Below are 138580 nucleotides of genomic sequence, written 5' to 3'. Positions count from 1 at the left end.
TAAGGGCAGAATTAGGCCATTCGGCCCATCAAATCTACTCCACCATTCCATCATGGCTGATCTATCTCTTCCTGCTAACCCCGTTCTCCTACCTTCTCCCCATAACCTCTGACACCCGTACAAATCAAGAAGCTATTTCTGCCTTAAATATATTCGCTAACTTTGCCTCCACAGCCTACTGTGGCAAAGAATTCCACAGATTCACCACCCTCTGATTAAAGATATTCCTCCTCATTCTTCTTCCACTGTCCTCTGTGGCAGAGAATTCCACAAATTCACAACTCTCTGGGTGAAAAAGTTTTTTCTCAACTCAGTTTTAAATGGCCTCCCCTTTATTCTAAGACTGTGGCCCCTGATTCTGGACTTGCCCAACATTGGGAACATTTTTCCTGCATCTAACTTGTCCTGTCCTTTTATAATTTTATATGTTTCTATAAGATCCCCTCTCATCCTTCTAAACTCCAGTGAATACAAGCCTAGTCTTTTCAATCTTTCCTCATAAGACAGTCCTGCCATCCCAGGGATCAATCTCATGAACCTACGCTGCACTGCCTCAATTACAAGGATGTCCTTCCTCAAATTAGGAGACCAAAACTGTACACAAAAGAATGACCTTTAATTCTGAGGCTATGACCTCTCGTCCTAGATACATACATGTACATATATATATATAGATGCACAGAGTCTCTTGCTCAGAGTAGGTGAATGAAGGACCAGAGGACATAGGTTCAAGGGGTAAAGATTTAATAGAAATCTGAGGGGTAGCTTTTTCCACACACTTCCGTCCCCTTCACCATCAAGCCTGACTTCCTGAAGGTGCTGGGGATCTGGTTCGGGAAGGCTGAGGCATGTGACAAAATTTGGCTGGAGCGGATAGCCAAGGTGGGGAAGAAGCTGGAGCTGTGGAAGCAGCGCTCCCTCTCCATCACGGGGAAAAATCTAGTCATCAGGTGTGAGGTGCTCTCGGGGCTGCTGTACTTGGCGCAAGTGTGGCCCGTCCCTCCCTCCCACGCCAAGGGGATCACCCGGGCCGTCTTCCGTTTCATCTGGGGGTCGGCGATGGACCGGGTGCGACGAGCCACAATGCACAAGTCGGCAGACAACGGGGGTAAAGACGTGCCCAACGTCGCCCTCATTCTGATGGCCACTTTCGTGTGTGGCAGCATCAGGCGGAGCATAGAGCCAAGGCACGTGGGCACCAAGTGCCACTACCTGCTGAGGTTCTACCTGTCCCCGGTGTTGCGAAGGATGGGCCTGGCGCAGATGCCACGCAATGTGCCAGTCAGCTGGACATTGCCGAACCATCTGTCGTTTGTGGACAGGTTCTTCCGGACCAACACCTTGGACCACAAGTCCATCGGGCAGTGGTCAGCACGGAACGTCCTGCAGGCACTGCAGGGGAATGACTCCATGGATCCTGTGGCGTGGTTCCCAGAGCGGACAGCCCAGCTTGTCTGGCAAAATGCCTCATCGCCAGAACTCACCAACAAGCACCAAGACCTGGCTTGGCTGGCGGTGAGGGGAGCCCTCCCAGTCAGATCCTTCCTGCACCGCCGGAACCTCACTACCAGCGCACGCTGCCCTCGGGACGGCTGCTACGGAGAGGAAACGGTGGACCACCTCTTCACAGAGTGTGGATTTGCCAAGAGAGTCTGGAGAGGTCTGCAGGGGTCCCGGTCACGATTTATTCCAAACAGTTCCGTCACAGAGGACTCTGTGATCTACGGACTGTTCCCAGAGACGCATTCCGAGACTGACATCGAGTGCTGCTGGAAGGTCATCAACTCGGTGAAAGACGCTCTTTGGTCTGCCCGATCCTTGTTGACCTCCCAGCGGAGCGAGCTGTCCGTCAAGGAATGTTGCCGACTGGCCCACTGCAGACTGCAGGAGTACGTGCTGAGGGACGCTCTGAAGCTCGGTGCAGCCAACGCCAAGGCCCTGTGGGGGAGGACCACAGTCTAGGGCCCTTCCGCTGCTGGACATGGGGGGGGGGGGGGCAGGGTGTGGTGGAGAGAGACGCCCCTCCAAATAAGGGAAGGGATCCCACAGCAGTGGGCCACATGAGTGGCAAGGGTGGGGGGGGGGTAATTTTATGTAATTGGTGTATTGAATATGTATTGAATGTATGTATAGCCTCTGAGAATGTTGGATGGATTTTTGTAAGGATCATGTATTGGATATATTTATTTCTCAAATAAAGTCTATTTTGAATTTTTTTATTTTTTTTGCGTAGCTCAGTATGCAAGCAAAGAATTTCACTGTGACTTTATCACATGTGACAATAGAGCATTCAATTCTAATTGAAGGTATTTATTCACAAAATGCTGAAGTAACTCAGCAGGTCAGGCAGCATCTCAGGAGAGAAGGAATGGGTAACGTTTCGGGTTGAGACCCTTCTTCCTTCGATTTGTACCAGCATCTGCAGTTATTTTCTTACACATTCAATTCCAATTGCACTTCCACTTTACACCATTTCTTGATAGGACAGAAATAGAGTGTTAGATAGAGCTCGAGGGGCTAGTGGAATCAAGGGATATGGGGAGAAGGCAGGCACGGGGTATTGATTGGGGACGATCAGCCATGATCACAATGAAGGGCCGAATGGCCTCCTCCTGCACCTATTTTCTATGTTTCCATGTTTCTATCACAGACACTACATTTCCACTTCACCGACAGATGTCCCAATAGCAGACGAGAGTTGCTTGCAATTTCTTCAGATGCAAAATGCTGGAGTAACTCAGCGGGACAGGCAGCATTTCTGGAGAGAAGGATCGGGCGACGTCTCAGTTCGAGACCCTTCCTCAGACGATGTCTTGCTAGTACAGGTGTGTAGCCTGCAGTTCCACTTTACACCAGCAGGCGTCGCACTAGCACAGGCTAGTAGGCTGCAGCAAAGTTACTAGAGGAGCAAGATAGACCACTCGACCCTAAAAACCGTAGTACGTCACGGCGCCATTTTAGTCGGCAGAAACTTGCAGAAACATTTAAAAAGAAAAATAACAAAAATCTGTGAATTGATAGATGAGATATATTCTGCATTTTAATGGTATCATCACACATACTGATTACACTGCGAGAGGCAGAGCGAACGGCGGGTTTTGCTTACTAAAATGGCTCCTTTGCGTACTACACACTTCAGTATAGGCGATTTGAACGGAGTGGTCCATCTTGTTCCTCTAGTATCTTTGGCCTGCAGTTCCTCTTTACACCAACAGGAGTTTCGGTGGCAAAGGTGAGTAGCCTGCAGTTCCACTTTACACCAACAGGAGTCTCGGTGGCACAGGCGAGTAGCCTGTTGTTCCACTTCACACCAACAGGAGCCTCGCTAGTACAGGCGAGTTCCATGCGGTTCAACTTTACACCAACAGGAGTCTCACTAGTGGCAGGGCACTTTGTACAAGGCCTTGGTGAGACCGCACCTGGAGTATTTATTGTGTGCAGTTTTGGTCTCCCGATTTGAGGAAGGACATTCTTGCTATTGAGGGAGTGCAGCTTAGGTTCACCAGGTTAATTCCCGAGATGGCGGGACTGACATATGATGAAAGAATGAATCGACTGGGCTTGTATTCACTGGAGTTTCGAAAGATGAGAGGAGATCTTACAGAAACATATAAAATTCTTGAGGCATTGAACAGGCTAGATGCAGAAAAATGTTCCCCATTTTGGATAAGTCCAGAACCAAAACTTTTTCACCCAGAGAGTTGTGAATCTGTGGAATTCTCTGCCACAGAGGGCAGTGGAAGCTTTCAACTGCACGTTTTCAAGAGAGAGTTAGATTTAGCTCTTAGGGCTAAAGGAATCAAGGAATATGAGAAAAAAAGCAGCAATGGTGTACTGATTGTGGATGATCAGCCATGATCATATTGAATGGCGGTTCTGGCTAGAAGGGGCGAGTGGCCAACAGATGTCTCTAGCACGGACATTGTTCCTTGCGGTTCCACTTTACACCAACAGGTATCTTGATTATCACACAAGCGAGTGTGTTCTGCAGTTCCATATCTCTGATCCACAAAAAATCGTAACATGCGGTTCTGATGTCCGTTAACACACTGATGATAATAATCTGCGGGTCCAATTTGCATCACTAGCTGTCTTTGTTAACACAGAGTCAACAATAACTTGCACTTTCACTGTGCAACGACTATACAGTTATGTTTTTTGACTTCTCCAGTGCTTTTAACATCATCTGCCCTGCACTGTTAGGGTGCAAACTGTCGAAGATGGGGGTGGATGCTTCATTGGTGTCCTGGATCACCAACTACCTGACTGGACGACCACAATATGTCAGGCTACAGAACTGTGTCTCAGACATGGTGGTGAGCAACACAGGGGCCCCACAGGACGGTCCTCTCTCCCTTCCTGTTCACCATCTTCACCTCCGACTTCAGATACAACTTGGACTCCTGCCACCTACAGAGGTTTTCGGATGACTCTGCAATTGTGGGCTGCATCAGTGAGGGGAGGGAAGCTGAATACAAAGGTGTAGTCAACGACTTTGTTGAGTGGTGTGGGCTGAATCAGCTCAGCACCGACAAGACTAAGGAGTTAATGGTGGACTTTAGGAGGAGAGGAACAGCCCTGTCCAGTCTCCATCAATGGTGTGGATGTGCAGTTTACCAGGGAGTATAAATACCTTGGAGTGCACCTGGACAGTAAACTGGACTGGTCCAGGAACGTTGAGGTCCTGTACAAGAAGGGCTGTACTTTCTGAGAAGGCTCCGCTCCTTCAATGTCTGCAGTAAGATGTTGCAGATGTTCTACCAATATGGTAGCCAGTGCCATCTTCTTCGGTGCCATGTGCTAGGGCAGCAGGGCGAAGGCTGCGGGCGCCAATAGGATTAACAACTCATCAGGAAGGCTGGCACCATCCTGGGGGCGGAGTTGGATTCATGGGAGGTGGTCTTGGAGGGGAGGATGCTCCTCAAACTGTGGAGCATCCTGGACAATGCAGCTCAACCCCTCCATGACACACTGGTCAACCTAAGGAGCACCTTCAGCAACAGATTGGTTCCACCAAGATGCAGCACAGAACGCCACACCTTTTTCCCCCTGTGTCATCACCATGGCTCAGTGGCTGTGCTTCCCTTGGAGAGGCTGCCTTGCCTGCAAGCACAATTTATTTAAAAGGGGCTAGAATACAAAAACAGAGATGTAATGCTGAGGCTCTATGAGGTGCTGGTCAGGCCACATTCAGAGCAAGGAGGTCCTACTGCCGTTGTACAGGGCGCTGGTGAGACGGCATCTGGAGTATTGTGTGCAATTTTGGTCTCCTAATTTGAGGAAGAGCATTCTTGCTATTGAGGGAGTGCAGCGTAGGTTCACCAGGTTAATTCCCGCGAAGGCAGGACTGACATATGATGAAAGAATGGGTCGACTGGGCTTGTATTCGCTGGAATTTAGATGGATGAGAGGGGATATTCTAGAAACTCGGACAGGTTGTGTGAGTGGGCGGATGCATGGCAGATGCAGTTTAATGTGGATAAGTGTGAGGTTATCCACTTTGGTGGTAAGAATAGGAAGGCAGAGTATTATCTGAATGGTGTCAAGTTAGGAACAGGGGACGTACAACGAGATCTGGGTGTCCTAGTCACTGAAAGGAAGCATGCAGGTACAGCAGGCAGTGAAGAAAGCCAATGGAATGTTGGCCTTCGTAACAAGAGTTGAGTATAGGAGCAAAGAGGTCCTTCTGCAGTTGGACAGGGCCCTAGTGAGACTGCACCTGGAATACTGTGTGCAATTTTGGTCTCCAAATTTGAGGAAGGATATTCTTGCTATTGAGGGGGTGCAGCGTAGGTTTACTAGGTTAATTCCCGGAATGGCGGGACTTTCATATGTTGAAAGACTGGAGCGACTAGGCATGTATACACTGGAATTTAGGATGAGAGGAGATCTTATCGAAACGTATAAGATTATTAAGGGGTTGGACACGTTAGAGGCAGGAAACATGTTCCCAATGTTGGGGAGTCCAGAACAAGGGGCCACAGTTTAAGAATAAGGGGTAGGCCATTTAGAACTGAGATGAGGAAAAACTTTTTCAGTCAGAGAGTTGTGAATCTGTGGAATTCTCTGCCTCAGAAGGCAGTGGAGGCCAATTCTCTGAATGCATTCAAGAGAGAGCTGGATAGAGCTCTTAAGGATAGCGGAGTTAGGGGTTATGGGGAGATGGCAGGAACGGGGTACTGATTGAGAATAATCAGCCATAATCACATTGAATGGCTTGAAGGGCCGAATGGCCTCCTCCTGCACCTATTGTTTATTGTCTATTGAAACATATAAAATTCTTAAGAGATTGGACAGGCTAGATGCAGGAACAGTATTCCCCATGTTGGGAGAGTCCAGAACTAGGGGTCACAGTTTAAGAATAAGGGGTAGGCCATTTAGCACTGAGTTGAGGACAACATTTTTCACCCAGAGAGTTGTGAATCTGTGGAATTCCCTGCCACAGAAGGCAGTGGAGGTCAATTCACTGGATGTTTTCAAGAGAGAGTTTGATTTAGCTCTTTGGGCTGATGGAAACAAGGGATATGGGGAATAAGCCGGAACGGGGTCCTGATTTTGGATGATCAGCTATGATCATATTGAATGGCGGCGTTGGCTCGATGGGCCGAATGGCCTACTACTGCATCTAGGTTTCGTGGGGGGGGGGGGAGCGAGAGAAAACCGTCCTGAGTCGCAAGCTTCTGAGGGCTGTTCATGCAAACATGTTAAATCAGTGGGATAGACAGCATCTCTGGAGAGAAGGAATGCGTGATGTTCCAGGTCGAGACCCTTCTTCAGACCATTCTTCAAATGTAACCATGCCTAGGTAGGGTCCTATGTTATCGCTAAAGCTATTTATCATTCCTAGATTGTCACAAAAGTCACCCATTCCTTCTCTCCAGAGATGCTGCGTGTCCGGTGAGTTACTCCAGCATTTTGTGTCTATCTTCGGTTTAAACCAGCATCTGCAGTTCCTTCCTACACGTGTTTATCATTCCGAGATGCTCAGTTCCACGTTTGGGCCTAATTTGTGTAACTTTTGTGCTGTGGTAAGGTTCACTAAGATGTTCTAAACAGAAGGTCTTTCTACCTTCTATATGGATTTTTTTTAAAGAGTTTTAAGCCAACTGCTTGTATAGGAAACTGCAGATGCTGGTTTACAAAAAAAGAATCATAGTGCTGGAGTAACTCAATGGCTCAGGCAGAATCTCTGGAGAACATGGGTAGGTGATATTTTGGGTCAATACCCTTGGGTCAGAGGGCCATCGGAACACAGCTACCAGACTTGGAGGGCATCTACAATACACGATGCCTCAGAAAAGCCACCAGCATCCACAAAGACTCTTCACACCCCTGCAACAGTCTGTTCGAACTCCTTCCATCGGGCAGACGATACAAGGCCTTCTACGCCCGCACCTCCAGACTCAGGAACAGCTTCATCCCCAGGGCCATAGCTGCTATGAACCGGTCCTGCTGAGCCGGATGGCCACAACGCATAGATCAACTTGCACTTTACCCTGTCTAAAAACTGTTACAATTGTTTCGTTTCGTTAGGTTGCTGTTAATTACTTAAATTATTGCATCGTATGGGAGGCGCATTCCCAATCTCGTTGTACCCCTGTACAATAAGATATATTGTATTGTATTGTATTGTATTGTATTGTATTCAGATTGATGGTGATCGGGAGGAAGGAGAGAAGCAGGAGAGAGGTCAGTGATTTAATGTTCATATCATTAGGTTGTAAACTACCCAAGTGGTAGATGAAATGCTGTTTCTCCAGTTTATGTGTGGCCTCACTCTGGCATTGGAGGAGGCTGAGGACAGAAAGGTTATGATGGGAATGTGAAGGGCAGTTGAAATTGTGAGCAACTAGAAGATCCAGGCAGAGATAGACAAATTCTTGATTAGAATGGGTGTCATAGTTCATGGGGAGAAGGCAGGAAAATGGGATTAGGAGGCAGTGATCAGCCATGATCATATTAAATGGCGGTGCTGGCTCCAAGGGCCGAATGGCCTACACCTGCACCTATTTTCTATGTTTCTAATTGTTTTGTGATTAGAAATGCGGGGCAGTCCCACTGTGCTGTCGGCTGTGTATTGGGAAAAGACAGTGGGTGGGGGTGGGTGGTGCAAAGTGCAAGAGACAGCCTTTGGATTTATCATGACTTTCTGGCTGAGGAGCAGAGGCAGCAGCTGGATGCCAGAGGGGAAAGACAAGGCCAGTTGAGCAAAGTTTTGCCTTAACAGGATGGCTAGTGTTCAGTTTACAGGTTGCTCTGAGACGCCTCTTGCCTCCTCACAGTCATACCCGTGTGTGACATTTTGGTTCACTTTCCAAAGAATGGCCCCAGTACTTTGTGTCTATCTTTGGTATAAACCAGCATCTGCAGTTCTTTGTTTCTACCAGGGTCACTGTTACCTGTTATAGTGGCAGCTGGGCAATTGCCTGGTGCTGCCCAGTACAGTGGTGTCATCTGCAAACTTGTGGATGGAGTTAGCGTCGAATTTGGCCGTACAGTCGTGAGTGTATGGGGAGTATAGTAATGGACTGAGAACGCATCGTTGCTTGGCACCGTTATTGAGTAATATTATGGAGGAGGTTGCACCTATTCTCACTGATTGTGGTCTGTGGGTCAGAAAGTCAACGATCCAGTGGCAAAGCAGGGGGCTGATTCCTAGAAATAAATAGAAAAAACTGGAGTAACTCAGCGGGTCAGACGGCATCACTGGAGAAAAGGAATAGGTGATGTTTTAGGTCGAGACCCTTCTTCAGTCTTGAATTACTCCATTTTTTTGTGTCTATGATGTAAACCAGCAACTGCAGTTTCTTCCTACACAGCTGATTCCTAGGGCTGAAAGTTGTCTAAGTCTTTTTCAGTCAGAGAGTTGTGAATCTGTGGAATTCACTGCCTCAAAAGGCAGTGGAGGCCAATTCTCTGAATGCATTCAAGAGAGAGCTAGATAGAGCTCTTGAGGATAGCGGAGTCAGGGGGTATGGGGAGAAGGCAGGAACGGGGTACTGATTGAGAATGATCAGCCATGATCACATTGAATGGCTGTGCTGGCTCGAGGGGCCGAATGGCCTCCTTCTGCACCTATTGTCTATTGTCTATTAACAGGGTAAGCAGGATGGTTAGTTTACAAGTTGCTCTGAGAAATCTTTTACCTTTTCAGCTTTCTGAGAGAGTAACACGTCTGCAACAATTCTTCAGTTGCTGATTGGAATTTGGAAAGCTAATTGATGTAAAAGAGGGATAGAAATCTGTGTTCCGATGCAGTTCCTGTGGCCACGAGAGATGTCGTTCAGTTGCAAAGTTTAGCTTGAATTTAGCTGTAATCTGGAAGTGTAAGACTCAGACGTTTGACAGAAATAAAATGTTTGAAAAGAGTGAAAAAAACTGCTCGCTTGAAACGCTGAAATGAACAATGATGTGTTAATTTGAAGTTGGAGTTGGAGTGCACCTATTCACACGTTTTGTGTGATTACAATGGTTCAGTGGTTGTGCTTCACTCTAGAAGGCGTTTGTCAGATACAAGCCGTAGACTTTCTGTCTGCGCAGGGGGTCAGATACTTCACTCATTTTTCAAACCTTTCGTTTTATTTTATTTCATTTTATTTCGGTGTCGCAGCGGTAGAGTTGCTGCCTTACAGCGAATGCAGCGCCGGAGACTCAGGTTCGATCCTGACTACAGGTGCCGTCTGTACGGAGTTTGTACGTTCTCCCCGTGACCTGCGTGGGTTTTCTCCGAGATCTTCGGTTTCCTCCCACACTCCAAAGACGTACAGGTATGTAGGTTAATGGACTGGGTAAATGTAAAAAAAATGTCCCTAGTGTGTGTAGGATAGTGTTAATGTACGGGGATCGCTGGGCGGCACGGACTCGGTGGGCCGAAGGGCCTGTTTCCGCGCTGTATCTCTAAATCAAATCAAATGATCTTCTCTGACTTTTACAGTTGACCAGGAAACAAATGCCTCTGTTCCTCTGCTCACAGCTGAGCTTTCTCGTTATGTTGTTTGTACACACATGGTGGCGTAGCGGTAGAGTTGCTGCCTCATAGCGCCAGAGACACAGGGTTGATCCTGGCTATGGGTGCTGTCTGTACGGAATACGGAGTTTGTACCTTCTCCCCGTGACCTGCGTAGGTTTCTCTGGGTGTGCCGGTTTCCTCACACACTGAAGAAGGGTCTCCACCCGAAACATCACCCATTCCTTCTCTCGAGAGATGCTGCCTGCCCCGCTGAGTTACTCCAGCTTTTTGTGTCTATCTTCGGTTTAAACCAGCATCTGCAGTTCCTTCCTACGTGTGTTTATCATTCTGAGATGCTCAGTTCCACATTTGGGCCTAATTTGTGTAACTTTTGTGCTGTGGTAAGGTTCACTAAGATGTTCTAAACAGAAGGTCTTTCTACCTTCTATATGGATTTTTAAAAAAGAGTTTTAAGCCAACTGCTTGTATAGGAAACTGCAGATGCTGGTTTACAAAAAAAGACTCAAAGTGCTGGAGTAACTCAATGGCTCAGGCAGAATCTCTGGAGAACATGGGTAGGTGATATTTTGGGTCAATACCCTTCTTCAGATTGATGGTGATCGGGAGGAAGGAGAGAAGCAGGAGAGAGGTCAGTGATTTAATGTTCATATCATTAGGTTGTAAACTACCCAAGTGCTAGATGAAATGCTGTTTCTCCAGTTTATGTGTGGCCTCACTCTGGCAATGGAGGAGGCTGAGGACAGAAAGGTTATGATGGGAATGTGAAGGGCAGTTGAAATTGTGAGCAACTAGAAGATCCAGGCAGAGATAGACAAATTCTTGATTAGAATGTGTGTCATAGTTCATGGGGAGAAGGCAGGAAAATGGGATTAGGAGGCAGTGATCAGCCATGATCATATTAAATGGCGGTGCTGGCTCCAAGGGCCGAATGGCCTACTCCTGCACCTATTTTCTATGTTTCTAATTGTTTTGTGATTAGAGATGCGGGGCAGTCCCACTGTGCTGTCGGCTGTGTATTGGGAAAAGACAGTGAGTGGGGGTGGGTGGTACAAAGTGCAAGAGACAGCCTTTGGATTTATCATGACTTTCTGGCTGCGGAGCAGAGGCAGCAGCTGGCTGCCAGAGGGGAAAGACAAGGTCAGTTGAGCAAAGTTTTGTGAACGTTGCCTTAACAGGATGGCAACTTAGCGAATAATGAAAGGCTTGGATAGAGTGGATGTGGAGCGGACGTTTCCACTCGTGGGAGAGCCTCGGACGAGAGGCCATACCTCAGAATCAAAGGAAGGAGATGAGGAAGAATTTCTTCAGTCATCGGGCGGTGAATCTGTGGAATTCTTTGCCGCAGAAATCAATGAATATTTTTAAGGCAGAGATAGATAGATTGATTCTCGATTAGTACGGGACAGATCAGCCACAATGGAATGGCGGAGTAGACTTGATGGGCCGAATGGCCTAATTCTGCTCCTATCACTGTGTCCCACCTGGATGTGCACCACTATCTTTTGCTCACTATCTCCCGCCCCTTCGTCCAACCCCCTACCCGACCACTTCCACCTATATTCCTTCCTGCGGCCTCACATTTCACCGCTAACCCGCCGCGCCCCCTCGCCTCTTTATTTCAGGGCCCTTTTGGCTTCCAACTCAATAGACAATAGACAATAGGTGCAGGAGTAGGCCATTCAGCCAGCACAGCCATTCAATGTGATCATGGCTGATCATTCTCAATCAGTACCCCGTTCCTGCCTTCTCCCCATACCCCCTGACTCCGCTATCCTTAAGAGCTCTATCTAGCTCTCTCTTGAAAGCATCCAACGAACTGGCCTCCACTGCCTTCTGAGGCAGAGAATTCCACACCTTCACCACTCTCTGACTGAAAAAGTTCTTCCTCATCTCCGTTCTAAATGGCCTACCCCTTATTCTTAAACTGTGGCCCCTTGTTCTGGACTCTCCCAACATTGGGAACATGTTTCCTGCCTCTAATGTGTCCAATCCCCTAATTATCTTATATGTTTCAATAAGATCCCCCCTCATCCTTCTAAATTGCAGTGTATACAAGCCTAATTGCTCCAGCCTTTCAACATATGACAGTCCCGCCATTCCGGGAATTAACCTAGTGAACCTACGCTGCACGCCCTCCATAGCAAGAATATCCTTCCTCAAATTTGGAGACCAAAACTGCACACAGTACTCCAGGTGCGGTCTCACCAGGGCCCGGTACAACTGTAGAAGGACCTCTTTGCTCCTATACTCAACTCCTCTTGTTACGAAGGCCAACATTCCATTGGCTTTCTTCACTGCCTACTGTACCTGCATGCTTCCTTTCAGTGACTGATGCACTAGGACACCCAGATCTCGTTGAACTCCCCCTCCTCCTAACTTGACACCATTCAGATAATAATCTGCCTTTCTATTCTTACTTCCAAAGTGAATAACCTCACACTTATCTACATTAAACTGCATCTGCCATGTATCCGCCCACTCACACAACTTGTCCAAGTCACCCTGCAGCCTTATTGCATCTTCCTCACAATTCACACTACCCCCCAGTATCATCTGCAAATTTGCTAATGGTACTTTTAATCCCTTCATCTAAGTCATTAATGTATATCGTAAATAGCTGGGGTCCCAGCACCGAACCTTGCGGTACCCCACTGGTCACTGCCTGCCATTCCGAAAGGGACCCATTTATCCCCACTCTTTGCTTTCTGTCTGTCAACCAATTTTCTATCCATGTCAGTACCCTACCCCCAATACCATGTGCCCTAATTTTGCCCACTAATCTCCTATGTGGGACCTTGTCGAAGGCTTTCTGAAAGTCGAGGTACACCACATCCACTGACTCTCCCCTGTCAATTTTCCTAGTTACATCCTCAAAAAATTCCAGTAGATTTGTCAAGCATGATTTCCCCTTCGTAAATCCATGCTGACTCGGAATGATCCCGTTACTGCTATCCAAATGCTCAGCAATTTCGTCTTTTATAATTGACTCCAGCATCTTCCCCACCACTGATGTCAGACTAACTGGTCTATAATTACCCATTTTCTCTCTCCCTCCTTTCTTAAAAAGTGGGATAACATTTGCTATCCTCCAATCCACAGGAACTGATCCTGAATCTATAGAACATTGAAAAATGATCTCCAATGCTTCCACTATTTCTAGAGCCACCTCCTTAAGTACCCTGGGATGCAGACCATCAGGCCCTGGGGATTTATCAGCCTTCAGTCCCATCAGTCTACCCAAAACCATTTCCTGCCTAATGTGGATTTCTTTCAGTTCCTCCATCACCCTAGGTTCTCCGGCCCCTAGAACATTTGGGAGATTGTGTGTATCCTCCTCAGTAAACACAGATCCAAAGTAACGGTTTAACTCGTCTGCCATTCTTTGTTCCCCATAATAAATCCCCCTGCTTCTGTCTTCTTTTTTGATAAATATTTTTATTAAGCATAAGTACATATTAATAAATTATTATATCTTATACATTTCTATACTTTTTTTTTTTTTCAAAGAGGAAAAGATAGAGAAAGATAAAATAAAAATAAGAAGTCCAAATTGGAGAAATGAATGGAGTATTAAAAAAGTTATCCATCATTGGAGATATATCGATGATTTACAATTCATAATTCTTCCTCCATTCCATTATTCAGGCCGCGGTCAGGTCCTCGCACCAAGCCATTTTGACCCTTTAAATATACGATAAATGGAGACCATATTCCTCTGAAAAGAATCAACCTGTCCATGAGTACAAGTCTCAATCTTTCCAGATGGAGTGTCTCCGACATTCCTGTAATCCACATTTTAATTGTGGGGGATGTAGGACCTTTCCAAAATTTCAGTATTAATTTTTTCCCAATTATTAAGCTATAATCAATAAAAATTCTTTGATTCGTTGTTGTTAATTGATCTGTTTCTAATATTCCCAGTATTATTAAATTTGAGTCAGGGGTCAGCTTCATATTAATCACATTCGAAATTATTTTGAATATTTCTGTCCAGAATTTAGTGATTTTTTCACAGTTTGTAAATATATGCGTTAAATTAGCTTCCAATTGCTGACATTTATCACAAATGGCAGATATATTTGGAAAAATACTATGTAATTTAGTTTTTGAATAATGTAGTCTATGTAATATTTTAAATTGTATAAGAGAGTGTCTAGCATTTAGCAAACAGTGATGTATGTGTTGTAAACTTTCATCCCATATCTCAGGTCTAATAATTTGACCTAATTCATTTTCCCATGACTGTCTATATATTTCTGTCGTTGGAGCGTCGTTTTCCAGTAAAATATTATAAATATATGATATCAATTTTTCTGTATTTGGGTGTTTATTTAGACATTCATCTAAAATCTCTGTCTTTCTATTTCTAATTTCATATGTGTTTGCTTTTACATAATCTCTAATTTGTAAATATCTAAAGTAATCTTTTGAATGTAATCCATAAATTTGTTGTAATTCTTGAAATGAAAGGAAAAAAATTTCCCTATAGAGATCTCCCATCTTATTTATTCCACAGTTTTTCCATTGTAAAAAACCTTTATCTATCATTGAAGGTTTAAATGTGATATTATTTACAATAGTAAGAGCTAGTGGTATACATTCCAATTTTAATGTTTTCTTTATTTGTTTCCAAATACGTATTCCACTATCTATTATAAGATTTTCACTATAGGTTTTCTTACTTATTTTATTATTGGCGAATAAAATCGAACTAATTTCAAAGGGCAAACAATCTTCTTTTTCCATTTTTAACCAGGTTGGTTGTATATCTGTCTCTACTAACCAGAAGTTAATATTTTTAATATTGACTGCCCAATAATAAAACATAAAGTTTGGTAAAGCTAGACCTCCATTTATTTTTGCTTTACATAAGTGTTCTTTTTTTATTCTATGGCTCTTATAATCCCAGATAAAGTTAGTGACTATGGAATCAATCTTTTTAAAAAAAATTTTAGGAAGATATATCGGAATCATTTGGAAAAGATATAATAATTGTGGAAGAAAAATCATTTTTATTGCATTAATTCTACCTATCATTGAGATTGGTAATGTTTTCCAATATAAAATATTTTTATTTAATTTGTTCAATAAGAGCGGAAAATTAGATTTAAATAAAGAATCAAATCTTTTTGTTACATAAATTCCAAGATATTTTATTTTTTCGTTTGCTATCTTAAAAGGAAATTGTTGTAATATATGTAGATTTTTTACCCTTATCGGCATAAGTTCACTTTTATTCCAATTAATACTATATCCTGAATATGATCCAAATTCAGTTATTAATTTTAGTAAATTTGGAATGCTAATTTCCGGGTTTGTGATATAAAGTAATACATCATCCGCATATAAAGAAATTTTATTTTCAGTATTTATGGTGTCATATCCATATATTTCAGGATGTGTTCTCACCCGTTGAGCTAAAGGTTCTAATGCAAGTGCAAACAATAGTGGGGATAAAGGACAACCCTGTCTGCAGCCTCGAAATAGATTAAATTTATTTGATAGTATTTGATTTGTTATTATTCTAGCTGTTGGATTGGTATATAATAATTTAACCCAAGTGATAAACTTCTCTCCCAAATTAAAAAATTCCATAACCGAAAACAAATAAGACCATTCCACTTGGTCAAAGGCTTTCTCCGCATCTAACGAAATAATTACTAAGTCTTTATTAATACCTCTTTTCGAATATATAATATTATATAATCGTCTGAGGTTATATGAGGAATAACGTTTTGGTATAAATCCTGTTTGATCGGGATGAATTAGTTTATTAATAACTATACTTAATCTTTGTGCTAATATTTTCGTTAGTATCTTTTGATCAGTATTTAAAAGCGCTATAGCTCTATATGATCCTGGGTCCTCCAGATCCTTGTCTATTTTAGGTATAAGTGTTATAATAGATTCATTTAACGTTTCCAGTAGATTTGTCAAGCATGATTTCCCCTTCGTAAATCCATGCTGACTCGGAATGATCCCGTTACTGCTATCCAAATGCTCAGCAATTTCGTCTTTTATAATTGACTCCAGCATCTTCCCCACCACTGATGTCAGACTAACTGGTCTATAATTACCCATTTTCTCTCTCCCTCCTTTCTTAAAAAGTGGGATAACATTTGCTATCCTCCAATCCACAGGAACTGATCCTGAATCTATAGAACATTGAAAAATGATCTCCAATGCTTCCACTATTTCTAGAGCCACCTCCTTAAGTACCCTGGGATGCAGACCATCAGGCCCTGGGGATTTATCAGCCTTCAGTCCCATCAGTCTACCCAAAACCATTTCCTGCCTAATGTGGATTTCTTTCAGTTCCTCCATCACCCTAGGTTCTCCGGCCCCTAGAACATTTGGGAGATTGTGTGTATCCTCCTCAGTAAACACAGATCCAAAGTAACGGTTTAACTCGTCTGCCATTCTTTGTTCCCCATAATAAATCCCCCTGCTTCTGTCTTCAAGGGACCCACATTTGCCTTGACTATTTTTTTCCTCTTCACGTACCTAAAAAAACTTTTGCTATCCTCCATTATATTATTGGCTAGTTTACCCTCGTACCTCATCTTTTCTCCCCGTATTGCCTTTTTAGTTAACTTTTGTTGCTCTTTAAAAGGGTCCCAATCTTCTGTCTTCCCACTCTTCTTTGCTACGTTATACTTCCTCTCCTTAATTTTTATGTTGTCCTTGACTTCCCTTGTCAGCCACAGGTGTCTCTTACTCCCCTTAGAGTCTTTCCGCCTCTTTGGGATAAATTGATCCTGCAACCTCTGCATTATTCCCAGGAATACCTGCCATTGCTGTTCTACCATCTTCCCTGGGTTAGCATTGCTGGGCTCCCACTGCTGGGCTCCCACTGCTGGGCTGGCATTGCTGGGCTCCCACTGCTGGGCTGGCATTGCTGGGCTCCCACTGCTCCCACTGCTGGGCTCCCACTGCTGGGCTGGCATTGCTGGGCTCCCACTGCTGGGCTCCCACTACTGGGTTAGCATTGCTGGGCTCCCACTGCTGGGCTGGCACTGCTGGGCTCCCACTGCTGGGCTGGCACTGCTGGGCTCCCACTGCTGGGCTCCCACTGCTGGGCTGACACTGCTGTAATCGCGGTGCGATCGCGCCTCCGCTGCAGTGCACTCTGGCCCCGCCCACAGGTGCTCCCCGGCTCCGCCCACAGGTGCTCCCGGCAGCTGCCGCGCAATTCCAACGCGCTGCCGCTGCCTCGGGCCCAGGGCCGTCCCGACTCTATGGTCGACGCGCCTGGGTGAGTATTTAGTGCCTCGGCCTTAACGGCCGCCGCACCTCCGCGGGTGGTCGGTCACTCCGGTCGCCGACCCCCTCCGGTCACCGCACACCTCCATGGGTGTCGGTCTCCTCCGGGGCTCTCCCGGTTGCCGCACACCTCCGTGGGTGTTGGTCTCCTCCAGGGCTCTCCCGGTCGCCGCACACCTCCGTGGGTGTCAGTCTCCCCCGGTCGCCGCACACCTCCGTGGGTGTCGATCTTCCCCGGTCACCACACACCTCCGTGGGTGTCGGGTCTCCCGGTCTTTCCGGTCACCGCACACCTCCGTGGGTGTCGGGTCTCCCGGTCGCCGCACACCTCCGTGGGTGTCAGCCTCCCCCGGGGCTCTCCCGGTCGCCGCACACCTCCGTGGGTGTCGGTCTCCTCCGGGTCTCTCCCGGTCGCCGCACACCTCCATGGGTGTCGGTCTTCCCCGGTCACCGCACACCTCCGTGGGTGTCGGGTCTCTCGTTCTCCTCCGGTTGCCGCACACCTCCATGGGTGTCGGTCTTCCCCGGTCACCGCACATCTCCGTGTGTGTCGGGTCTCCCGGTCTTCCCCGGTCACCGCACACCTCCGTGGGTGTCGGGTCTCTCGGTCTCCTCCGGTTGCCGCACACCTCCATGGGTGTCGGTCTTCCCCGGTCACCGCACATCTCTGTGTGTGTCGGGTCTCCCGGTCTTCCCCGGTCACCGCACATCTCCGTGTGTGTCGGGTCTCCCGGTCTCTCCCCCGCGAAGCAGTCGCAGGCTTCTAATCTCGGGCCTACACAGGTGCTGGGGCGCGACGTGGGCCTACACGCACCGCCCCCAGCAGCTTGCAGCGTCACGTCGGCAACTCGGCGCCGACTACTGAGCAGGTAACTATACCAACTCACACTGGCCCTGTCGGGATGCACTCCAAACGTCCCGTACCGAGCTGGAAACTTTTCTTTTGTTTTGTTTCCCTTCAGGGCTTTTTTTTCTTCTTTTTTCTTTTCTTTTTAACCTTTTCTGCTCGGGCATGCTTCATTCCCTCCCTAGGCGAAACACCAAGCCGCTGCCACCATGTTGTACTTCGTGGTCCGGTACTTGTTGTACCTTTGTTGTGACTCTGGAAGGACCACGAGTACACATGTTTAAGATGTTATCATGGTGGAGCTTAACTCCAGGCTGTTTATTCCAAGGCCGCCTGGATCCAGAGTGCCCGCCTAATCACACCCATCACTTATATACACAGCCATACAAAGTAGTTCTTGGATACACAAAGTAGTCCCAGCAATATCACAACATCCCCCTTGTCTTATATATTACAACACAGCAGGCACTGAAGAAAGCTAATAGATGCAATATCTCCAAGTTGGCTTTCATTGCGAGAGGATTTGAGTTTGGGAGCAAGGAGGTCCTACTGCAGTTGTACAGGGCCCTGGTGAGACGGCACCTGGAATATTGTGTGCAATTTTGGTCTCCTAATTTGAGGAAGGCCATTCTTGCTATTGAGGGAGTGCAGCGTAGGTTCACCAGGTTAATTGCCAGGGTGGCGGGACTGACATATGATGAAAGAATGGGTCGACTGGGCTTGTATTCGCTGGAATTTAGATGGATGAGAGGGGATCTTCTAGAAACATATAAAATTCTTAAGGGATTGGACAGGCTAGATGCAGGAACAGCATTCCCCATGTTGGGGGAGTCCAGAACTAGGGGTCACAGTTTAAGAATAAGGGGTAGGCCATTTAGCACTGAGATGAGGAAAATCTTTTTCACCCAGAGAGTTGTGAATCTGTGGAATTCCCTGCCACAGAAGGCAGTGGAGGCCAATTCATTGGATGTTTTCAAGGGAGAGTTGGATTTAGCTCTTTGGGCTGAGGGAAACAAGGGATATGGGGAATAAGCCGGAACGGGGTCCTGATTTTGGATGATCAGCCATGATCATATTGAATGGCGGCGCTGGCTCGATGGGCCGAATGGCCGACATCTAGGTTTCGGGGGAGGGAGGGGAGCGAGAGGAGCGAGAGAAAACCGTCCCGAGTCGCAAGGAATGCTACTGAAAACCACGGTGGGGGGTGTTGTGTTTGCCAGAATTTGCAGCTGAAGATGAGATGAGATGGAGCCGTTCACACCTTTTTTCCCCCTGTGTCATCACCATGGCTCAGTGGCTGTGCTTCCCTTGGAGAGGCTGCCTTGCCTGTATTTGTGAGATGCAGGCAGGCTCTGTCTGCACAGGGTCTCCCCTCAGAGGGCTCACTCTTTTTTGAAACCCTTCAATTTGTGCTCGCCACATGCATGCGATCAGGACCCACCCCAACACAACCCATTGGATTGTCCAATTTGAGGTCAAAACTCAACAGCCCGCCTTCGTCTCTCTCTTCCCTCCCATTGGCAAGCACCATTTATTTCAAGGGGGCTAGAATACAAAAACAGAGATGTAACGCTGAGGCTCTGTGAGGCGCTGGTCAGGCTGCATTCATATCATATCATATCATATCATATACATACAGCCAGAAACAGGCCTTTTCGGCCCTCCAAGTCCGTGCCGCCCAGTGATCCCCGTACATTAACACTATCCTACACCCACTACGGACAATTTTTACATTTACCCAGCCAATTAACCTACATACCCGTACGTCTTTGGAGTGTGGGAGGAAACCGAAGATCTCGGAGTAAACCCACGCAGGTCACGGGGAGAACGTACAAACTCCTTACAGTGCAGCATCCGTAGTCAGGATCGAACCTGTGTCCGGCGCTGCATTCGCTGTAAAGCAGCAACTCTACCGCTGCGCTACCGTGCCGCCCTTCGGAGCATTGTGAGCAATTTTAGGCACCATATCTGACAAAGGATGTGCTGGCTCTGCAGAGGGTCCAGAGGAGGTTTACAAGAATGATCCTAGGAATTAGTAGCTTAACCAATGATGGGTGTTTGTGGGCACTGGGCCTGTACCCTCTGGAGTTCAGAAGGACGAGGGGGGACCTCATTGCAACTTAGCGAATAGTGAAAGGCTTGGATAGAGTCGATGTGGAGCGGACGTTTCCACTCGTGGGAGAGCCTCGGACGAGAGGCCATAACTCAGAATCAAAGGAAGGAGATGAGGAGGAATTTCTTCAGACATCGGGCGGTGAATCTGTGGAATTCTTTGCCGCAGAAATCAATGAATATTTTTAAGGCAGAGATAGATAGATTGATTCTCGATTAGTACGGGACAGATCAGCCACAATGGAATGGCGGAGTAGACTTGATGGGCCGAATGGCCTAATTCTGCTCCTATCACTGTGTCCCACCTGGATGTGCACCACTATCTTTTGCTCACTATCTCCCGCCCCTTCGTCCAACCCCCTACCCGACCACTTCCACCTATATTCCTTCCTGCGGCCTCACATTTCACCGCTAACCCGCGGCGCCCCCTCGCCTCTTTATTTCAGGGCCCTTTTGGCTTCCAACTCGGTCGAAACATCCACCTTGTCCAGAGGCGCTGGCCGAGCCCCGCTGAGTCACTGCAGCGCTTTGTGTGTGTTTTGTGTACGACCAGCAGCATCTGTAGTTCCTTGTGTCCAGAGGAAACGATCGCCCCCGTTCAACGGCCCCGCGGGTCCCCAGACATCTGGCCGCTAATAAACAACGGGAGACTTTTGGTCACCCTTTTTCTTCAGCTTAGTTTGTTATGGTCACGTGTCGCTGAATGGCCCTCGAGGGGCCGAGTGGCCTGCTCCCACGGGTACGCGCCAGGTGGCCCCTAACCCCCCGTCGCTGGAGAAACACGGCCGCAAGAAACGTCGTCGCTCGCTCGCTCGCTGCCGAGTGGGCAAATAAGTGGTCGGTGCAGCCCGCCTCCCTCCCTCCCTTCCTTCCTTCCTTCCTTCCTCGGCAGCCGGCCTTGTGCCTGTGCCCGTGACGTGGCCGCAGGCAAGCACCGGCCTCTCCCGTCTGATTGGAGGGATTACAAGAGTTTCACATGTTCAGGGCAAAGTTTGAGGGAAAGTGGGGCGGAGGGGGGGTGGAGGCAGAGCGTGCGGGCCGGGGGGAGAAACGCCACCAGACGGCGGCGAGGGAGGCCTTTGCAAGTCCTCATTCTGGCTGTGAAGCGGGGGTGCGGGCGGGATGTGAAGGGGTGCGCGCAGTTGCGGGTATCGCTTCTCGGCCTTTTGGCTAAGATCAAGTGTAGTATCTGTTCTTATCAGTTTAATATCTGATACGTCCCTTATCTAGGGACCATATATTAAATTGATTTTTGGAACAGGGAGATGGAATAGGGGCTTGCTCCGTCCACTCCACGCATCGACCTGGTATTGCAGTGTCTCTGGGAACGGTGCACTTCCCTTTTGGGAGATATTCAAAGTTGAAAAGAAAAGACAAAAATGCCTCCTCACGCTTGCTTGCTGTCTGTCTGTCTGCCTGCTGGCCTCTCTCACTCTGTGTGTGCGCCTTCCTTTATTTACAGTGTATACTTTAAAGGTGCTGCTCGCATTTCCACCCAAATGCACTGAAACTTCCGCCAAGGAGAAAAAGCTCCCCAACAAATCTTCAGCAAATTGCCGGCTCTGCAAATTAAGTCACCACCATCGGGGTGACGTCGTTCTCAAGAGAAGAGGGTGAGCTGCACGTGAACCACAGCGAGCACCACACCGCTAAGGTAGGACTGGTTGACTCTCTGACGGGGGCAGAGGTGAATTTAGCGCCTTCACACGAGTGAGCGGCCTGGTGGCTTGGTCAATGTGGCCGACCCGCCCCCCCTGACAAAAGCACGTTCTGGGAACGGGGACGGGAGGGCGGCCGGCCGACGCACTGCGCTGTCTGTCAGCTGTGTGTAAGGTGTCTGCAGGGGTGGGATGACTGGCTCTGGAGGGTGGGCGGGCTTCCGCCGCGGCTAGTGTGCCTGGATGGGTCGGGGATGGGGGGTTTGTGGACTTGTCACCAGCCAGGTTTACGGCTGAGGAGGAGAGGCGGCTGGCTGGGTGGCTGGTGGAGGGGAAAGGCAAGGCCAGGTGAGCATGAGCAGAGTTTTGTGTTACCTCTCGCGCGTCTGCAAGTCTTCAGCAATTGATTGGATGAGGAAGAGCCAGTGGTTGCGGTGTATTTGGACTTTCAAAAATCCCACACAAGAGATTAGTGTGCAAAATTCGAGCACGTGGTATTGGGGGTAGTGTAGCGACCATAGAGAATGGTCCAGGTCGTCGAACCCTCGGATTGGCCAGCGAGGTCACGTGGGAACGCGACCATAGGGATTGGTCCAGAGAGCGACAGCGATGTCATGTGCGCGTTTGGCGCCCGATTTAGTCAGTTCGGCGAAGTCTTCAAGGAAGACAGTAAGTTTGTATTGGTTGTCCCTTACCTTGTTGTTTAACTCTGTATTCGAATATTGCGGCTGCAATAAACTCCTCTTACAACCAACAAGTATCGGACTCGCTATATTGGTGACCCCGACGAGATCTGGACGATCATCCAATGAGCAGGAACCCGACGTCTCGTTGACGATGACCGAGCAGGGCACACTGGAGTCGAGCGCGGCAGGCGTTCATCTACCGTTGTTTTGGACGCACGCACCGCAAGCTTGGTTTATCCACGCCGAGGCTCAATTTCATATAAAGAAGGTGTCGGACGAATCCACGAAGTACTTCTACCTCGTCAGCGCTCTATCGCCGGACACAACCAAGCGCGTGATGCGGTTCATCGTGAATCCACCTGCGGAAAACAAGTACGAGGCCATGAAGAAAGTATTACTGCGAACCTTCGGGTTTAATAAGCATGGCGGTGCGGCAAAACTTCTGCACCTACCGGATCTTGGAGACCAACTGCCTTCAGTCCTCATGGCCGAAATGATGATGCTAGCCGGTGAGCATACGGATTGCCCTATGTTCGAACAGGCATTCCGCGAGAAACTTCCCGATGATGTCCGACTGCTGCTCACGGATTGTTCTTTTAAGGACCCCGAAGCATATGCAGCGAAAGCGGACGCGCTCATAGCGGCAAAAAACAAGGCAAGTGGTTCGATCAACAAAGTCTCGACATCAGTGACCACGCCACAGCGACGGCAAGATGGCGCCACGTCTCCCGCCAATTCTCCGAAAGCCCGCCAAAAAGATCCGCACAAGCGTGGCTGGTGCTATTATCACCTACGATGGGGTAACGGATCCCGCAACTGTCGTTTGCCTTGTACCTTCGCGGGAAATGCCTCGGCCGATCGTACATAGGGGCAGTTACGATTGGCCAGAACCGGCGCCTCTATGTCCATGATCGATTCACGGACACAGAATTTTTGGTAGACACGGGAGCCATCGTCAGCATAGTGCCGCCGACCGACCTCGAAACCAGATCGGGTAAGACAGGTCCCACCCTCATCGCGGTTAATGGCAGCCCAATTCGCACTTTCGGTACACGGAAGATGTCCCTTGTGTTAGGCCTCCGCACGTACGAATGGCCATTCATCATAGCCGACGTCAAACAAGCGATCCTGGGCGCAGATTTTCTCTGGGCTTTTTCACTGGTTCCTGATGTCCGCGGTAACGACCTCCGACCCTCTGCCGAAGATGAGCACGTCGCTCCGACAATCGCCTCCTCGCCCAGCCCTACTGTCCAGGCCGTCGTCGCGGCCCCCGACTCGTATGCTGCGATTCTGGCAGAGTTTCCAGAGCTGCTCGTCCAACGTTTTGACACACCTTCGGCTAAGCACGGTGTGGTCCATCACATCCGCACCGAAGGCCCTCCCGTTTTCGCTCGGGCCAGGAGACTACCGCCAGACAAACTGGTGGTGGCAAGGGCGGAGTTCAGGAAGATGGAAGAAATGGGAATTGTCCGTCAGTCTGACAGCCCGTGGGCCTCGCCGTTACACATGGTCTCCAAGGCATCTGGGGGGTGGAGACCATGTGGCGATTATCGGCGTCTCAATGCTGTCACCACGGCTGATCGCTACCCCATACCGCACCTACAGGATTTTTCATCTGTCCTGGAAGGAGCGGTGGTGTTTTCCAAAATCGATTTGGTGCGAGGATACCATCAGATTCCGGTGCGACCGGAGGACATACAGAAAACTGCAACTATTACTCCGTTCGGGTTGTTTGAATGGTTGCGTATGCCTTTCGGTTTAAAGAACGCGGCACAGGCTTTCCAGCGACTGATGGACCGCGTGGGCCGGGGTTTACCCTTTTTGTTTATTTATTTAGACGACATCCTGGTCGCCAGCCCCTCAGTGCAGGAACACCAAGCCCATTTGCGGACCGTGTTCCAACGGCTCCAAAACCACGGGCTCATTATCCAACCCTCCAAATGTCAATTCGGCCTTCCTGCTCTTGGTTTTCTAGGGCACAGAATTACCCCTGCCGGCGCCTCCCCTTTGCCCGAGAAGGTGGAGGCTATCCGGGCATTTCCCAGGCCCACACCAGTAAAAGGGCTGCAGGAGTTCGTAGGCATGGTTAATTTCTACCATAGGTTCGTTCCGGCAGCGGCGCGAGTCATGCGCCCGCTTTTCCAATGCCTTGCAGGGAATCCGGTAGAGTTGTTGTGGTCCCCGACCGCAGAGTCGGCTTTTACAGCAGCTAAGGCAGCCTTGGCAGACGCCACCATGTTGGTCCATCCGAGCCCCTCCGCCCCCATGGCCCTGACGGTTGACGCCTCTGACGTGGCGGTGGGCGGGGTTCTGGAGCAGCAGGTCGGTGGCCGTTGGCAGCCTTTAGCGTTTTTTAGCCGGCAACTAAATTCGGCCGAGCTGAAGTATAGCGCATTTGACCGAGAGCTTCTGGCTCTCTATTTAGCTGTTCATCACTTCAGGTACTTCCTCGAGGGCCGCCCATTTGTGGCATTTACGGACCACAAGCCATTAACATTTGCTTTTTTGAAATTGTCTGACCCATGGTCGGCCCGCCAGCAGCGGCACCTGACTGCTATCTCCGAATTTACCACCGATGTCCGTCATGTCGCGGGTAAGCTTAATGCCGTTGCTGACGCCCTGTCTAGACCTGCTTTTCCCCCATTTCGGCGGTGGACTGCGAAGTGGATCCCCAGGAGCTTGCGGAGGCACAGCTCCTAGCGGATACCGTTTCGGCTTACCGGTCCACCACTTCGGGATTGAAGTTGGCCCAGGTAGCTTGTGGGTCGGAGGGCACGAAAGTCTGGTGCGATGTTTCTCTTCCCCGTCCCAGGCCGGTAGTACCGCCCTCCCTTCAGCGCCGGGTTTTCGATGCCATTCATGGGCTGGCGCACCCGTCCATCCGCTCCACCTCTGCCTTGGTAGCAGCGAGGTTTGTCTGGCATGGCCTGCGGAAACAGGTAGCGGGGTGGGCACGTTCCTGCGTGCCCTGTCAGACCGCTAAAGTCCAGCGCCACGTCCAGCCGCCCGTACAGGATTTCGAGGTCCCGGCTGTTCGTTTTTTCCACATCCACGTGGATTTGGTCGGGCCTTTGCCTTCCTCCCGGGGCTACACCCACCTCCTCACGGTGGTGGATCGGTTCACCCGGTGGCCAGAGGCTTTCCCATTGTTTGATATTTCATCAGCGTCTTGTGCTAGGACTTTGGCCCTTCATTGGGTAGCTCGTTTCGGGGTCCCGGCAGTTATTACCACTGACAGAGGGCCACAGTTCACTTCGTCCCTCTGGGCCGCGCTGGCAGAACTGTACGGGTCCAAGTTACAACCCACGACTGCATATCACCCCCAGGCAAATGGACTCGTAGAAAGGTTCCACCGCCAACTTAAGGCGTCCCTCAGTGCAAGGCTTGAAGGCCCGGACTGGGTAGACCAACTCCCTTGGGTTCTTTTGGGCATCCGGACTGCTCCTAAGCCAGATCTCGGTGCGTCGTCCGCAGAGCTAGTATATGGCTCGACACTTCGAGTACCCGGAGATCTGTTTCCGGACCCTTCAGACCTGCTGCCTACAGTCCCATCAGTGTTAGCATCTCTCCGGGAACGGGTGGGCTCCCTGGCTCCAGTTCCGACTTCACGTCATGGGTGTCCCATGGTACACGAACCGTCTTCCCTGAAGGACTGTGATTTTGTTTTTCTGCGTAAAGATGCCCATCGCGCCCCGTTGCAGAGGGTCTATCAAGGGCCGTTCCGGGTTTTACGGAAGGGAACGGCTACCTTCACCTTAGACATGTGCGGCAAGAGTGAGCTCGTCTCGGTGTCCCGGCTCAAACCTGCCCATTTGGACCCGGATCAACCAGTCCTGGTCGGTCAAACCCCTAGGAGAGGCCGACCTCCGTTAGTTCCGCTCAGTGCGGGACCCCCCGTTCCGACAGTTCCTCCAGGACCCCCCGTTCCGGCAGTCCCTCCAGGACCCCCCGTTCCGGTAGTTCCTCCAGAACCTCTCGTTCCGGCTGTTCCGCCAAGTCCGGAACCTCCGGCTCCTGTGGTTCAGGCTGTCCCTCTCCGTACTCGTTATGGTCGCGAAATCCGGCTCCCTGCTAGGTTCCGCACCTCGGGTTCTGGGGGGGGGGCATGTAGCGACCATAGAGAATGGTCCAGGTCGTCGAACCCTCGGATTGGCCAGCGAGGTCACGTGGGAACGCGACCATAGGGATTGGTCCAGAGAGCGACATCGCTGATTGGCCAGCGATGTCATGTGCGCGTTTGGCGCCCGATTTAGTCAGTTCGGCGAAGTCTTCAAGGAAGACAGTAAGTTTGTATTGGTTGTCCCTTACCTTGTTGTTTAACTCTGTATTCGAATATTGCGCCTGCAATAAACTCCTCTTACAACCAACAAGTTTCGGACTCGCTATAGTAGGGTGTTGACACGGATAAAGAACTGGTTGGCAGACAGGAAGCAAAGAGTAGGAATTAACGGGTCCTCCTCAGAATGGCAGGCAGTGACTAGTGGGGCGCCACAAGGCTCAGTGCTGGCACCCCAGTTATTTGATATATATATTAACCATTTAGACGAGGGAATTAAATGCAACATGTCCGAGTTTGTGGGTGAGCTGCAAGGAGGATGCTGTGAGGCTGCAGGGTGATTTGGATAGGTTGGGCGAATGGGCAGATGCAATATAATGTGGATAAATGTGAGGTTATCCACTTTGGTGGCAAGAACAGGAAGGCAGATTGTTATCTGAATGGTGTCAGTTTCAGAGAAGGGGAGGTGCAACGGACCTGGGTGTGCTTGTACATCAGTCACTGAAGGTAAGCATGCAGGTACAGCAGGCACTGAAGAAAGCTAATAGATGCAATATCGCCAAGTTGGCTTTCATTGCGAGAGGATTTGAGTTTGGGAGCAAGGAGGTCCTACTGCAGTTGTACAGGGCCCTGGTGAGACGGCACCTGGAATATTGTGTGCAATTTTGTGTGCAACAAATCTGAAATCATCATCATTGGTCCAAAAACGCTCACCAAATCCACCCAAAACTTCATCCTCAATATTGATGGTCTCCCAGTATCCACCTCCCCTCACATCCGGAATCTTGGAATCATCTTTGATCAAACCCTCTCCTTCGACAAACACATCAAACACATCACAAAGACAGCCTTCTTCCACCTCAAAAACTTTGCCCGTCTCCGTCCATCCCTCTCCTCCACAGCTGCAGAAACCCTCATCCACGCCTTCATCACCTCCCGTCTGGACTACTGCAACAGCCTCCTCTATGGCTCACCCTCAAAAATCATCAGTAAACTTCAATACATTCAAAACTCCGCTGCCCGTCTGCTCACCCACTCCCCGATCCGTGACCATATCACCCCCGTCCTTTACAAACTCCACTGGCTCCCCATCCCCCAGAGAATCCAGAACAAAATCCTCCTCATGACCTACAAAGCCCTCCATAACCTGGCCCCATCCTACCTGACTGACCTCCTCCACAGGCACACTCCCACCTGCACCCTCCGCTCTGTTGCTGCCAATCTCCTGTCCCCCCCCATCCGGACCAAACTCAGATCCTGGGGGGACAGGGCTTTCTCCATCGCTGCTCCCACCCTATGGAACTCACTACCCCAAACCGTCAGAGACTCCTCCTCACTCACCACATTCAAAACATCACTGAAGTCTCACCTGTTCAGCACTGCCTTCAACCACTGACCGTCACCTCACCTTCTGTCTCCTTTTTCTGTTCGTTTACTTATTTATCTATTTATTCACTTCTCTATATTCTAGTAATCACTGTAAAGCGTATTTGAGTGTTTGAAAAGCGCTATATAAATGTAATGCATTATTATTATTATTATTATTAATTTTGGTCTCCTAATTTGAGGAAGGCCATTCTTGCTATTGAGGGAGTGCAGCGTAGGTTCACCAGGTTAATTGCCAGGGTGGCGGGACTGACATATGATGAAAGAATGGGTGGACTGGGCTTGTATTCGCTGGAATTTAGATGGATGAGAGGGGATCTTCTAGAAACATATAAAATTCTTAAGGGATTGGACAGGCTAGATGCAGGAACAGCATTCCCCATGTTGGGGGAGTCCAGAACTAGGGGTCACAGTTTAAGAATAAGGGGTAGGCCATTTAGCACTGAGATGAGGAAAATCTTTTTCACCCAGAGAGTTGTGAATCTGTGGAATTCCCTGCCACAGAAGGCAGTGGAGGCCAATTCACTGGATGTTTTCAAGGGAGAGTTGGATTTAGCTCTTTGGGCTGAGGGAAACAAGGGATATGGGGAATAAGCCGGAACGGGGTCCTGATTTTGGATGATCAGCCATGATCATATTGAATGGCGGCGCTGGCTCGATGGGCCGAATGGCCTACATCTAGGTTTCGGGGGAGGGAGGGGAGCGAGAGAAAACCGTCCCGAGTCGCAAGGAATGCTACTGAAAACCACGGTGGGGGGTGTTGTGTTTGCCAGAATTTGCAGCTGAAGGAGATGAGATGGAGCCGTTCACACCTTTTTTTTTCCCTTTGTCATCACCATGGCTCAGTGGCTGTGCTTCCCTTGGAGCCTGCCTTGCCTGTATTTGTGAGATGCAGGCAGGCTCTGTCTGCACAGGGCCTCCCCTCAGAGGGCTCACTCTTTTTTGAAACCCTTCAATTTGTGCTCGCCACATGCATGCGATCGGGACCCACCCCAACACAACCCATTGGATTGTCCAATTTGAGGTCAAAACTCAACAGCCCGCCTTCGTCTCTCTCTTCCCTCCCATTGGCAAGCACCATTTATTTCAAGGGGGCTAGAATACAAAAACAGAGATGTAACGCTGAGGCTCTGTGAGGCGCTGGTCAGGCTGCATTCGGAGCATTGTGAGCAATTTTAGGCACCATATCTGACAAAGGATGTGCTGGCTCTGCAGAGGGTCCAGAGGAGGTTTACAAGAATGATCCTAGTAATTAGTAGCTTAACCAATGATGGGTGTTTGTGGGCACTGGGCCTGTACCCTCTGGAGTTCAGAAGGACGAGGGGGGACCTCATTGCAACTTAGCGAATAGTGAAAGGCTTGGATAGAGTGGATGTGGAGCGGACGTTTCCACTCGTGGGAGAGCCTCGGACGAGAGGCCATAACTCAGAATCAAAGGAAGGAGATGAGGAGGAATTTCTTCAGACATCGGGCGGTGAATCTGTGGAATTCTTTGCCGCAGAAATCAATGAATATTTTTAAGGCAGAGATAGATAGATTGATTCTCGATTAGTATGGCCGACTCCTGCATCTAATGTTCGGGAGGGAGGGGAGCGAGAGAAAACCATCCTGAGTCGCAAGCTTCTGAGGGCCGTTCATGCAAACATGTTAAATCAGTGGGATAGACAGCATCTCTGGAGAGAAGGAATGCGTGATGTTCCAGGTCGAGACGTGTTTATCATTCTGAGATGCTCAGTTCCACGTTTGGGCCTAATTTGTGTAACTTTTGTGCTGTGGTAAGGTTCACTAAGATGTTCTAAACAGAAGGTCTTTCTACCTTCTATATGGATTTTTTTAAAGAGTTTGAAGCCAACTGCTGGTTTTGAAAACTGCAGATGCTGGTTTACAAAAAAAGACTTGTAGTGCTGGAGTAACTCAATGGCTCAGGCAGAATCTCTGGAGAACATGGGTAGGTGATATTTTGGGTCAATACCCTTCTTCAGATTGATGGTGATCGGGAGGAAGGAGAGAAGCAGGAGAGAGGTCAGTGATTTAATGTTCATATCATTAGGTTGTAAACTACCCAAGTGGTAGATGAAATGCTGTTTCTCCAGTTTATGTGTGGCCTCACTCTGGCATTGGAGGAGGCTGAGGACAGAAAGGTTATGATGGGAATGTGAAGGGCAGTTGAAATTGTGAGCAACTAGAAGATCCAGGCAGAGATAGACAAATTCTTGATTAGAATGGGTGTCATAGTTCATGGGGAGAAGGCAGGAAAATGGGATTAGGAGGCAGTGATCAGCCATGATCATATTAAATGGCGGTGCTGGCTCCAAGGGCCGAATGGCCTACTCCTGCACCTATTTTCTATGTTTCTAATTGTTTTGTGATTAGAGATGCGGGGCAGTCCCACTGTGCTGTCGGCTGTGTATTGGGAAAAGACAGTGGGTGGGGGTGGGTGGTGCAAAGTGCAAGAGACAGCCTTTGGATTTATCATAACTTTCTGGCTGAGGAGCAGAGGCAGCAGCTGGCTGCCAGAGGGGAAAGACAAGGCCAGTTGAGCAAAGTTTTGTGAACGTTGCCTTAACAGGATGGCTAGTGTTCAGTTTACAGGTTGCTCTGAGATGCCTCTTGCCTCCTCACAGTCATACCCCTGCAAGTATTCTGACTTGCTCCAGTGGGCCATTCTTAGTCACGTGTGTGACCAAACATATAAACCTGTGGAATACATCTCTTCTAATTCTGAAAGCATTACAGGTAAATTGTTTTGTACTGTATATATGAGTTATATATGTCGAAGTTTATCAAGTGAAATTTTTATATATCATGCTGACAATGTTTGTTTAGGGTCTGAGGCCAAATATGACTGGTTATGTGTCTGACTTCACACGGCATTTTTTTCATAACTCAGTTTTATCTTACAAACTCTTTGAATTTTTAAAAGCTAGAATGTTCATATCTTTAGCAGACACGCAAATAGCAATGAATAAAATTAATCTCTTACAAGAATCTTTTCGTGTATTACTTTATGTGACGTACAGGTATGTAGGTTAATTGGCTGGGTAAATGTAAAAATTGTCCCTAGTGGGTGTAGGATAGTGTTAATGTACGGGGATCACTGGGCGGCACGGACTTGGAGGGCCGAAAAGGCCTGTTTCCGGCTGTATATATATGATATGATATGACGTCTGGTCACGTGTGTGACATTTTGGTTCACTTTCCAAAGAATGGCCCCAGTACTTTGTGTCTATCTTTGGTATAAACCAGCATCTGCAGTTCTTTGTTTCTACCAGGGTCACTGTTACCTGTTATAGTGGCAGCTGGGCAATTGCCTGGTGCTGCCCAGTACAGTGGTGTCATCTGCAAACTTGTGGATGGGGTTAGCGTCAAATTTGGCCGTACAGTCGTGAGTGTATGGGGAGTATAGTAATGGGCTGAGAACGCATCGTTGCTTGGCACTGTTATTGAGTAATATTATGGAGGAGGTTGCACCTATTCTCACTGATTGTGGTCTGTGGGTCAGAAAGTCAACGATCCAGTGGCAAAGCAGGGGGCTGATTCCTAGAAATAAATAGAAAAAGCTGGAGTAACTCAGCGGGTCAGACAGCATCACTGGAGAAAAGGAATAGGTGATGTTTTAGGTCGAGACCCTTCTTCAATCTTGTATTACTCCATTTTTTTGTGTCTATGATGTAAACCAGCAACTGCAGTTTCTTCCTACACAGCTGATTCCTAGGGCTGAAAGTTGTCTAAGTCTTTTTCAGTCAGAGAGTTGTGAATCTGTGGAATTCTCTGCCTCAGAAGGCAGTGGAGGCCAATTCTCTGAATGCATTCAAGAGAGAGCTAGATAGAGCTCTTGAGGATAGCGGAGTCAGGGGGTATGGGGAGAAGGCAGGAACGGGGTACTGATTGAGAATGATCAGCCATGATCACATTGAATGGCTGTGCTGGCTCGAGGGGCCGAATGGCCTCCTTCTGCACCTATTGTCTATTGTCTTTTAACAGGGTAAGCAGGATGGTTAGTTTACAAGTTGCTCTGAGAAATCTTTCACCTTTTCAGCTTTCTGAGAGAGTAACACGTCTGCAACAATTCTTCAGTTGCTGATTGGAATTTGGAAAGCTAATTGATGTAAAAGAGGGATAGAAATCTGTGTTCCGATGCAGTTCCTGTGGCCACGAGAGATGTCGTTCAGTTGCAAAGTTTAGCGTGAATTTAGCTGTAATCTGGAAGTGTAAGACTCAGACGTTTGACAGAAATAAAATGTTTGAAAAGAGTGAAAAAAACTGCTCGCTTGAAACGCTGAAATGAACAATGATGTGTTAATTTGGAGTTGGAGTTGCAGTGCACCTATTCACACGTTTTGTGTGATTACAATGGTTCAGTGGTTGTGCTTCACTCTAGAAGGCGTTTGTCAGATACAAGCCGTAGACTTTCTGTCTGCGCAGGGGGTCAGATACTTCACTCATTTTTCAAACCTTTCATTTTATTTTATTTCATTTTATTTCGGTGGCGCAGCGGTAGAGTTGCTGCCTTACAGCGAATGCAGCGCCGGAGACTCAGGTTCGATCCTGACTACAGGTGCCGTCTGTACGGAGTTTGCACGTTCTCCCCGTGACCTGCGTGGGTTTTCTCCGAGATCTTCGGTTTCCTCCCACACTCCAAAGACGTACAGGTATGTAGGTTAATGGACTGGGTAAATGTAAAAAAAAATGTCCCTAGTGTGTGTAGGATAGTGTTAATGTACGGGGATCGCTGGGCGGCACGGACTCGGTGGGCCGAAGGGCCTGTTTCCGCGCTGTATCTCTAAATCAAATCAAATGATCTTCTCTGACTTTTACAGTTGACCAGGAAACAAATGCCTCTGTTCCTCTGCTCACAGCTGAGCTTTCTCGTTATGTTGTTTGTACACACATGGTGGCGTAGCGGTAGAGTTGCTGCCTCATAGCGCCAGAGACCCAGGGTTGATCCTGGCTATGGGTGCTGTCTGTACGGAATACGGAGTTTGTACCTTCTCCCCGTGACCTGCGTAGGTTTCTCTGGGTGTGCCGGTTTCCTCACACACTCCAAAGACGTACAAGTTTGTACGTCTGAAGAAGGGTCTCGACCCGAAACATCACCCATTCCTTCTCTCGAGAGATGCTGCCTGCCCCGCTGAGTTACTCCAGCTTTTTGTTTCTATCTTCGGATTAAACCAGCATCTGCAGAACCTTCTTACACAAGTTTGCAGATTAATTGGCTTTGGTAAAATTGGAAATTGTCCCTAGTGTGTGGAATAGTGTTAGTGTGTGGGATCGCTGGTCGGTGTAGACTCGGTGGGCCGAAGGGCTTGTTTCTGTGCTGGGATACCTAATCTAAACTGAACTAAGCTAAAATCTGTGGCTGGAGGGATGGTGCGGGATAGAGGCCGGGGATTGGCCAATTGCCTGGGAGCAACAGTAGGAATCACTTTATTGACAAAATGCTGGAGTAACTCAGCAGGTCAGGCAGCATCTCGGGAGAGAAGGAATGGGTGACGTTTCGGGTCGAGACCCTTCTTCAGACACTTGTCAGTAAAAAGCCATTCCAAAAGCTCGGGTTTGCTAGACTTCGAGGAACTGCAATTATTTGCTTTCCTCCACCTTGTAATCAGTTAATGATGGTTAGATTTGTGTTGAATAAAGAGTCAGGTCACCATGAATGACCAATACAAATTAGTGTTAAATGTTTGGTTTAACTGTGTGTTGGCAGAGTGGTGAGTTAAAATGGTTTGCTTATTAATTTCAGCAATATATATATTTAATGGAAAAGAGGAGGTGCCGCCAGGATTCAGACCAAAAGATGCAACTGAGTTTCCAGGTATGACAGAAAAGGTGAAAAAATCTTCAGCAAATTATTCAAAATCACTATTGAATAATGTGAATGAAGTCACGACTGCATGATTGCTTCATCAATCTGGCCCTGCCCCAACAACAAAATGCTTGGTTTTGGGACCGTAGACGAGGGGCCGGCGGCACTCTCCGCTGTTGGCTGTGTATTGGGAAGGGGTCTGTTGGGTGGGATGACTGGATCTGGAGGGTGGGTGTGATTCTGCCATTGCCAGTCCCTGACTGCATCACAGGTACCGGGGGGGGGGGGGGGGGGTTGAATGTGTAAGAATAATCACAATAATCATCCTGAGCCAGGTTTTACATCTAGGAGGAGAGAGAGCAGCTGGCTGATGCAATGGTAGGACAAGGCCAGGTGAAGCTTTGTCAAGGTTGTCTTTTAACAGGATGGCCTGTGTTCAGTTTGCAAGTTGCTCTGAAATGCCTCTTGCCTTCTTAGAGTCACAAAATCGGCAAGAATTATTCTGGAACTAATTGGAATTTGGAAAATTAATCAAAGAAAAGGAGAGGGGAATAATCTATGGACAAGAGCAGCTACGGTGTTCAACAGAAATGTAGTTCTGTGGCAAAGTTTAGCTGTAAGCTGGAGCTGTAGGACTCAACATTTTGATGGAAATTAACTGAACGATACGCAGAGAGTTGTGAATCTGTGGAATTCCCTGCCACAGAAGGCAGTGGAGGCCAATTCACTGGATATTTTCAAGAGAGAGTTGGATTTAGCTCTTTGGGCTGAGGGAAACAAGGGATATGGGGAATAAGCCGGAACGGGGTCCTGATTTTGGATGATCAGCCATGATCATATTGAATGGCGGCGCTGGCTCGATGGGCCGAATGGCCTACATCTAGGTTTCGGGGGAGGGAGGGGAGCGAGAGGAGCGAGAGAAAACAAGGAATGCTACTGAAAACCACGGTGGGGGGTGTTGTGTTTGCCAGAATTTGCAGCTGAAGGAGATGAGATGGAGCCGTTCACACCTTTTTTTCCCCCTGTGTCATCACCATGGCTCAGTGGCTGTGCTTCCCTTGGAGAGGCTGCCTTGCCTGTATTTGTGAGATGCAGGCAGGCTCTGTCTGCACAGGGCCTCCCCTCAGATGGCTCACTCTTTTTTGAAACCCTTCAATTTGTGCTCGCCGCATGCATGCGATCGGGACCCACCCCAACACAACCCATTGGATTGTCCAATTTGAGGTCAAAACTCAACAGCCCGCCTTCGTCTCTCTCTTCCCTCCCATTGGCAAGCACCATTTATTTCAAGGGGGCTAGAATACAAAAACAGAGATGTAACGCTGAGGCTCTGTGAGGCGCTGGTCAGGCTGCATTCGGAGCATTGTGAGCAATTTTAGCCACCATATCTGACAAAGGATGTGCTGGCTCTGCAGAGGGTCCAGAGGAGGTTTACAGGAATGATCCTAGGAATTAGTAGCTTAACCAATGATGGGTGTTTGTGGGCACTGGGCCTGTACCCTCTGGAGTTCAGAAGGACGAGGGGGGACCTCATTGCAACTTAGCGAATAGTGAAAGGTTTGGATAGAGTGGATGTGGAGCGGACGTTTCCACTCGTGGGAGAGCCTCGGACGTGAGGCCATACCTCAGAATCAAAGGAAGGAGATGAGGAGGAATTTCTTCAGACATCGGGCGGTGAATCTGGAATTCTTTGCCGCAGAAATCAATGAATATTTTTAAGGCAGAGATAGATAGATTGATTCTCGATTAGTACGGGACAGATTAGCCACAATGGAATGGCGGAGTAGACTTGATGGGCCGAATGGCCTAATTCTGCTCCTATCACTGTGTCCCACCTGGATGTGCACCACTATCTTTTGCTCACTATCTCCCGCCCCTTCGTCCAACCCCCTACCTGACCACTTCCACCTATATTCCTTCCTGCGGCCTCACATTTCACCGCTAACCCGCGGCGCCCCCTCGCCTCTTTATTTCAGGGCCCTTTTGGCTTCCAACTCGGTCGAAACATCCACCTTGTCCAGAGGCGCTGGCCGAGCCCCGCTGAGTCACTGCAGCGCTTTGTGTGTGTTTTGTGTACGACCAGCAGCATCTGTAGTTCCTTGTGTCCAGAGGAAACGATCGCCCCCGTTCAACGGCCCCGCGGGTCCCCAGACATCTGGCCGCTAATAAACAACGGGAGACTTTTGGTCACCCTTTTTCTTCAGCTTAGTTTGTTATGGTCGCGTGTCGCTGAACGGCCCTCGAGGGGCCGAGTGGCCTGCTCCCACGGGTACGCGCCAGGTGGCCCCTAACCCCCCGTCGCTGGAGAAACACGGCCGCAAGAAACGTCGTCGCTCGCACGCTCGCTGCCGAGTGGGCAAATAAGTGGTCGGTGCAGCCCGCCTCCCTCCCTCCCTCCCTCCCTTCCTTCCGCGGCAGCCGGCCTTGTGCCTGTGCCCGTGACGTGGCCGCAGGCAAGCACCGGCCTCTCCCGTCTGATTGGAGGGATTACAAGAGTTTCACATGTTCAGGGCAAAGTTTGAGGGAAAGTGGGGGGGAGGGGGGGTGGAGGCAGAGCGTGCGGGCCGGGGGGAGAAACGCCACCAGACGGCGGCGAGGGAGGCCTTTGCAAGTCCTCATTCTGGCTGTGAAGCGGGGGTGCGGGCGGGATGTGAAGGGGTGCGCGCAGTTGCGGGTATCGCTTCTCGGCCTTTTGGCTAAGATCAAGTGTAGTATCTGTTCTTATCAGTTTAATATCTGATACGTCCCTTATCTAGGGACCATATATTAAATTGATTTTTGGAACAGGGAGATGGAATAGGGGCTTGCTCCGTCCACTCCACGCATCGACCTGGTATTGCAGTGTCTCTGGGAACGGTGCACTTCCCTTTTGGGAGATATTCAAAGTTGAAAAGAAAAGACAAAAATGCCTCCTCACGCTTGCTTGCTGTCTGTCTGTCTGTCTGTCTGCCTGCTGGCCTCTCTCACTCTGTGTGTGCGCCTTCCTTTATTTACAGTGTATACTTTAAAGGTGCTGCTCGCATTTCCACCCAAATGCACTGAAACTTCCGCCAAGGAGAAAAAGCTCCCCAACAAATCTTCAGCAAATTGCTGGCTCTGCAAATTAAGTCACCACCATCGGGGTGACGTCGTTCTCAAGAGAAGAGGGTGAGCTGCACGTGAACCACAGCGAGCACCACACCGCTAAGGTAGGACTGGTTGACTCTCTGACGGGGGCAGAGGTGAATTTAGCGCCTTCACACGAGTGAGCGGCCTGGTGGCTTGGTCAATGTGGCCGACCCGCCCCCCCTGACAAAAGCACGTTCTGGGAACGGGGACGGGAGGGCGGCCGGCCGACGCACTGCGCTGTCTGTCAGCTGTGTGTAAGGTGTCTGCAGGGGTGGGATGACTGGCTCTGGAGGGTGGGCGGGCTTCCGCCGCGGCTAGTGTGCCTGGATGGGTCGGGGATGGGGGGTTTGTGGACTTGTCACCAGCCAGGTTTACGGCTGAGGAGGAGAGGCGGCTGGCTGGGTGGCTGGTGGAGGGGAAAGGCAAGGCCAGGTGAGCATGAGCAGAGTTTTGTGTTACCTCTCGCGCGTCTGCAAGTCTTCAGCAATTGATTGGATGAGGAAGAGCCAGTGGTTGCGGTGTATTTGGACTTTCAAAAATCCCACACAAGAGATTAGTGTGCAAAATTCGAGCACGTGGTATTGGGGGTAGTGTAGCGACCATAGAGAATGGTCCAGGTCGTCGAACCCTCGGATTGGCCAGCGAGGTCACGTGGGAACGCGACCATAGGGATTGGTCCAGAGAGCGACAGCGATGTCATGTGCGCGTTTGGCGCCCGATTTAGTCAGTTCGGCGAAGTCTTCAAGGAAGACAGTAAGTTTGTATTGGTTGTCCCTTACCTTGTTGTTTAACTCTGTATTCGAATATTGCGGCTGCAATAAACTCCTCTTACAACCAACAAGTATCGGACTCGCTATATTGGTGACCCCGACGAGATCTGGACGATCATCCAATGAGCAGGAACCCGACGTCTCGTTGACGATGACCGAGCAGGGCACACTGGAGTCGAGCGCGGCAGGCGTTCATCTACCGTTGTTTTGGACGCACGCACCGCAAGCTTGGTTTATCCACGCCGAGGCTCAATTTCATATAAAGAAGGTGTCGGACGAATCCACGAAGTACTTCTACCTCGTCAGCGCTCTATCGCCGGACACAACCAAGCGCGTGATGCGGTTCATCGTGAATCCACCTGCGGAAAACAAGTACGAGGCCATGAAGAAAGTATTACTGCGAACCTTCGGGTTTAATAAGCATGGCGGTGCGGCAAAACTTCTGCACCTACCGGATCTTGGAGACCAACTGCCTTCAGTCCTCATGGCCGAAATGATGATGCTAGCCGGTGAGCATACGGATTGCCCTATGTTCGAACAGGCATTCCGCGAGAAACTTCCCGATGATGTCCGACTGCTGCTCACGGATTGTTCTTTTAAGGACCCCGAAGCATATGCAGCGAAAGCGGACGCGCTCATAGCGGCAAAAAACAAGGCAAGTGGTTCGATCAACAAAGTCTCGACATCAGTGACCACGCCACAGCGACGGCAAGATGGCGCCACGTCTCCCGCCAATTCTCCGAAAGCCCGCCAAAAAGATCCGCACAAGCGTGGCTGGTGCTATTATCACCTACGATGGGGTAACGGATCCCGCAACTGTCGTTTGCCTTGTACCTTCGCGGGAAATGCCTCGGCCGATCGTACATAGGGGCAGTTACGATTGGCCAGAACCGGCGCCTCTATGTCCATGATCGATTCACGGACACAGAATTTTTGGTAGACACGGGAGCCATCGTCAGCATAGTGCCGCCGACCGACCTCGAAACCAGATCGGGTAAGACAGGTCCCACCCTCATCGCGGTTAATGGCAGCCCAATTCGCACTTTCGGTACACGGAAGATGTCCCTTGTGTTAGGCCTCCGCACGTACGAATGGCCATTCATCATAGCCGACGTCAAACAAGCGATCCTGGGCGCAGATTTTCTCTGGGCTTTTTCACTGGTTCCTGATGTCCGCGGTAACGACCTCCGACCCTCTGCCGAAGATGAGCACGTCGCTCCGACAATCGCCTCCTCGCCCAGCCCTACTGTCCAGGCCGTCGTCGCGGCCCCCGACTCGTATGCTGCGATTCTGGCAGAGTTTCCAGAGCTGCTCGTCCAACGTTTTGACACACCTTCGGCTAAGCACGGTGTGGTCCATCACATCCGCACCGAAGGCCCTCCCGTTTTCGCTCGGGCCAGGAGACTACCGCCAGACAAACTGGTGGTGGCAAGGGCGGAGTTCAGGAAGATGGAAGAAATGGGAATTGTCCGTCAGTCTGACAGCCCGTGGGCCTCGCCGTTACACATGGTCTCCAAGGCATCTGGGGGGTGGAGACCATGTGGCGATTATCGGCGTCTCAATGCTGTCACCACGGCTGATCGCTACCCCATACCGCACCTACAGGATTTTTCATCTGTCCTGGAAGGAGCGGTGGTGTTTTCCAAAATCGATTTGGTGCGAGGATACCATCAGATTCCGGTGCGACCGGAGGACATACAGAAAACTGCAACTATTACTCCGTTCGGGTTGTTTGAATGGTTGCGTATGCCTTTCGGTTTAAAGAACGCGGCACAGGCTTTCCAGCGACTGATGGACCGCGTGGGCCGGGGTTTACCCTTTTTGTTTATTTATTTAGACGACATCCTGGTCGCCAGCCCCTCAGTGCAGGAACACCAAGCCCATTTGCGGACCGTGTTCCAACGGCTCCAAGACCACGGGCTCATTATCCAACCCTCCAAATGTCAATTCGGCCTTCCTGCTCTTGGTTTTCTAGGGCACAGAATTACCCCTGCCGGCGCCTCCCCTTTGCCCGAGAAGGTGGAGGCTATCCGGGCATTTCCCAGGCCCACACCAGTAAAAGGGCTGCAGGAGTTCGTAGGCATGGTTAATTTCTACCATAGGTTCGTTCCGGCAGCGGCGCGAGTCATGCGCCCGCTTTTCCAATGCCTTGCAGGGAATCCGGTAGAGTTGTTGTGGTCCCCGACCGCAGAGTCGGCTTTTACAGCAGCTAAGGCAGCCTTGGCAGACGCCACCATGTTGGTCCATCCGAGCCCCTCCGCCCCCATGGCCCTGACGGTTGACGCCTCTGACGTGGCGGTGGGCGGAGTTCTGGAGCAGCAGGTCGGTGGCCGTTGGCAGCCTTTAGCGTTTTTTAGCCGGCAACTAAATTCGGCCGAGCTGAAGTATAGCGCATTTGACCGAGAGCTTCTGGCTCTCTATTTAGCTGTTCATCACTTCAGGTACTTCCTCGAGGGCCGCCCATTTGTGGCATTTACGGACCACAAGCCATTAACATTTGCTTTTTTGAAATTGTCTGACCCATGGTCGGCCCGCCAGCAGCGGCACCTGACTGCTATCTCCGAATTTACCACCGATGTCCGTCATGTCGCGGGTAAGCTTAATGCCGTTGCTGACGCCCTGTCTAGACCTGCTTTTCCCCCATTTCGGCGGTGGACTGCGAAGTGGATCCCCAGGAGCTTGCGGAGGCACAGCTCCTAGCGGATACCGTTTCGGCTTACCGGTCCACCACTTCGGGATTGAAGTTGGCCCAGGTAGCTTGTGGGTCGGAGGGCACGAAAGTCTGGTGCGATGTTTCTCTTCCCCGTCCCAGGCCGGTAGTACCGCCCTCCCTTCAGCGCCGGGTTTTCGATGCCATTCATGGGCTGGCGCACCCGTCCATCCGCTCCACCTCTGCCTTGGTAGCAGCGAGGTTTGTCTGGCATGGCCTGCGGAAACAGGTAGCGGGGTGGGCACGTTCCTGCGTGCCCTGTCAGACCGCTAAAGTCCAGCGCCACGTCCAGCCGCCCGTACAGGATTTCGAGGTCCCGGCTGTTCGTTTTTTCCACATCCACGTGGATTTGGTCGGGCCTTTGCCTTCCTCCCGGGGCTACACCCACCTCCTCACGGTGGTGGATCGGTTCACCCGGTGGCCAGAGGCTTTCCCATTGTTTGATATTTCATCAGCGTCTTGTGCTAGGACTTTGGCCCTTCATTGGGTAGCTCGTTTCGGGGTCCCGGCAGTTATTACCACTGACAGAGGGCCACAGTTCACTTCGTCCCTCTGGGCCGCGCTGGCAGAACTGTACGGGTCCAAGTTACAACCCACGACTGCATATCACCCCCAGGCAAATGGACTCGTAGAAAGGTTCCACCGCCAACTTAAGGCGTCCCTCAGTGCAAGGCTTGAAGGCCCGGACTGGGTAGACCAACTCCCTTGGGTTCTTTTGGGCATCCGGACTGCTCCTAAGCCAGATCTCGGTGCGTCGTCCGCAGAGCTAGTATATGGCTCGACACTTCGAGTACCCGGAGATCTGTTTCCGGACCCTTCAGACCTGCTGCCTACAGTCCCATCAGTGTTAGCATCTCTCCGGGAACGGGTGGGCTCCCTGGCTCCAGTTCCGACTTCACGTCATGGGTGTCCCATGGTACACGAACCGTCTTCCCTGAAGGACTGTGATTTTGTTTTTCTGCGTAAAGATGCCCATCGCGCCCCGTTGCAGAGGGTCTATCAAGGGCCGTTCCGGGTTTTACGTAAGGGAACGGCTACCTTCACCTTAGACATGTGCGGCAAGAGTGAGCTCGTCTCGGTGTCCCGGCTCAAACCTGCCCATTTGGACCCGGATCAACCAGTCCTGGTCGGTCAAACCCCTAGGAGAGGCCGACCTCCGTTAGTTCCGCTCAGTGCGGGACCCCCCGTTCCGACAGTTCCTCCAGGACCCCCCGTTCCGGCAGTCCCTCCAGGACCCCCCGTTCCAGTAGTTCCTCCAGAACCTCTCGTTCCGGCTGTTCCGCCAAGTCCGGAACCTCCGGCTCCTGTGGTTCAGGCTGTCCCTCTCCGTACTCGTTATGGTCGCGAAATCCGGCTCCCTGCTAGGTTCCGCACCTCGGGTTCTGGGGGGGGGCATGTAGCGACCATAGAGAATGGTCCAGGTCGTCGAACCCTCGGATTGGCCAGCGAGGTCACGTGGGAACGCGACCATAGGGATTGGTCCAGAGAGCGACATCGCTGATTGGCCAGCGATGTCATGTGCGCGTTTGGCGCCCGATTTAGTCAGTTCGGCGAAGTCTTCAAGGAAGACAGTAAGTTTGTATTGGTTGTCCCTTACCTTGTTGTTTAACTCTGTATTCGAATATTGCGCCTGCAATAAACTCCTCTTACAACCAACAAGTTTCGGACTCGCTATAGTAGGGTGTTGACACGGATAAAGAACTGGTTGGCAGACAGGAAGCAAAGAGTAGGAATTAACGGGTCCTCCTCAGAATGGCAGGCAGTGACTAGTGGGGCGCCACAAGGCTCAGTGCTGGCACCCCAGTTATTTGATATATATATTAACCATTTAGACGAGGGAATTAAATGCAACATGTCCGAGTTTGTGGGTGAGCTGCAAGGAGGATGCTGTGAGGCTGCAGGGTGATTTGGATAGGTTGGGCGAATGGGCAGATGCAATATAATGTGGATAAATGTGAGGTTATCCACTTTGGTGGCAAGAACAGGAAGGCAGATTGTTATCTGAATGGTGTCAGTTTCAGAGAAGGGGAGGTGCAACGGACCTGGGTGTGCTTGTACATCAGTCACTGAAGGTAAGCATGCAGGTACAGCAGGCACTGAAGAAAGCTAATAGATGCAATATCGCCAAGTTGGCTTTCATTGCGAGAGGATTTGAGTTTGGGAGCAAGGAGGTCCTACTGCAGTTGTACAGGGCCCTGGTGAGACGGCACCTGGAATATTGTGTGCAATTTTGTGTGCAACAAATCTGAAATCATCATCATTGGTCCAAAAACGCTCACCAAATCCACCCAAAACTTCATCCTCAATATTGATGGTCTCCCAGTATCCACCTCCCCTCACATCCGGAATCTTGGAATCATCTTTGATCAAACCCTCTCCTTCGACAAACACATCAAACACATCACAAAGACAGCCTTCTTCCACCTCAAAAACTTTGCCCGTCTCCGTCCATCCCTCTCCTCCACAGCTGCAGAAACCCTCATCCACGCCTTCATCACCTCCCGTCTGGACTACTGCAACAGCCTCCTCTATGGCTCACCCTCAAAAATCATCAGTAAACTTCAATACATTCAAAACTCCGCTGCCCGTCTGCTCACCCACTCCCCGATCCGTGACCATATCACCCCCGTCCTTTACAAACTCCACTGGCTCCCCATCCCCCAGAGAATCCAGAACAAAATCCTCCTCATGACCTACAAAGCCCTCCATAACCTGGCCCCATCCTACCTGACTGACCTCCTCCACAGGCACACTCCCACCTGCACCCTCCGCTCTGTTGCTGCCAATCTCCTGTCCCCCCCCCATCCGGACCAAACTCAGATCCTGGGGGGACAGGGCTTTCTCCATCGCTGCTCCCACCCTATGGAACTCACTACCCCAAACCGTCAGAGACTCCTCCTCACTCACCACATTCAAAACATCACTGAAGTCTCACCTGTTCAGCACTGCCTTCAACCACTGACCGTCACCTCACCTTCTGTCTCCTTTTTCTGTTCGTTTACTTATTTATCTATTTATTCACTTCTCTATATTCTAGTAATCACTGTAAAGCGTATTTGAGTGTTTGAAAAGCGCTATATAAATGTAATGCATTATTATTATTATTATTATTAATTTTGGTCTCCTAATTTGAGGAAGGCCATTCTTGCTATTGAGGGAGTGCAGCGTAGGTTCACCAGGTTAATTGCCAGGGTGGCGGGACTGACATATGATGAAAGAATGGGTGGACTGGGCTTGTATACGCTGGAATTTAGATGGATGAGAGGGGATCTTCTAGAAACATATAAAATTCTTAAGGGATTGGACAGGCTAGATGCAGGAACAGCATTCCCCATGTTGGGGGAGTCCAGAACTAGGGGTCACAGTTTAAGAATAAGGGGTAGGCCATTTAGCACTGAGATGAGGAAAATCTTTTTCACCCAGAGAGTTGTGAATCTGTGGAATTCCCTGCCACAGAAGGCAGTGGAGGCCAATTCACTGGATGTTTTCAAGGGAGAGTTGGATTTAGCTCTTTGGGCTGAGGGAAACAAGGGATATGGGGAATAAGCCGGAACGGGGTCCTGATTTTGGATGATCAGCCATGATCATATTGAATGGCGGCGCTGGCTCGATGGGCCGAATGGCCTACATCTAGGTTTCGGGGGAGGGAGGGGAGCGAGAGAAAACCATCCCGAGTCGCAAGGAATGCTACTGAAAACCACGGTGGGGGGTGTTGTGTTTGCCAGAATTTGCAGCTGAAGGAGATGAGATGGAGCCGTTCACACCTTTTTATTTCCCTTTGTCATCACCATGGCTCAGTGGCTGTGCTTCCCTTGGAGAGGCTGCCTTGCCTGTATTTGTGAGATGCAGGCAGGCTCTGTCTGCACAGGGCCTCCCCTCAGAGGGCTCACTCTTTTTTGAAACCCTTCAATTTGTGCTCGCCACATGCATGCGATCGGGACCCACCCCAACACAACCCATTGGATTGTCCAATTTGAGGTCAAAACTCAACAGCCCGCCTTCGTCTCTCTCTTCCCTCCCATTGGCAAGCACCATTTATTTCAAGGGGGCTAGAATACAAAAACAGAGATGTAACGCTGAGGCTCTGTGAGGCGCTGGTCAGGCTGCATTCGGAGCATTGTGAGCAATTTTAGGCACCATATCTGACAAAGGATGTGCTGGCTCTGCAGAGGGTCCAGAGGAGGTTTACAAGAATGATCCTAGTAATTAGTAGCTTAACCAATGATGGGTGTTTGTGGGCACTGGGCCTGTACCCTCTGGAGTTCAGAAGGACGAGGGGGGACCTCATTGCAACTTAGCGAATAGTGAAAGGCTTGGATAGAGTGGATGTGGAGCGGACGTTTCCACTCGTGGGAGAGCCTCGGACGAGAGGCCATAACTCAGAATCAAAGGAAGGAGATGAGGAGGAATTTCTTCAGACATCGGGCGGTGAATCTGTGGAATTCTTTGCCGCAGAAATCAATGAATATTTTTAAGGCAGAGATAGATAGATTGATTCTCGATTAGTATGGCCGACTCCTGCATCTAATGTTCGGGAGGGAGGGGAGCGAGAGAAAACCATCCTGAGTCGCAAGCTTCTGAGGGCCGTTCATGCAAACATGTTAAATCAGTGGGATAGACAGCATCTCTGGAGAGAAGGAATGCGTGATGTTCCAGGTCGAGACGTGTTTATCATTCTGAGATGCTCAGTTCCACGTTTGGGCCTAATTTGTGTAACTTTTGTGCTGTGGTAAGGTTCACTAAGATGTTCTAAACAGAAGGTCTTTCTACCTTCTATATGGATTTTTTTAAAGAGTTTGAAGCCAACTGCTGGTTTTGAAAACTGCAGATGCTGGTTTACAAAAAAAGACTTTTGTGCTGGAGTAACTCAATGGCTCAGGCAGAATCTCTGGAGAACATGGGTAGGTGATATTTTGGGTCAATACCCTTCTTCAGATTGATGGTGATCGGGAGGAAGGAGAGAAGCAGGAGAGAGGTCAGTGATTTAATGTTCATATCATTAGGTTGTAAACTACCCAAGTGGTAGATGAAATGCTGTTTCTCCAGTTTATGTGTGGCCTCACTCTGGCATTGGAGGAGGCTGAGGACAGAAAGGTTATGATGGGAATGTGAAGGGCAGTTGAAATTGTGAGCAACTAGAAGATCCAGGCAGAGATAGACAAATTCTTGATTAGAATGGGTGTCATAGTTCATGGGGAGAAGGCAGGAAAATGGGATTAGGAGGCAGTGATCAGCCATGATCATATTAAATGGCGGTGCTGGCTCCAAGGGCCGAATGGCCTACTCCTGCACCTATTTTCTATGTTTCTAATTGTTTTGTGATTAGAGATGCGGGGCAGTCCCACTGTGCTGTCGGCTGTGTATTGGGAAAAGACAGTGGGTGGGGGTGGGTGGTGCAAAGTGCAAGAGACAGCCTTTGGATTTATCATAACTTTCTGGCTGAGGAGCAGAGGCAGCAGCTGGCTGCCAGAGGGGAAAGACAAGGCCAGTTGAGCAAAGTTTTGTGAACGTTGCCTTAACAGGATGGCTAGTGTTCAGTTTACAGGTTGCTCTGAGATGCCTCTTGCCTCCTCACAGTCATACCCCTGCAAGTATTCTGACTTGCTCCAGTGGGCCATTCTTAGTCACGTGTGTGACCAAACATATGTAAACCTGTGGAATACATCTCTTCTAATTCTGAAAGCATTACAGGTAAATTGTTTTGTACTGTATATATGAGTTATATATGTCGAAGTTTATCAAGTGAAATTTTTATATATCATGCTGACAATGTTTGTTTAGGGTCTGAGGCCAAATATGACTGGTTATGTGTCTGACTTCACACGGCATTTTTTTCATAACTCAGTTTTATCTTACAAACTCTTTGAATTTTTAAAAGCTAGAATGTTCATATCTTTAGCAGACACGCAAATAGCAATGAATAAAATTAATCTCTTACAAGAATCTTTTCGTGTATTACTTTATGTGACGTACAGGTATGTAGGTTAATTGGCTGGGTAAATGTAAAAATTGTCCCTAGTGGGTGTAGGATAGTGTTAATGTACGGGGATCACTGGGCGGCACGGACTTGGAGGGCCGAAAAGGCCTGTTTCCGGCTGTATATATATGATATGATATGACGTCTGGTCACGTGTGTGACATTTTGGTTCACTTTCCAAAGAATGGCCCCAGTACTTTGTGTCTATCTTTGGTATAAACCAGCATCTGCAGTTCTTTGTTTCTACCAGGGTCACTGTTACCTGTTATATTGACAGCTGGGCAATTGCCTGGTGCTGCCCAGTACAGTGGTGTCATCTGCAAACTTGTGGATGGGGTTAGCGTCAAATTTGGCCGTACAGTCGTGAGTGTATGGGGAGTATAGTAATGGGCTGAGAACGCATCGTTGCTTGGCACTGTTATTGAGTAATATTATGGAGGAGGTTGCACCTATTCTCACTGATTGTGGTCTGTGGGTCAGAAAGTCAACGATCCAGTGGCAAAGCAGGGGGCTGATTCCTAGAAATAAATAGAAAAAGCTGGAGTAACTCAGCGGGTCAGACAGCATCACTGGAGAAAAGGAATAGGTGATGTTTTAGGTCGAGACCCTTCTTCAATCTTGTATTACTCCATTTTTTTGTGTCTATGATGTAAACCAGCAACTGCAGTTTCTTCCTACACAGCTGATTCCTAGGGCTGAAAGTTGTCTAAGTCTTTTTCAGTCAGAGAGTTGTGAATCTGTGGAATTCTCTGCCTCAGAAGGCAGTGGAGGCCAATTCTCTGAATGCATTCAAGAGAGAGCTAGATAGAGCTCTTGAGGATAGCGGAGTCAGGGGGTATGGGGAGAAGGCAGGAACGGGGTACTGATTGAGAATGATCAGCCATGATCACATTGAATGGCTGTGCTGGCTCGAGGGGCCGAATGGCCTCCTTCTGCACCTATTGTCTATTGTCTTTTAACAGGGTAAGCAGGATGGTTAGTTTACAAGTTGCTCTGAGAAATCTTTCACCTTTTCAGCTTTCTGAGAGAGTAACACGTCTGCAACAATTCTTCAGTTGCTGATTGGAATTTGGAAAGCTAATTGATGTAAAAGAGGGATAGAAATCTGTGTTCCGATGCAGTTCCTGTGGCCACGAGAGATGTCGTTCAGTTGCAAAGTTTAGCGTGAATTTAGCTGTAATCTGGAAGTGTAAGACTCAGACGTTTGACAGAAATAAAATGTTTGAAAAGAGTGAAAAAAACTGCTCGCTTGAAACGCTGAAATGAACAATGATGTGTTAATTTGAAGTTGAAGTTGGAGTGCACCTATTCACACGTTTTGTGTGATTACAATGGTTCAGTGGTTGTGCTTCACTCTAGAAGGCGTTTGTCAGATACAAGCCGTAGACTTTCTGTCTGCGCAGGGGGTCAGATACTTCACTCATTTTTCAAACCTTTCATTTTATTTTATTTCATTTTATTTCGGTGGCGCAGCGGTAGAGTTGCTGCCTTACAGCGAATGCAGCGCCGGAGACTCAGGTTCGATCCTGACTACAGGTGCCGTCTGTACGGAGTTTGCACGTTCTCCCCGTGACCTGCGTGGGTTTTCTCCGAGATCTTCGGTTTCCTCCCACACTCCAAAGACGTACAGGTATGTAGGTTAATGGACTGGGTAAATGTAAAAAAAAATGTCCCTAGTGTGTGTAGGATAGTGTTAATGTACGGGGATCGCTGGGCGGCACGGACTCGGTGGGCCGAAGGGCCTGTTTCCGCGCTGTATCTCTAAATCAAATCAAATGATCTTCTCTGACTTTTACAGTTGACCAGGAAACAAATGCCTCTGTTCCTCTGCTCACAGCTGAGCTTTCTCGTTATGTTGTTTGTACACACATGGTGGCGTAGCGGTAGAGTTGCTGCCTCATAGCGCCAGAGACCCAGGGTTGATCCTGGCTATGGGTGCTGTCTGTACGGAATACGGAGTTTGTACCTTCTCCCCGTGACCTGCGTAGGTTTCTCTGGGTGTGCCGGTTTCCTCACACACTCCAAAGACGTACAAGTTTGTACGTCTGAAGAAGGGTCTCGACCCGAAACATCACCCATTCCTTCTCTCGAGAGATGCTGCCTGCCCCGCTGAGTTACTCCAGCTTTTTGTTTCTATCTTCGGATTAAACCAGCATCTGCAGAACCTTCTTACACAAGTTTGCAGATTAATTGGCTTTGGTAAAATTGGAAATTGTCCCTAGTGTGTGGAATAGTGTTAGTGTGTGGGATCGCTGGTCGGTGTAGACTCGGTGGGCCGAAGGGCTTGTTTCTGTGCTGGATACCTAATCTAAACTGAACTAAGCTAAAATCTGTGGCTGGAGGGATGGTGCGGGATAGAGGCCGGGGATTGGCCAATTGCCTGGGAGCAACAGTAGGAATCACTTTATTGACAAAATGCTGGAGTAACTCAGCAGGTCAGGCAGCATCTCGGGAGAGAAGGAATGGGTGACGTTTCGGGTCGAGACCCTTCTTCAGACACTTGTCAGTAAAAAGCCATTCCAAAAGCTCGGGTTTGCTAGACTTCGAGGAACTGCAATTATTTGCTTTCCTCCACCTTGTAATCAGTTAATGATGGTTAGATTTGTGTTGAATAAAGAGTCAGGTCACCATGAATGACCAATACAAATTAGTGTTAAATGTTTGGTTTAACTGTGTGTTGGCAGAGTGGTGAGTTAAAATGGTTTGCTTATTAATTTCAGCAATATATATATTTAATGGAAAAGAGGAGGTGCCGCCAGGATTCAGACCAAAAGATGCAACTGAGTTTCCAGGTATGACAGAAAAGGTGAAAAAATCTTCAGCAAATTATTCAAAATCACTATTGAATAATGTGAATGAAGTCACGACTGCATGATTGCTTCATCAATCTGGCCCTGCCCCAACAACAAAATGCTTGGTTTTGGGACCGTAGACGAGGGGCCGGCGGCACTCTCCGCTGTTGGCTGTGTATTGGGAAGGGGTCTGTTGGGTGGGATGACTGGATCTGGAGGGTGGGTGTGATTCTGCCATTGCCAGTCCCTGACTGCATCACAGGTACCGGGGGGGGGGGGGGGGTTGAATGTGTAAGAATAATCACAATAATCATCCTGAGCCAGGTTTTACATCTAGGAGGAGAGAGAGCAGCTGGCTGATGCAATGGTAGGACAAGGCCAGGTGAAGCTTTGTCAAGGTTGTCTTTTAACAGGATGGCCTGTGTTCAGTTTCCAAGTTGCTCCGAAATGCCTCTTGCCTTCTTAGAGTCACAAAATCGGCAAGAATTATTCTGGAACTAATTGGAATTTGGAAAATTAATCAAAGAAAAGGAGAGGGGAATAATCTATGGACAAGAGCAGCTACGGTGTTCAACAGAAATGTAGTTCTGTGGCAAAGTTTAGCTGTAAGCTGGAGCTGTAGGACTCAACATTTTGATGGAAATTAACTGAACGATACGCAGAGAGTTGTGAATCTGTGGAATTCCCTGCCACAGAAGGCAGTGGAGGCCAATTCACTGGATATTTTCAAGAGAGAGTTGGATTTAGCTCTTTGGGCTGAGGGAAACAAGGGATATGGGGAATAAGCCGGAACGGGGTCCTGATTTTGGATGATCAGCCATGATCGTATTGAATGGCGGCGCTGGCTCGATGGGCCGAATGGCCTACATCTAGGTTTCGGGGGAGGGAGGGGAGCGAGAGGAGCGAGAGAAAACAAGGAATGCTACTGAAAACCACGGTGGGGGGTGTTGTGTTTGCCAGAATTTGCAGCTGAAGGAGATGAGATGGAGCCGTTCACACCTTTTTTTCCCCCTGTGTCATCACCATGGCTCAGTGGCTGTGCTTCCCTTGGAGAGGCTGCCTTGCCTGTATTTGTGAGATGCAGGCAGGCTCTGTCTGCACAGGGCCTCCCCTCAGATGGCTCACTCTTTTTTGAAACCCTTCAATTTGTGCTCGCCGCATGCATGCGATCAGGACCCACCCCAACACAGCCCATTGGATTGTCCAATTTGAGGTCAAAACTCAACAGCCCGCCTTCGTCTCTCTCTTCCCTCCCATTGGCAAGCACCATTTATTTCAAGGGGGCTAGAATACAAAAACAGAGATGTAACGCTGAGGCTCTGTGAGGCGCTGGTCAGGCTGCATTCGGAGCATTGTGAGCAATTTTAGCCACCATATCTGACAAAGGATGTGCTGGCTCTGCAGAGGGTCCAGAGGAGGTTTACAGGAATGATCCTAGGAATTAGTAGCTTAACCAATGATGGGTGTTTGTGGGCACTGGGCCTGTACCCTCTGGAGTTCAGAAGGACGAGGGGGGACCTCATTGCAACTTAGCGAATAGTGAAAGGTTTGGATAGAGTGGATGTGGAGCGGACGTTTCCACTCGTGGGAGAGCCTCGGACGTGAGGCCATACCTCAGAATCAAAGGAAGGAGATGAGGAGGAATTTCTTCAGACATCGGGCGGTGAATCTGGAATTCTTTGCCGCAGAAATCAATGAATATTTTTAAGGCAGAGATAGATAGATTGATTCTCGATTAGTACGGGACAGATTAGCCACAATGGAATGGCGGAGTAGACTTGATGGGCCGAATGGCCTAATTCTGCTCCTATCACTGTGTCCCACCTGGATGTGCACCACTATCTTTTGCTCACTATCTCCCGCCCCTTCGTCCAACCCCCTACCTGACCACTTCCACCTATATTCCTTCCTGCGGCCTCACATTTCACCGCTAACCCGCGGCGCCCCCTCGCCTCTTTATCTCAGGGCCCTTTTGGCTTCCAACTCGGTCGAAACATCCACCTTGTCCAGAGGCGCTGGCCGAGCCCCGCTGAGTCACTGCAGCGCTTTGTGTGTGTTTTGTGTACGACCAGCAGCATCTGTAGTTCCTTGTGTCCAGAGGAAACGATCGCCCCCGTTCAACGGCCCCGCGGGTCCCCAGACATCTGGCCGCTAATAAACAACGGGAGACTTTTGGTCACCCTTTTTCTTCAGCTTAGTTTGTTATGGTCGCGTGTCGCTGAACGGCCCTCGAGGGGCCGAGTGGCCTGCTCCCAGGTGGCCCCTAACCCCCCGTCGCTGGAGAAACACGGCCGCAAGAAACGTCGTCGCTCGCTCGCTCGCTGCCGAGTGGGCAAATAAGTGGTCGGTGCAGCCCGCCTCCCTCCCTCCCTCCCTCCCTCCCTTCCTTCCTTCCGCGGCAGCCGGCCTTGTGCTTGTGCCCGTGACGTGGCCGCAGATTGATTGGAGGGATTACAAGAGTTTCACATGTTCAGGGCAAAGTTTGAGGGAAAGTGGGGGGGAGGGGGGGTGGAGGCAGAGCGTGCGGGCCGGGGGGAGAAACGCCACCAGACGGCGGCGAGGGAGGCCTTTGCAAGTCCTCATTCTGGCTGTGAAGCGGGGGGGCGGGCGGGATGCGAAAGGGTGCGCGCAGTTGCCGTTATCGCTTCTCGGCCTTTTGGCTAAGATCAAGTGTAGTATCTGTTCTTATCAGTTTAATATCTGATACGTCCCTTATCTAGGGACCATATATTAAATTGATTTTTGGAACAGGGAGATGGAATAGGGGCTTGCTCCGTCCACTCCACGCATCGACCTGGTATTGCAGTGTCTCTGGGAACGGTGCACTTCCCTTTTGGGAGATATTCAAAGTTGAAAAGAAAAGACAAAAATGCCTCCTCACACTTGCTTGCTTGCTTGCTTGCTGTCTGTCTCTGTCTGTCTGTCTGCCTGCTGGCCTCTCTCACTCTGTGTGTGCGCCTTCCTTTATTTACAGTGTATACTTTAAAGGTGCTGTTCGCATTTCCACCCAAATGCACTGAAACTTCCGCCAAGGAGAAAAAGCTCCCCAACAAATCTTCAGCAAATTGCTGGCTCTGCAAATTAAGTCACCACCATCGGGGTGACGTCGTTCTCAAGAGAAGAGGGTGAGCTGCACGTTAACCACAGCGAGCACCACACCGCTAAGGTAGGACTGGTTGACTCTCTGACGGGGGCAGAGGTGAATTTAGCGCCTTCACACGAGTGAGCGGCCTGGTGGCTTGGTCAATGTGGCCGACCCGCCCCCCCTGACAAAAGCACGTTCTGGGAACGGGGACGGGAGGGCGGCCGGCCGGCGCACTGCGCTGTCTGTCAGCTGTGTGTAAGGTGTCTGCAGGGGTGGGATGACTGGCTCTGGAGGGTGGGCGGGCTTCCGCCGCGGCTAGTGTGCCTGGATGGGTCGGGGATGGGGGGTTTGTGGACTTGTCACCAGCCAGGTTTACGGCTGAGGAGGAGAGGCGACTGGCTGGGTGGCTGGTGGAGGGGAAAGGGCAAGGCCAGGTGAACATGAGCAGAGTTTTGTGTTGCCTCTCGCGCGTCTGCAAGTCTTCAGCAATTGATTGGATGAGGAAGAGCCAGTGGTTGTGGTGTATTTGGACTTTCAAAAATCCCACACAAGAGATTAGTGTGCACAATTCGAGCACGTGGTATTGGGGTGTTGACACGGATAAAGAACTGGTTGGCAGACAGGAAGCAAAGAGTAGGAATTAACGGGTCCTCCTCAGAATGGCAGGCAGTGACTAGTGGGGCGCCACAAGGCTCAGTGCTGGCACCCCAGTTATTTGATATATATATTAACCATTTAGACGAGGGAATTAAATGCAACATGTCCGAGTTTGCGGGTGAGCTGCAAGGAGGATGCTATTAGGCTGCGAATGGCAGATGCAATATAATGTGGATAAATGTGAGGTTATCCACTTTGGTGGCAAGAACAGGAAGGCAGATTGTTACCTGAATGGTGTCAGTTTCAGAGAAGGGGAGGTGCAACGGACCTGGGTGTGCTTATACATCAGTCACTGAAGGTAAGCATGCAGGTACAGCATGTTGTACTTCGTGGTCCGGTACCTGTTGTACCTTTGGTGACTCTGGAAGGACCACAAGTACACTTGTGTAAAAAGGTTACATTGCTGGAGCTCAACTCCAGGCTGTTTATTCCGTGGCCACCTGCATCCAGAGTGCCCGCCTAATCACACCCATCACTTATATACACAGCCATACAAAGTAGTTCTTGGATACACAAAGTAGTCCCAGCAATATCACAACATCCCCCTTGTCTTATATATTACAACATCCCCCTTGTCTCATATAAAATTGTTTTCTTTACCATTCGAGGGCTAAAATATATTTAACAAACAAAACCAAAACACCATTGCTATTTGCAAACAAAACCAATGACACAACTAAACACAATTAAACACAATTGCTTTTTTCGCCATCATGGTGGTCACTCCTCTGCGGAATTTCACTCATCTCCGGGTGGTCATTCATCTCCGGGTGGTCACTCATCTCCGGGTGGTCACTCACTCCGTGTGGTCACTCCACAGATATATACATTTATACAAAAGCATCAAATATAATACATTAAGCTTTCATTACACAGATCACTACACAGGTCATTAAACACAAAATATTCATTTTGTTCCATATCTTCCCCTCAAGAAGACGTGCTGTGTAGATCAAATGTAGTGTAGGCTCTAGATGCTCCACCACCATGATTTGCCTGCCACTACTGGGCTGGCACTGCTGGGCTCCCACTGCTGGGCTGGCACTGCTGGGCTGGCACTGCTGGGCTCCCACTGCTGGGCTGGCACTGCTGGGCTCCCACTGCTGGGTTGGCATTGCTGGGCTCCCACTGCTGGGCTGGCACTGCTGGGCTCCCACTGCTGGGCTGGCACTGCTGGGCTCCCACTGCTGGGCTCCCACTGCTGGGCTGACACTGCTGTAATCGCGGTGCGATCGCGCCTCCGCTGCAGTGCGCTCTGGCCCCGCCCACAGGTGCTCCCCGGCAGCTGTCGCTCAACTTTTCGAACGCGCTGCCGCTGGCCCCGCCCACAGGTGCTCCCCGGCTCCGCCCACAGGTGCTCCCGGCAGCTGCCGCGCAATTCCAACGCGCTGCCGCTGCCTCGGGCCCAGGGCCGTCCCGACTCTACGGTCGACGCGCCTGGGTGAGTATTTAGTGCCTCGGCCTTACCGGCCGCCGCACCTCCGCGGGTGGTCGGTCCCTCCGGTCGCCGACCCCCTCCGATCGCCGCACACCTCCATGTGTGTCGGTCTCCTCCGGGGCTCCCCCGGTCGCCGCACACCTCCGTGGGTGTCGATCTTCCCCGGTCACCGCACACCTCCGTGGGTGTCGGGTCTCCCGGTCTTTCCGGTCACCGCACACCTCCGTGGGTGTCGGGTCTCCCGCCTAATCACACCCATCACTTATATACACAGCCATACAAAGTAGTTCTTGGATACACAAAGTAGTCCCAGCAATATCACAACATCCCCCTTGTCTTATATATTACAACACAGCAGGCACTGAAGAAAGCTAATAGATGCAATATCTCCAAGTTGGCTTTCATTGCGAGAGGATTTGAGTTTGGGAGCAAGGAGGTCCTACTGCAGTTGTACAGGGCCCTGGTGAGACGGTGGGGGGTGTTGTGTTTGCCAGAATTTGCAGCTGAAGATGAGATGAGATGGAGCCGTTCACACCTTTTTTTCCCCCTGTGTCATCACCATGGCTCAGTGGCTGTGCTTCCCTTGGAGAGGCTGCCTTGCCTGTATTTGTGAGATGCAGGCAGGCTCTGTCTGCACAGGGCCTCCCCTCAGAGGGCTCACTCTTTTTTGAAACCCTTCAATTTGTGCTCGCCGCATGCATGCGATCGGGACCCACCCCAACACAACCCATTGGATTGTCCAATTTGAGGTCAAAACTCAACAGCCCGCCTTCGTCTCTCTCTTCCCTCCCATTGGCAAGCACCATTTATTTCAAGGGGGCTAGAATACAAAAACAGAGATGTAACACTGAGGCTCTGTGAGGCGCTGGTCAGGCTGCATTCGGAGCATTGTGAGCAATTTTAGGCACCATATCTGACAAAGGATGTGCTGGCTCTGCAGAGGGTCCAGAGGAGGTTTACAAGAATGATCCTAGCAATTAGTAGCTTAACCAATGATGGGTGTTTGTGGGCACTGGGCCTGTACCCTCTGGAGTTCAGAAGGACGAGGGGGGACCTCATTGCAACTTAGCGAATAGTGAAAGGCTTGGATAGAGTCGATGTGGAGCGGACGTTTCCACTCGTGGGAGAGCCTCGGACGAGAGGCCATAACTCAGAATCAAAGGAAGGAGATGAGGAGGAATTTCTTCAGACATCGGGCGGTGAATCTGTGGAATTCTTTGCCGCAGAAATCAATGAATATTTTTAAGGCAGAGATAGATAGATTGATTCTCGATTAGTACGGGACAGATCAGCCACAATGGAATGGCGGAGTAGACTTGATGGGCCGAATGGCCTAATTCTGCTCCTATCACTGTGTCCCACCTGGATGTGCACCACTATCTTTTGCTCACTATCTCCCGCCCCTTCGTCCAACCCCCTACCTGACCACTTCCACCTATATTCCTTCCTGCGGCCTCACATTTCACCGCTAACCCGCGGCGCCCCCTCGCCTCTTTATCTCAGGGCCCTTTTGGCTTCCAACTCGGTCGAAACATCCACCTTGTCCAGAGGCGCTGGCCGAGCCCCGCTGAGTCACTGCAGCGCTTTGTGTGTGTTTTGTGTACGACCAGCAGCATCTGTAGTTCCTTGTGTCCAGAGGAAACGATCGCCCCCGTTCAACGGCCCCGCGGGACCCCAGACATCTGGCCGCTAATAAACAACGGGAGACTTTTGGTCACCCTTTTTCTTCAGCTTAGTTTGTTATGGTCACGTGTCGCTGAACGGCCCTCGAGGGGCCGAGTGGCCTGCTCCCACGGGTACGCGCCAGGTGGCCCCTAACCCCCCGTCGCTGGAGAAACACGGCCGCAAGAAACGTCGTCGCTCGCACGCTCGCTGCCGAGTGGGCAAATAAGTGGTCGGTGCAGCCCGCCTCCCTCCCTCCCTCCCTCCCTCCCTCCCTTCCTTCCGCGGCAGCCGGCCTTGTGCTTGTGCCCGTGACGTGGCCGCAGGCAAGCACCGGCCTCTCCCGTCTGATTGGAGGGATTACAAGAGTTTCACATGTTCAGGGCAAAGTTTGAGGGAAAGTGGGGGGGAGGGGGGGTGGAGGCAGAGCGTGCGGGCCGGGGGGAGAAACGCCACCAGACGGCGGCGAGGGAGGCCTTTGCAAATCCTCATTCTGGCTGTGAAGCGGGGGGGCGGGCGGGATGCGAAAGGGTGCGCGCAGTTGCCGTTATCGCTTCTCGGCCTTTTGGCTAAGATCAAGTGTAGTATCTGTTCTTATCAGTTTAATATCTGATACGTCCCTTATCTAGGGACCATATATTAAATTGATTTTTGGAACAGGGAGATGGAATAGGGGCTTGCTCCGTCCACTCCACGCATCGACCTGGTATTGCAGTGTCTCTGGGAACGGTGCACTTCCCTTTTGGGAGATATTCAAAGTTGAAAAGAAAAGACAAAAATGCCTCCTCACGCTTGCTTGCTTGCTTGCTTGCTGTCTCTGTCTGTCTGTCTGCCTGCTGGCCTCTCTCACTCTGTGTGTGCGCCTTCCTTTATTTACAGTGTATACTTTAAAGGTGCTGTTCGCATTTCCACCCAAATGCACTGAAACTTCCGCCAAGGAGAAAAAGCTCCCCAACAAATCTTCAGCAAATTGCCGGCTCTGCAAATTAAGTCACCACCATCGGGGTGACGTCGTTCTCAAGAGAAGAGGGTGAGCTGCACGTGAACCACAGCGAGCACCACACCGCTAAGGTAGGACTGGTTGACTCTCTGACGGGGGCAGAGGTGAATTTAGCGCCTTCACACGAGTGAGCGGCCTGGTGGCTTGGTCAATGTGGCCGACCCGCCCCCCCCCTGACAAAAGCACATTCTGGGAACGGGGACGGGAGGGCGGCCGGCCGGCGCACTGCGCTGTCTGTCAGCTGTGTGTAAGGTGTCTGCAGGGGTGGGATGACTGGCTCTGGAGGGTGGGCGGGCTTCCGCCGCGGCTAGTGTGCCTGGATGGGTCGGGAATGGGGGGTTTGTGGACTTGTCACCAGCCAGGTTTACGGCTGAGGAGGGGAGGCGGCTGGCTGGGTGGCTGGTGGACGGGAAAGGCAAGGCCAGGTGAGCATGAGCAGAGTTTTGTGTCGGAGGCGAGTTTGCAAGTTGCTCTGAGAAGCCTCTCGCGTGTCTGCAAGAAGTCTTCAGCAATTCATTGGATGAGGAAGAGCCAGTGGATGTGGTGTATTTGGACTTTCAAAAATCCCACACAAGAGATTAGTGTGCAAAATTCGAGCACGTGGTATTGGGGGTAGGGTGTTGACACGGATAAAGAACTGGTTGGCAGACAGGAAGCAAAGAGTAGGAATTAACGGGTCAGAATGTATTCGCTGGAATTTAGGATCTTCTAGAAACATATAGAATTCTTAAGGGATTGGACAGGCTAGATGCAGGAACAGCATTCCCCATGTTGGGGGAGTCCAGAACTAGGGGTCACAGTTTAAGAATAAGGGGTAGGCCATTTAGCACTGAGATGAGGCACAAAGGATGTGCTGGCTCTGCAGAGGGTCCAGAGGAGGTTTACAAGAATGATCCTAGGAATTAGTAGCTTAACCAATGATGGGTGTTTGTGGGCACTGGGCCTGTACCCTCTGGAGTTCAGAAGGACGAGGGGGCACCTCATTGCAACTTAGCGAATAGTGAAAGGCTTGGATAGAGTGGATGTGGAGCGGACGTTTCCACTCGTGGGAGAGCCTCGGACGAGAGGCCATACCTCAGAATCAAAGGAAGGAGATGAGGAGGAATTTCTACAGACATCGGGCGGTGAATCTGTGGAATTCTTTGCCGCAGAAATCAATGAATATTTTTAAGGCAGTGATAGATAGATTGATTCTCGATTAGTACGGGACAGATCAGCCACAATGGAATGGCGGAGTAGACTTGATGGGCAGATTGGCCTAATTCTGCTCCTATCACTGTGTCCCACCTGGATGTGCACCACTATCGTTTGCTCACTATCTCCCGCCCCTTCGTCCAACCCCCTACCCGAACACTTGTTCGGGATCTGGACGAGCAAGAGGCAAGTGAAGGTGAAGCTGAGGGTGGACGGGAAGGGATTCATCATCCACCCTCCCTCGGTGTTCGCTATCGGAGGGAACCGGGGTTACATGACGTACGCGGGGCAGCCCAGGGTGTGCAGGAAATGCAACAAACCTGGGCACGTGGCGGCAGAATGCAGGACAGTCGTCTGCAGAAACTGCAAACTAGAAGGCCACGAGACAAGGGAATGTAAAGAGAGTAAGAGCTGCAACCTGTGTGGGGAGGCAGGCCACCTTTACAGGGCCTGTCCTAAAAGAGCTAGCACGTATGCACAGGCGATAAGAGGGGCCGCTGCCAGCACACCCGGGGTGGACGAGACGCCTCCTACCATGGCAAAAGCCCAAAAAGGAAAGGAGAGCAGGGGCGATGACAGCGCGTCCACCAGGAGCCCCCAACCGCAGGACAGAGCCCCCCAGGCCCCTGCCCACGAGGGCGAGTCGATGGAAGAGGGGGAACAGGAAGAGGAGGAATGGCAGTTGGTAAAATCGAGGAAAACATTGAAGGCTGTGCGCACGGAGAAAAAGTCGGAGGGGGCAAGCAAGTCCCAAAAAAGAGTCCTCTCCCAGGACGAGGCCAGCAACCTCTCCGCGTCGGATGATGAGGCAACCGGGAGGAGCCGACAACGGAGGCAGAGGCAGAGGAAGGAAACGGGGGAGGAGGAAGGTAAGAAAAAGAACGTGTCTGTTGCCCCCCAGCCCCAGGAGACTGGGAGCAGTGCCAATGGGCCCCAGCCCCAGGAGACCGTGAGCGGCACAACGGCCAATGGGCCCCAGCCCCAGGAGACCGTGAGCGGCACAACGGCCAATGGGCCCCAGCCCCAGGAGACCGTGAGCGGCACAACGGCCAATGGGCCCCAGCCCCAGGAGACCGTGAGCGGCACAACGGCCAATGGGCCCCAGCCCCAGGAGACCGTGAGCGGCACAACGGCCAATGGGCCCCTGCTCCGGGAGACCGTGAGCGGCACAACGGCCAATGGGCCCCTGCTCCGGGAGACCGGGATCAGTGCAGTGGCCAATGGGCCCCAGCTCTGGGAGACCGGGAGCAGTGCAGTGGCCAATGGGCCCCAGCTCCGGGAGACCGGGATCAGTGCAGTGGCCAATGGGCCCCAGCTCCGGGAGACCGGGAGCAGTGCAGTGGCCAATGGGCCCCAGCTCCAGGAAACTGGGAGCAGCGCAGTGGCCTTGCCTGGCCTGTGCTGAGGAAGCCACCAACCTGTACCATTACCTGTGCAACAAAAATGTGCAGGAACTCAGCCAGATGATTGGCATGCGGGAGGATCGCCTGGGACACTAAAGGACAATGGAGCTGAAACTGGCATCCTTAAACGTGCGCAGTGTGAAGAGCACTGCGCGATGTGTATCCGCCTTGCAGTACCTGGCCAAGGTAAAGGCGGATGTGACTTTTCTACAGGAGTGCGGGCTGCCACACCTTCGCTGCTATCGGAGGTGGTCGCAATGGTGGCCCCACGGACTGTCGGTATGGTCGGGGGGCAATGATTGTCGTGCGTCCGGTCTGGGGATCTTGCTGCGGGGAGGGGGCTTCACCATCACTGAGGTAAGGGAGGTGGTGGGGGGTCGTCTCTTGGTGGTGGATGTAATGTACCGTGGTTCTCCGCTCCGGCTGATTAATGTGTATGCCTCACCCAGGTGGAGCGAGCGGTTGGCCGTCCTCCAGCAGCTCCCACCGCTGCTGGCCACGTCTAGACCGCTCGTTCTGGCCGGTGACTTCAACTGCATCATCGATGCGGCTGGACGATCCGGCAGTGCCAACCACAGACTGGACGGCACCTCCAAACTCCTGGTGGAAACGGTCAAAGATGCAAAGCTGCGCGACGCCTTCAGTGACCCTGCAGGCGGAGTCCAGCCACGGTTCACCTGGTCAGGACCGAACGGTTCAGCCCAGTCCCGGATAGACTTCCTCTTCACATCGAGGGCCGTCACGGTCAGACACACCAACCTCGCGCCGGTGTTCTTCTCTGACCACTGCCTCCTTCAGGCCACCTGTCACCTACAGGAGGACCGGAAGGCGGGCAGAGGGACGTGGAAGCTAAACGTGGAGCTGTTGACCCCGGAGAACGTTAAGGAGCTAAAGAGGGACTACGCATGTTGGAGAACTGTGAGGCCCCTCTTTGACTCCCAGACACTCTGGTGGGAGGCAACAAAGGAGAACATCAAGAAGTTCTTCGTCTCCAAAGGTGTTCAGAGAGCAAGACAGGGTAAGAGGGAATTGTGTCAACTCCAGACAGATTTGCAGCAGCTACTCCTTCTGCAGAGGAGAGGGGTGGATGTGAGGGAGGAACTGAGAGAGTTGAAGGGCCGGCAAGCTCGGCTCTTTACCTCTGAATCCTCCAAAATCATCTTCCGGTCCAGGGTCCGCCATGTTGAGCAGGATGAGACGTGCTCACGTTACTTCTTCCATAAGGTTCACAGGGGGAGCTCTGTGATCAAAAGCCTTAGGGAGGAGGACGGCTCGGTAACATCCTCGCAGACAGACATGCTCAAGATCTGCAGATCCTTTTATAAGGATCTGTACGATGTAAAGACCACAGACAGCACCGCCTCCCAAAACTTCCTGTCCTCCATCACGGAAGTCTTGGACGACAGCAAGCGGGAGAGTCTGGACCAACCACTGACCCTGGAGGAGCTGACTGGCTCCATCCGTTCCTTTGACTCGAGTAAAACTCCCGGAGGCGATGGCTTACCGGCAGAGTTGTACTCGGCTCTGTGGGACTGGGTGGGCCCGGACCTGCTGGAAGTGTACAACGATATACTTCTAGCCGGCAGCATGTCAGACTCTATGAGGAAGGGCAACATCACCCTGATCTTCCAGCAGAAGGGGGAGATGAATGACTTAAGGAATTGGAGACCCATCACATTGTTGAATGTAGACTACAAGATCCTGTCTAAGGCCATCGCCAACCGGGTCAAGTCTGCTCTGGGACAGGTGATCCACCCGGACCAAACCTGTGCTGTACCTGGCAGGAAAATCTCAGACAGCCTGGTGCTGCTGAGAGATACCATTGCCTACGTGCAGGACAGACGGGTGGATGCCTGCCTGGTCAGCTTGGACCAGGAGAAGGCCTTCGACAGGATATCGCACACGTACATGAGGGACGTGCTCTCCAAAATGGGCTTTGGGGAGGGAATCAGGAAGTGGATACAACTGCTCTACTCCGAGATCTGTAGTGCAGTCCAAATTAATGGGTGGGAATCAGACAGCTTCCCCGTCAGGTCTGGAGTCAGGCAGGGTTGCCCTCTTTCCCCTGTCTTGTTCGTCTGTTGCATTGAACCCTTTGCCGAATCCATCAGGAAGGATGCGAGCATAAGAGGAGTGACATTGCCAGGCAGTGGGGGCACTCAGGTCAAGGCCTCCCTGTACATGGACGATGTCGCCGTCTTCTGCTCGGATCCAGGGTCGGTCCGCAGACTGATCAGCGTCTGCGACCAGTTTGAGTTGGCCACGGGGGCCAGGGTAAACCGCAGGAAGAGCGAGGCCATGCTCTTTGGCAACTGGCCCGACCGATCTTCCATCCCCTTCACCATCAAGCCTGACTTCCTGAAGGTGCTGGGGATCTGGTTCGGGAAGGCTGAGGCATGTAACAAAAATTGGCTGGAGTGGATAGCCAAGGTGGGGAAGAAGCTGGAGCTGTGGAAGCAGCGCTCCCTCTCCATCACGGGGAAAAACCTGGTCATCAGGTGTGAGGTGCTCTCGGGGCTGCTGTACTTGGCGCAAGTGTGGCCCGTCCCTCCCTCCTACGCCACGGGGATCACCCGGGCCGTCTTCCGCTTCATCTGGGGGTCGGCGATGGACCGGGTGCGACGAGCCACAATGCACAAGTCGGCAGACAACGGGGGTAAAGACGTGCCCAACGTCGCCCTCATTCTGATGGCCACTTTCGTGTGTGGCTGCATCAGGCGGAGCATAGAGCCAAGGCACGTGGGCACCAAATGCCACTACCTGCTGAGGTTCTACCTGTCCCCGGTGTTGCGAAGGATGGGCCTGGCGCAGATGCCACGCAATGTGCCAGTCAGCTGGACATTGCCGAACCATCTGTCGTTTGTGGACAGGTTCTTCCGGACCAACACCTTTGACCACAAGTCCATCGGGCAGTGGTCAGCACGGAACGTCCTGCAGGCACTGCAGGGGAATGACTCCATGGATCCTGTGGCGTGGTTCCCAGAACGGACAGCCCAGCTTGTCTGGCAAAATGCCTCATCGCCAGTACTCACCAACAAGCACCAAGACCTGGCTTGGCTGGCGGTGAGGGGAGCCCTCCCAGTCAGATCCTTCCTGCACCGCCGGAACCTCACTACCAGCGCACGCTGCCCTCGGGACGGCTGCTACGGAGAGGAAACGGTGGCCCACCTCTTCAAAGAGTGTGGATTTGCCAGGCGAGTCTGGAGAGGTCTGCAGGGGTCCCTGTCACGATTCATTCCGAGCAGCTCCGTCACAGAGGACTCTGTGCTCTACGGACTGTTCCCAGGGACGCATTCCGAGACTGACATCGAGTGCTGCTGGAAGGTCATCAACTCGGTGAAAGACGCTCTTTGGTCTGCCCGATCCTTGTTGACCTCCCAGCGGAGCGAGCTGTCCGTCAAGGAATGTTGCCGACTGGCCCACTGCAGACTGCAGGAGTACGTGCTGAGGGACGCTCTGAAGCTTGGTGCAGCCAACGCCAAGGCCCTGTGGGGGAGGACCACAGTCTAGGGTCCTTCCGCTGCTGGACATGGGGGGCAGGGTGTGGGGGAGAGAGACGCCCCTCCAAATAAGGGATATGTATGTAAATGTATGTAAATGTCCAAGTAAATGCCTGTATTGAATATGTAACCTCCGGAAATGTCGGATGGGTTTGTTTAAAAATGATGGTTTGTAAATGATATTTATAACTTGAATAAAGTATTTTTTGATAAAAAATAAATAAAAAAAATCTGTTCTTATCAGTTTAATATCTGATACGTCCCTTATCTAGGGACCATATATTAAATTGATTTTTGGAACAGGGAGATGGAATAGGGGCTTGCTCCGTCCACTCCACGCATCGACCTGGTATTGCAGTGTCTCTGGGAACGGTGCACTTCCCTTTTGGGAGATATTCAAAGTTGAAAAGAAAAGACAAAGATGCCTCCTCACGCTTGCTTGCTTGCTGCGTGTCTGTCTGTCTGCCTGCTGGCCTCTCTCACTCTGTGTGTGCGCCTTCCTTTATTTACAGTGTATACTTTAAAGGTGCTGTTCGCATTTCCACCCAAATGCACTGAAACTTCCGCCAAGGAGAAAAAGCTCCCCAACAAATCTTCAGCAAATTGCCGGCTCTGCAAATTAAGTCACCACCATCGGGGTGACGTCGTTCTCAAGAGAAGAGGGTGAGCTGCACGTGAACCACAGCAAGCACCACACCGCTAAGGTAGGACTTGTTGATTCTCTGACGGGGGCAGAGGTGAATTTAGCGCCTTCACAAGAGTGAGCGGCCTGGTGGCTTGGTCAATGTGGCCGACCCGCCCCCCCTGACAAAAGCACGTTCTGGGAACGGGGACGGGAGGGCAGCCGGCCGGCGCACTGCGCTGTCTGTCAGCTGTGTGTAAGGTGGGATGACTGGCTCTGGAGGGTGGGCGGGCTTCCGCCGCGGCTAGTGTGCCTGGATGGGTCGGGGATGGGGGGTTTGTGGACCTGTCACCAGCCAGGGTTACGGCTGAGGAGGAGAGGCGGCTGGCTGGGTGGCTGGTGGAGGGGAAAGGGCAAGGCCAGGTGAGCATGAGCAGAGTTTTGTGTTGCCTCTCGCGCGTCTGCAAGTCTTCAGCAATTGATTGGATGAGGAAGAGCCAGTGGTTGCGGTGTATTTGGACTTTCAAAAATCCCACACAAGAGATTAGTGTGCACAATTCGAGCACGTGGTATTGGGGGTAGGGTGTTGACACGGATAAAGAACTGGTTGGCAGACAGGAAGCAAAGAGTAGGAATTAACGGGTCCTCCTCAGAATGGCAGGCAGTGACTAGTGGGGCGCCACAAGGCTCAGTGCTGGCACCCCAGTTATTTGATATATATATTAACCATTTAGACGAGGGAATTAAATGCAACATGTCCGAGTTTGCGGGTGAGCTGCAAGGAGGATGCTATGAGGCTGCAGGGTGATTTGGATAGGTTGGGCGAATGGGCAGATGCAATATAATGTGGATAAATGTGAGGTTATCCACTTTGGTGGCAAGAACAGGAAGGCAGATTGTTATCTGAATGGTGTCAGTTTCAGAGAAGGGGAGGTGCAACGGACCTGGGTGTGCTTGTACATCAGTCACTGAAGGTAAGCATGCAGGTACAGCAGGCACTGAAGAAAGCTAATAGATGCAATATCGCCAAGTTGGCTTTCATTGCGAGAGGATTTGAGTTTGGGAGCAAGGAGGTCCTACTGCAGTTGTACAGGGCCCTGGTGAGACGGCACCTGGAATATTGTGTGCAATTTTGTGTGCAACAAATCTGAAATCATCATCATTGGTCCAAAAACGCTCACCAAATCCACCCAAAACTTCATCCTCAATATTGATGGTCTCCCAGTATCCACCTCCCCTCACATCCGGAATCTTGGAATCATCTTTGATCAAACCCTCTCCTTCGACAAACACATCAAACACATCACAAAGACAGCCTTCTTCCACCTCAAAAACTTTGCCCGTCTCCGTCCATCCCTCTCCTCCACAGCTGCAGAAACCCTCATCCACGCCTTCATCACCTCCCGTCTGGACTACTGCAACAGCCTCCTCTATGGCTCACCCTCAAAAATCATCAGTAAACTTCAATACATTCAAAACTCCGCTGCCCGTCTACTCACCCGCTCCCCGATCCGTGACCATATCACCCCCGTCCTTTACAAACTCCACTGGCTCCCCATCCCCCAGAGAATCCAGTACAAAATCCTCCTCATGACCTACAAAGCCCTCCATAACCTGGCCCCATCCTACCTGACTGACCTCCTCCACAGGCACACTCCCACCTGCACCCTCCGCTCTGTTGCTGCCAATCTCCTGTCCCCCCCCATCCGGACCAAACTCAGATCCTGGGGGGACAGGGCTTTCTCCATCGCTGCTCCCACCCTATGGAACTCACTACCCCAAACCGTCAGAGACTCCTCCTCACTCACCACATTCAAAACATCACTGAAGTCTCACCTGTTCAGCACTGCCTTCAACCACTGACCGTCACCTCACCTTCTGTCTCCTTTTTCTGTTCGTTTACTTATTTATCTATTTATTCACTTCTCTATATTCTAGTAATCCCTGTAAAGCGTATTTGAGTGTTTGAAAAGCTCTATATAAATGTAATGCATTATTATTATTATTATTATTAATTTTGGTCTCCTAATTTGAGGAAGGCCATTCTTGCTATTGAGGGAGTGCAGCGTAGGTTCACCAGGTTAATTGCCAGGGTGGCGGGACTGACATATGATGAAAGAATGGGTGGACTGGGCTTGTATTCGCTGGAATTTAGATGGATGAGAGGGGATCTTCTAGAAACATATAAAATTCTTAAGGGATTGGACAGGCTAGATGCAGGAACAGCATTCCCCATGTTGGGGGAGTCCAGAACTAGGGGTCACAGTTTAAGAATAAGGGGTAGGCCATTTAGCACTGAGATGAGGAAAATCTTTTTCACCCAGAGAGTTGTGAATCTGTGGAATTCCCTGCCACAGAAGGCAGTGGAGGCCAATTCACTGGATGTTTTCAAGGGAGAGTTGGATTTAGCTCTTTGGGCTGAGGGAAACAAGGGATATGGGGAATAAGCCGGAACGGGGTCCTGATTTTGGATGATCAGCCATGATCATATTGAATGGCGGCGCTGGCTCGATGGGCCGAATGGCCTACATCTAGGTTTCGGGGGAGGGAGGGGAGCGAGAGAAAACCGTCCCGAGTCGCAAGGAATGCTACTGAAAACCACGGTGGGGGGTGTTGTGTTTGCCAGAATTTGCAGCTGAAGGAGTTGAGATGGAGCCGTTCACACCTTTTTTTTTCCCTTTGTCATCACCATGGCTCAGTGGCTGTGCTTCCCTTGGAGCCTGCCTTGCCTGTATTTGTGAGATGCAGGCAGGCTCTGTCTGCACAGGGCCTCCCCTCAGAGGGCTCACTCTTTTTTGAAACCCTTCAATTTGTGCTCGCCACATGCATGCGATCGGGACCCACCCCAACACAACCCATTGGATTGTCCAATTTGAGGTCAAAACTCAACAGCCCGCCTTCGTCTCTCTCTTCCCTCCCATTGGCAAGCACCATTTATTTCAAGGGGGCTAGAATACAAAAACAGAGATGTAACGCTGAGGCTCTGTGAGGCGCTGGTCAGGCTGCATTCGGAGCATTGTGAGCAATTTTAGGCACCATATCTGACAAAGGATGTGCTGGCTCTGCAGAGGGTCCAGAGGAGGTTTACAAGAATGATCCTAGTAATTAGTAGCTTAACCAATGATGGGTGTTTGTGGGCACTGGGCCTGTACCCTCTGGAGTTCAGAAGGACGAGGGGGGACCTCATTGCAACTTAGCGAATAGTGAAAGGCTTGGATAGAGTGGATGTGGAGCGGACGTTTCCACTCGTGGGAGAGCCTCGGACGAGAGGCCATAACTCAGAATCAAAGGAAGGAGATGAGGAGGAATTTCTTCAGACATCGGGCGGTGAATCTGTGGAATTCTTTGCCGCAGAAATCAATGAATATTTTTAAGGCAGAGATAGATAGATTGATTCTCGATTAGTATGGCCGACTCCTGCATCTAATGTTCGGGAGGGAGGGGAGCGAGAGAAAACCATCCTGAGTCGCAAGCTTCTGAGGGCCGTTCATGCAAACATGTTAAATCAGTGGGATAGACAGCATCTCTGGAGAGAAGGAATGCGTGATGTTCCAGGTCGAGACGTGTTTATCATTCTGAGATGCTCAGTTCCACGTTTGGGCCTAATTTGTGTAACTTTTGTGCTGTGGTAAGGTTCACTAAGATGTTCTAAACAGAAGGTCTTTCTACCTTCTATATGGATTTTTTTAAAGAGTTTGAAGCCAACTGCTGGTTTTGAAAACTGCAGATGCTGGTTTACAAAAAAAGACTTATAGTGCTGGAGTAACTCAATGGCTCAGGCAGAATCTCTGGAGAACATGGGTAGGTGATATTTTGGGTCAATACCCTTCTTCAGATTGATGGTGATCGGGAGGAAGGAGAGAAGCAGGAGAGAGGTCAGTGATTTAATGTTCATATCATTAGGTTGTAAACTACCCAAGTGGTAGATGAAATGCTGTTTCTCCAGTTTATGTGTGGCCTCACTCTGGCATTGGAGGAGGCTGAGGACAGAAAGGTTATGATGGGAATGTGAAGGGCAGTTGAAATTGTGAGCAACTAGAAGATCCAGGCAGAGATAGACAAATTCTTGATTAGAATGGGTGTCATAGTTCATGGGGAGAAGGCAGGAAAATGGGATTAGGAGGCAGTGATCAGCCATGATCATATTAAATGGCGGTGCTGGCTCCAAGGGCCGAATGGCCTACTCCTGCACCTATTTTCTATGTTTCTAATTGTTTTGTGATTAGAGATGCGGGGCAGTCCCACTGTGCTGTCGGCTGTGTATTGGGAAAAGACAGTGGGTGGGGGTGGGTGGTGCAAAGTGCAAGAGACAGCCTTTGGATTTATCATAACTTTCTGGCTGAGGAGCAGAGGCAGCAGCTGGCTGCCAGAGGGGAAAGACAAGGCCAGTTGAGCAAAGTTTTGTGAACGTTGCCTTAACAGGATGGCTAGTGTTCAGTTTACAGGTTGCTCTGAGATGCCTCTTGCCTCCTCACAGTCATACCCCTGCAAGTATTCTGACTTGCTCCAGTGGGCCATTCTTAGTCACGTGTGTGACCAAACATATGTAAACCTGTGGAATACATCTCTTCTAATTCTGAAAGCATTACAGGTAAATTGTTTTGTACTGTATATATGAGTTATATATGTCGAAGTTTATCAAGTGAAATTTTTATATATCATGCTGACAATGTTTGTTTAGGGTCTGAGGCCAAATATGACTGGTTATGTGTCTGACTTCACACGGCATTTTTTTCATAACTCAGTTTTATCTTACAAACTCTTTGAATTTTTAAAAGCTAGAATGTTCATATCTTTAGCAGACACGCAAATAGCAATGAATAAAATTAATCTCTTACAAGAATCTTTTCGTGTATTACTTTATGTGACGTACAGGTATGTAGGTTAATTGGCTGGGTAAATGTAAAAATTGTCCCTAGTGGGTGTAGGATAGTGTTAATGTACGGGGATCACTGGGCGGCACGGACTTGGAGGGCCGAAAAGGCCTGTTTCCGGCTGTATATATATGATATGATATGACGTCTGGTCACGTGTGTGACATTTTGGTTCACTTTCCAAAGAATGGCCCCAGTACTTTGTGTCTATCTTTGGTATAAACCAGCATCTGCAGTTCTTTGTTTCTACCAGGGTCACTGTTACCTGTTATAGTGGCAGCTGGGCAATTGCCTGGTGCTGCCCAGTACAGTGGTGTCATCTGCAAACTTGTGGATGGGGTTAGCGTCAAATTTGGCCGTACAGTCGTGAGTGTATGGGGAGTATAGTAATGGGCTGAGAACGCATCGTTGCTTGGCACTGTTATTGAGTAATATTATGGAGGAGGTTGCACCTATTCTCACTGATTGTGGTCTGTGGGTCAGAAAGTCAACGATCCAGTGGCAAAGCAGGGGGCTGATTCCTAGAAATAAATAGAAAAAGCTGGAGTAACTCAGCGGGTCAGACAGCATCACTGGAGAAAAGGAATAGGTGATGTTTTAGGTCGAGACCCTTCTTCAATCTTGTATTACTCCATTTTTTTGTGTCTATGATGTAAACCAGCAACTGCAGTTTCTTCCTACACAGCTGATTCCTAGGGCTGAAAGTTGTCTAAGTCTTTTTCAGTCAGAGAGTTGTGAATCTGTGGAATTCTCTGCCTCAGAAGGCAGTGGAGGCCAATTCTCTGAATGCATTCAAGAGAGAGCTAGATAGAGCTCTTGAGGATAGCGGAGTCAGGGGGTATGGGGAGAAGGCAGGAACGGGGTACTGATTGAGAATGATCAGCCATGATCACATTGAATGGCTGTGCTGGCTCGAGGGGCCGAATGGCCTCCTTCTGCACCTATTGTCTATTGTCTATTAACAGGGTAAGCAGGATGGTTAGTTTACAAGTTGCTCTGAGAAATCTTTCACCTTTTCAGCTTTCTGAGAGAGTAACACGTCTGCAACAATTCTTCAGTTGCTGATTGGAATTTGGAAAGCTAATTGATGTAAAAGAGGGATAGAAATCTGTGTTCCGATGCAGTTCCTATGGCCACGAGAGATGTCGTTCAGTTGCAAAGTTTAGCGTGAATTTAGCTGTAATCTGGAAGTGTAAGACTCAGACGTTTGACAGAAATAAAATGTTTGAAAAGAGTGAAAAAAACTGCTCGCTTGAAACGCTGAAATGAACAATGATGTGTTAATTTGAAGTTGAAGTTGGAGTGCACCTATTCACACGTTTTGTGTGATTACAATGGTTCAGTGGTTGTGCTTCACTCTAGAAGGCGTTTGTCAGATACAAGCCGTAGACTTTCTGTCTGCGCAGGGGGTCAGATACTTCACTCATTTTTCAAACCTTTCATTTTATTTTATTTCATTTTATTTCGGTGGCGCAGCGGTAGAGTTGCTGCCTTACAGCGAATGCAGCGCCGGAGACTCAGGTTCGATCCTGACTACAGGTGCCGTCTGTACGGAGTTTGCACGTTCTCCCCGTGACCTGCGTGGGTTTTCTCCGAGATCTTCGGTTTCCTCCCACACTCCAAAGACGTACAGGTATGTAGGTTAATGGACTGGGTAAATGTAAAAAAAAATGTCCCTAGTGTGTGTAGGATAGTGTTAATGTACGGGGATCGCTGGGCGGCACGGACTCGGTGGGCCGAAGGGCCTGTTTCCGCGCTGTATCTCTAAATCAAATCAAATGATCTTCTCTGACTTTTACAGTTGACCAGGAAACAAATGCCTCTGTTCCTCTGCTCACAGCTGAGCTTTCTCGTTATGTTGTTTGTACACACATGGTGGCGTAGCGGTAGAGTTGCTGCCTCATAGCGCCAGAGACACAGGGTTGATCCTGGCTATGGGTGCTGTCTGTACGGAATACGGAGTTTGTACCTTCTCCCCGTGACCTGCGTAGGTTTCTCTGGGTGTGCCGGTTTCCTCACACACTCCAAAGACGTACAAGTTTGTACGTCTGAAGAAGGGTCTCGACCCGAAACATCACCCATTCCTTCTCTCGAGAGATGCTGCCTGCCCCGCTGAGTTACTCCAGCTTTTTGTTTCTATCTTCGGATTAAACCAGCATCTGCAGAACCTTCTTACACAAGTTTGCAGATTAATTGGCTTTGGTAAAATTGGAAATTGTCCCTAGTGTGTGGAATAGTGTTAGTGTGTGGGATCGCTGGTCGGTGTAGACTCGGTGGGCCGAAGGGCTTGTTTCTGTGCTGGATACCTAATCTAAACTGAACTAAGCTAAAATCTGTGGCTGGAGGGATGGTGCGGGATAGAGGCCGGGGATTGGCCAATTGCCTGGGAGCAACAGTAGGAATCACTTTATTGACAAAATGCTGGAGTAACTCAGCAGGTCAGGCAGCATCTCGGGAGAGAAGGAATGGGTGACGTTTCGGGTCGAGACCCTTCTTCAGACACTTGTCAGTAAAAAGCCATTCCAAAAGCTCGGGTTTGCTAGACTTCGAGGAACTGCAATTATTTGCTTTCCTCCACCTTGTAATCAGTTAATGATGGTTAGATTTGTGTTGAATAAAGAGTCAGGTCACCATGAATGACCAATACAAATTAGTGTTAAATGTTTGGTTTAACTGTGTGTTGGCAGAGTGGTGAGTTAAAATGGTTTGCTTATTAATTTCAGCAATATATATATTTAATGGAAAAGAGGAGGTGCCGCCAGGATTCAGACCAAAAGATGCAACTGAGTTTCCAGGTATGACAGAAAAGGTGAAAAAATCTTCAGCAAATTATTCAAAATCACTATTGAATAATGTGAATGAAGTCACGACTGCATGATTGCTTCATCAATCTGGCCCTGCCCCAACAACAAAATGCTTGGTTTTGGGACCGTAGACGAGGGGCCGGCGGCACTCTCCGCTGTTGGCTGTGTATTGGGAAGGGGTCTGTTGGGTGGGATGACTGGATCTGGAGGGTGGGTGTGATTCTGCCATTGCCAGTCCCTGACTGCATCACAGGTACCGGGGGGGGGGGGGGGGGGTTGAATGTGTAAGAATAATCACAATAATCATCCTGAGCCAGGTTTTACATCTAGGAGGAGAGAGAGCAGCTGGCTGATGCAATGGTAGGACAAGGCCAGGTGAAGCTTTGTCAAGGTTGTCTTTTAACAGGATGGCCTGTGTTCAGTTTCCAAGTTGCTCCGAAATGCCTCTTGCCTTCTTAGAGTCACAAAATCGGCAAGAATTATTCTGGAACTAATTGGAATTTGGAAAATTAATCAAAGAAAAGGAGAGGGGAATAATCTATGGACAAGAGCAGCTACGGTGTTCAACAGAAATGTAGTTCTGTGGCAAAGTTTAGCTGTAAGCTGGAGCTGTAGGACTCAACATTTTGATGGAAATTAACTGAACGATACACAGAGAGTTGTGAATCTGTGGAATTCCCTGCCACAGAAGGCAATGGAGGCCAATTCACTGGATATTTTCAAGAGAGAGTTGGATTTAGCTCTTTGGGCTGAGGGAAACAAGGGATATGGGGAATAAGCCGGAACGGGGTCCTGATTTTGGATGATCAGCCATGATCATATTGAATGGCGGCGCTGGCTCGATGGGCCGAATGGCCTACATCTAGGTTTCGGGGGAGGGAGGGGAGCGAGAGGAGCGAGAGAAAACAAGGAATGCTACTGAAAACCACGGTGGGGGGTGTTGTGTTTGCCAGAATTTGCAGCTGAAGGAGATGAGATGGAGCCGTTCACACCTTTTTTTCCCCCTGTGTCATCACCATGGCTCAGTGGCTGTGCTTCCCTTGGAGAGGCTGCCTTGCCTGTATTTGTGAGATGCAGGCAGGCTCTGTCTGCACAGGGCCTCCCCTCAGATGGCTCACTCTTTTTTGAAACCCTTCAATTTGTGCTCGCCGCATGCATGCGATCAGGACCCACCCCAACACAACCCATTGGATTGTCCAATTTGAGGTCAAAACTCAACAGCCCGCCTTCGTCTCTCTCTTCCCTCCCATTGGCAAGCACCATTTATTTCAAGGGGGCTAGAATACAAAAACAGAGATGTAAGGCTGAGGCTCTGTGAGGCGCTGGTCAGGCTGCATTCGGAGCATTGTGAGCAATTTTAGCCACCATATCTGACAAAGGATGTGCTGGCTCTGCAGAGGGTCCAGAGGAGGTTTACAGGAATGATCCTAGGAATTAGTAGCTTAACCAATGATGGGTGTTTGTGGGCACTGGGCCTGTACCCTCTGGAGTTCCGAAGGACGAGGGGGGACCTCATTGCAACTTAGCGAATAGTGAAAGGTTTGGATAGAGTGGATGTGGAGCGGACGTTTCCACTCGTGGGAGAGCCTCGGACGTGAGGCCATACCTCAGAATCAAAGGAAGGAGATGAGGAGGAATTTCTTCAGACATCGGGCGGTGAATCTGGAATTCTTTGCCGCAGAAATCAATGAATATTTTTAAGGCAGAGATAGATAGATTGATTCTCGATTAGTACGGGACAGATTAGCCACAATGGAATGGCGGAGTAGACTTGATGGGCCGAATGGCCTAATTCTGCTCCTATCACTGTGTCCCACCTGGATGTGCACCACTATCTTTTGCTCACTATCTCCCGCCCCTTCGTCCAACCCCCTACCTGACCACTTCCACCTATATTCCTTCCTGCGGCCTCACATTTCACCGCTAACCCGCGGCGCCCCCTCGCCTCTTTATCTCAGGGCCCTTTTGGCTTCCAACTCGGTCGAAACATCCACCTTGTCCAGAGGCGCTGGCCGAGCCCCGCTGAGTCACTGCAGCGCTTTGTGTGTGTTTTGTGTACGACCAGCAGCATCTGTAGTTCCTTGTGTCCAGAGGAAACGATCGCCCCCGTTCAACGGCCCCGCGGGTCCCCAGACATCTGGCCGCTAATAAACAACGGGAGACTTTTGGTCACCCTTTTTCTTCAGCTTAGTTTGTTATGGTCGCGTGTCGCTGAACGGCCCTCGAGGGGCCGAGTGGCCTGCTCCCACGGGTACGCGCCAGGTGGCCCCTAACCCCCCGTCGCTGGAGAAACACGGCCGCAAGAAACGTCGTCGCTCGCTCGCTCGCTGCCGAGTGGGCAAATAAGTGGTCGGTGCAGCCCGCCTCCCTCCCTCCCTCCCTCCCTCCCTTCCTTCCGCGGCAGCCGGCCTTGTGCTTGTGCCCGTGACGTGGCCGCAGGCAAGCACCGGCCTCTCCCGTCTGATTGGAGGGATTACAAGAGTTTCACATGTTCAGGGCAAAGTTTGAGGGAAAGTGGGGGGGAGGGGGGGTGGAGGCAGAGCGTGCGGGCCGGGGGGAGAAACGCCACCAGACGGCGGCGAGGGAGGCCTTTGCAAGTCCTCATTCTGGCTGTGAAGCGGGGGGGCGGGAGGGATGCGAAAGGGTGCGCGCAGTTGCGGGTATCGCTTCTCGGCCTTTTGGCTAAGATCAAGTGTAGTATCTGTTCTTATCAGTTTAATATCTGATACGTCCCTTATCTAGGGACCATATATTAAATTGATTTTTGGAACAGGGAGATGGAATAGGGGCTTGCTCCGTCCACTCCACGCATCGACCTGGTATTGCAGTGTCTCTGGGAACGGTGCACTTCCCTTTTGGGAGATATTCAAAGTTGAAAAGAAAAGACAAAAATGCCTCCTCACACTTGCTTGCTTGCTTGCTTGCTGTCTGTCTGTCTGTCTGCCTGCTGGCCTCTCTCACTCTGTGTGTGCGCCTTCCTTTATTTACAGTGTATACTTTAAAGGTGCTGTTCGCATTTCCACCCAAATGCACTGAAACTTCCGCCAAGGAGAAAAAGCTCCCCAACAAATCTTCAGCAAATTGCCGGCTCTGCAAATTAAGTCACCACCATCGGGGTGACGTCGTTCTCAAGAGAAGAGGGTGAGCTGCACGTGAACCACAGCGAGCATCACACCGCTAAGGTAGGACTTGTTGACTCTCTGACGGGGGCAGAGGTGAATTTAGCGCCTTCACACGAGTGAGCGGCCTGGTGGCTTGGTCAATGTGGCCGACCCGCCCCCCCCTGACAAAAGCACGTTCTGGGAACGGGGATGGGAGGGCGGCCGGCGCACTGCGCTGTCTGTCAGCTGTGTGTAAGGTGTCTGCAGGGGTGGGATGACTGGCTCTGGAGGGTGGGCGGGCTTCCGCCGCGGCTAGTGTGCCTGGATGGGTCGGGGATGGGGGGTTTGTGGACTTGTCACCAGCCAGGTTTACGGCTGAGGAGGAGATGCGGCTGGCTGGGTGGCTGGTGGAGGGGAAAGGCAAGGCCAGGTGAGCATGAGCAGAGTTTTGTGTTACCTCTCGCGCGTCTGCAAGTCTTCAGCAATTGATTGGATGAGGAAGAGCCAGTGGTTGCGGTGTATTTAGACTTTCAAAAATCCCACACAAGAGATTAGTGTGCAAAATTCGAGCACGTGGTATTGGGGGTGGGGTGTTGACACGGATAAAGAACTGGTTGGCAGACAGGAAGCAAAGAGTAGGAATTAACGGGTCCTCCTCAGAATGGCAGGCAGTGACTAGTGGGGCGCCACAAGGCTCAGTGCTGGCACCCCAGTTATTTGATATATATATTAACCATTTAGACGAGGGAATTAAATGCAACATGTCCGAGTTTGCGGGTGAGCTGCAAGGAGGATGCTATGAGGCTGCAGGGTGATTTGGATAGGTTGGGCGAATGGGCAGATGCAATATAATGTGGATAAATGTGAGGTTATCCACTTTGGTGGCAAGCACAGGAAGGCAGATTGTTATCTGAATGGTGTCAGTTTCAGAGAAGGGGAGGTGCAACGGACCTGGGTGTGCTTTTACATCAGTCACTGAAGGTAAGCATGCAGGTACAGCAGGCACTGAAGAAAGCTAATAGATGCAATATCGCCAAGTTGGCTTTCATTGCGAGAGGATTTGAGTTTGGGAGCAAGGAGGTCCTACTGCAGTTGTACAGGGCCCTGGTGAGACGGCACCTGGAATATTGTGTGCAATTTTGTGTGCAACAAATCTGAAATCATCATCATTGGTCCAAAAACGCTCACCAAATCCACCCAAAACTTCATCCTCAATATTGATGGTCTCCCAGTATCCACCTCCCCTCACATCCGGAATCTTGGAATCATCTTTGATCAAACCCTCTCCTTCGACAAACACATCAAACACATCACAAAGACAGCCTTCTTCCACCTCAAAAACTTTGCCCGTCTCTGTCCATCCCTCTCCTCCACAGCTGCAGAAACCCTCATCCACGCCTTCATCACCTCCCGTCTGGACTACTGCAACAGCCTCCTCTATGGCTCACCCTCAAAAATCATCAGTAAACTTCAATACATTCAAAACTCCGCTGCCCGTCTACTCACCCACTCCCCGATCCGTGACCATATCACCCCCGTCCTTTACAAACTCCACTGGCTCCCCATCCCCCAGAGAATCCAGTACAAAATCCTCCTCATGACCTACAAAGCCCTCCATAACCTGGCCCCATCCTACCTGACTGACCTCCTCCACAGACACACTCCCACCTGCACCCTCCGCTCTGCTGCTGCCAATCTCCTGTCCCCCCCCATCCGGACCAAACTCAGATCCTGGGGGGACAGGGCTTTCTCCATCGCTGCTCCCACCCTATGGAACTCACTACCCCAAACCGTCAGAGACTCCTCCTCACTCACCACATTCAAAACATCACTGAAGTCTCACCTGTTCAGCACTGCCTTCAACCACTGACCGTCACCTCACCTTCTGTCTCCTTTTTCTGTTCGTTTACTTATTTATCTATTTATTCACTTCTCTATATTCTAGTAATCACTGTAAAGATTATTTGAGTGTTTGAAAAGCGCTATATAAATGTAATGCATTATTATTATTATTATTATTAATTTTGGTCTCCTAATTTGAGGAAGGCCATTCTTGCTATTGAGGGAGTGCAGCGTAGGTTCACCAGGTTAATTGCCAGGGTGGCTGGACTGACATATGATGAAAGAATGGGTCGACTGGGCTTGTATTCGCTGGAATTTAGATGGATGAGAGGGGATCTTCTAGAAACATATAAAATTCTTAAGGGATTGGACAGGCTAGATGCAGGAACAGCATTCCCCATGTTGGGGGAGTCCAGAACTAGGGGTCACAGTTTAAGAATAAGGGGTAGGCCATTTAGCACTGAGATGAGGAAAATCTTTTTCACCCAGAGAGTTGTGAATCTGTGGAATTCCCTGCCACAGAAGGCAGTGGAGGCCAATTCACTGGATATTTTCAAGAGAGAGTTGGATTTAGCTCTTTGGGCTGAGGGAAACAAGGGATATGGGGAATAAGCCGGAACGGGGTCCTGATTTTGGATGATCAGCCATGATCATATTGAATGGCGGCGCTGGCTCGATGGGCCGAATGGCCTACATCTAGGTTTCGGGGGAGGGAGGGGAGCGAGAGAAAACCGTCCCGAGTCGCAAGGAATGCTACTGAAAACCACGGTGGGGGGTGTTGTGTTTGCCAGAATTTGCAGCTGAAGGAGATGAGATGGAGCCGTTCACACCTTTTTTTTTCCCTTTGTCATCACCATGGCTCAGTGGCTGTGCTTCCCTTGGAGAGGCTGCCTTGCCTGTATTTGTGAGATGCAGGCAGGCTTTGTCTGCACAGGGCCTCCGCTCAGAGGGCTCACTCTTTTTTGAAACCCTTCAATTTGTGCTCGCCACATGCATGCGATCAGGACCCACCCCAACACAACCCATTGGATTGTCCAATTTGAGGTCAAAACTCAACAGCCCGCCTTCGTCTCTCTCTTCCCTCCCATTGGCAAGCACCATTTATTTCAAGGGGGCTAGAATACAAAAACAGAGATGTAACGCTGAGGCTCTGTGAGGCGCTGGTCAGGCTGCATTCGGAGCATTGTGAGCAATTTTAGGCACCATATCTGACAAAGGATGTGCTGGCTCTGCAGAGGGTCCAGAGGAGGTTTACAAGAATGATCCTAGGAATTAGTAGCTTAACCAATGATGGGTGTTTGGGGGCACTGGGCCTGTACCCTCTGGAGTTCAGAAGGACGAGGGGGGACCTCATTGCAACTTAGCGAATAGTGAAAGGCTTGGATAGAGTGGATGTGGAGCGGACGTTTCCACTCTTGGGAGAGCCTCAGATGAGAGGCCAAACCTTAGAATCAAAGGAAGGAGATGAGGAGGAATTTCTTCAGACTAATTCTTTGCCGCAGAAATCAATGGATATTTTTAAGGCAGAGATAGATAGATTGATTCTCGATTAGTACGGGACAGATCAGCCACAATGGAATGGCGGAGTAGACTTGATGGGCCGAATGGCCTAATTCTGCTCCTATCACTGTTTCCCACCTAGATGTGCACCACTATCGTTTGCTCACTATCTCCCGCCCCTTCGTCCAACCCCCTACCCGACCACTTCCACCTATATTCCTTCCTGCGGCCTCACATTTCACCACTAACCCGCGTGCCGAACGTCGCCCTCATCCTGATGGCCACCTTCGTGTGTGGCTGCATCAGGCGGAGCGTAGAGCCAAGGCACGGGGGCACCAAGAGCCACTACCTGCTGAAGTTCTACCTGTCCCCGGTGTTGCGAAGGATGGGCCTGGCGCAGATGCCACGCAATGTGCCAGTCAGCTGGACATTGTCGCAACATCTGTTGCTCGTGGAAAGGTTCTTCCGGACCAACACCTTTGACCACAAGTCCATCGGGCAGTGGTCAGCACGGAACGTCCTGCAGGCATTGCAGGGGAATGACTCCATGGATCCTGTGGCGTGGTTCCCAGAACAGACAGCCCAGCTTGTCTGGCAAAATACCTCATCGCCAGAACTCACCAACAAGCACCAAGACCTGGCTTGGCTGGCGGTGAGGGGAGCTCTCCCAGTTAGATCCTTCCTGCACCGCAGGAATCTCACTACCAGCGCACACTGCCTTCGGGACGGCTGCTACGGAGAGGAGACGGTGGCCCACCTCTTCACAGAGTGTGGATTTGCCAAGAGTCTGGAGAGGTCTGCAGGGGTCCCTGTCACGATTCATTCCGAGCAGCTCCGTCACAGAGGACTCTGTGATCTACGGACTGTTCCCAGGGACGCATTCGGAGACTGACATCGAGTGCTGCTGGAAGGTCATCAACTCTTTGGTCTGCCCGAGCTTTGTTGACCTCCCAGCGGAGCGAGCTGTCCGTCAAGGAATGTTGCCGACTGGCCCACTGCAGACTGCAGGAGTATGTGCTGAGGGACGCTCTGAAGCTCGGTGCAGCCAACGCCAAGGCCCTGTGGGGGAGGAACACAGTCTAGAGTCCTTCTGCTGCTGGACATGGGGGGCAGTGTGTGGTGGAGATGCCCCTCCAAATAAGGGATACTGTAAATTTCAATGTAAATTTGGAAAGGAATACTTGTATTGAATGTGTAACCTCCGGAAATGTCGGATGAGGTTGTTGAAAAGAAGATGTTTTGTAAATATTTATTACTGGAATAAAGTATTTTTTGATATTTTTTAAAAAGGCAGCCAAGTGAATCAGTCTGAGGAAGGTTCCCAATGTCATCTCTACATGTTCTCAGAGATCCTGACCTGTGGAATTACTCCACCACTTTGTTCTTTTGTCTGTGTACCATCATCCGCAGTTATCGGCAATAAAGGACACCACTCCCTCGGCTATGCTCCCTTATAACAAGGGTTTATTGTAAACAGACCATAGCCGACGGTCTGAATGTCTCTGATCTCATCACATCTGGCAATTTCCCCGACAGCCGCCAAACCTATCCTTCCCCAGCCCCACACCTCACTTCCATGTCCTCCCCAAAATACACAGTCCCTTCCCACCTATGTATGAGACACATCACAGCCCTTAAACTGTTTAATAACCTATAATTTCTAAGCCTCCATTGCCTAATCGTCACCATGGATATCCATTCCTTCTACACCTCCCCCCCCCTCACCAGGAAGGTCTCAAGACCCTCCATGTCTTCTTCCAACAGAGATCCATTTGATTTCCCTCTACTAACACTCTCCTCCATCGAGTGGAAATGGTCCTCACCCTCAACAACTTCACTTTTGACTCGCCTCATTTTTGCCAAGTTAAAGTTGTAGTTATGGGCACTGGCAAAGGCCCACCAGCTCTGCCTGATTTTTTGTTGGTAGCATTGAACAGTCCTTGTTTCAGACGTACACTGGCCCAATCCCCCATCTCTTTCTCCGCTACACTGATGACTGCATCAGGACGCCTCCTACACCCATGCAGAACTCGTGAATTTGATGAACTTCACCACTGTCTTCCACCCTGCCCTCAAATTCATCGGAGATGTCCTCTTTCTTTAGTAACGTACTTTCCCCCGCCTCTGTCATAGATGGGGCCCTCACATGCATCTCCTTTGTATCACATTGTTCTGCTCTTGCTTCCTCTTCTCCCCCCCACCCCACCCCGACGGAACGAGAATAGGGTTCCCCTGGTCCTCGCCTTTCACCACCATCCTCCATATCCAACACATTTCCAGCAGCTCCAACGGGATCCCACTAGTCCCATCTCCGGCCCTTTTTGCAGAGACCGCACCCTCCGCAACTCCTTGGTTCACTCATCCCTCTCCCCAGGAAGTTTCCTCTGAAACCACAGGAGTTGCAACACGTGTCCCTATACCTCCTCCTTTGCCTCCATCCAGGGACCCCCAACAGTGGTTCCAGGTGAGGCAGAGGTTCATGTGCACCTCTGGTGCATGGTTCCTTGGAGGTGAAGTCGCAAGTAGATAAGGTGATCAAAAGGGCTTTTGGCACATCGGCCTTCATCAGTCAGAGTATTGAATACAGAAGTTGGGAGGTCATGTTACAGTTGTTTAAGACGTTGGTGTTGCCATATTTAGAGAATGGTGTTCAGTTCTGGGCTCCATATTGTAGGAAAGATGTTAAGCTGGAAAGGGTACAGAGATTTACGAGGATGTTGCCAGGATTAGAGGGTGTGAGCTGTAGGGAGAGGTTGAGTAGGCTGGGACTATTCCTTGGAGTGCAGGAGGATGAGGGGTGATCTTATGGAGGTGTATAAAATCATGAGAGGAATAGATTGGGTAGATGCACAGAGTCTCTTGCCCAGAGTTGGTGAATTGAGGATCAGAGGACATCGGTTTAAGGTGAAACGATTTAATAGGAATCTGAGGAGAAACTTTTTCATACAAATGGTGGTGGGTGTATGGAACAAGCTGCCAGAGGAAGTAGATGAGGCCGGGACTATCTTAACGTTTAAGAAACAGTTGGACAGCTCCATGGATAGGACAGGTTTGGAGGGATATGGACGAAATGCCAGCAGGTGGGACTTGTGTAGCCGGGACATGTTGGCCTGAGCAAGTTGGGCTGAAGGGCTTGTTTCCACAATGTGACTGTTCCTGATGTGGCCTCCTCTACATAGGCGAGACCAAACATAGACGGTGACTGTTTTGTTGAATATTTGCGCTAGGTTCACTAAGACTTACTGGATCTCCTGGTTGCTAACTGCAATGTAAGGGTTAAACACAGACTGTGAGCTGAAATGGTCGGCTAAATTAGCAACACCGTATTTTGAGCCCTGCTTGGGCAAACAAGTAGATGTTTCTGAAGAATGCTTGGGTTAATTGAAAGAGACCAGTAGATCATGAGGACACCAGCAAGGTCATTGAAATAAGCTTTGCTTTCCCAGAGACAGACGAGACTGGCTCAGTGTCTGATAGGACACATAACTCACGCCTTATGCTACCAAGGAGGATAGCTGGCTTGACACACAATCACCTGTTGTTGTAGGCCGAAAAGATATTATATAAATACATGCTTCTACCAAGGGAGCATGAGCTTCATCTTCAGGGAGAGAGAAGAGCTTCACCAAGGAGAGAGAGAGAGAGAGAAGCGCTTGGACCGTGTGTGTGCACAGCCAGTCCCGACAGGAGACTCGAGTATGCAGAGGGGCATAAGAGTTATTTTGTATTGTTTCTTTATTGATAGTTGATAGTTTTTTCTGTTTGCTTTAATAAATAGTCATTTGTGCTCTTCACCATGTGCCTCCTCCATTTCTTGATCTGAATCCTGCACGTATCTCATTACATTTTGGCATAGTCGGCAGGATTCAGTGAAAACGAGGAGAAAGAGGGTTGACGACGCAGAACCAGACCTTTCGAGTCCCGGGATGGGTAGATAATTCAGAAGGTTATGGCAGTTTGGCCAATGTGTTAAGTAAATGGGAACCTCCTGAGGGCTGGGAGGAAGAGTTCAAGGATAAGGCAGCAAAGCTATCATATTTGATTATTAAATGTTTGGAGAAAGTGGGCTAACCTAAAAAGAAAGAGGATCTCCCACAGGTGGGATGGATATTTGCTGTTGCTCTAAGGCAGCAGAGTTTCATGATTGACAAATTGAACCGTGAACATGATAACTGGAAGGAAAGGTTTACTGCTCTGGAAAGACACTGACTGTGACTGAGACAGCAAAGGCAGCACAGGAGCAGGCTGAGACTGCGGAATTGAAACAAATTAGTACCGCATGTAGATTAGCAACCATGAAACAACAAAAGAAATTAAATAACAAGAAATGGAGTGTCGACCTTGCAAAAATGTGTTCTATGTTATCGCAAGATGATTGGAAGCACAACCACTGACTGGGATGGGGGATATTTGGCACAGATGAGTCAGATGGTGTATAAGAAAATAACTGCAGATGCTGGTACAAATCGATTTATTCACAAAATGCTGGAGTAAGTTAGCAGGTCAGGCAGCATCTCGGGAGAGAAGGAATGGGTGACGTTTCGGGTCGAGACCCTTCTTCAAAAGGGTCGACTGCCGAGGCCTACCTGAGGCCGCCGCCACCGACCTCCACCGCCTCCCCGGGGCCGCCACCGCCGACCTCCACCACCTCCCCAGGGCCGCTGACTGCCGAGGCCTACCCGAGGCCGTCACCACCGACCTCCACCGCCTCCCCGGGGCCGCTGCCGTCGACGACGACCTCCACCGCCTCCCCGGGGCCGCTGATTGCCGAGGCTTACCTGAGGCTGCCGCCGCCGACCTCCACCGCCTCCTCGGGGCCGCTGCCGCCGACGAGCGAGGCCTCTGCACAGCCGCTGCCGCCCACGTCCTTCCCGACCCCTTCACCGCTGCCGCCGACCTTCCCGACCCCTTCACCGCCGTCCACGCCCTCCACGGCCATCCGCTGACCGGGCTGCGGGCTGACCGGGCCTCCCCCAGCGACCGTGCCGACCCGCGCCTCTCCACCGCCCAGCAGCAGGTCACAGCGTCGCTGTACCCGGCCCCCGGGACCAACAACAGGCTGCAGCTCCACCTGGCCCACACACACCGCGCTGGGCCCACAGCCCCCACCAGGCAGAGCCCCATAGCACTGCTGGGTCCTACTGCCCACCCTCTACTACAGGTAACTGCCCGGCCCACAGACACCGCGCTGGGCCCACACACACCGCGCTGGGCCCACAGACACCGCGCTGGGCCCACACACACTACGCTGGGCCCACACACACCGCGCTGGGCCCACAGCCCCCACCAGGCAGAGCCCTTCAGCACTGCTGGGTCCTACTGCCCACCCCCTACTACAGGTAACTGCAGCAGGGGTTCCACTGGGTCTCCCCCTTCCCCTTCCAGCCAGGTGACCCCCAATACTTCCCACATTGGTCCTCATGCCCCCCTCTGCCCTGCTAACCCACCACCCCCCCACCATACATCCCCTCCCCATCCACCTGCCCCCCGCCTCCATCCGACCCCAACCCCCACCATTGCCGGGTGTTCACCATCCCCCCTGACCTCCCCCTTTCAGACACCGAACGGTCTGTCCTCAGCAGAGGCCTTACCTTTGTTCCCCCCCGCCCCCACATCAACGAGTTCCGCGTCCGCCATGACGTGGAGCTCTTCTTTCGCCGCCTCCGCCTCCGAGCCTTTTACCATGGTAAGGAGTCCCGACCCCCCACTGATGACCCCTTCTCCCGTCTCCAATGGACCCCCTCCTCTTGGACCCCCCCTTGTGGCCAACTACCCTCACTAGAACTTTTTATCTCCAACTGCCGGCGTGACATCAGCCGCCTCAAATTCTCCACTCCCCTGACTAACTCCAACCTCTCCCCTCCTGAACGTGCAGCCCTCCACTCACTCTGCAACAACCCGGACTTAATCATTAAACCCGCTGACAAGGGAAGGGCTGTGGTAGTCTGGCGTGCTGACCTCTACCGGACCGAGGCCAGACGACAACTATCAGACACCTCTTCCTACCTATCCCTGGACCATGACCCCACCAATAAACACCAGACCTTTATCAGCAGCACCATCACCGACCTCATCACCTCCGGCGATCTACCCCTCAGTGCCTCCAATCTCATAGTTCCCCAGCCCCGCACGGCCCGATTCTACCTCCTACCCAAAATCCACAAACACAACTGTCCCGGCAGACCCATTGTCTCTGCCTGCTCATGCCCCACCAAACTTGTCTCTACCTACCTCGACTCCATCCTATCCCCCCTGGTTAAATCCCTCCCCACCTACGTTCAAGACACCTCACATGCTCTCCATCTCCTGGATAACTTCCGGTTCCCAGGCCCCCACTCCCTCATCTTCACCATGGATGTCCAGTTATTCTACACTTCCATCCCCCACAAGGATGGTCTCGAAGCCCTCCGTTTCTTCCTCGACCGTAGAACCAGCCAATCCCCATCGACCAACACTCTCCTCCGCCTAGCAGAGCTGGTTCTTCCCCTCAACAACTTCTCCTTTGACTCCTCCCACTTCCTCCAAACCAGAGGCGTAGCTATGGGCACTCGCATGGGCCCTAGCTACGCCTGCCTCTTTGTCGGGTACGTCAAACAATCCCTGTTCCAGACGTACACTGGCCCCATCCCCGAACTCTACCTCCGCTACATCGACGACTGCATTGGTGCTACCTCTTGCACCCATGCAGAACTCACTGACTTCATACACTTCACCTCCAATTTCCATCCTGCCCTTAAATATACCTGGACTATTTCTGACATCTCCCTCCCGTTTCTGGACCTCATCATCTCCATCACAGGAGACAGACTAGTGACGGACATTTACTACAAGCCCACCGACTCGCACAGCTATCTGGACTACACTTCTTCCCACCCGGTCCCCTGCAAAAAGTCTATCCCCTACTCCCAATTCCTCCGTCTACGCCGCATCTGCGCCCGGGATGAGGTGTTTCACACTAGGGCTTCCGAGATGTCCTCGTTCTTCAGAAAACGGGGCTTCCCCTCCTCCATTATAGATGAGGCTCTCTCTAGGGTCTCTTCTACATCCCGCAGCTCCGCTCTTGCTCCCCCTCCCCCCCTCGCACCAAGGACAGAATCCCCCTCGTTCTCACCTTCCACCCCACCATCCAAGGACCCAAACAGTCTTTCCAGGTGAGACAAAGGTTCACCTGCACCTCCTCCAACCTCATCTATTGCATCCGCTGCTCTAGATGTCAACTTATTTATATCGGCGAAATCAAGCGCAGGCTCGGCGATCGCTTCGCTGAACACCTACGCTCGGTCCGCATTAACAAAACTGATCTCCCGGTGGCCCAGCACTTTAACTCCCCCTCCCATTCCCAGTCTGACCTTTCTGTCATGGGCCTCCTCCAGTGCCATAGTGAGGCCCGCCGGAAATTGGAGGAGCAGCACCTCATATTTCGCCTGGGCAGTTTGCAGCCCGGTGGTATGAACGTCGACTTCTCCAACTTCAGATAGCTCCTCTGTCCCTCCCTTCCCCTCCTCCTTCCCAGATCTCCCTCTTTCTTCCTGTCTCCACCTATATCCTTCCTTTGTCCCGCCCCCCTGACATCAGTCTGAAGAAGGGCCTCGACCCGAAACGTCACCCATTCCTTCTCTCCCGAGATGCTGCCTGACCTGCTGAGTTACTCCAGCATTTTGTGAAAGAGTCAGATGGAGAATGGACAGAGGGGGAAGAAAGGAATAACAGAATAATAGGAGCTTGACCTCTGGTCCAGACCAAAGTTAAGACTAAACGGGGAGAAAATAATCAATTGGCTCAGCTGGACCAGGAGACTGAAACCACTGAAACTGTTGTCAGAGTTTATAGTGCGACTGAGTTACGAGAGTTAAAAAACGTCCATTATTTAAACGACCAATGGCACACATTAATCGTGGGAGCAGCCCTACACGGGTTTGGCAGACTGACGATGTTGGTCCACTTCACCTGCAACAAAGATACCAATATCTTTTAACAATGGTTGACACATACTCTGGCCTTTTGGTGGCGATGCCTTCTGTCAAGGCTGATCAGAAAAATACCCTGTATTCCACTACAGAGACCCTCTTGAAATACAGTCCGACAACGGATGCCACTTTGCAGGACAGAAAGTACAAGGATGGGCGTCTGACAATGGTGTGCATTGGCTGTTACACATTCCTTACTACCCTCGAGCATCAGGCTTGATTGAGAGGATGAATTGCCTGCTTTTAAGGAACAGATTAAGCTTCTTACGCCGACCCATACCCTGAAAGGCTGGTTGTGTTTTGCCACAAGCTTTGTGCAACCTGAACAATCATGCCTTGATTGGCGGCTCACCAATGCAGAGGATGATGAACTCTAAGTGCAACAACGTCGTGCCTCCTCCCACTCACGCTCCAGCTTCCAAAGTGTCCAGTGGTGGCATGGTATGGGTGCACGACCCTAATAACCCTCCGCAAATGGCAACAATTCTTGCGGACGGGCAAGGAAATACATTCTGGGCATTAATACAAGGACAGTCAGTGCCGGTTTGTGTAGATTCGGGAAAACCTACGATATTTTACTGGAAATAAGAGCAGGTATTACGTTGTCTTTCAGATACCACGGATGTCAGACCGTGGCCCTTGTTTGTGAAGCCCGTGATGGTGACTGTTCGGCTCCAATAACTGTACCAAATGATTGAACCAAGAAGGGATTATGATAATCTGCAGAAAGACACATATTTTTTTCTGGGACTGATGATTTATACTGAACTTTTGACTATTATTGTTGGTACTTTTATACAGTAATATGCAGTTATATGGGTGCTAATGTAGCCTGACAACTCCAAGGGATGGGATGTAATGTAGGGGTTAAACAGGCTGTGAGTTTAAATTGAGTTGTCAGCTGAATTAGCAGCACCTTATTTCGAATCCTGCTTAGGGAAATAAGTAGATGTTTTCGAAGAATGCTTGGGCTAATTCAAAGGGACCAGTAGATCATGCGGAAACCTGAGGTCACTGAGATAAGTTTTGCTTTCCCAGAGACATCTGAGACTAGCTCAGTGTCTGACAGGACACATAACTCACGCCATTATGCTACCAAGGAGGAAAGCTAGCTTGACACATAATCAATCACCTGTTGTTCTTGGAGGTAAAATTATTGAATAAAGACTGCACATGCTTCACCACGAGAGCACGAGCTTCATCTTCGGGGAGAGAGAAGAGCCTCAACACGGAGAGGAGAGTTTGGACCGTGGTGCGTGCAGACAGGGAGACTTTTGTATTGTTTCTTTATTGATTGTCGATAGTTTTTCTGTGTTTTATTTGTGTTTGCTTTAATAAATAGTAATTTGTGCTCTTCACCATATGCTTCCTCCATTCATTGATCCGAATCCTTGAATCCTGCACATATTGCATTACACAATAACCATTTCAACACCCCTTCCCATTCCCACACTGACCTTTATGTCCTGGGCCATCATTAGCAGAGTGAGGCCACACGCAAACTAGTGGAACAGTATCTCATTTTCTACTTGGGGTAGCCTACACCCCAACTGTATGAACATTGACAGTTTGTACGTTCTTCCCGTCAACTGCGTGGATCTTCTCCGGGATCTGTGGTTTCCCCCCATACGCCAAAGACGTACAGGTTTGTAGGCTAATTGGCTTGGTATAATTGTGTGTGTAGGATAATGTTCGTGTGTGGGGATCACCGGTCGGCGCGAACTCGGTGGGCCGAAGAGCCCGTTTCCGTATTGTATCTCTGAATTAAACTCTCAACACCCCCCCACCTTTCTCCCCTGAACTCCCTTCCCGCTAATGTTCCCTCACCCCAAACTCTCCTGTGCCCCACCCGAACTGCCATCTATTTCCCCCTTCCATTCACCCTCTCTTGTCAACTTCCTCCCTCTGGCTTTAGAATCTGTATCTCTTCAAACCAGTCTCACCTTCCTTTCTTTCTTATCTTTGGCTTTTTTTCCAACCAGTTGTCCAACACCCCCCTCCGTCGCCTGTGTCGACCTATTAACTGCCATGGAGATCCTGCCTCTCCCCTCGTCCAGTTTTCTTCTCCCCACCTCCTACAATCAGACTGAAGAAGGGTCACGACCCAAAATGTCACCTATCTATGTTCTTCAGGGAGACGTGCTGAGCTACTCCAGCACTTCATGTCCTTTGGAAATAGTCAGGAAGTCATGCTGCAGCTTTATAAAACTTTGGTCAGGCCACATTTGGAATATTGTGTGCAGTTCTGGTCGTCCCGTTGCAGGAAGTCTGGAGAGGGTGCAGCAGAGGTTTGCCAGAATACTGCCTGGGTTAGAAGGTATTAGCTGCTCCCCTCCTCCTTCCCAGATCTCCCTCTATCTTCCTGTCTCCACCTATATCCTTCCTTTGTCCCGCCCCCCTGACATCAGTCTGAAGAAGGGCCTCGACCCGAAACGTCACTCATTCCTTCTCTCCCGAGATGCTGCCTGACCTGCTGAGTTACTCCAGCATTTTGTGAATAAATCGATTTGTACCAGCATCTGCAGTTATTTTCTTAAGCTACTAGGAAAGGTTGGACAGACCTGGATTGTTTCCTTTGGAGCTTCAGAGGTTGCGGGGAAACCTGATGGAAGCTAATTATGAGAACTAGAGAGTGTGAATCTTGTACCCAAGGTGGAAATGTTAAATACTAAAGGGCATAGGTTTAAGGTGAGGGGGGGGGGAGGGAGAGTTTAAAGTTTCTTGAAAGCAGCGTCACAGGTAGATAAGGCCGGCACAGTGTCGCAGAGGTATTTGCTGCCTTGCAGCGCCAGAGACCCGGGTTCGTTCCAGACGGGTGCTGTCTGTACGGAGTTTGTACGTTCTCCCCGTGACCTGCGTGGGTTTTCTCCGAGATCTTTGGTTTCCTGCCACACTCCAAAGACGTACAGGTATGTGAAAATTGTCCCTAATTTGCAGGGATCACTGGTCGGCGCGGACCCGGTGGGCCGAAGGGCCTGTTTCTGCGCTGTTTCTCGAAAACTAAAGAAGTCTTTCCGCACATTACCCTTCAATGGTCGGGGTAATGAGTATAGAAATTATGTTACAATTGCCGTATGTCGCCGGGACTTGAGGGCTTGAACTACAGGGGGAGGTTGGGCAAGCTAGGCGCTTTATTCTTTGGAGTGCAGGAGGATGACTGATGATCTTACAGAGGTGTACAAGATCATGAGGGAACAGGTGGGGTGGATGCATAGAGTCAGGGAAACATGAACCAGAAGATCGGTTTAAGGTGAGGGGAAAGATTTAATAAGAACCTGAAGGTCAACTCTTTCACATAGAGGGTGGTTGGTATATGGAACGAGCTGCCAGAGGAGGTACCAAAGCACCATTTAAAAGATTTTGATGAGAACGTACATAGCATAATTAGCACTAAAGTGGGTGGTATTGTAGATAGTGAAGATGGTTGGCAAAGATTGTTGGGCAGGTGGGCTGAGGAATGGTTGATGGAATTTAATACAGAAATGTTACGTGATGGAAGTCTAACATGGGCAGGACCTACACAGTGAATGGTAAGACTAAGGAGCGTTGTAGAGCAGAGAGATCTAGGAGTTCCTTGAAAGTATCCACTTTTTTGTCCCCTCTCTTCAGTGCCAGGTGCCCTCCTTTACCTGATCGGTCTGCACATGGTCCGTTTCCCTCCATATCCTCATGTCTATCCAAATGTCTCCTAAATGCTACCATCGTACGTGCCTAACCATCACCCTGGCAGCATTTTCATAGAAACATAGAAAATAGGTGCAGTAGGCCATTCGGCCCTTCGAGCCAGCACCGCCATTCAATGTGATCATGGCTGATCATCCACAATCAGTACCCCGTTCCTACCTTCTCCCCATACCCCCTGACTTCGCTATCATTAAGAGCTCTATCTAACTCTCTCTTGAAAGCATCCAGAGAATTGGCCTCCACTACCTTCTGAGGCAGAGAATTCCACAGATTTACAACTCTCTGACTGAAAAAGTTTTTCATCTCCGTTCTAAATGGCCTATCCCTTATTCTTAAACTGTGGTCCCTGGTTCTGGACTCCCCCAGCATTGGGAACATGTTTCCTGCCTCCAGCATGTCCAAACCCTTAATAATCTTATATGTTTCAATAAGATCCCCTCTCATCCTTCTAAATCTCAGTGTATACAAGCCCAGTCGCTCCAGTCTTTCAATATACGACAGTTCCGCCGTTCCAGGAATTAACCTAGTGAACCTACGCTGCACTCCCTCAATAGCAAGAATGTCCTTCCTCAAATTTGGAGACCAAAACTGCACACAGTACTACAGGTGTGGTCTCACTAGGGCCCTGTACAACTGCAGAAGGATCTCTTTGCTTCTATACTCAACTCCTCTTGTCATGAAGGCCAAAATGCCATTATCTTTCTTCACTGCCTGCTGTACCTGCATGCTTACTTTTAGTGACTGATGAACAAGGACACCGAGATCTCTTTGTACTTCCCCTTTTCCTAACTTGACACCATTCAGATAATAATCTGCCTTCCTGTTCTTATCACCAAAGTGGATAACCTCTCATTTATCCGCATTAAACTGCATCTGCCATGCACCCGCCCACTCACACAACCTGTCCAAGTCACCCTGCACCCTCATGGCATCCTCCTCACAGTTAACACTGCCACCCAGCTTTGTATCATCTGAAAATTTGGTAATGGTATTTTTAATCCCTTATCCAAATCATTAATGTATATTGTAAATAGCTACGGTCCCAGCACCGAGCCTTGCGGTACCCCACTAGTCACTGTCTGCCATTCTGAAAGGGACCCATTTATCCCCACACTTTGGTTTCTGTCTGCCAACCAATTTTCTATCCATGTCGGTACCCTACCATGTGCTCTAATTTTGCCCAATAATCTCCTATGTGGGACCTTGTCGAAGGCTTTCTGAAAGTCAAGGTACACTACATCCACCAGCTCTCCCCAGTCAATTTTCCTAGTTACATCCTCAAAAAATTCCAGATTAGTCAAGCATAATTTCCCCTTCGTAAATCCATGCTGACTCGGAACGATCCTGTTAGTTATCCAAATGCTCCGCAATTTTGTCTTTTATAATTGACTGCAGCATCTTCCCCACCACTGATGTAAGACTAACTGGTCTATAATTTCCCTTTTTCTCTCTCCCTCCTTTCTTAAAAAGTGGGATAACATTAGCTACCCTCCAATCCACAGGAACTGATCCTGAATCTATAGAACATTGGAAAATGATCACCAATGCGTCCACGATTTCTAAAGCCACCTCCTTAAGTACCCTGGGATGCAGACCATCAGGCCCTGGGGATTTATCAGCCTTCAGTCCCATCAGTCTACCCAACACCATTTCCTGCCTAATGTGGATTTCCTTCAGTTCCTCCGTCACCCTCAGATCTCTGGCCACTAGAACATCTGGGAGATTGTTCACAAAATGCTGGAGTAACTCAGCAGGTCAGGCAGCATCTCAGGAGAGAAGATATTGTTTGTATCTTCCTTAGTGAAGACAGATCCAAAGTACCGGTTCAACCCGTCTGCCATTTCCTTGTTCCCCATAATAAATTCCCCTGCTTCTGTCTTCAAGGGACCCACATTTGCCTTGACTTTTTTTTCCTCGTCACATACCTAAAAAAGCTTTTACTATCCTCCTTTATATTATTGGCTAGCTTACCCTCATACCTCATCTTTTCTCCCAAAATTGCCTTTTTAGTTATCTTCTGTTGCTCTTTAAGAGTCCCAATCCTCTGGCTTCCCACTTTTCTTTGCTATGTTATACTTCTCTTTTATTTTTATGCTGTCCTTGACTTCCCTTGTCAGCCACGGGTGCCTCTTAGGCCAATGGAATGTTGGCCTTCGTAACAAGAGGAGTTGAGTATAGGAGCAAAGAGGTCCTTCTACAGTTGTACCGGGCCCTGGTGAGACCGCACCTGGAGTACTGTGTGCAGTTTTGGTCTCCAAATTTGAGGAAGGATATTCTTGCTATGGAGGGCGTGCAGCGTAGGTTCACTAGATTAATTCCCGGAATGGCAGGACTGTCGTATGTTGAAAGGCTGGAGCGATTGGGCTTGTATACACTGGAATTTAGAAGGATGAGGGGGGATCTTATTGAAACATATAAGATAATTAGGGGATTGGACACATTAGAGGCAGATAACATGTTCCCAATGTTGGGGGAGTCCAGAACAAGGGGCCACAGTTTGAGAATAAGGGGTAGGCCATTTAGAACGGAGATGAGGAAGAACTTTTTCAGTCAGAGGGTGGTGAAGGTGTGGAATTCTCTGCCTCAGAAGGCAGTGGAGGCCAGTTCGTTGGATGCTTTCAAGAGAGAGCTGGATAGAGCTCTTAAGGATAGCGGAGTGAGGGGGTATGGGGAGAAGGCAGGAACGGGGTACTGATTGATAGTGATCAGCCATGATCGCATTGAATGGCGGTGCTGGCTCGAAGGGCTGAATGGCCTACTCCTGCACCTATTGTCTATTGTCTATTGTCTATTGTCTTACTCCCCTTAGAATCTTTCCTCCTCTTTGGGATAAATTGATCGTACGTCTGCATTATTCCCAGGAATACCTGCCATTGCTGTTCCACCGTCTTCCCTGCTAGGGCCTCCTTCCAGTCAAACCTGGCTGGCTCCTGCCTCATGCCTCTGTGATCCCCTTTGCTATATTGTAATAATGACACTTCCGATTTTCCCTTCTCCCTCTCAATTTGTAGAGTAAAACGTATCACTGCCTTCTAATGGCTCTTTTACCTTGAGTTCCCTTATCAGATCAGGTTCATCACACAACACTAAATCCAGAATTGCCTTCTCCCTGGTACAAGCTGTTCTAAGGATCCATCACAGAGGCACTCCACAAACTCCCTTTTCTGGGGTCCAGTACCAACCTGATTTTCCCAGTCGACCTTCATGTTGAAATCTCCCATAACCACCGTAGCATTACATTTGCGACATGCCAATTTTAGCTCTTGATTCAACTTGCACCCTATGTAGTGGCTACTGTTTGGGGGTCTGTAGATAACTCCCATTAGGATCTTTTTACCCTTACAATTCCTCATTTCTATCCATACTGATTCTACATCTCCTGATTCTGTGTCACCCCTTGCAAGGGAGTGAATATCATTCCTTACCAACAGAGCGGCCCCACCCCCTCTGCCCACCTGTCTGTCTTTTCTATACATTGTGTACCCCTGAATATTCAGTTCCCAGCCCTGGTCCTCTTGTAGCCATGTCTCTGTAATTCCCACAACATCATACTTGCCAATGTCTAACTGAGCCTCAAGCTCATCCACTTTATTTTTTATACTTCGCGCATTTAAATACAACACTTTAACTTCGGTATTCACCTCCCCTCTCACACCGGTCACTATTGGCCCTGACCGTACTCTTATCCTATCTAGAACTTTCCTTCCCATTCATTCGAGAGTCCTTTGCAATTTCTCCTGTATTCGCTTCCCCTTTAACTCCATCTTCATATTCCCAATTTGTCAACCCCTCCCCCTTACTACTTAGTTTAAACCCACACATGTAGCACTAGCAAACCTGCCTGCCAGAATGTTGGTCCCCCTGCTGTTAACGTGTAACCCATCCCTTTTGTACAGGTCACCCCTACCACAGAAGAGATCCCAGTAGTCTAGAAATCTAAGCACCAGTCCCTCAGCCATACATTCATATCCCCGATCTCTCTGTTCCTGCCCTCACCAGCACGAGGTACAGGTAGCAATCCACAGATAACCACCCTTGACGTCCTACTTCTCAGTCTTCTTCCTAACTCTCTAAACTCACATTGCAGTATCTCCTTCCTCTTCCTACCGACGTCGTCCGTGGCCAAGTGCACAACTACTTCCGGTTGATCTCCTTCCCTCGCTAGAATGTTCTGAAGCCGGTCCGTGATGTCTTGAACCCTTGCACCAGGGAGGCAACAGACCATCCTCGAGTCCCGCCTGCCGCCACAGAATCTACTGTCCGCACCTCGGACAATGGAGTCACCCACTACTATGGCTCTTCCTGACTTCGGTCTCCCCGGTCGAGTCTCCTTGCCTGGATTAGAGCCAACATGTCCGCTGCTCAGACTGGAAGCACCTTCTGCCCCGACAGCTCATATACTTATCAAAAAGTATTTTAAACGCCCAGCATGACGTTCTAGGCACTTATGATCCTCTGTGTAAAAAAAACCTTGCCTTGCATATCTTTAAACTTTGTTCCTCTCACAAAGCTATGCCCTCCAGTATATATTTTTTCCAAATGGGGAAGAAATGCATCTGCCTACCCCATCCATGCCTCTCATCTCTGGCCTTAGTCCACCCATCTGCCAATGATCCTCCCTCCCTCTCACCTGTTGTCCATCTATCATCAGGCTTTGTCTTACCCGAACTTTCCCCCAGTTTTTTCACCCCCACGACAATTAGTCTGAAGACGGGTCCCAACCGGAAAAGCCTCCTGTCCATGTCCTCCAGATGTTGCCTGACCCGCCGAGTTACTCCTGTACTTGGTGATGTTTGTAAACCAAGAACTGCAGTTGCTGTAACTCTGCATGACGTTTATTACTGGGGCAGCACAGACAACTCACACAAACTCGGTAACATAGACAGTTGTGTCCTGGTGGACAAATACAGCCGCGTCTCGTTGCTGTGGGCAGCGCGGCGGCTTGAGGTAATAACGCAGCGCACACGATCACCGGTCACCACTCGGTCTGCGGCACATTCATTCCCAGCCCCAAGTTAAGGGTTGGTGTCCTGAGGCTTCATCCATCCACCCGGGCCGCAACTTTAGTCTTGTGCTGCAACGGCAGTTCCCAAACCCCTGGGTGTAACCGGTTGCCATTGATCCAGTCAGTCCCGCTGAAGACGTGCAGACGCTGTGGACACAGCAAGGAGTTGGTGCAATGACCTTGGGCTCCTTCAGCTGACGTGGAGACGGACACAAGGCGGCCGCTGGGTTTGAACCGAGCGACGGTTGCAGGCAGCGCGCGGGCGGGCGGGCGCGTGTGTGTCCGTGTCCGCGCGGGCGGGCGCGTGTGTGTGTCCCCGCGCGGACGGCGGCGGGACAGCCCGTCAGCGGCCTCCCTTCTGCGCCATCTGCGCGAGGCGGTTGGCGAGCGCCAGCGTGGTGTCCACAAAGCGATCGGCGCAGCTGACCAGGCAGCTCTCAGTCCGCGAGTCGAGCCTGGAGCCCGGCTTCTCCACGCACTTGTCCCAGCACTCGGCCGTCAGGCTGTGCATTCTCAGCTGTAGCTGCGCCTTCTGCTGCTCGGCCGCCAGTAGCAGCTGCAGGTCACTCCGCTCCGCCGCCGAGCCCGCAGCCTCCATGACGCCAGACGCCGCTGCGCGGCAGGCCCAAAGATACTAGAGGAGCAAGATGGACCACTCCGTCGCTATCGCGTGGACTGAAGTACGGAGCGGGACGGCCGCCATTTTAGTAAGCAAATCCCGCCGCTCGCTCCGCCTCTCGCAGTGTAATCAGTGTTGGAGGGGAGCAGTGTGATGATACCATTAAAATGCAGAAAACATCTCATCCATCAACTCACGTGTTTTTGTTATTTTTATTTTTAAATGTTTTCCCCCGCTTAATTTCTCTGATTTTATTATTTCTTGCTGTTTCTGCCCATTTCCCTCCAATCCTTCCTTCCCAGCCCCCTCTTTTGTGCAGTTTCCCTTGTATGGCTCAAACACACACTCTGCACAAATGTAACTTATTATATATATGTATCTGTGTGTGAGAGGCAAGAGATAAGTAGATCTCAAAGTTCCTTCTCTTGGATCAGAAGCAACTTTGATTTAAAGCAATGCTCTATTTCTCTCTTCATCTTATTTTTCACATGATGTACATAAACCATAAAGGCGATTCGACCTTTATGGTTTATGTAAATGCATATATATGAAGAAATATATATACATAAAGAAAAAGGTTGCTAAACAAATAATTAGAGGAAATCACAAGAAAGAAACGAGATATATATACGCATGTGTGTATGTATGTATATATATATATTTGTGTGTGTGTGTGTATATGTGTATGTACACTTCTCAGCACATCGTTCTCCCAATCATGACCACAGCAGCAGCAGCGGCAGCGACAGCGTGTTCGCCCGCCCCGGATCGCGGGGCTTGGGTCGGCCCGCTGCGGACCTTTCACCGTCCGGTGCGGCCTGCAGCCACAACAACCTGACCGCGGGAGAAGACGGCAGGGGAAGGGAAAAGACATTGTGGCCTTCCATCACAGTGAGGAGAGGACTGGAGGAGACTCACTGTGATGGATGTTTCTTTTTTTTGTGTGTTTTTGGGGTTGTGTAATTTGCCTATTTTAATGCTTTATTGTGTAATCTGCCTAATTTAATGTTTTATTGTTGGACTGTGGGTGACTGAATTTCGTCCAAAAAAATCGTTTTTTTGGATGACAAATAAAGCTATCTTGAATCTTGAATTTTATTTGTCACAAGATGTACATAAACCATGAAGGCGATACGGCCTCTATGGTTTATGTATATGGATATATATAGACACATGTATATATATATCTCTAGTTTCTTGTGATTTTCTTTTTCTTTCGAAGGTATCGCAAAATGCTGGAGTAACTCAGTGGGTCAGGCAGCATCTCAGGAGAGAAACTGCTCCCTCTCCTCATTTCGCCCTCTCCCCTCCCTCCCTTCCTAGCTCTCACTCTCTCTCTCTTTCTCTCACTCTCTCCCCCCCCCCCCGACAGCACAGCAAACTATTATTACTTGAAGATGCTGGAATCTCAACATGAAAGTCCCTCATTTAATTTATTTCTCCCATTTCCATATCCTTTGTGACATTGGATGCCATTCAGCCCATCGAGTCTGTGCTAGCTGACAGAGTGACTCCCATCCGCCATCCATTCCCACACTGACCTTTCTGTCCTGGGCCGCCTCCATTGCCAGAGTGGCGCACACAACCTCACACAAACTGGAGGAACAGCACCACATGTTTCCCCTTCTCTGTGCACTCATCCCCCACCCCCGAGTCCAATCTTTATCTTCTCTGCCTCCTCTTTTCCTTCCTTTGCCATCACCCATCCGATCCCTCTTGCTTTAAATTTCACTCCTCTCCTTTTCCAGCATAATGTTGTCTCATTTTTGCCTCTAAGTTTTGTCACTTATTCCACCCACCTGCCCCTCACCTGTATCCATCTATCATTTTCCAGGATTAGTCCCACCCACACCTCTTTTCCAGCTTTCACCTTCCACGACAAATAGTCTGAAGAAGGGTCCTGACCCAAAAGATCAGCTGTTGGCTCTGCCTGAGCCAGCTGCCTGCCCCTTTTTCGGGGTTACGTGCGCACCCAGGTGATTTTGGAGAGGGACTACGCATTGTCCACAGGCGCCTTGGGTGATTTCCGGGAACGTTGGGCACCACGGGGGGGTTGAATACATCCTGGACAAGGATTGTATTATGGTTCATAAACAATATAATAAACAACAAAAAAGCACGTGTGTGTGTATATATATGTATAGTTTCTACATACGCATACACATAAAAACAAACAAACAATAATAGTGTAAAACGACAGAACCAATTCCCCCAAGTCTATGTAGTTCAAAGCTTATTTGGAGAAGAGTGGAACCGGGAAGCCACAGAGGGAACCGTCCCCCTGGAGAGGATGTGTGGCATCTCCTGGAAGGTGGTGGAAACGATGGAACTGGGAAGCTGCTGGAGTGGAAGGTGAAGCCGGACTCTGGGAGCGGGGAGGAGCCGATAGAAGTGTGGGAAATGGAGCAGACACAGTGACAGCCCGGATATCGAGAGGGGGAGAAGAAGTAGGTAGCTCAGAAACTCCGGCAAGGGAAGTGTTATCGTCAGTGAGGAGCAGAAACTCGGGTATTGCTTTTGTCTATCTTTTTGTGTCTATCTTCGGGTTTAAACCAGCAGCTGCAGTTCCTTCCTACACAGGAGAAACTGTTGAATGGGAGATTTGTCCATTTAAAATGTGATTGAAACAAACACAAGGGACCTATTTTGGACACTTCTGATGATAAACAGAATGGATATTGTATATATTACGTTGCACAATACAACAAAGGCAAGCTCCACAAAGATGATCACCATAGTTGGTTTCTCTCTCCCCCACATCTCTTTGGTGCACCGTGGCTGTGCCGACCATCAAAATGCCACTGACACTAATCCTGCATTAATCCCACGTTATTCTCAACTTCTCCCATTCTAGTCACTGAAAGTTGGCGTGCAGGTACAGCAGGCAGTGAAGAAAGCTAATGGAATGTTGGCCTTCATAACAAGAGGCTTTCAGTATAGGAGTAAAGAGGTTCTTCTGCAGTTGTACAGGGCCCTGGTGAGACCACATCTGGAGTATTGTGTACAGTTTTGGTCTCCTAATTTGAGGAAGGACATCCTTGTAATTGAGGCAGTGCAGCATAGGTTCACGAGATTGATCCCTGGGATGGCGGGACTGTCATAAGAGGAAAGATTGAAAAGACTAGGCTTGTTTTCACTGGAGTTTAGAAGGATGAGAGGGGATCTTATAGAAACATATAAAATTATATAAGGACTGGACAAGCTCGATGCAGGAAAAATGTTCCCAATTTTGGGCGAGTCCAGAACCAGGGGCAACAGTCTTAGAATAAAGGGGAGGCCATTTAAAACTGAGTTGAGAAAAAACCTTTTCACCCAGAGTTTTGAATTTGTGTAAATCTCTGCCACAGAGGGCAATGGAAGCCAAATCACTGCATGGATTTAAGAGAGAGTTAGATAGAGCTCTAGGGGCTAGTGGAATCAAGGAATATGGGGAGAAGGTAGGCAAGGGTTATTAACTGGGGACGATCAGCCATGATCACAATCAATGGCAGTGCTGGCTTGAAGGGCTGAATGGCCTCCTGCACCTATTTTCTATGTTTCTACCATTTACCTACACACAGGGTCATCTATAATGGTCAATTAACCCCCCATTGATAATGGGGAATAAATAAATGGCAGAGGAATTGAATAACTATTTTGCATCTGTCTTCACAGTGGAAGACACCAATAACGTGCCTGAAATTCAAAGGGTGGAAGTTAGTGGAGTGACTATTACTAGGGAGAAGGTGCTTGGGGAACGGAAAGATCGGAAGGTGGATAAGTCACTGGATCAGATAGACTGCAGGGCAAGGTGCTCCATGTGACCTCACCCAGCCAGTGGCCACGTGCTCCCACTCCACCAATGGCGGCCGCCCGGGCTGGGAGGCTTGTTGCTAAGCAACCTTCGTCAGGCGCCCCCCGGGCCTCCGGACCTAGACTGTCCGCACCTACACTGTCCGGAAGGTAGACACAGAATTTAACCAGCAGCTGCAGTTTTTTTCCTACTACACTCTCCGGGCCTACAGCGCCCCCTGGGCTTAATACGGGACAAGGGCGGTCCCATACGGGACAAGCCAATTTATCCCAAAATATGGGATGTCCTGGCTAATACCGGACAGTTGGCAACCCTAGTGAGCAGTGGTTCCAGACGATTGGAAAATTGCAAATATTACTCTGCTGTTCAAGCAGGGAGCAAAACAGAAGAGTGGAAACTAGGCCGGTTGTAGACACAAAATGCTGGAGTAACTCAGTGGGACAGGCAGCATCTCTGGATACAAGGAATGGGTGACGTTTCAGATCCTGAAATGTCACCCATTCCTTCTTTCCAAAACGAAACGTCATCCATTCCTTCTATCCAGGGACTCTGCAGAAGGACATGGACAGGTTGGGAGAGTGGGCAGAGAAGTGGCAAATGGAACAGCGTAGCAAAGTGTAGAGTCATGCATTTTGATGGTAGGAACAAAAAGGCATAGACTATTTTCTAAATGGGGAGAAAATCCAGAAATTAGAGATGCAAATGGACTTGGGCGTTTTGGTGCAGGATTCCCAAAAAGTTAAATTGTAAGTCGAATCGATAAGTAGTAACGAGGGCAAATGCAAAGCTAGTATTTACAGTATTTCAAGAGGGCTTGTATACAAAAACCGGGATGGAATGCTGAGGCTCTATAAGGCGCTGGTCAGGTCACATTTGGAACATTGTGAGCAATTTCAGATCCCATATCTGAGGACGATGTGCTGGCTCTGGAGAGAGACCACAGGTTTACAAGAATGATCCCAGGAATGAGCAGGTTAACATATGATGTGCAATTGACGGCACTGGGCCTGAACTCTCTGGAGTTTTGAAGGATGAGGGGGGACCTCATTGAAACTTACCAAATAGTGAAAGGCCTAGATAGAGTGGATGTGGAGAGGATGTTTCCACTAGTGGGAGAGTCCAGGACCAGAGGTCATAGCCTCAGAATTAAAGGACGTTCCTTTAGGAAGGTGAGGAGGAATTTCTTTAGTCAGAGGGTGGCATTCTTGCCTGCTCTCAGACTGAGCTCCCCTTGACCATGACCCTCGCACTGATTGTCCCGAACTCTGTTGCAGCTGTTTGTTTGCTTTGATGAAATGGTCATTTGCATCTTTCAACCCCTCCATTGTTCCCAGTCTGCGTTTATTCCTCTGAATCATTCCTATCCATGAACATGTCCGAACAGCGTCTGAACATTGTAATTGTGCCCCCTCTATCTGTTCCTCTGGCAGCTCGTTCCATATACGTACCACCCTGTGCCTGAGAAAGTTTCCCCATAGGCCTCCTTTAAATCTATTTCCACTACCCTGGGGAAAAGACTGTGACCATTAACCTTGTCTGTGCCTCTCATGATTTAAAATACCTCCATAGGTCACCCCTCAACCTATCTCCAGAGAGGTCCCAGCCTGCCTCTCCTTATAACCCAAGCTCTCCAGAACCGGTAACAGCCTCCTGAAACTTTTCTGTACCATTTCTTTCCTTTAGCTGAGCAACCAGTCGTCCAAATGTGGTCTCACCAATAATTTGTCGTTATAACATGACATGCCATCTCTGCACTCAATACCGTGACCAATGAAGGTAAGAGCGCCATATGCCTTCTTCACCTCCCTGTCTACCTACGTCATCCCTTTAAGGGATCAATGTTCCTGTACCCCAAGATCTCTCTGTTCTACAACACAGCCAGACTCTACCATTTACTGATACATAAAACCAGACTAAATTACTGCCCTGAGCTTTAGCCTTTTGAGTATAAGTGTGTCTGTTGTGAGTTTTGAAAGAAGCCACTCGGAGATTGAAGTTGGTTAATATGAAAGTCTTTATTCGTCAAGAGAAACACATTCTCTTGGAGACCCTTTGGGTCGGATCTCCAAAGCTCAAAGTACATCGAGTTTATATTTGTTTTAAACACAGAGACAACAATAAATGTTTAACTACCGTTTCGATGGCTACAATCTTCTACTAAGCTATAACATTTTGAGTGCAGACAAGTAACTTTCCTGAATTGCATATTTACAATGGGGACATATTGGAGCTGCCAAGACATCTGTGGAGAGGTGGTGGAGCCGTGAAAAGGTGGTGGAGCCATGGAGAGGCGGTGGGGTCATGGACAGGTGGTGGGGTCGTGGACAGGTGGTGGGGTCATGGACAGGTGGTCGGGTCATGGACAGGTGGTGGGGCCGTGGGCTGAGAACCAAGACAGACCAACATGACTCAGTACTTTTGTAACATTGTCGGTGCCAAGAACGTGGCGATTCATTGCGGACTGTATGCAAAAATAAAGAGTTTCACTGTAGCTAAGTACAAGTGCCAATAAAGTGTCATTGGCGGTACTGGAGATGGGACAAGGACAGCCCTGTGTGAGTGCTGGGGGTCGTATGGGCCCTCGGTGGGTGCCGGAGGCACCACTGAGAACAAAGAGGGGCCCGGCGTGGGGGAGGGGGGGGGGGGCACTGAGAACAAATAGGGGCTATTAGGGATTAAATGGAATACTTTGTAACTTTTTCGACACCCTATATGTGGCGACTCTTTACATACTTCTGTACGTAAAACAAGAATCTCACTGTGACGTGTCACTGATGCAAATGCCTTAAGTTCTTTGACCTCCTGTCTAATTCCCATAAAAAATGGATGAATGCTTTCTTAAACTTAACGATGACACGACAGAAATGTTATTACTTGGATCAAAATCCAAGAGAGAGATGTTACTTGGTAACTGGGAAATTTAACTGCCTATGTCAAACAAGAAGACACAAGCCTGGGGGTAAAAATTGACAATGATCTTAATTTTAAATCTCTCATAAATAAGGTAACAAAGTGTGCTTTCTATCACCTCAGATATATTGCTGAAGTACCGCCTTTCTTAACTCAACATGACTGTAAAAAACTCACATGCTTTCATATCAAGCAGACTTGATTACAGTCTCGTAGGGGCAGTGTGTGGTGGAGACGCCCCTCAAATAAGAGAGGGGATTTCACCCCAGGGGGCCACATGAGTGGCGAGGGTGCCGGGGAAACCTGTAAACACTACGTCACGACGCATTGAATGTATGTTTAGCCTCCGAGAATGTCGAAAGCATTTTTGCACCAGGCCTGTTTTGTATATATTTCTTGTTATCTGAATAGTTTATTTTGAGTTTTTTAAAGTTGACAGGACAGCAGGAGCACACAGCAGGGAGCGAGGAAAGCTGGGCTAAATTGTATTTGTTTCAATGTGTGAAACTCACGGGGAAGGTGGATGAACTCAGGACATGGATAGGTACGTCCGACTGGGATTTTATAGCCTTTACGGAAATCTGGCAGCTTAATGCTCCAGGGTTCAGGTTCGACAGGCGAAATAGAGGTGGCAGGAAATGAGAAGGGGAAGCTGTTTTATTGAATAGTACAAGATGACATTACTAAGGGTTCATCCAGTTCGGCGATACGGGTGGAGCCATGAAATAAAAAAGGATGATGACTTTTGTTGGGAGTGTACTACAGGCCACCAACTAGGCAAAAATAATAGTGTTGTCACAGCAGGGATTTTGTCAACGCACACACCCTCTGTACTGCAAGCTTAGCCCTAGTCTACTCAACAGCTTGGGCTAATAGCTGCCACATCAAACGAGTTGACACTGTCCTTAACTCTGCAATGTGGGTCATCACAGGGATGCTTAAGTCAACACTTTTGCAGTGGCTCCCTGTCCTCTCTCACATTGCCCCTCCCAGCATACGCAGAAGGGAGAGGATGTTGACAGATTGGTTCACCATCGAGGCTAACCCTGACCTTCCCATCCATGCTGACTTGAACAATCTGCCCAACATATGCCTGAGGTCCCGCAAACCTTTCTGGTCTTCAGCCAAATCCCTGGAAGAGTTTAACCCCAAGACTGAGTGGCACAGAGCCTGGAAAGATGCCAACACCAACAACGGAGAGGTGATCACAGACCCCACAGTGAAACCACGGGGATTTGACCTCCATCGCAAGCAATGGCTAACCCTGAACAAGATCCGCACCCTCCATGCAAGAACAGCCCATCACCTGCACAAGTGGGGGATGACAGACAGCCCTGCTTACTACTGCGGATATCCAGACCAGACCATCCACACATCGTGAATGACTGCTCACTGAGGCTTTTCCCTGGTGGCCTCAAGGCCATCCACCCAGCAACTGATGCTGCCCTGGCCTGGATGTCTACCCTTGACCCACAACTTTAGGCTGTGCACGCCATACGCAAGAAGAAGACGACGTAGGGATTTTAACTTTCCCAATATAGACCGGGACTGGCACAGTGCCAAGGGCCTAGACTGGGTGGAATTTGTCAAGTGTGTTCAGGAAAGTTTCCTTAGCCAATGTGTGGAGGGCCAAGGGAGCCAAAGCATGACCTGCCCTTGGGGAATTGGGCAGGGCAAGTGACTGAGTGTTATGGGACCAGCGACCACAGTTCTATTAGTTTTAAATAGCTGTGTATAAGAATAGGACTGGTCCACAAGTTATAGGTCTAAATTGGGGAAAGGCAAACTTTGATAGTATGAGACAGGAACTTGGAAAAGTTGATTGGAGTAGGTTGTTTGTGGCAATAGGAAAGTGGAAGCTCACTGTGTCAGTGAGAGTTCAAGGCACGCGCGTTCCTGTTACAATGAAGGGCAAGGCAGCTGGGCGGAAGGAAGCCTGGACAATGAGAGAAACTGAGGCTCTGATCAGGAAATAGGAGGCATGGGTTAGGAATAGGCAGCTGGGATCAAATGCATCCCTGGAGGAGTGCGGGGATTGATGAGCAAAATTACGATTTGGGCAGATATGATTAAGAAGAATCCAAAGATATTTTATCAGTGTTTTATAGTAAATGGTAATAGGACTCCTCACAAACCAAAGTTATGTGAGGAGCCACAATAGGACGGCTGAGAAAATCATCGGGACTTCACTTCCTTCCATCCAGGACATTGCACACAAACGCTGCTTGACCAAGGCCAACAACATTATCGAAGACCCCACCCATCTCCATCATGGACTGTTCACCCTGCTGCCCTCTGGTAGAAGGTACTGCAGCATACAGAGGAGAACAGCCAGGTTCTGCAATAACTTCTTCCCCCGAGCCATCAGACTCTTGATGTTGGATGGCACAGAACTTCCTTCAGTTAAAAGGGAGCAAGTCTGAGGTCATCCTATTCGGCCCCCCCGACTCCATCAAAACGACAACAGGCAGCCTTGGAAGCCTATCCACCCTAGTCAAACCTCATGTCAACAACCTTGGCGTGATATTTGACTCAGCTTTTAAGTTTGACAAGCAAGTCAACTCTGTAGTAAAAGCCAGTTTCTTCCAGCTTCGTACCATAGCTAAAATCAAACCATTCCTCCAATTTGATGATCTAGAAAAAATCATCCACGCATTTATTTCCTCCCGCCTGGACTACTGCAACTCCCTATACACTGGGATCAGCCCATCATCCCTGTCCCGCCTGCAATTGGTCCAAAACTTGTTTCTGAATTGACTTTGTCACTCTCCATCCTAATGAAGAACTCCACCATATTATGGTCACTCTTGCCCAAGGGGCCTCGCACAACAAGACTGCTAACTAACCCTTCCTCATTACTCAATACCCAGTCTAGAATGGCCTGCTCTCTCGTTGGTTCCTCGACATGTTGGTTTAGAAAACCATCTCGCAAACATTCCAAGAAATCCTCTTCCTCAGCACCCCTGCCAATTTGGTTCACCCAATCTATATGTAGATTGAAATTACCCATTATAACTGCTGCACCTTTGGTGCACGCATTTTTAATTTCCTGTTTGATGCCATCCCCAACCTCACTACTGCTGTTAGGTGGCCTGTACACAACTCCCACTAGCGTTTTCTGCCCCTTAGTGTTTCGCAGCTCTACCCATATCGATTCCACATCCTCCGAGCTAATGTACTTCAAATCCATTGCGTTAATCTCCTCTCTAACCAGCAACGCTACTGTAGATCAGTGCATGTTCCTTTAACATAGTGACCTCACCACTACTAACCACTCCCCATGGTCTCTTGTATAATTGTAGCTTCCCCACCTCCAGCTCGCTCTCTAGTTCCAGTGACGACCACGGACAGCTAGGGCATAATGTGTGTAGTGCAATTAATAAACCTATTCAGTAAAAGACTGCGTACGAGGGACGTCCTTTTACATGGTGTCAGAGCGGTAGACTTGCGTCTCCTGTTGATCGGTTTTTATTTTATTATTTGTTCCTCCCAGTTGTGTCCCCTCCTTCCACTTTGCCATGGCTCACTCGTGTCGTCGTCCGGACACGCTCGTTTTTGATGGGGACATAGTGCACCGCTGGACTGTCTTCCAGCGGGACTACGAACACTATATCGCGATTGCCCATCCTGATGCAACTCCTGCAGTACGGGCTCACCTGCTCCTCAACCTGGCTGGTCCGGAGGCAATGGAACGCTATGCTTCGTTCGATTTCGTCCCTCCGGAGGACCGCAACGACCCGGTATGTCTCATGGCCAAGTTCACTGCCCTGTGTGATATACCCACCAATAACATTATTGAGCGTTTTAACTTTTTCACGCGTCGTCAGAATCCAGGGGAGCACGTTGACGCCTTCATTGCTTCTTTGAGGCATATGGCTCGGCGGTGCCGCCTTGATAAGATCACACCCGACGAGATGATCAGGGACGTCCTGGTCAACGGTCTCCTAAACTCCAGGCTGCGTGACGAGCTCCTGATGAAGCCTGACCTGTCGCTAAAGGACGCCGTGCATGCCGCACGCATGGCCTCTGCTGTTGCCTCAGTATCTCGGCCGGCGTCCCATGACATAAATTTCACCGGCCGCCGGCGGCTAAATGCCCCGCCGGCCAGGGTCGCCCCCTCCGCGCCCACTACGGTCACCCCTCGCCGATGCCCAAACTGCAACTTCTCGTCACACCAGTTCAACGTTTGCCCAGCGCAGGGCAAAACTTGTAATTCCTGCGGGAAACTGAACCACTTTTCTGCAGCTTGTCGTTCTCGTGGGAGACCTGTCCCTGCTCCTAGAAGGAGTCTAAACAACCTTGCGAACAGTGATAGCGCAACCGGTTCCCAGTACCAACACGAGGAACTCCCCGATCCAGATACAGTGTTTTCGCTTTTGGGTGCACCTGCGTTGATAACGGATCCTTCCGTGCATGTTACTGTCAATGGACACTCCTTCCCTGCGAAGGTCGATACTGGTGCTTTTGCAAATGTTATGTCTGTTGGCCTCTTCGAGCAGATAAGCTCGGGGGAGAGGGTTACTCCTGACGACTCCCGCCTTCATGCCTATGGGGGAGGTGTTCTGGTTGCCGTGGGGAAGGCAACGGTTATCTGTACTGTTCTGGAGACCTCTCGGCCCCTCACGTTCCTCCTGCTAGCATCTGACAACGTCACCCTGCTGGGCGCCCGTGCATGCCAGGACTTTATCCCAGGCCCAAGCACAATTTTACTGGCCTGGCATGGTTCGGGACATCCGGGACAGGGTCTCCGCCTGCGCTGCCTGCAACCGCCTACTACCTCATCAGCAGCGCCAGCCTCTCCTGCAGCAGCCGGCTCCCGAGTTGCCGTGGATGGCTGTTGCCGCCGACATTTTCGAGTGGCGTGGCAAACACTACCTGGTCCTGGTGGACTCCTACTCCAGCTGGTTCGAGGTGGACCTGCTGCCGTCCCTCACGTCTGCTGCCGTCATCGGGAAGCTTCGCCGCCACTTCTCTACCTTTGGTTCCCCGGTATCTCTCCAGTCCGACAACGGCAGCCAGTTTACCAGCGCGGAGTTTGCCGCTTTCGCCACCCTGTGGAACTTTCGCCACATCACCAGCAGCCCCGAGTACCCGCAAAGCAATGGACTTGCAGAGCGCGCTGTCCGCAGCGCGAAGGAACTGATGGAACGTTGTCGGCTTGCCAGTTCTGACTTGTACCTTGCCCTCCTCAACCTCCGCAACGTCTCCCGCGACCCCGCGCTCGGTTCCCCTGCCCAGCGCCTCATGTCCCGCACCACTAGACCCCCCATCCCCGTCTCCCAGCAATCCCTGAAACCAAAGGCTCGCAGCCCTGCCGCTGTCAAGGAGCGCATCATCGAAAAGCAAGTCATTCAGAAGCGCTCCTTTGACAAATCGTCCCGTCCCCTTCCCCCTCTGTTCGCTGGCCAGGTTGTCCGGATGGAGTCCGCCTCGGGTCACCACCGGCTGGCCGTGGTCGTCGGCAATGCTGACTCTCCACGGTCGTACCTGGTTAATTACGAGGGCACCGTGTACCGTCGTACCCGCCAGCACCTGATGCTGGTCAACGAGCCTGCACCGCCTCCCGCGGTCCCGTATTCACCTCCCGTCCAGTCCCCGGTGCCTGATGTGCCTCCTGCTCCCGTCCATCCTCGCGTGCCCCAACCTTCGCCGTCTCGGCTGTCTGTGCCCGGCTCGCCCCAGCCCCCTTCCCCTCCTTCGCCTGCGCGTTTGCGGGTATCGCCGCCCAGTTCTCCTCCTTCCCCCGGTTCCCCTGCCTCGGTACCCGCACCCGTCCCTGCTCTTCCTTCGACCGAAGGGGATGGGGGGTTGCGCACCCGCTCTGGGCGACTGGTCAAGCCGCCTGTCCGGTACGGTGGGTACGAGTAGTCTGTGTTGTGCTGCATTCTATCTGCTCCCTGCTTATAGTTTAAGTCTAGCGTATGAGCCGTGGTCGCTCTTGTTTCCAAGAGGAAGGATGTAGATCAGTGCATGTTCCTTTAACATAGTGACCTCACCACTACTAACCACTCCCCATGGTCTCTTGTATAATTGTAGCTTCCCCACCTCCAGCTCGCTCTCTAGTTCCAGTGACGACCACGGACAGCTAGGGCATAATGTGTGTAGTGCAATTAATAAACCTATTCAGTAAAAGACTCTGCGTACGAGGGACGTCCTTTTACAGCTACCCCACCTCCTTTTCCTTTCTGTCTATCCCGCCTGAATATAGAATATCCCTGGATGTTGAGCTCCCAGCCTTGGTCACCCTGGAGCCATGTCTCCGTAATCCCAACTATATCATAATCATTAATAACTATCTCCACATTTAATTAATCCACCTAATTACGAATACTCCTTGCATTGAGACACAAAGCCTTCAGGCTTGTTTTTATAACACTCTTGCCCCTTATATAATTATGTTGCAAAGTGGTCCTTTTTGATTTTTGCCCTGGATTTGTCTGCCTGCCACTTTTACTTTTCACCTTGTTACCTATTGTTTCTACCCTCATTTTATACCCCTCTGTCTCTCTGTTCTAGTTCCCATCCCCCTGCCATATTAGTTTAAATCCTCCCCGACAGCACTAGCAAACACTCCCCCAAGGATATTGGTTCCATTCCAGCCCAGGTGCAGACCGTCCTGCTTGTAACGGTCTCACCTCCCCCAGAACTGGTTCCAATGTCCCAGAAATTCGAATCCCTCCCCCTTGCACCATTTTTCAAGCCACGTATTCATCTGAAATATCCTCCTATTTCTACTCTGACTAGCACATGGCACTGGTAGTAATCCAGAGATTATTACCTTTGAGGTCCTACTTTTTAGTTTATCTCCTAGCTCCCTAAATTCACCTTGTAGGACCTCATCCCGTTATTTACCTATATCGTTAGTGCCAATGTGCACCACGACAACTGGCTGTTCACCCTCCCCCTCCAGAATGTTCTGCAGCCGCTCTGAGACATCCCTGACCCTTGCACCAGGGAGGCAACATACCATCCTGGAGTCTCGTTTGCGACCGCAGAAACGCCTATCTATTCCCCTTACAATTGAGTCCCCTATCACTATAGCCCTTCCACTCTTTTTCCTCCCCTCCTGTGCTGCAGAGTCACCCACGGTGCCATGAACTTGGCTGCTGCTGCCTTCCCCTGATGAGCCATCGCCCCCAACAGTATCCAAACTGGTATATCTGTTTAGGAGGGAGATGACCACAGGGGACTCCTGCACTACCTTCTTAATGCTACACTGGCCACCCATTCCCTTTTTGTCTGCTTAACCTTTACCTGTGGTGTGGCCAACTCACTAAACGTGCTATTCACGACTTTCTCAGCATCGCGGATGCTCCAGAATGAATCCAACCGCAGCTCCAACCGTTCAATGCGGTCTGCCAGGAGCTGCAGCTGGACACATTTCCTGCACACGTAGTTATCAGGGACACCGTCAATATCCCTGATTTCCCACATGCTACATGATGAGCAAACCACGGGGCCGATCTCAGCTGACATGGTTTACCCTTTATATTAAATCAAATCCCTTAAATTAAATCAAATCAAATCAGCACACTCCCTATTTAAAAATCGTAATCCTTTTAAGCTGTACCTTTAACTAAAAAACCCAGAACTCTTAACTCAAAGTGCTATCAGAAAGCAGAAATACAAACTAATCACCAATCACTCACCAATCAGCTGCTCCCTCCCGCTTACTCACCAATCAGCTGCTCCCTCCAGTCCGCGTTACTTTTTCAAGTGTGACGCGCTAATGGAACGTTGCAGAGAGTGGTCGCTCCCACCTCTCCAACGGCTCCTGGGCCTCTGTGAAACAAAAGCCTCGCGCTCGGTTTTAAACTCACCGCACGGACGCTGTACCAGTCGCTCCCACCTTTCCAACAGTACAGTCCAGAATCGATTTCAAGCTCCTCCTATTTGCATACAAAGCCCTAAACGAGCTTGGCCCCCCTATATCAAAAATCTTCTAACCCACCACTCAAACTCCAGGTCCCTCAGGTCGGCCGACTTGGGGCTACTGACTATCCCGCGGTCTAGACTTAAGCTCAGGGCTGACCGCGCTTTTGCGGTTGCAGCTCCTAGATTGTGGAACAGCATCCCTCTCCCCATCAGAACTGCTCCCTCCATCGACTCCTTTAAGTCTAGGCTCAAAACCTACTTCTATTCCCTAGTGTTTGAGGCCCTCTGAGGAGGCGCTGTAAACTGTTTATGTATGTGTTGTTAGGTTTGTGTGCTATTGTCTGTTCTTTTTTAGTACCTGCACTGATGTACAGCACTTTGGTCAACGTGGGTTGTGTTTAAATGTGCTATACAAATAAAATTGACTTGACTTGACTTGAATTCCCATTAATCCGCTGCCATTAACTCAGTTATTTCTCTTTTTTTATGTGCGAGTTACTTATATTTTATTTTATCTATTTTATTATTCTGTGTTACATTGTGAGCCAGATGCAATGGAATTTCATTCAAATATGCACTTGTCTGGTGTATAGTTTTGAATGACAATAAAATGTTTTAGCAGAGTTAGATAGAGCTCTAGGGGCTAGTGGAATCAAGGGATATGGGGAGAAGGCAGGCACGGGTTATTAATTGGGGACTTTCAGCCATGATCACAATGAATGGCGGTGCTGGCTCGAAGGGCCGAATGGCCTCCTCCTGCTCCTATTTTCTATGTTAAATAAAAATATCCTCAATGAACAGAATGAAATTAGGAAACTTAATGGTGACGATTTGAGGACAGTCTGGATTTCAGGCGAGGAAATGTTTAATGTTCTAAAATGTAAGAAAGTAGATACACCTCCCAGCCTGGTTAAGTATATCCAAGAACATTTGCAGGAGCCCTTGCTGAAATATATCATCGATTGATATGGTTAAGTGCTGGAAAGCTGGAGGTTGGCTAATGTTTCCAGGAAAAGCCTGGAAACTATAGGTGAGGTAACCTAACATCTGTGGCAGACAAGTTACTGGAGAGGGTTCTGTGGGATTAGATATACATTTCTTTGGTCGCATACAAGATGGCGCCTGTCTGTGGCGACATGTTGCCAGCAGCACAGCAGAAAATCATCAAATATAGTAGTTCTCAGCTTACCTGTATAAAAGAAACAGCAGCAACCAACGATGCAACCGACGATGCAACTGATGCTGCTATTGCATTTAAACGCATTAGTGCTATTCCGATCTACCGGCAGCACCGGAGCTGCTGACTACGGGAATTCCCCATCGCAGGGGAATCCCCGACCTGGCGGAGGATCGCAGGAACAGTACGTACTGTAGCTGGAAATGGTGTAGGCCTCCATGGTGTCCAGAAACGTGGCCAGCGGGCAGGACTGCAAGTAAGACCCTTCAACAGTCAGACTGAAGCATAGTGGACTACAACCCCCTCTTCCTACCATCCTACCACCCTACCACCCAATGAACACTCACTGGAAAATAAAGTGGAGGACTTAAGGTCAAGGCTGCTTTACCAAAGGGAGCTGAGGGAATGCTCTATGTTCTGTTTCACGGAGACATGGCTCACCCCCAGCTCCCCAGACTCAGCCGTCCAGCCTGAGGGTATCTCCATCCATCGTGTGAACTGAACGCAGGCATCTGGGAAAGGGAGAGGAGGGGAACATCTGGCGGTGAAGTGCCGCCCCTTCTACCTCCCGAGGGAATTCACCTCCATCATCCTGACTGCGATCTACATCCCACCCCAGGTAGATGTCCGTCTAGCATTGGAGGAGGTCAACAAGCACAGTGGTCACCAGGCAGCAGACAGCGTATCCAGAGGCGTTTACCACCATAGCCGGGGATTTCAACAAAGCCAACCTGAAAAAATCACTCCCGAACTACCACCAACATGTGGCCTGCAGCACCAGAGGATGAAGCACCCTGGACCACTGCTATACCACCATCAAGGATGCCTATCGCTCTATCCCTTGTCAACTGGAGAAACCGTGGGGAGACCACGCAATACAGCTCTGATGGTTTCTACGGTGAGGACAGTTTACAGCTGGAGGTGTACGTCCTGTCTGTGAAACCTTTCCTCACCTACTTACTCTGTTCGATGACGTTGAGCCTGGCGATGGTAAGCCCTTCAACGTTGAGCTGCAGTAGCACTAAACCTCGACAGTTGGCGGCTTTTGACGGTGCCGTCTGGCCTGGGGAGGCATGGCGTTTTGCGGTCTGCAGACGTGGCAAAGACATTAGTTTCGCTTTAAGGGTTTATGAGCCTGTAAGGGGGAGGCCGCGTAGAGGCTGTCTTTGTCTCCTTCTCGAAAGGCACAGACCAGTGATTTCCACCTTCTCCATCAGATCGTCACAGAGACACCACAACATGTGTGCCTCAAGTCACGGCGCCCCTTTGCCATGCAAGCCCACGAGCTGCTCTGTACAACACCGGTTGACACTTCCAAGGCCACCTGGGTCAAGACAAGATGGAGATGGAGAGACCAGTGGAAGTCAGCGGAACCATCTAGGCTACACCGCTGCATCGGTGAACCCATGGACGTCCCTGGCCAGGACCTGCCCCGAAAGCAGTGGATAACCCTCAACCGCTTGAGGACAGGCGTGGGACGCTATGGAGTAGCGATGAAGAGGTGAGGTCTCGTGGACAGTGCCTTCTGCGAGTGTGGGAACCCAACATAGACAGTGGAGCAAATAGTCACCAGTTGCCCCAAATACCGCCCACCGAATGGTGAACGAGGTCTGATCGACCTGGACGATGACACGTGAGCCTGGCTCGCCTCAACAGAGCTGCAGGTCTAAAAGACATACGACAGAAGAAGACCCATGTACTCAACGGGCAAATGCCAACGTGTTCGCCAACGGACCCACTGGAGCAGGGAAGACGTACACCATGCTGGGAGACGGGTCTCGGCCAGGAGTGGTTCCCCGTGCCCTGCTAGACAACTTCCGCATGAGCAGAGTGACTTTGGAAGAGGAAGGATGAGGACCCACAATCCTGTTTATATCAACGGAGATGGTGGAGTCAAAAACTTCAAATTCCTGGCCGTGCATATTTCCGAAGATCTTTCCTGGACCCAGCACACTGACTGTAACTATATCCATGTATTTTTTGCATAGAAGCTGTACTCATTCTCGCACAGAAGATGGAGAAGATGGCGCGGTCCAGCCCAGTCGCCGTCGTGGTAGCTCTGTGCGTTTTTATTAACTGGTATGTTTATTTTTAAATTATCTCTAAGTGCTAACACGCTAGGACTAGCACTAAACAATGTATGACCGGGAAACGCTCGTAAAATTAAACTCTAGCGCAACTGGAAGACTATTAAACACTCACAGAGCTTCAGGACTGCTTTGCACGCACAGAATGGACTATATTTGAACACCAGGACCTAGAGGAATATACGGAAACTGTTCTGTCCTATATAAAAAGCTGCACTGATAATGTGACTGTTAACAAACACATCCGGGTATACCCCAACCGCAAACCCTGGATGACTAGAGTGGTACAGTGTCTTTTGAAAGCGCGCAACTCTGCCTTCAAGTCTGGAGACAGAGCACAATACAGCGTGGCAAGGGCTGAGCTGAGGAGGGGCATCAAAGCAGCCAAGGAGGACTACAAGAGGAAAATAGAGGACCATCTGACTCAGAACAACCCACGACAGGTGTGGCAGGGTTTACAGCAGATAACCAACTACAAGGGCAAAACATCTGTGACTTCCAGCGTGGATACCTCACTGGCAGAGGAACTAAATCATTTATTTGCCCGTTTTGAAACTGCAGTGCCACACACAGCCATCTTTCCCCCACCATCTACCACACCCAACACGCTCACTTTACAGTTGGGCGTGTACTAAAGATGGTGAATCCAAATAAAGCAGTAGGACCTGATGGAGTACTTGGTAAAGTGCTGAAAGCTTGTGCTGACCAGCTTTCAGGGGTCCTCACAAAGATCTTTAACATCTCCCTGACACAAGCCACCATCCCATCCTGCTTAAAATCGGCTACTATTATCCCTGTCCCCAAAAAGCCTGCTGTCAGTAGTCTAAATGACTACAGACCAATAGCCCTTACATCGGTTGTTATGAAATGTTTTGAGAAACTTGTGGCACAACACATCAACGCCATCCTTCCTCCCAGCTTTGACCCTCATCAGTTTGCCTATCGAGCAAACAGATCTACAGAAGACGCCATCAATACAGCCCTCTACACTGCACTGAGCCACCTGGAGCGCCCGGGGACCTATGTAAGAATGCTTTTCATAGACTACAGCTCGGCATTCAATACGATCATCCCAGGCATCCCAGGACAAGCTGTATAATAACCTGGGTTTTCCCCCATCCATCTGCGCCTGGATAAGAGACTTCCTCACAAACCGCCCACAATCTGTCAAGATCGGCCCCCACAGCTCCCCCACCATTACGCTCAGCACTGGCTCTCCGCAGGGCTGAGTGCTGAGCCCCCTCCTCTATGCTCTGTATACACACGACTGCATTTCTATTCACCCCTCCAATTCAATCATCAAATTTGCAGACGACACAACTGTGGTCGGTCTGATCACTGGAGGAGATGAGTCTGCGTACAGAGACGAGGTCTGTGCTCTGTCCAAATGGTGCAAGACAAACAACCTAGCACTGAATACAAGCAAGACAAAAGAAATGGTACTGGACTTCAGGAGACACAGAGCGGTTCCCACCCCACTTCATATAAATGGGGAGGAAGTGGAGAGGGTCTCCACCTTCAAGTTCCTGGGGACCACCATCTCCCAGGACCTCTCCTGGACTGCAAATACTAAAGCGGTAGTTAAAAAGTCACAGCAGAGACTGCACTTCTTAAGACTACTCTGGAAAAAACAGATTGAAGGAGAATCTGCTGGTGACCTTCTACCGCTCCACCATTGAGAGCGTACTGGCATACTGCACCATTGTGTGGTATGCTGGCTGCTCGGCTGCAGACCAGAAGGCCCTCCAGAAGGTTATCAAGACAGCAGAGAAAATTATCGGCTGTCCACTACCTTCTCTGAAGGACATCTCCAGCTCGCGCTGTCTGAACAGGGCCACAAATATAATCAAGGACAGCACACATCCAGGATAGGAACGGTTTGCTCTCCTGCCCTCTGGGAGGCGCTACAGGAACCTAAGGACCAGAACAAATTGACTCAAAAACAGTTTATTTCCCTGGGCCATAAGAACAGTGAATGGAAGCACATGGCTTGGCTACTCTCATTTTCGTCGCACTTAAAAATAAAAAAATAAAACTTTTTTTAGCATTTTAGGTGTAAAACTCATTCATTATTTATTAGGTTTTTAATTTTTTTTATTGATACTGGTATTTGTTGTGTTGGTTCCTATGTCTGTGCGATTGTATTTGAAAGATCTGCACTGTCGCACTGTTTTCAGCTGTAGCACTTCTAATTTTGTTGTACTGTGCGTACAATGACAATAAAGGCATATTATTATTATTATTATTATTATACTCACCGATTCAACGTGGCCGATAGAGATCATCAAAGGAGCGCACCGCGGCAGCAGCAGTGGGAGCGCGGCTCCTTGGGAAAGTCGGAAAAAACCAAGAGAGGCGAGGGGGGATTCAGAACAGGCTGAGAGCCCAAGCCTTACGTCCACCTCTGCCCAGCATCCTTCTGACCAATGTCCAGTCCCTGGAGAACAAGCTGGATGACCTCAGGGCGAGGATCAGATTCCAGAGGGACATAAGGAACTGCAACATCCTGTTTCTGCGGCGACAGGCGGGATTCAAGGATGGTGTACTGCCTCCATTGTGCCAGGATCCAGGATGTCACAGACAGAGTGCAGGAAATCCTCAAGGGCGAATGTGAACAGCCAGAAGTGGTAGTGCATGTCGGCACAAACGACGTCGGAAAGAAGGGGATGGATATTCTGCAACGTGCCTTTAAAGCGCTCAGAAAAATGCTGAAACGCAGGACCTCCAGGGCGGTTATCTCCAGTTTGCTTCCAGTTCCTCGTGCTAGTGAGGGCAGAACCAGGGAGATAGGGGATCTGAATGTTTGGCTGAGGAAATGGTGCAGGGGGCAGGGATTTAGATTCTTAGATTTTTAGATCACTGGGATCTGTTTTGGGGTAAGGGTGAATTGTACAAAAGGGATGGGTTGCAGCTTAACAGGTGGGGGACCAGCGTTCTGGCGGGCAGGTTTGTCACTGCTACACGGGTGGGTTTAAACCAAATAGGGGCAGGGGGGTTTGTCAAATGGGATAGTCAAGGATGGAGTTAAAGGGAAAGAAAGGGATAGTTAATGACCCCAGAATTAATGGGAAAGAAAGCTTGCAAAGGGATAGAAGAGTATGGCCAAGTGTAATAGGGATCGATGTGAAAGGTGAGATGAGTAAGGAATTAAAAGTATTGTGGCGGCTCCCAAGGGTCGGGCCATAGCACTACTGACCCCTCAGCATGGGAATGGACTGGTCCAGGGGGGCGGCCCTTTGCTATGGTTATAAAGGACTAAGATGGCGCGGTCCAGTCCAGTCGCCGTCGTGGTAGCTCTGCGGGAACTGTGCGTTTTAAACTGGTATGTTTATTTAAAAATTATCCCTAAGTGCTCTAGCGTATGCTAGCACTTAGCAGTAAACCAATGTACGACCGGGAAACGCTCGTAAAATTAAACTCGAGCGCTACCGGAGCACTATTAAACAGTATACTACTCACCGATATATCAACGTGGCCGATAGAGATCATCAAAGGAGCGCACCGCGGCAGCAGCAGTGGGAGCGCAGGTCCGTGGGAAAGTCGAAAAAAACAGAGGGAAGCGAGGGGGAATTCGGAACAGGCTGAGAGCCCAAGCCTTACGTCCACCTCTGTACAGCATACTTCTGGCCAGCGTCCAGTCCCTGGAGAACAAGCTGGATGACCTCAGGGCGAGGATCAGATTCCAGAGGGATATAAGGAACTGCAACATCCTTTGTCTGACTGAGACATGGCTGACCCCGCTGGTGCCGGACCAGGTGATCTGCCCATCTGAGTCCTTCACTGTTTTCCGGGCGGACAGAACGGAAGAATCCGGGAAATCCAAGGGCGGAGGAGTCTGCTTCTTGACCAATAATAACTGGTGCAATCCTGGAAATATTAAGACGCTTTCTCGTTCCTGCTCGCTGGACCTGGAACATCTGACTATCTCATGCCGACCATTCTACCTACCCCGGGAGTTCAGCTCGGTGATCATCACAGCCGTCTATATCCCACCGCATGCAGACTGTGGCGCTGTCGACCCTACACGATGTGCTGTGTCGACACCAAAACAAGAACCCTGATGCGGCTGTGCTGGTGGCTGGAGATTTCAATAGGGGAAATCTCAAAAAGGTCATGCCCAACTTCTACCAACACATCACGTGTGTCACCAGGGGGGATATAACTTTGGACCACTGCTACACGCCGTTCAAGAAAGGCTACAAGGCCGTTTCTCTCCCTCCTTTTGGAAAATCTGACCATGCTGCCATTTTCCTGCTGCCGGAGTATAAACAACGGATAGTACGGGAAGCGACAGTGACAAGGGACGTAAAGCGGTGGTCTGACCATTCAGAGGCCAGGCTGCAAGATGCACTGGGCGATGTCGACTGGAACATGTTCCAAGCAAGTTCCAGAGACGTAAATGAGTTTGCGGAAGCGGTTACGGACTTCATTGCCACAATAGCCGATACCATCATCCCCACGGTAAGGGTCAGTATCTTCCCTAACCAAAAACCCTGGGTGGACATGTCTAATCGCGTGGCCTTGAATGCTCGCACCGCTGCTTACAACTCTGGCCTGGCATCCGGCAACATGGACGACTACCGACTGCGAAAGGCAGTGAAGAATGCAAAAAGGAGGTACCGGGACAAGATGGAGTCACAGATGGAGCAGCAGGACACCAGGCGCCTTTGGCAGGGGCTACGGACAATAACTAGCTACGGTCCAGCACCCCCTCAACCGGAAGTGCCAGCTCCTCCTTAGCTGATGACCTGAACTCTTTTTATGCACGGTTTGAGACGGGTAACACCACCAGCTCGCCGTCTAAAAACAGCCCCGAAGGGGCGCTGGCTAGCGAGGCTGGAGGGGGATCCACCGCCGGGGATGTGCACACATTCTCGGTGTCCGAGCATGAGGTGAGGTGGGCTCTGACGCGTGTGAACACGAGGAAAGCTGGAGGTCCAGATGGTATATCTGGGCGAGTGGTAAAGTCTTGTGCTACTCAGCTTGCTCCAGTGCTCACCACAATATTCAACCTCTCCTTGGCCAAGTCCGTGGTCCCTGCATGCTTCAAAAGATCCATCATTGTACCGGTGCCAAAGAATGCCTTTCCAGCGTGTTTAAATGACTACCGACCGGTGGCCCTCACCTCGGTTGTCATGAAATGCTTTGAGAGGCTAGTCAAGAAGCACATCTGCGCCCTCCTTCCTCGTAACATGGACCCACTACAGTTCGCATACCGCCCGAACAGGTCCATGTATGATGCGGTCTCCCAGGTTCTACACACCGCTCTCTCTCATCTGGACAACCAGGGGGGCTATGTGAGGATGCTGTTCATTGACTTTAGTTCAGCATTCAACACAATAGTCCCCAGCAGACTGGTTGAGAAGCTGTTGGAACTGGGGCTTAGCACCCTGCTGTGTGCCTGGGTCCTGGACTTTCTTACCGCCAGGCCCCAAGTGGTCAGGATGGGGGAACACACATCTAGGCTGCGTCCTTAGCCCCCTACTGTACTCCCTGTACACACATGACTGTGGGGCCAGGTTCAGCTCAAACTCCATCATCACGTTTGCTGATGACACTGTGGTGGTGGGCCGGATCTCCAACAACGATGAGAAGGACTACCGGGAGGAGGTGGCTGATCTGGCACTCTGGTGTCAGGACAATAGCCTTCTCTTGAATGTCACTAAAACGAAGGAGCTGATTGTGGACTTCAGAAGGGCTAAACATCCAAGGACGTACACGCCACTGGAAATAAATGGGTCTACTGTGGATAGGGTGAGCAGTTTTAAATACTTGGGAGTCCGCATCACAGAGGATCTGACATGGGCAACGCACATTGCCGCACTGGTGGGTAAGGCAAAGCAGCACCTTTACCACCTTAGACAACTGAGGAAATTCAGAGTGTCTCTGAGGATCCTTCATTGCTTCTACTCTGGGGCTGTAGAGAGCATCCTGTCCGGCAACATTACAGTCTGGTTTGGGAACAGCTCTGCCCAGGACAGGATGGCCCTGCAGAGAGTAGTGCGTTCGGTAGAACGCACCATGGGAACTACACTCGTTCCCCTGCAGGACCTATACATCAGGAGGTGCAGATCCAGAGCAAGCAAGATCATGAGGGACTCCTGCCACCCCAGTAACAGACTGTTCCAGATGCTACGATCAGGCAAACGCCTCCGCTGTCACGCTGTGAAAACGGAGAGGATGAGACGGAATTTCTTCCCACAGGCCATCAGGACTGTTAACTTTTATAACCCCAGAGACATTTTTGTCTACACTATAGTAACCTATTAACTTTATTTATATGTTGTGGCGGCTCCCAAGGGTCGGACCACGGGAATTGACCAGTCCAGGGGGGCGGTCCTGTACTAGGTATATAAGGACAAGGTTTTGGGCGCGAAGCTATTCCAGCAGACTCAACCAGTCTGATAGCTGAGTAATAAACCGAACGCCCCAAAATACCCGGCTCCTCGCCTTTATTTCGGGCCTCTCTCGACGCGCCACATTGGTGACCTCGACGGTCCATTCATAGTAGGATGGACGCACGATCGAAAGCCGACCGTCCGTCCAGCTCGCAGGCAGACCAGGCCGCAGCTGTCGACGCGGTAGGCATCAAGCTCCCGACCTTCTGGACCACCCGGGCTCGCGTTTGGTTTTACCAAGCGGAGGCCCAGTACCAGCTGCGGGGCATCACAATGCATGACACCCGTTTTTTCCACCTGGTGGGAGCCCTTGACCAGGACACGGCCGAAGAGGTCACGGAGTTCCTCCAGGACCCCGCCTGCCCCTCTGTTGACCGATTTCCGTACGCGGTCCGGTCGGGTTTTGCGACCACCAGTGCGGTTTGTGCCTCCGGTTCTGGGGGGGGGGGTCCTATGTGGGCTCCCAAGGGTCGGGCCATACCACTACCGACCCCTCGGCACGGGAATGGACCAGTCCAGGGGGGGGGCGGTCCTGTACTAGGTATATAAAGACAAGGTTTTGGGCGCGAAGCTATTCCAGCAGACTCAACCAGTCTGATAACTGAGAAATAAACCGAACGCCCCAAAATACCCGGCTCCTCGCCTTTATTTCGGGCCTCTCTCGACGCGCCACACTGTAACTGTAATTCTTTTTTGTGCACAATCCGCAGGCATTGCCACTTTCATTTCACTGCACATCGTGTATGTGACAAATAAATTTGACTTGACTTGACTTGACGAGGTTTTGGGTGCGATTTCACTCTGGCAGACTTGACTGGTCTAGCAAACGTATTAAATTCATTCCTCCTGAAATACACGGATCCTCGCCTTTATTTCGGGCTTTTTCGACGCGCCACAATTGGTGACCCCGACAGTCCATTGCTGACATAATGGACGCAAAATGGAAAGCTGACCGTTCGTCCGGCTCGCAGGCCGACCAGGTATCCATCAAACTCCCGACATTCTGCATGTTTCTATTTCAAATTAAAGGAATTGAATCCTTGATTCAGGGCAGGGGAACTAAAAAATTTATATCTTCAACATATAAATTATTACAAAAATCTAGTCCAAAGATAGGAATTCAAAAATCAAGACAAAGATGGGAAACAGATCTGAATATTAGCATTGATGAAACAAATTGGGAAAGATTGTGTTTAGACAGTATGAAAAATACTATCAATGTGAGATATAATTTAGTACAATATAATTTTTTACATCAATTATATTTAACTCCGAAAAAATTAAACAATTTAAAACCAAATTTATCTGAAATTTGTTTTAGATGCAACCAAGATGTGGGTACTTTTTTACACTCCACATGGGCATGTCCGAAGTTAACTCTTTTTTGGAAAGACCTAAAAAAAATTTGGAACAATTGATGAATAAAACCATACCATTGGATTCAAGGTTGTTTTTATTGGGAGATATTAAAGGAATATTACCAAGGTTAATTTTAGATAAATATCAGGAAGATTTCTCAAAATAGCAATAGCATTAGCAAAAAAATGTGTAGCGGTCACTTGGAAAGATCACAATGAAATAAGAATTGAAAGATGGTACGCAGAAATGCGTAGTTGTATCTCATTAGAAAAAGCTTGTGGCGGTCCCTGGGGATCAGGCCACTCCTTGGGTCAGCCCCCTCATCACTTGACGGACAGGCGTAAGGGGTTAAAGGTCAGTCCGTTGGGAGGTGTGGTTCATCCCTAGGTGGACTACGCTGTGAGCAGGAGCTCACAGCCTAATAAAGACCGTTAACTAAACCTGCCTGGCGTCCTGCCTTTTCTCTGGCCTCCGCCACGCCATTACATTGGTGACAACAGGGTGGCTGACGCCCTGTCTAGACCCGCGGTCCACGCCGTCCCACAAATGGCCGGGGGTATAGACTATTCCGCTCTAGCAGCCGCACAGCTGGGGGACGAGGAGATGGCCGCCTATCGCACGGCCGTGTCGGGCCTGCAGCTAGAGGACATTTTCTGTGGCCCAGGGGACACAACGCTGTTGTGCGACACCTCCACTGGCCTGCCGCGGCCCATCGTCCCCGTCGTCTGGCGGCGCAGGGTTTTCGAGGTGCTCCACGGGCTGTCTCATCCCTCCATTCGGGCGACGGTGGCCCTCGTAGCCTCCCGCTTTACGTGGCACGGGCTGCGTAAGCAGGTTGCACACTGTCATCCCGTGACAGACCGCCAAGATCCAGCGACACGTGCGTGCGCCTCTGCAGGAGTTTGGTGTCCCTAGACAGCGGTTCGACCACATTCATGTGGACATCGTGGGGCCGCTGCCGCCATCCCGGGGCATGACGCACCTCTTCACCGTGGTCGACGCTTCACGCGGTGGCCGAAGGCCATTCCGCTGGCGGACACCTCGACGGCCACCTGCGCTCGGGCCTTGGCGGCGCACTGGATCGCCCGGTTCGGGGTGCCACTGGACATTACATCCGAACGGGGGCCGCAGTTCACTTCGGAACTGTGGTCGGCTATGGCATGCCTCTTGGGCGTCCGCCTACACCACACCACGGCGTACCATCCACAGGCGAACGGTTTGGTGGAACGTTTTCACCGCCAGCAGAAGGCTGCCCTAAAGGCTCGGCTCACGGACCCAGACTGGGTGGATGCCCTGCCGTGGGTTTTGCTTGGCATCCACACCGCACCCAAAGAGGACTTGGCCTCCTTCTCCGCCGAATTGGTGTATGGGGCCCCCTTGATGGTTCCCGGGGAGTTCATCCCACCGGCGCAGGGTCAAGGGGAGCAGCCTTCGGACGCCCTGCAACGTCTTCGGCAGACGGTGGGCAGGCTGGCACCTGTGCCCATGTCGTGTCATGGCACCTTCCATCCACACGTCCCTGCCGCTCTGCAAGACTGCCAGTTTGTGTTCCTTCGCAGGGACACTCATCGATCACCTCTCCATCGGCCTCTCCACCTCTTCCGGGTCCTGCAACACGGCTCGGCCACATTTGATCTGGACATGGGGGGTCGCAGTGAGACGGTTTTGGTCGCACGGCTGAAGCGGGCGCACGTGGACATTGATCGGCCGGTGCCGGTTGCGCAGCCCTGCCCACGCGGTCGCCCCCCCGTCCACGTTACCCCCGCCAGTGTCTGCTACGTCCCCTCCACCTGTCAGTCGGTCGCCGGTCCCTGCTGCCGTTGGGCCTGCTGCTGCCGTTGGGCCTGCTGCTGCCGTTGGGCCTGCTGCTGCCGTTGGGCCTGGACCTGCTGCTGTTACCGTTGGACCTGGACCTGCTGCTGCTGCCGTTGGACCTGGACCTGCTGCTGCTGCCGTTGGACCTGGACCTGCTGCTGCTGCCGTTGGACCTGGACCTGCTGCTGCTGCCGTTGGGCCTGCTGCTGCCGTTGGACCTGGACCTGCTGCTGCTGCCGTTGGACCTGGACCTGCTGCTGCCGTTGGACCTGGACCTGCTGCTGCTGCCGTTGGGCCTGCGTCTGCCGTTGGACCTGGACCTGCTGCTGCTGCCGTTGGGCCTGCTGCTGCCGTTGGACCTGGACCTGCTGCTGCTGCCATTGGACCTGCTGCTGCCGTTGGACCTGCTGCTGCCGTTGGACCTGGACCTGCTGCTGCTGCCGTTGGGCCTGCTGCTGCCATTGGACCTGGACCTGCTGCTGCTGCCGTTGGACCTGCTGCTGCCGTTGGACCTGCTGCTGCTGTTGGACCTGCTGCTGCCGTTGGACCTGCTGCTGCCGTTGGGCCTGCTGCTGCCGTTGGACCTGGACCTGCTGCTGCCGCCGTTGGACCTGCCGCCGCCGTTGGACCTGGACCTGCCGCCGCCGTTGGACCTGGACCTGCCGCCGCCGTTGGACCTGGACCTGCTGCTGCTGCCGTTGGACCTGGACATGCTGCTGCCGCCGTTGGACCTGCTGCTGCCGTTGGACCTGCTGCTGCCGTTGGGCCTGCTGCTGCCGCCGTTGGACCTGCTGCTGCCGCCGTTGGACCTGCTGCTGCCGTTGGGCCTGGACCTGCTGCTGCTGCCGTTGGACCTGCTGCTGCCGTTGGACCTGCTGCTGCCGTTGGACCTGGACCTGCTGCTGCCGCCGTTGGACCTGGACATGCTGCTGCCGCCGTTGGACCTGGACATGCTGCTGCCGCCGTTGGACCTGCTGCTGCCGTTGGACCTGCTGCTGCCGTTGGGCCTGCTGCTGCCGCCGTTGGACCTGCTGCTGCCGCCGTTGGACCTGCTGCTGCCGTTGGACCTGCTGCTGCCGCCGTTGGACCTGCCGCCGCCGTTGGACCTGCCGCTGCCGTTGGACCTGCTGCTGCCGTTGGACCTGCTGCTGCCGTTGGACCTGCTGCTGCCGTTGGACCTGGACCTGCTGCTGCCGCCATTGGACCTGGACCTGCCGCCGCCGTTGGACCTGCCGCCGCCGTTGGGCCTGCCGCCGCCGTTGGGCCTGCCGCCGCCGTTGGGCCTGCCGCCGCCGTTGGGCCTGCTGCTGCCGTTGGACCTGGACCTGCTGCCGTTGGACCTGGACCTGCCGCTGCCGTTGGACCTGGACCTGCCGCAGCCGTTGGACCTGCCGCTGCCGTTGGATTTGGACCTGCCGCTGCCGTTGGGTCTATACTCACCGCCACGGGCTTCGACTGGATTCCAGTGCAGGTAGGTTTTTCCCACCGCTACTGGGCTGCTCCGTGCGTGGTTTGCAGCGCTTTGAAGAGCGCGATGTTGCTGTGTGAGGACGTGCTGCCGCCCTGAAATTCTTCGTGGTGAAGGTAAGTACGTTGCGTTTTCTGGTTACACTTTTTCCTGTTTTCTCGCAGCCGCGTTTGATGCTGGGCTGCTCCGGATTGCATCGAATGTGGGAGCGCAAAGCCGCTGCGTCTGGACGCGCCGCCATCTTCAGGTTTCCTTCTTTCTCTCTTTCTTTCTTTATTTCTTCTTCCTCTCTTTCCTCTTTTTTCTAACTGGGGGTGGTGGGGAGGGGGGTTTTGGGTGGGGAGATAATACAGAACAATACATGTATAATTGAATTTATAATGTAGGTATCATTGGGTACTATGAGTTGTAACATGTCTGTGCTTTGTTAAAATTTAAATTAAAAAAAAATGTAAACTCCCGACATTCTGGACCACCCGGCCTCGCGTTTGGTTTCACCAAGCGGAGGCTCAGTTCCAGCTGCGGGGCATCACAACAGATGACACCCGTTTTTTCCACCTGGTGGGAACCCTTGACCAGGACACGGCCGAAGAGGTTACAGAGTTCCTCGAGGACCCCCGGGCCCGCGATAAGTATAAAGCCCTTGAGGAGCTGCTGCTCCAAACTTACGGACTGACCAGAATGGGGGTGCCGGTGGTCATCTCGTCGGACCGGAGGCCACAGTTCACCTCTGAGCTGTGGGCGGCCATGGCTCACCTGTTGGGCGTGCGGCTGCACCAGACCACGGCCTATCACCCGCAGGCAAGCAGCCTAGTGGAGAGGTTCCACCGACAGCTGAAGGCGCGACTCTCCGGCCCGGACTGGATGGACACACTACCATGTGTCTTGCTGGGCATCCAGACTGCGCTTAAGGAGGACCTGGCCTCATCTTCAGCGGAGCTCGTGTACGGGTCGCCGCTTACGGTGCCAGGGGAGTTCGTGCCCTCGTTGCCGGGGCGGGAGGGACCGCCCTCTTCCACCATACAGCACCTTCGAGAGCGAGTTGGCAAGCTCGCACCTTTGCCGACGTCCCGCCATGGTACATTCCGCCCGTACGTGCCATCGGCCCTCCGGGACTGCGCCTATGTGTTCCTGCACTGTGACGCCCACCGGACGCCACTCCATAGGCCGTATGAGGGCCCGTACCGGGTGCTGGAGCACGGGCAGACAACCTTTGTGTTGGACATGGGGGGCCGGCTGGAGGCCGTGTCAATTGACCGCTTGAAGCCAGCCCACTTGGACATCAACCAACGGGTTGCCCAGCCTCGGCCACGAGGTCGCCCCCCTGTGCGGGTCCCACCACCTGTCCCTCCAACTGTGCCTCCGCCGGCCCCTCTGTCGGCCGATTTTCTTACGCGGGTTGTGCGACCACCAGTGCGTTTCGTGCCTCCGGTTCTGGGGGGTCCTGTGGCGGCTCCCAAGGGTCGGGCCATATCACTACCGACCCCTCGGCCCGGGAATGGACCGGCCCAGGGGGGTGGCCCTTTGCTATGGTTATAAAGGACGAGGTTTTGGGCGCAATTTCACTCTGGCAGACTTGACTGGTCTAGCAAACGTATTAAATTCATTCCTCCCGAAATACCCGGCTCCTCGCCTTTATTTCGGGCTTTTTCGATCGCCACAGTATTGTATATGAATGCGCAAAGTATACGAAGTAAAGTAGATGAGTTTGAAGTTCATGGAATGGCAGGAATTTCTGGGCAGAATCCGGAAGATGCAGGATCATTTCATTCCAAAGCAGAAGAAAGATTCTGAGGGGAGTAGAAGGCAACTGTGGCTGATAAGGGAAGTTAGGGATGGAATAAAACTAAAAGAAAAGATGTATAACATGGCAAAGAGTAGCAGGAAGCCAGAGAATTGTGAAACTTTCAAAGGACAACAGAAGGTAACAAAACGGGCAATACGGGCTGAAAAGATGAAGTACGAGGGGAAGCTGGCCAAGGAAATAAAGAAGGACAGTAAAAACTTCTTTAGATATGTTAAGAGAAAGATTAGCAAAGACAAATGTGGGTCCCCTTGAAGGCAGACACGGGTGAAATTATTACGGGTAACAAGGAAATGGTAGAATAGTTGATATGTCTTCACTAAGGTAGACACAAACAATCTACCAGATGTACTAGAGGACAGAGGATCTAGGGGGATAGAGGAACTGAAAGAAATTTGCATTAGGTGAGAAATAGTATTGGGTAGACTGATGGAAAGGAAAGGCTGATAAATCCCCAGGGCCTGATGGTCTGCATCCCAGGGTACTCGGGGAGGTGGCTCGAGAAATAGTGAACGCATTGGTGATCATTTTCCAATGTTCAATTGATTCAGGATCAGTTCCACTTTTCAAGAAAGGAGCGAGCGAGAAAATGGGGAACTATAGACCAGTTAGCCAGACATCGGTGGTGTGGAAGATGCTGGAGTCAATTATTAAAGAGGTAATAAAGGTGCACCAGGATAGCAGTAAAAGGATAAGTCCAAGTCAGCATGGATTTATGAAAGGGAAATCATGCTTGACTAATCTTCTAGAATTTTTTGAGGATGTGACAAGTAAAATGGATGAAGGGGAGCCAGTAGATGTAGTGTATCTAGACTTTCAGAAAGTCTTTGATATGATCCCACACTGGAGATTGGTGAGCAAAATTAGAGCAGATGGTATTGGATGTAGGGTGTTGACATGGACAGAGAATTGGTTTCAGAATGGCAGGAAGTGGCGAGTGGAGTGCAGCAAGGCTCGGTGTTGGGGCCACAACTATTTACCATATATATTAATGATTTGGATGAAGGAATTAGAAGTAACACTAGCAGGTTTGTGGATTACACAAAGCTGAGTGGCAGTGTGAACTGCGAAGAGGATGTTAGGAGGTTGCAGGGTGACCTGAACAGGTTGAGTGAGTGGGCAGATGCAGTACAATGTAGATAAATGTGAGGTTATCCACTTTGGAGGCAAAAACAAGGAGGCAGATTATTATCTGAATGGTGTCAGGTTAGGTAAGGGGGAAGTGCAGCAAGACCTGGGTGTCCCTGTCCACCAGTCACTGAAAGTTGGCATGCAGGTACAGCAGGCAGTGAAGAAAGCTAATGGCATGTGGCCTTCATAACAAGAGGATTTGAGTATAGGAGTAAAGAGGTTCTTCTGCAGTTGTATAGGGCCCTGGTGAGACCACATCTGGAGTATTGTGTACAGTTTTGGTCTCCTAATTTGAGGAAGGACATCCTTGTAATTGAGGCAGTGCAGTGTAGGTTCACGAGATTGATCCCTGGGATGGCGGGACTGACATATGAGGAAAGATTGAAAAGACTACGCTTGTATTCACTGGAGTTTAGAAGGATGAGAGGGGATCTTATAGACATATAAAATTATAAAAGGACTGGACTGTTGGACTGTGGGTGACGAAATCTCGTCCAAAAGACTTGTTTTTTTTGGATGACAATAAAGGTAATTCTGATTCTGAATTCTGACAAGCTAGATGCAGGAAAAATGTTCCCAATGTTGGGCGAGTCCAGAACCAGGGGGCCACAGTCTTAGAATAAAGGGGGTGGCTTTTAAAACTGAGGTGAGAAGGAACTTTTTCACCCAGAGAGTTGTGAATTCGTGGAATTTTGTGCCACAGAGGGCAATGAATGCCAAATCACTGGATGAATTTAAAAGAGCTCTGGGGGCTAGTGGAATCAAGGGATATGGGGAAAAGTTGGGCACTGGTTACTGATTCTGGATGATCAGCCATGATCACAATGAATGGCGGTGCTGGCTCGAAAGGCCGAATAGCCTCCTCCTGCACCTATTTTCTATGTAATCTATCTATATATGTAACAGTCAGATCCTTCCTGCACCGCCGGAGCCTCACTACCAGCGCACGCTGCCCTCGGGACGGCTGCTATCGAGAGGACACGGTGGCCCACCTCTTCACAGCGTGTGGATTTGCAAAGAGAGTCTGGAGATGTTTGCAGGGGTCCCTGTCACGATTTTTTCCGAACAGCTCCGTCACAGAGGACTCTGTGATTTATGGACTGTTCCCAGGGACGCATTCAGAGACTGACATCGAGTGCTGCTGGAAGGTCATAAACTCGGTGAAAGACGCTCTTTGGTCTGCCCGAGCTTTGTTGACCTCCCAGCGGAGCGAGCTGTCCGTTGGGAAATGTTGACGACTGGCCCGCTGCAGACTGCAGGAGTACGTGCTAAGGGACGCACTGAAGCTTGGTGCAGCCAACGCCAAGGCTCTGTGGGGGAGGACCACAGTCTAGGGCAGGGTGTGGTGGAGACACCCTGGAGGAGCTGACTGGCTCCATCCGTTTCTTTGATTCGAATAGAACTCCCGGAAGCGACGGTTTACCGGCAGAGTTGTATTGGGCTCTGTGGGACTGGGTGGGCCCGGACCTGCTGGAAGTGTACAACCACATACTTCTAGCCGGCAGCATGTCAGACTCTATGAGGAAGGGCAGCATCACCCTAATCTACAAGCAGAAGGGGGATATGAATGATATAAGGAAGATTACAAGATCCTGTCTAAGGCCATCGCCAACCAGGTCAAGTCTGCTCTGGGACAGGTGATCCACCCGGACCAAACCTGTGCTGTACCTGGCAGGAAAATCTCAGACAGCCTGGTGCTGCTGAGAGATACCATTGCCTACGTGCAGGACAGACGGGTGGATGCCTGCCTGGTCAGCTTGGGACCAGGAGAAGGCCTTCGACAAGATATCGCACACGTACATGAGGGACGTGCTCTCCAAAATGGGCTTTGGGGAGGAATTAGGAAGTGGATCCAACTGTTCTACACCGATATCTGTAGTGCAGTCCAAATCAATGGGTGGGAATCAGACAGCTTCCCCGTCAGGACTGGAGTCAGGCAGGGTTGCCCTCTCTCCCCTGTCTTGTTCGTCTGTTGTATTGAGCCCTTTGCCGAATCCATGAGGAAGGATGCGAGCATAAGAGGAGTGACATTGCCAGGCAGTGGGGGCACTCAGGTCAAGGCCACCCTGTACATGGACGATGTCGCCTTCTTCTGCTCGGATCCAGGGTCGGTCCGCAGACTGATCAGCGTCTGCGACCTGTTTGAGTTGGCCACGGGGGCCAGGGTAAACCGCAGGAAGAGCGAGGCAATGCATCTTGGCCGCACACTCATTTCACCATTGCCATCGGGAAGAAGGTACAGGAGCCTGAAAACTGTAACATCCAGCTTCAGGAACAGCTTCTACCCAACACCCATCAGGCTATTAAACACTACAACCTCAAATAAGCTCTGAACTACAATGGACTATTATTATTATGTTGTTTTTTTTTACAGAGCACTATGTTTACATATTCTGTTGTGCTGCAGCAAGTAAGAATCTCATTGCTCTATCTGGGACATATGACAACACTCTTGACTAGAGGAAAAGATAGGGTTGATTAGGGATTGTCAGCATAGTTGTGTGTGATGGCGATTGCATCTCGCAAATTTGATTGTGTTTTTTGAAGAAGTAATCAAGAAGATTGATGAGGGCACGGTGGTACATGTAGGTTGTATTGAGTTTAACAAGGCCTTTCATAAGGTTCCGCACGGTAGGCTAATTTTTATTTATATCATCTGGGTGGAATCCAGAAAGCAAGCCGACTGGATACAGAACTGACTTAATGATAGGAAGCAGATGGTGGTGGAGGAAGGTGGTTTGTCAGATTGGAGACCTGAGAATCTATGCTATTAGCTGATATAGTCAATTAGAGATATTGTATTTTGTTGTAGTTGAGATGGTTTCTTTTGTTGTTTTAGCTAATATAAAATGAATGCTTATTTTCAGTGGAAAGCAGTAAGATGGATGCTTGTGGCAGAAATGTTATCCTTGGGAACAGAATGTGTTTGTCCCTTTATGAATGATAAGGAGTATACATGTGTGAGAGGGGTAAAAAGGGATAATTGATTTAGACTAAGGACCCTGAGAAATAGCTGACCCGACCGTGCTCGGCTAGATAAGAACCGCAAGAACAAATGGTAACATTGCAAGGATAAATGTTAGAAGATAACCACAGAACTAGGGGAAAGGGCATGAACTACTCTGTACTGCGCTTGCCTAATAAGATAAATGAATATTACAAAAACGCCCAAAAATGCACATGCGATGTATGATGTGGGGGGCAACAGGGGCGGTGCCGGTAGATTGTGCACCTCAGTGCTCCGATTGGAAGGAGCCCAAAGGGGAGGAATTAAAGGTGTGACAATTGTAAATTGATGTGAATAAAAAGAAGGGATTTTCCCGACCTCGGTGTGTCTCGAGAGGGGAGGCACCCAACTCTGCAGACTTGCAAATAAAATATACTTGTTTCTCTAGATTTGTCTCGAGCATCGTGATTGTGAGCACTCACATTTGCATCTCACAAGCTTGGGGGCTCGTCCGGGATCGTCACTCCGGCCGGCTGACGGGAGTATACGGAAGAAGGGACGGTGCACCCCGCTGAGTTCAGCGGTCTCAGACTCCTTGCTTGCCGTCAGCGGTTTGAGCGAGTGATACCTGGACCAGAGACTCGAGAAACAAGTGGGAGTAGCAGGAAATCGCGAGGAACCAAATCGAGTAATTCTTGTGCACAGGACCCGGGTAAGAAAAACTGACTATTAAGTATTGCTCGGGCGATTACATAAAAGATCGGAGGGGAATTCCGATCGGGAGGATAAAAGATCGGAGGGGAATTCCGATCAGGAGGATGGGCAGTGAAAACGGAAAGCCCTAAAGGGAGGGGAAGGGCGGTAAGCCCAACCCCTGCATTCCGCCTGATAGTCCGTTGGGGCGAATGCTGAGCCATTGGGGGCAGGGAAAAACCCAGGGATTGGAGAAGACAAAAATTATTAAGTTCTGTTACTTTGATTGGCCAAAGGAACCAATAAAAGGGAGTTCAGTCTGGTGGCCACGACTGGGCTCCGATGAGGATTGAGTATGGCAGGCATTAAATGTGTTTGTTAATTCAAAAGCTTCCCCTAATCTGGAGGAAAGTTGTTATGCTTGTAAGGGGAAAGCGAAGAATAAATCCTGAAAGAATCGCAGGAATCACAGGCTTGCCGATGCCTCGGAATAAATATTAAAGGAATATAGTAGAACTATAGAAGATAGAAATAGCGTAATAGGTAGCATAGTGACTATGGAGACGGAACGGAGTGAAAACAAGGACTGCATTTAAACTGACTGACCAAGTGCACTAACATAAGACGAATACAATGAATAAAATAACTGCAGTTGAACTATTAAGTAGGAAGTTCCCCGTATCCAAAGAGGATATTAAAAAACACTCTGAGAAATGGGAAAAAAGGACGAAAAATTGGTTACGAAATGACCCACGGAATGATATAAATATGATATAAATTTTGATATAAATTTTGATATATTTATATTTTGATATAAATATGTGTGATGAAATGGGAGTGTTAATTAAGAACTATAAGTCTAAGGATAAATCAGAAACCCGAGTAAAAAAAAAAAGGAAAAAGAACTAGACGTACTTAAATTGTTTAGAATAGAAGGAGAAAGGCTGCAGGACCTCAGGGACCTCAGGGTCAGAAAGATTTATGGGACCCGTCAGGCAGCAAATGAGGAGTATGAGGGAGGCAGCAACGCAGAAACACAGGCGAGTAATCAGCAGGCATCAGAGAGAGGGCAAAACTGTGAGAATGAAGCAGAATTAGAAAGTGATGGGGAAAGAACAAGGGAGTGTAGAAGGGGAAATAGAGGCATCCATAAAGCGCTTAGAGATTACAAAAGGAAATCAGAAAATTTCTGGGGCTAATTGGGTACTGTAGACTCTGGATCGATGACTACGCCAGACAAGTCCGGTTCTTGTATAACAAGCTAGGAGATGAGAAAGATAAGGTGGAATGGGACCCGAAAGAACAACAGGATTTCCACCAGCTAAAGAATAGCTTGATAACCGCCCCTGTCTTAGCCCTGCCGTCAATAGGCCAGCCCTACCATCTGTTTTTGTAAATGCGGAAGATGGGATAGCCTTCGGGGTATTGACTCAAAGGAGGGGGGGGAAACCGGCAACCCGTGGCATTTCTATCAAAAATATTGGACCCAGTGTCACGAGGATGGCCTGTCTGTATACAGGCAGTGGCAGCCACAGCGGTCCTAGTAGAGGAGAGCAGGAAATTGACCTTCGGGGGGGTTTTGGTGGTCTCCACCCCACATACGGTGAGAACAATATTGGCACAGAAGTCTCATAGGTGGTTGACAGACTCGAGGATATTAAAATATGAAGCTATCCTGATGGAAAAAGACAATTTGACCATGATTACAGACAAAAACTTAAACCCATCTCAGTTTCTGTACCCGCCCGAAGAAAAAGAAAAAGAGACAGAGGACCCAGTACACTGCTGTAGTGAAATAATAGATTTACAGACAAAAAGTGGAGAAGACTTGGAAGAACAACCTCTGGCTGAGGGCAGCCGGTGGTTTATAGACGGGTCCTCCAGATGTATAGATGGAAAAACACATAGTGGATACGGTATAGTGAATGGGGAAACTATGGAGGAAATTGAAAGCGGCAGGCTGCCTGGTAGTTGGTCAGCCCAATCTTGTGAATTATACGCATTAATGAGAGCTTTGGAACTATTGGAGGGAAAGGAAGGAACAGTGTATACCGACTGAAAATACGCCTTTGGGGTAGTACACACCTTTGGGAAGATCTGGAAAGAGCGAGGAATGATAACAGCTCGGGGGAAAGAATTAGCGCATGAGCAATTGATAGGACAGACACTGGAGGCCTTGCAGAAACCAGAACGGGTAGCCATAGCACATGTGGCAGGGCATCAGAAGGGTAACACCCTGGAAGCCCGAGGAAATAGGGCAGCGGATGAGGTGGCAAAGAGAGCGGCCACAGATTAGACGGTAGAAATGATGTCACTGATACCTTTAAGGGAACCAGAGGAAAAGATACCTATCTTTGGTGAAAAAGAACAGGAACACATGAGAGAAATGGGAGCCCGGCGTACCCCAAATGGGAAATGGTGGACACCGGATGGAAAGCAGCTATTGAACAAAGAAATTATAAGGGAGTTATTAGGGAGGCTGCACGGGCAAAGCCATTGGGGGACCCAAGCCCTCTGTGATACCATCCTCAGGACCTACGCTTGCCGTGGGATGTATACCATGGCCAAACAAGTTATAGGGGGTTGTGTAATATGTCAGCGAATCAACAAGAAAATCATGAGAGCATTCCCAGGAGGGGGACAACCATTGGCAATAAGGCCCTTCCAAAGAATACAGATAGACTTCACCGAGTTGCCCCGGCTACAAAGATGGAAATACCTGTTAGTGGTAGTGGACCATTTCACTAGATGGGTAGAGGCATTCCCTACAGCAACTGCCACCTCACAGTCGGTAGCCAAGGTATTATTGGAGCAAATTATTCCCAGATATGGGATTGTGGAAACAATAGACTCGGATAGAGGGACCCATTTTGCCTCCAAAACACATAAAATGATATGTGAAGCATTAGGGATTGAATGGAAATTGCATACACCATGGCATCCCCAGAGTTCCGGAAAGCTGGAAAGAATGAATGGCACCTTGAAGACCCAAATCACCATGTTAATAGAGGAAACGAGACTCCCCTGGACTAAGTGCCTTCCGATAGCCTTGTAAAGAATCCGAACGGCACCTCGGAAAGACATAGGGGTATCACCATATGAAATGTTATTCGGGCTCCTGTACTTAGGAAAGACAGAAGGGGTCCCAACACTACCAGGGAACGACGTGTTACCAAGGAACTATTTACTGGCAGTATTCCAATCTCTTGCAGAACTAAAACCTAAAGGATTACTGGCCCAGAGCCCGCCACTGGATTTTCCGATTCACTCAGTCAAGGCTGGAGACTGGGTACTAATAAAAACGTGGAAGGAAGAAAAGTTGCAACCTAGGTGGACTGGACCCTACCTTGTGTTATTAACCACCGAGACAGCAGTACGAACAAAAGAGAAAGGGTGACAAATGTCAGCAATTGGAAGCTAACTTAATGCACATATTCACAAACTGTGAAAAAATCACTAAATTCTGGACAGAAATATTTAAAATAATTTCGAATGTTGTTAATATGAAGCTGATCCCTGACTCAAACTTAATAATACTGGGAATATTAGAAACAGATCAATTAATAACAATGAATCAAAGAATTTTTATTGATTATAGTTTAATAATTGGGAAAAAATTAATATTGAAATTCTGGAAAGGTCCTACATCCCCCACAATTAAAATGTGGATTACAGGAATGTCGGAGACACTTCATCTGGAAAGATTGAGACTTGTACTAATGGACAGGTTGAATCTTTTCAGAGGAATATGGTCTCCATTTATTGCATATTTAAAGGGTCAAAATGGCTTGGTGCGAGGACCTGACTGTGGCCTGAATAATGGAATGGAGGAAGAATTATGTATAATAAATCATGGATATATCTCCAATGATAGATAACTTTTTTAATACTCCATTCATTTCTCCAATTTGGATTTCTTATTTTTATTTTATTTTTCTCTATCTTTCCCTCTCTGGGAAAAAAAGTATAGAAATATATAAGACATAATTGTTAATATTAATAATATTACGAATGTATGTGATAAGTATATTTTATTAATATGTACTTATGTTTAATAAAAATATTTATCAAAAAAAAAAGAAAAAGGGTGGACACACGCAAGTCGATTTAAGGGTCCCGTGGAGGCCCCGCCAGACAATATCAGCCCGTGGACGGTACGTGGAGAAAAGGAGCCATTGACACGGAAAATGAAGACTTCGTGCTGGTGGATCGGGTGCTGGGTGGTTACCCAGCTTGTGAGTAATGTAGCATGTATAAAAATCACTATACCACAGAATAGAAGGGCCACCACCATCCCATTTGATGTATGTAAAGGAAAATGGTGGTGTGGTTATAGGATGTATGTATGCACCCATCCCTGTAAGAAGTGTATATGTAAGCATACAGAGGGTTCGAATGAAGGAAAGTGGTAGGTATTGGCTATGTGCAGATAAAACAGGGAAGGACGCATGCCTGAGGTTTGAAATAGAGGTAAAACGGGACGGATATATGGTAAAATATGAGGATAAGGGGGAAATGTTCCAGATAGATGACAGTCAGAGTAGGGATCCCTGGGCAACCCCAGCACCACCGGTAGTCAGCAATGTCACCACGGAATATGAGCCTAAGGATTTGAAGATAATAATAGTAACAGGAGAAATAGAATTAATGCAATTGTATGGGGAGGCAATACCAACAGGGGGAAAGGGAACCAACACCTGGCTTACCTGGATGATGTACACGGCCAGAAGTATGCAACAAACCAATTGCTACGCCGGAGCTAAGCCTCAGCTGGTCCCAGTACCATTTCCCCTGAATTGGAATAGGACACCTGGGGCTATGTCATGTATACTACAACTATTCACGAATCCCATACTACCAAAGAATGAGACCTCCCAGAGCTACCATTACCTATTCCCGGCTAGCAACAACAACACGAAGGGCCGAAGGAAAGACCCTCGACCTCCCCCTACTACCATTCCCCTCGGGGAGGAGGGATTTGAGTGCTATACAAGATATAACCCAGATGGACAGGAAATGGGGGAGGTGCTAAACTGCAATCAGACGTATAACATAACAGCTGAGGAACAGGGGTCACTGTTCAGTAGCTCCTGGCTGAGAAAGCAGATAGTCAGTAGAGCCGATGTCTGGTGGTGGTGCGGAGAGGATACCCTGTAGCCCCGGCTACCAGGGTCATGGACGGGAACCTGTACCCTTACACAACTGATGATGCCTGTGAGAGACAGGATGATTAAACCACCAGACAGGATGATTAATACCTGAAGGAATGGAGGAGGGGGGGGGGGACGGGGGGGGACTGAGGGTTTGTGAGAGACAGGATGATTAAACCCAGAGACAGGATGATAAAAATTTAACACTGCCTTTGTTAAGACACTGAGAGAATGATTGTGGACAGAGATAAGCTACACAATCAGCCATAATCTGAAGAAGGTGTCTACGCGGCAGGAAAGGGTTAAAATGAGTCATGTAGATAGCTACTGCGCTTGCTTAATGAGGTAAATGAATATTGCAAATACGCCCCTGATCCTGAAACTGCTAATTACCATTTACATGCGATGTATGATCTGGGAGTTACCCTGGGCGGTACAGAAGATTGTGCACCTCAGCGCTCTGATTGGAAGGAGCCCGAAGGGGAGGGGGATCCAACGAAGGGGAGGGAAATTCAAAGAAATAATATTGTATAAAAAGACACTGTCTGTGTCTCGGTGTGTCTCGATTTGGAGAGGCACCCGGCTCTGCAGACTCGTAAATGCACAACCTAATGTTCTTATAAGAACAGTATAAGAGCAGTATCTGCATTGAGGCGTAAATCAGTGACGAGGAGCGGAGGTCAGGAGCACGAGGCTGGTTTAGGGGTGGATCCATGCTGGTTGGGTAACCAACCTAACACCCTTATCCAGGTGGGATGGCAGCAGCAAGTGGAGCTGGAGGGCAGGGTATCCGGAATACCCTGCGTGTATCGGTGAAGGACCTCAGGGAGGGGACCCCTATCTCAAGGGACCTCTTCATCAAGAAGGTGCTGCTGGAGGCCTGTGGATTCAAGGCCGGGGACATCTTCTGCCTCCAGGACTTCCCAGGTAACGGATATTTCGATGTCACCTTCCAGAACCCGACGGGATGGCAGAAGATGCTGCAGGACTTCCGTGAGAAGGGGAATGAAGCCCCGCTGTCGCTCCTGAAGGTGCAGCCGCTCTTCACCCTCCCCACCCAGAGGGAACGGATGATCACGGTGCACATGTTTAACCCACATGTGCCCGTCGTGGATGTCCTCACCTTCCTTGCGCGCTATATCGAAGGGGCAGGGAACTGCGTGGACATAAAGGACTTGTTCGGGATCTGGACGAGCAAGAGGCAAGTAAAGGTGAAGCTGAGGGTGGACGGGAAGGGATTCATCATCCACCCTCCCTCGGTGTTCGCCATCGGAGGGAACCGGGGCTACATGACTTACGCGGGGCAGCCCAGGGTGTGCAGGAAATGCAACAAACCTGGGCACGTGGCGGCAGAATGCAGGACAGTCGTCTGCAGAAACTGCAAACTAGAAGGCCACGAGACAAGGGACTGCAAAGAGAGTAAGAGCTGCAACCTGTGTGGGGAGGCAGGCCACCTTTACAGGGCCTGCCCAAAAAGAGCTAGCACGTACGCACAGGCGATAAGAGGGGCCGCTGCCAGCACACCCAGGGTGGACGAGACGCCTCCTACCACGGCAAAAGCCCAAAAAGGAAAGGAGAGCAGGGGCGATGACAGCGCGACCACCAGGAGCCCCCAACCGCAGGACAGAGCCCCCCAGGCCCCTGCCCACGAGGGCGAGTCGATGGAAGAGGGGGAACAGGAAGAGGAGGAATGGAAGGTGGTACAGTCGAGGAAAACCCTGAAGGCTGTGCGCACCGAGAAAAAGCCGGAGGGGGCAAGCAAGTCCCAAAAAAGAGTCCTCTCCCAGGATGAGGCCAGCAACCTCTCCGCGTCGGAGGATGAGACGACCGGGAGGAGCCGACAACGGAAGCAGAGGCAGAGGAAGAAAACGGGGGAGGAGGAAGGTAAGAGGAAGAACGTGTCTGTTGCCCCCCAGCCCCAGGAGACTGGGAGCAGTGCCAATGGGCCACAGCTCCGGGAGACCGTGAGCGGCACAACGGCAAATGGGCCACAGTTCCGGGAGACCGGGAGCGGCACAACGGCCAATGGGCCCCAGCTCCAGGAAACTGGGAGCAGTGCAGTGGCCAATGGGCCCCAGCTCTGGGAGACCGGGAGCAGTGCAGTGGCCAATGGGCCCCAGCTCCAGGAAACTGGGAGCAGCGCAGTGGCCTCGCCAGAAAATTCACCCTGTGCTGAGGAAGCCACCAGCCTGTACCACTACCTGTGCAACAAAAATGTGCAGGAACTCAGCCAGATGATGGGCATGCGGGAGGACAGCCTGGAACTCTAAAGGACAATGGAGCTGAAACTGGCATCCTTAAACGTGCGCAGTGTGAAGAGCACTGCGCGATGTGTAACCGCCTTGCAGTACCTGGCCAAGGTAAAGGCGGATGTGACTTTTTTACAGGAGTGCGGGCTGCCACACCTTCGCTGCTATCGGAGGTGGTCGCGATGGTGGCCCCACGGACTGTCGGTATGGTCGGGGGGCAACGATTGTCGTGCGTCCGGTCTGGGGATCTTGCTGCGGGGAGGGGGCTTCACCATCACTGAGGGAAGGGAGGTGGTGGGGGGGCGTCTCTTGGTGGTGGATGTAATGTACCGTGGTTCTCCGCTCCGGCTGATTAATGTGTATGCCTCACCCAGGCGGAGCGAGCGGTTGGCCGTCCTCCAGCAGC

General features: G+C 50.2%; 1 long non-coding RNA gene, 6 other non-coding genes and 1 pseudogene across 10 annotated transcripts; 7 read left to right on the top strand and 1 right to left on the bottom strand.

Moving 5' to 3' along the window:
• The first annotated feature begins 21342 nt into the window (after positions 1-21342).
• On the top strand, positions 21343-21533 carry LOC144611629 (U2 spliceosomal RNA). The gene has a single exon (XR_013549551.1). It is a non-coding gene; the product is annotated as a U2 spliceosomal RNA (small nuclear RNA).
• A 133-nt stretch (positions 21534-21666) lies between these two features.
• On the top strand, positions 21667-87307 carry LOC144611442 (uncharacterized). 4 transcript variants are annotated; one of them, XR_013549521.1, is made up of 10 exons: positions 21667-21846; positions 33942-34013; positions 37001-37192; positions 52336-52527; positions 57083-57274; positions 63813-64004; positions 70273-70429; positions 71520-71591; positions 74591-74782; positions 86624-87307. It is a non-coding gene; the product is annotated as an uncharacterized LOC144611442 (long non-coding RNA). The 4 variants fall into 4 exon arrangements; XR_013549520.1 differs by lacking the exon at positions 21667-21846 and adding an exon at positions 32707-32850; XR_013549522.1 differs by lacking the exon at positions 33942-34013.
• On the top strand, positions 36681-36871 carry LOC144611628 (U2 spliceosomal RNA). Its single transcript, XR_013549550.1, has one exon. It is a non-coding gene; the product is annotated as a U2 spliceosomal RNA (small nuclear RNA).
• On the top strand, positions 52002-52192 carry LOC144611646 (U2 spliceosomal RNA). Its single transcript, XR_013549564.1, has one exon. It is a non-coding gene; the product is annotated as a U2 spliceosomal RNA (small nuclear RNA).
• On the top strand, positions 56753-56943 carry LOC144611645 (U2 spliceosomal RNA). Its single transcript, XR_013549563.1, has one exon. It is a non-coding gene; the product is annotated as a U2 spliceosomal RNA (small nuclear RNA).
• LOC144611633 (U2 spliceosomal RNA) lies at positions 63500-63683 on the top strand. Its single transcript, XR_013549553.1, has one exon. It is a non-coding gene; the product is annotated as a U2 spliceosomal RNA (small nuclear RNA).
• Positions 74263-74453, top strand: LOC144611644 (U2 spliceosomal RNA). Its single transcript, XR_013549562.1, has one exon. It is a non-coding gene; the product is annotated as a U2 spliceosomal RNA (small nuclear RNA).
• A 7112-nt stretch (positions 87308-94419) lies between the features above and the next one.
• LOC144611335 (mitochondrial import inner membrane translocase subunit Tim8 B pseudogene) lies at positions 94420-95330 on the bottom strand (annotated as a pseudogene).
• Positions 95331-138580: the final 43250 nt, after the last annotated feature.

This window comes from Rhinoraja longicauda, chromosome 40, assembly GCF_053455715.1.
Source record: "Rhinoraja longicauda isolate Sanriku21f chromosome 40, sRhiLon1.1, whole genome shotgun sequence".
NCBI lineage: Eukaryota > Metazoa > Chordata > Chondrichthyes > Rajiformes > Arhynchobatidae > Rhinoraja > Rhinoraja longicauda.
This window is presented reverse-complemented; position numbering and strand designations above follow the sequence as displayed.